Source organism: Emydura macquarii, unplaced genomic scaffold (assembly GCF_026122565.2).
Source record: "Emydura macquarii macquarii isolate MOO-44397 ecotype Brisbane River unplaced genomic scaffold, CSIRO-AGI_Emac_v2 contig_2365, whole genome shotgun sequence".
Taxonomy (NCBI): domain Eukaryota; kingdom Metazoa; phylum Chordata; order Testudines; family Chelidae; genus Emydura; species Emydura macquarii.
Window position 1 is genome coordinate 3,176,339 of NW_027132502.1, and position 143,514 is coordinate 3,319,852.

Here is a 143,514-nt window from a genome sequence, read left to right on the forward strand (position 1 = left end):
GAATAACGGTCTGAACTGGTGCGGTTAGCTCTGGAACAGGACACAGGATAGCATCTTTGCTGGTGCCAGCGGGAGAGTCATGTCAGGAAGTGGAATTTCCCTCCCTTGACGGACGTTCATGAATTCCGTTTGTCTCCTGCCCCTTTAAGCACTCGCATGCCAAGGGAGACTGGCCCTCATGGACCATCGCAGCGCTTCACCATGCACCCTTTCTAATGATCTGACGTGATGGTTGCTAATCTCCTGATATTTGCTTGGCTCGCTACACCCTCTCCGCGTGTGAGATGCATCCATTTTGCTCACTCACTGCATCCTGCATCCCTGCAGGCTGTTACGCTGTTTTATCACTGTAAGCCAGTGGCATGGTCCGGCTGGGGCATTGAGACCCTTCCTCGGGACCAGGCTCTGAGGAAGGCCACAGTGCTTTCCTTTAGGGGAATAACCAGTGCCCGTTTATAAGTCTTTAGCCCCAGCCCCCAGCAGGGCAGGCTAGCAAACGGTTTGGTGACCCCGGCCCTCAGGCAGGGCAGGGCAGGCAAGCAGTCTACAGTCCCTCTGTCTCCCAAACGAGGGGGTAGCGCTCCCTCCCGAGGTGGTTAGGGGGATGCAGGCCCACCCAATCCCACTGCGTCCCAGCCCAGGGCCCTATCAGTGGCAAAGACCGGTCAACGGTGAGAGACTTACTGGGGCAGGTTCGGGAACTCCTCTGAACATATTGCGGCTGGTCGTGCAGTATATCATGAGCTCCCAATTGGAACTGGGATTCGAGGCACCTGACCTGCTTTGTGCCATGTAAACAAACAACTCCGGATTACAGTTTGCATTCCCAGAGCATCTGCACACACTGCACCGCTGCTTTTGGGTGCGTGAAACAAGCACTGAGTGGTGGGATCGCATCATTATGCAGGTCTGGGATGATGAGCTGCAGAACTTTTGAATGTGCAAAGCCACGTTCATGGAACTCTGTGCGGAGCTCGCCCCTGCCCTGGGGCGCAAGGACACACGAAGGAGAGCTGCGCTCTATGTGGAGAAGTGCGTGGTGATCGCCGTGTGGAAATGGCAACTCCAGACTGCTACCGGTTGGTTGCTAATCCGTTTGGAGTCAGGAAGTCCACCATTGGTGCTGTGTTATCGCAACTGTGCAGGGCCATTAATCGTATTCTGCTGTAAAGGACTCTGGGTCTTCGAAATATGCGTAAAATAGTGGATGGCTTCACAGCGATGGGATTCCCTAACTGTGGTGGGACGATAGAGGGCACACGTATCCCAATTTTGGCCCCGGACTGTTGATATGGGACACTTGGTGATCAGTGTGAATACCAGGGAGACACGGTTCGCCCGATTTGCAGATCAATAAGAGTTAATGTGCAAAGTTTTCTATAGATATATTAGTTGAATACAAAACCTAACATTAACTACAATATATCATACTCACTAAGCCTGGAGAGCTAAGCAGTTACTCAGAAGGCTGCATACAGGAACAGCTTTCTTCAGAGGCCCCAGCAAGGATTCAGTGGTCTCTGGTCCGACTGGCAGCACCTCCCACGGAGTCAGATGTTGATGGAGCGCGCCCCTTTATCTAAATGGTAACTTCTTATACCCTTCCATAAACAACTTTCACCTAATTACCTCTCTACTCACTATCATATAACTAATTACCTACATTGGGTTTTCAGCCTTAACTACATTCCATTCTCACCATGATAATTGGGGTCGTCAAAACAACATCTGGTGATAGGAGGGGTGATGTAAAAATATGCCCGGTGGCAATGAAAAAGTGTAGCCCCAGACGTTCAAGGACAACTTGTTGTTCTCATCACCATTATCTATGTGCAGCTGCAAGCACACAGGTTGTGTATTTTGTCTAATGTGCCATGGTATGCAGAAACTGAGACATCTGCAGGGTTACTCAGTCGTCCTATTCATCTCTGCCAATTGGAAGATGTCATGCTACAGGGGTCAGAATAGCCAAGCAAGCAACTACGCCAGACCTGTAGGACACTGGTCAGGCAACTCAAATTGCACTGGGCCTCCAACACGGACCATCTTGTGACAGAGTACATCAATAGAAAGGGGTACTTCTCTATGGTACAGTAGGCACTTGTGGATCACCTGCACAAGTGTTTCACTGACATCAATGCAGGTTGGTCAGGGAAGATGCATGACGCATGTGTTTTCAGGAACATTGGTCTGTACAGAAAGCTGCAAGCAGGGACTTTCTTTCCAGACCATAAGATTCCAATGGGGAATGTTGAAATGCCCACAGTGATCCTGGGAGACCCAGCCTACCCCTTACTGACATGGCTCATGAAGCCTTATAGGTCAACCTGGACAGCAGCAAGGAGTGCTTCAGTAACAGGCTGAGCAGGTGCTGAATGACCGTTGAATGTACGTTTGGCAGAATAAAAGCTCACTGGCGATGCCGTTATGGCAAGTTAGACCTAAATGAAGAAAATATTCCCATGGTTATAGCCGCCTGAGCGCCATAATATTTGTGAAGCTAAAGGTGAAAAGTTTCTCCTTTGGGTGGAGCGCAGAGGCGGATTGCCTTGCGGCTGAATATGAACAACCAGATGTCAGGGCTAGTAGAGGGGGACAACGGGGGGCCATTTGAATCAGAGAGGCTTTGAGGAAATATTTTGGCAATTAGCACCAATAAGATGTCTTTGTAAACAGTGTTGTGCCATGCTATGACTGCTATCCAGCTTGCACTGTGTATCAATGTGAGGTGCAACCACTGTGTGCAAGAGACAAATAAATATTGCTTAACTTTCACAGAGTATGTCTTTATTAAATAAAAACACAAAGCTGGGCAGAAGGAGAGAAAGCAGTGAGGGGCAGTGTGAGCTATGACAGTGGAGGTGTAAGTCCAGCTATCATTCTGGAACCTGTCTGAAGGGGTGGAATGAATCATGTACTGAGCCGGGCTGGGAGTTTGGTTGGTAGGAATGTGTGTGTGAAGTTTGGGGAGGACATGGAAGCAGTTCTGTATTGGCTGCAAGGAGGGGCAAGCATGCATGAATTCAGTCTGCAGCATTATGAGTGACTTTAGCTGCTCCGTTTGCTCTTCCATGGCTTTTGTCTTGCGCTTGTGACTTGCTATCACTTGCTCCTGGTTTTCCCTCCTCTCCTGCTTATCAATTTTCGGACACTGTGTGTCTGTGTCCTTTTTCCTTTTTCTTTTTCTGCCTGAGAGAACTGAAGGAGTTCTTGGAACATCTCTTTGCTTCTCTGTGGTTGTTTCTTATCAGCCAGAGGTGCTTGGTAGGTGTGGAGGGGTTTCCCCTAAAAGGCATATATATAGAAGCACAATAAAACAATGAACAGAAGCATAATTGTGAGTGCAATAACAGCACTGATACATTACTGTAAAATACACTTCTTTCGCACTGTCCTCTGGCAAGCACACAGCTTGATGATCAACCAGGGCATGGTGAGTTGTGCCCAGAAGGAGCGGGCCCTCAAGCTGGGGAAAAGGTTCTGGGTGATTGTTTGGGGGTATTGAATTTGGGTAGATATCTACCCACATCAAATTGTGCCACCATTTTCCACAGGCGGGGGACATAGAAACAGATATCTCATTCTTGAGAGTAAGCAGGGATGCTAGGGTGCATCTCCTCCATGTGAGCAGCTTCAAACTGGGTCCCTATGCTGCTTGTGTGTGTGCTGCTTTTGTCCCTACATAAGTGATTGCCGATTGGCCCGGGAAAGTTTCCTACAACAGGGTGTGACAAAGCTCTTACTCTACCTCAGTGGGTCCATCGCTTTCTTCTAGTAGTAGGTCTGGGAACTACTTCACCCTTTAGAGTTCTTCCACCCTCTCGTGGTGGGGGAGGGTAATACAGCTGCTCTAAAATGGCAGCTCCCAGTCCTGTCTCTGGTTCTCATAGGCCCTTGCCTCTTTGCTGCAGCTCTTGCCTCTCCAGTGAATGGCCAGTAGGGAGTAGGGGAGGCTTCAGGAAAGCTGCTAACTTCCCTGGGTTACTTCCTTATGCCCCTTGACTTCATGTCCACACCCTGCTCGGACAGGGGTCCTTCCTGGCCTTGTTGCCAGGGAAGGCTCTTAACCCCTGACAGCCCCGCTGGGTGTGGTAGTGCCCAAACCAAATGTCCAGTTCTATCTTCCCCTTCTGGCAGGGTCTCTTCCTTCAGGCCTCTAGGCCTGGGGAAGATCCTTTGCCCTCTTCAGGCAGGGTTTTTCCCTCCCCCAGGCTTTGTACCTGCAGGGTTCTCTTCTGCTAGTGTTCTGCTCCTTCTCCGTAACCCTCCTGGCTCTTGACAGCGTCTTGTCTGCTCACACAGTCTGGTAGCTCCTCTCGCTCTCACAACTCCAGCCACATCCTTTCTCTGGAGGGGAGGCTTTTAACAAGTCCTAGGTGGGGCCTTGAGGCTCCAGGTGTGTTAATTAACCTGGAGTAACCCCTGCTCAGCGACCAGGGGAAAAGGGACTTGCTGAGCCTGGGGCTGATATATTGGCCTTCGAGCACTCTCCGGTAGCCATCTAGTCCGACCCTGTCACGAGGGAAGAAACAAAGCAGCTCTGCTGAGGAATCTCCAGTAGAAGATTGGCGAGTACCTCCAGGAAAGCTTCCTAGAGATCTCTCTGGAGGGTTCCTGTGAAATCTCGGTGTGCTTTAACACACTTCTCTGCCACATGGCTTAGCTGCGCAGGGGAATGGGAAGCACGTGCAAACACAGCTACTCTTGTGCATTTCTATCCATTCAGCCAGCTGTATAAAGCAGCAACGCAGAGGACAGCTGTACCTTATGTAACCAAGCTGCATATCTAAAAAATATCACCCAAGCTCCCCGCTCCTGCATCCTGCTTGCCAGAGCTGGAGGGCTGGGACTGGCTCGAACCCTCCAGGGTTGAGAAGAGGTCCTGGCTCCCCATGTCAGCCAACGATCTGATCCCCTGCTCTGCATCGTCCTCCAACTCGTCCTCTTTGTCCATGACTTCTTCGTTGGGGTCCAGTGTCCGCTCCCTCTGGGCCCGCGGAGGTATCCATGGGTCTTTTGGCAGTGGAGGTGGGGTCACTGTTGAGGATGGTGTCCAGCTCCTTATAAAATCAGCAGGTCTTTGGCTCTGCATCAGAATGACAGTTTGACTCCCTACCCTTTTGGTACCCCTGCCGCAGCTCCTTGATTTTCACACAGCACTGCAATGTGTCCCGTTCATAGCCCTTCTCCACCGTTAAACGAGAAATGTGACTGTACGTATCGAAATTCCTTCTGTTGGAGCGGAGCTGGGACTGCACAGTTTCTGCTTCCCAGTGCTGATCAGATCCAGATGTTACCTATCAGCTCTGTGTTCTTGGGGAACCAGGGCGCAAAACCTCTACTGTCCGACTTACCTGAACCCCCACCCCCCGCCTCTGCTTGAACCAGAACTGATCAGAAGAAAGCTTTACAAAAAGCAATGAAAAGGCAGTGGTGGAGACACCTAAACCCCTCGGACAAGGGTGACAGGATTAAGGCAACTCCCCTAGCCTCATTTGCATCAAAGATGTGACAAGGAGACATCTCCATTAGCACACAGAATGGAGACAGGTTCCAAGGCATGAACCGCACTGAACTCTGGGACCAGAGAAGCAGGAGAGCATTGCATGATGGGGGATCTCTGCTCCAGATGCTGTTAAACCCACGCCTGCACACCCCCAGCTCAGCAGCTCTCAGACCAATTCTAGTCATAGACCCTTTATGGGTATCCAAAATACTGCATCGGCCTGATTGCATTGTGAGCTCCCTCGAAGTGACATTGCCCATAGCCAGGAATGATCAGTTCCTATTGTCCAGCCCAAACAAAAGGACTCTGGTTCACTCCCTTGAGCCATCGTTTACCCATAAACAAACCTAGTGTCCTCCCTTAGACCATTGTTTCTTCCCTACAAAACCCTACCCAAGTTCAAAACTCTGTTCAGATGCCTGGATCCAAAAGCTGCCTCAGTTCCACAGGGACTTCACCTTTTCCTGACTGATCGTGTTGGGGGCTCTGCTTGTCTCAAGCGCTCCGGACCCTAAGCTGAACAGCCTGTCTCCTGGGAACCTTCGACTGGTTCAAGCTGCACTGAGTGGTGAGACCCCAACTTTCTTTCTTTCTCTCTCTGGTTAAGCCCACTTTTCCCCCGCAGATCTAATCTGATCTCTCTCTTACTCCAGGTATAACTTTCTAAACCTGACTCTTGTAATCAAACTTGGGCTAGATTTCTTCATTATCCCAGTTGAAACCATGTAATATTGTAACTGTTTGGTTTATTGGTCTCTCCTTGTATGGCTATTACTCTGTATACCTGGCAATAAAATAACTTTTATAATCAAGCTGGTTGCCAGACTCTCTCCAGACTTTGTTTACTCTTTTGTGTTCTTGGCTTCCCTATCTTGCTCTGCAGCAACACTCCTCTTACCTAAGCTAAAGTTCCCTGTAGCACCCCGCAATCCTGTGGGGGGTAACATAGAGGTGGGGATAGAGATGTGCTGAACCTGTGGCATATAAGGGTGGCAGCTTGGAAGTGCTGTTTGACCCAGCCTGCTGAGCCCAGGGACATATAAGGAGTCAGCTTGAGAGTGCAGATGTGTTCTGTTAATCTGTGTATGTATATGTGGGTGCTTATCTGAGTTTGGGGCTGGACAAACCCAGCCCTGGGAAACTTAGGTCCTGCAGGGTTGCTCCATTGGGAGGGGACTTGCAGAAGGGAGGAGTAAAGCTCCATATGAAAACACAAGCGACACAAGCAGTACATGGATAGAATTACAACCACCCACCAGGAAAGTAACCCTAACAAATGAGCGCACCCAAGGTGATGGGCAAATCTGGTAACACAGAAGCTCCGGTGTGCTCCAAGGGGAAGAGCGTTTGGTGCGTAGCGCTGCCAGGGTCAGCTGGGAAGATGAGGTGTGAGCTCTCCACGCTGACCAAGCAGGAAGTGGAATTTCAAAAATTCCCAGGAATTTAAAGGATGGTGGCAGGGCAGCGGAGTTCAAACTGATGGCCAGAGTGGTCAGGATGGGCATTGTGGGACACTTCCTGGAGGCCAATTGCTGCGACATAACCAAGCGCAGCGTCTACACTGAGGCTTTGTCGCTAAAAGTTAAAAAGCTCTACACCTCTCGTCGAGGTGGTTTTATTTCGTTGCACAATCAGAGGAGTTGGGTCGGCAGGGGTGGGGGGGGGGGGATTGCAGTGTGTACACCACCACTGTTTTGGCGCAAAAAGCTGACTTTGGTTGACAAAAGTCTGTTGTGTAGATCAAGCACAGGGAAATACAACGAAGGCTAAAGAAATACATCACCTTCCACAGCAAGGGCCTGTGTCTGCCAATGGCGCAAACATCTTTTCCTCGTCTTATCTGTCCTGACAGCTAATCCCCATCACGCCCGTACCTCCCATTAACTTTCAGATTCACAGTCTGACAATCTGCTTCGTAGCAGCCTGTGGTTTGCCTGGCAGTGTGCTCCCAGCCCTGTACCGGCTGTGATGAAGAGCAGCAGTGCTGTGGGCCACAGTACGAAACCCTCCTACAGTTTATCTAAGAGACAGCACCCATTACTCACTGGCTCCCGCTCCCTCTGGATGAACTGCAGCTCCCTGTGCTTCTGCAGACTCTCCCAGGTTTGGGACATCAAACGTGTTGGGATTGATGCAGGGAGAGAGAAAGGAAAGGGAGCCAGTTTTTATGTTTCATTTCTATTCTATTCAGGGTTCTTGCACCACCCCATCACTGTGGTATCTGAGCACCTTCCGGCAGGGCATTAAGTGGCGGGACAAGCATCTGTCACATGGTCCAGTCACTCATTCATCCTCTCCTGAGGGGCAGAATTGCGTGCGTTGTGTAGAGTTTTGGTAGGATTCTTTTTCACGTCTACCTGCTGCTCTGCGTTTAACTCAGAGAAGGCTGGTTGGAGCAGCACGCCTGGCGTGGAAGTTTGTGCCAGTCGTTAGTGCCTGGGGAAGTTTGTTCTACCGGGACTGGGCCCTGAGGAAGCTCTGTCCCCTGCATGGACGAGCTTCATCTTGATGGTGGAGAATTCTACGGGCCAGTGGAACCAAGTTGTTGACCAGCAGCTCGTGTCGCTGAGATGAGCAGCAGCGTTCTGTACTAGTTGGAGTTTTCTAAGAGCTGTTGGCTCCATGCCTGGGTGCATTGCTTAGCATTGCTGTAAGCCCGGATAGGAGGTGATGAATATGTGTATAACCAAGACCAGGCCATCATCTAGGAGGGAACGGGAGTGTCCGCCCCAACTGGAGATGGTGGAAGGCATTACTTATGGATGCCGTGCTTGCCTGTCCCCAAAACCCAGGTGCATCAGTTCTGACAGCCGGCTCTGCTTAGGGCAGGGTGTGCTCTAGCCCTTTGCAGTTTGTGCTCACGGAGCTATTCCCAACTCGCTTTGTAACTTAACGGAGCCAAACTGTTCCAGGGAAGCCATATCTGTTCCCTGCAGAACTGTTGTTTTCCCCACAGGCTAAAAGCCTTTATAGTATCAGAACTGTTTAATAACCAATTTACTACTGAAATAACTTTCAGCAGATGGCGGGGGGGGTCTCGCTTTGGGATAGGTGGAGGAAATGGCTGCCCCTGGTTCGATGCTGATGGAGTTGCGTCCGTGAAATGAGCCAGTCTAGCACTCAAGGTTGAGATGGGCTGAATAAATGAATCAAGTTGCATAAAATATATGGTTGTCCTCCTATTATTGTTATAATTTGTTTTACGGGAGCTCACAGCGGCCCTGATCCCCGTTGTGCTAGGTGCTGCACGGACACAGAGTAAGATACAGTCTCTGCCCCAAAGAGTTTACAATCTAAATAGAAAAACTGGGAGAAAGAAAGTATTACCTCCATTTTAAAGATGGGAAACTGAGCCACGGAGGGAATAAGTGACTGGCCAAGGTCAGAGTAGGGCTGTAGAAAGCCAGGAATTGAACTTCAGTGTTCTCCGGAGTTCCATACTGCTGGACCCTTAAAACCATCCATCCTCCCTAAACAGAAAGTGAGTTTAACAAGCTTAAAATAATTAATTCATGTTTTGCACTAGAGAGCCACAAATTTAGGCTAAGCTTTTTGTGCTCAGTGAGAATAGTGTTGATATGATTCATTTTGCATCCACTGAAGTTATCTTTGCAGCTACCCAAGAATTGTAGACTAGAGTGATAATTATTGAAGTACCTGTCATTTCTATAGTATAGGTTTGAAACCCGACCCAGAAATTCTATAGAATGGGGCGTTCCTACAAACATGAAATAGGTCAGCCATAGATAAACAACATTTTAGGGTGATGTCTGATAGTTTTAGCCATATTTTTTCCAGTTATGTGGGATTAGTACAGTCTATGGGTACCGTAATACTCTGTATGTGTGAATCTCATGATATTTCTAGTTGTATCCCAATCAGCCTTTGCTATCACTGGGCCCAGATGTTTCTTCTAAGTGTGTGGTGTAGAATTATATTTTTCATCCAAAGTATTCCACAGCATTGTGTGAAATATTTAGGATTAATTGACCAATTTGACTGAGGCAGTGGAGTCTAGTGGTTTAAACAGTACTCTGGCGGTCAGAAACCTGGCTTCTTATCCACATTCTGCCACTGACTCATGAGGTAAGTCACTTAATCTCTTTGTCTTTCACTTTCTCTAGGGACAACATTAATCTTTATAAAGCTTTTTCTGTTCTTCTAATTAAATTCGCTATATAAGTGCTATGTGGTGTTATGACTATTAAGCAGGTCAGCACGTTGAACGTGTCATCTCTGTTTTGCTCAAGTACTTTGATTTCTTAAATATTTGAACCGGGGAAGAACATAGGACTTTAATTTATTAGCTATTTTCTGCCTTTGTCTAACGAAGTGATTTAATGTTCTCTGGTTTTGAACTATAGATTTGTGCATGACTTGTGCATCCTTCAATAAACAGATTGAGCACGGAGGTTGTTTGGGCATGGAGGGGGCTGAAGAAATCACATGACCGACTGTCAAAGCAAACGTTTATTCCTTTTATATGATGTGTAGCATACCACAAACGAATGCAGCTTCAACACCTGCAACATTCCAGAGTACAGGAGATTATAGGGTAGATGCTGGAAAATATGAGGCCACTTTGCAAAGAACACGCCCCCTTCTGTAGCTGACTGCACGTCTGAGTTTTTCTTTTGAGTCCTATAGATGTCTGACTTCATTACATTTTTAGTTTCCTTAAAACACTCATTTAGGATGATCAGAAAGACAACAGCGCAAACACCATCTGAACACATTAGCTGCCTTCTGTCTTTTCTTGCTGATACAAATTTAGTTTCCCCAAGTCACTGTATTTAGCACATTAGGCAGACAGTTTCCTCCGTGTCCCTAAAAGTGCACTCCTTTTCTTTAAAGGCTGTGCAAACATTATCAATGTAAAAGAAACTCCATGGTTTCAACATGCTCCAAAAAGCCACAGGGTTATAGAGATTTCTCTGTTTACAGCAGGAAGCATCTGCTTTGAGAATAAACAGAAAGGGACCTACAGTAATTTTAGCTTTGAACAGCAATAGAGCAGCATAACCCACAAGTATCAACAATCCTTTCAGCCTTTTGCGGATTTGCCAGGGGAGGCAGATGTTTCTACGGTTTCTGGAATTTCTGAACGCTGAATGAATCCAGGGATATTAAAAAGCACACAGTATTGACACAAGAGAGAGCTGTTAATACAGCCCTAAAAAGGTGGCTGAATGCCACAGTGAGTGAAGTTGGTACGCATACAGATGTGGCACTAGCATTGGCTTGAGGAAGGCCTGGCAAAGGCTGACACTGTGCAAGATTCCTCCACAACTTTGTGACTGTATTTTGATATTGCCCAGCAGAATATTGTGCTATTCCAGTCCTTCCACAACATCCCCAGCTAATCTGTTCCTTCCAGGTCCCTTCACTCAGCTCTGCCAGTGCTCCTCAACCCTGACTCATAGCAGCCCCTGCTGTTCCAATCTTGGGTTTCCACCCAGCTTTCTCAGTCCACTTCAGTTCTGACTTGCAGCGTCCCCTGCTATTCCAGCCCTGGGTATCTCCTAGGTTCTACCTTTAGGGTTTTATTCTGCTGTCCATCACCACAGTACCTGAGTGTCTTCTGTGTAAAATCAATAGCAATAGTCAAATCTCGAGCTGGACTTCTTGGACTCTCTGGCTTGTCTCTCTCTGTTATAAAATCTATGCTGGGGGTATATTTTTGAGTTGGTTGATTTGTTTTGTTTTGAGGGGGAGGATTTTGTGTAGAGGGGTAGGACTGTACAGACTATGGCTGCTTGTTATAGGGTCCCTGGGCTGGAGCTCAGTGTAGAGCGTTGGCTCGGATTTCCCTACCATCAACTGGGAAGTGGCATAGGGCATTGGAGATGAAAGCCAGACAGCTGGTCTGGAAGGATTTTGATTTCCCTGGAAGGGGAGGACCTTAGTGACCTGTCATGCATGAACAGAAAGCTACAGCTCTGGGAATGAGAGGGGCTGCAGGGTGAGAGAGATGAGGGTGAAGACACCGCCAGAGGAGGGTGCAATGCCTGGCAGAGCTAATCCCCAAAACGGCCAGGAGGAGGCGCCACCAGCAGTGAATGGCCTCTGTGACACATGCCGATAGGCGTTTGGCACAAACTGTTTTCTTATGATAGCTTTACACCTCAGAACTGAGTTAAGTGATTCCTTCCCTTTGCCTGTTCATCCATGTTTTAAAAGAAACTGGACAGTGTGGCACAAAGACTGGCCGCCCTAGGACAGCAGCATGCTGTTGCTGGAATGTTAGAGATGTCTATCCTGAAGGCTGTGTGTTTCTGTCCTAACCAAAGCTCCAGTTGCTCCTTGTTTTCCATACATTTCAACTATCAGGCTGATATTTTCAGATCTGGTGTCTGCTCAAGCGTGATTTTTTTTCCTGTTTGTGGAAGGCTGATCACAAATGAGAAGAAAAGAATATACATAGATCCTCAATTAAAAGAAATCTTACTGTTTTGAACAGCTTTAGTACCAAAATTGTTGGGATTAGAAAGCTGAAGTCTGGCAGGGAAATAGCCCTTACTGAGGAAAAGTACCTTTTGTGATTTCCAGTGAAAATGGATTTTGATTTTGCATAGTTGTTAGTATTTGAAACTTGCATTTTGGGCATGCATAAAACTTTGGGTTCAGTTTTGTAGCCATTTTTACTAGCATTTTAAAGGAAGAAAGACTGGAAATCAATGCTATGCAAAGGGCCAGTGAATGTGTATGTCTCCAGAAGCACTCTCAGTAACTGCGGAAAGAAAGCATGCACTCAGTGAGGCAGGCTTCTCAGTGCAGGACAGCGCACACCAGTGGTATTTGGCCCATTAGTTTGAGATTGTGTAATGTTTTTTCTTTTTCCAAAAAATCACTGAGAGGCTTCATTAGAAAGCTGTATTATCAGAACATTAACAGTGTCTTTTTCTGATTTTTGAATGTGCAGTGTTTAGTTTGCATACACAACCCTGCATTCTGCACTGTGTATGTACTATGAGTCTTTAACTGCATACTCACAACCTGTTTCTCACATCATAAAATATCATACAATTTATTTTCTGTAACTTTCTAAAATGCATCTTGCAAGGTATACAGTGAACAAGGCAGAGAGTCCTTGCCCTATTTAAACTACATAAATGACTTTTTATAGTCCCCGTTTGTCTGGCACCAATAGCATATTATTCAGTAGTAGATGTTCCACATGTATATAAAACTTCATATCATATTATATTTGATAAATTGTATCTAATCATGTAATTTAAAGCTGTATTGAAATGAATATACACTAGAGAACAGAGAAAGCTCTGTATACAGTTGGTAGATTTCAACTGGAAATGTCTAAAAGCCAGGGTTTATAGACATGTAAGCTATTACAGATTTTTTAAAAATGAATTCCTCCCCAAAATTCAATTTCATGTCATGTTAAAGGAACAGTCACTCATCAGAGAATCAGCAAAAAATAATTTTTTTTTGTAGTAGCAGATCATGTTAATATAGGAAAATTCCTTTTTTATTAAAAAAGGAACTGTGTGTGTGACAGAGCCTCTTTGGCTGTGAAAACATAGAGCTTTCCTAATTAACCTGGAGCAACACTGTATAGGATATTAGAAAGCTCTGGCGCAAACACAAAGATGTCATTCAGGCCTCTGGCTCTCCTGACTTCAGAGGCTAGAGAGCAGTAACTGTGAAGTCAATTTGCAGTCATGCGAGGGCCAGCCTTTTTCGATGGTGTATATTTAGTGAGGCTGCCAAGTTTTAAAGTGAAAGATTAATGTAATAGCTGAAAATTTCACAGTTCTTGCTGGGGCGAGACTGTGACGGAGTCGGGAGGAACTCCAGGTTCCATTTCTCCGCTCAGCCGGTGATTTGCTGTGTGACTCTGCACAAATCACTTTGCTCCCTCTCTGCCTCAGTTTCCCCCACCTGTAAAATGTGGGATGACCCTGAAGCCTAGTTTTGAGGGGCTGTTTCCTAATGGCCCGGTTTCCAGAGGCGCTGGGCCCTCCCCACCAAGGGAGTGAGAGACTCCACTTCTCTTCCCAGCGCTGCCCCCTCTTTCTTCCCTCCTTGTCCCAGTCAGGCAGCAAACTCCCTGAGGCACGGGCTGCCTCCTTCTGCGTACAGCGCCGAGCCCAGCCGCAGCCTCTCAGCGCCCTGTGCCTTGAAAGCCCGGGCCCGGCCCGCCTGTGCTAGGCGCTGTACACTCGGCGAGAGCGGACAGGCGGCCCCCGGCCCAGAGCTCACACCGCCCCCCCTCCCCCCGCCGCGGCGTCTCGACGCTACACCGCGAGGGGGCGCGGCCGCGGGACTCCCTCCTCCCGGCCACAGGTATCCGGGCTGAGCCTGCGCGCCCCCCCCCAGCCCCCTTCTGTCACATGACCCGCCCCCTAGGATTGGCGGAGCGGTATCACGTGGCCTCTCCAGTCTCGGCGGCGCGGGAGGCAAGGGAAGCTGCGCGTGTGCGGTTGCCAGGCAATAGCGGCCCGGGCGGAGGAGCGGCCTGCGGGGCGGTAAGAGGCCCTCTGCCCTGGGCAGGGGGGCTGCGATGGGGGGATGGGCTCCCCGGCAGGATGGGGGGGCTGCGATGGGGACGGGGTTAAGGGGCTCCCCGGCAGGGGGGGGGCTGCGATGGGGGCGGGGTTAAGGGGCTCCCCGCCAGGGTTGGGGGGCTGCACTGGGGGCTCCCCTTCCTCCCCCCCCCCCCCAGGAAGATTCAGTGCCCGTCCTCCCCCGGTGCAGCAGGCAGGAGGCTCCCCTGGACACAGAGCCTCTCCCGCGGCAGGGCAGGAGCTGCGGGTCCTGATCTGCACCCTCCCCTCCTTCCAAGCTCTGCTGCCGTGCCCGTGGGAAGGAGGGTTGACTTGACTAAGGCTGGCTAGGTGGAGGGCTGGGGGCGGGGAGGGTCTAGCTCAGGGGTCCTCACACTGGGGGTCACTGCATGAGGTCACGAGGCTGTCATGGGGGAGGGGGATCGCGAGCTGTCAGCCCCGTGCATGGCTGACAGCCAGAGCCCTGCAGGCAGCGCCACCCCCAGCAACAGTGCAGAAGTAAGGGTGCTATGGCATTGGGGTGGGGGGGGGGGCTGCGGTCGTCACAGCCTGAAATATTTTCAAAGGGGGTCCCAGGGAAAAAAAAACAGTTTGAGAACCCGGCCAGCTGCTGTTCTGCTTTGTAGGTGGTCAGCCAGCACCCCGGCCCTGGAATGTAGCTGGCAGCTGGTGACAGCAGGCCAGGCTCAAGTGTTAAATCCGGCTTTACTCTTCCACTCCCAGCCAGCGACTGAGTCTGGGTTTTTCCCGGCGCCTGCACAAAGTGACGTTTTGTACAACGGGAACCGGTAAAGACTCTCGCTATTGGGCCTTCGTCAAAGCTGCCACGTATGTTCTTACACGCTCATTTATTGATGGGGATGTTGATTTACTAGCACCTGCTCATTTCCAGTTACATGGTTGAACTTGCTGTGCTGATAGAGTTGTCTTACCTTGTATACTGATCTAATTTGGTATGGAGGTCTTTGATGGAGCCTTAGGCCCCCAGTGTGCAAAGACACTGGCCAGGCATATCCCTGCATTTGTGAGACACTCCACTGGAATCAGTGGGTCTCCAGGCAGACTGCCTAGTTGGTTCTTTGGAGGTTTGGGGCTGGAATATGGAGAATCAAAAATATATATTTACAGAATTCCATTTTGGAGCATTACCAGAGATAAGATGGACCAATGTTCTCAAATTTTTTACTAAGGTGACCCACCAACTGCACTTTGTCTTTCTTTCTTTTTTTTTTTTTTGGACCCCCCGGTGTCCAAATTCATGGCTGGAGTGGGGGCCAAAATCATAGGCCATCATCTTTCCCTGCCCCCGCTGCCTCTTCCTTGCCTTGCTGATGGGGCACTGACGATCAAAAACAGCATCCTCCATCCCATACCACACTTCTAATCCTGGCGTGGTGCAGAAGGGAGATGGCTGGGTGGTGGTGGGTGGGTTGGTTGGAAAGCAAGCCCAGCCGTGCAATCACCTGGTGGTGGCAGTTCCTATCCCATGAGCCTGGGCTCAGCTTCCTGTTCCTGGCTTTGGCACCTGGCACATAAGGTCTCAGTGATACTCAGGTTTGATTGAGCCGAATCAGTGGCGCTACAATCCTGTGTATCAGGTCTCAATGCCAGGAGTAGGGAGCCAAGCCAAGCCTCATGGGACAGGAGCCACTGCTTCCTGGTTATTGGGCAGTGGGCGCTCTCTCCATACTCCCTTTCCTGGGGCCTCCACTTTGCATTGGGCCCGCATCCCATCTAGAACCTTCCCGTTACCCCCTGGGTTGGCACCCACTATTTGGGAAACACTATGATAGATAACATTTGAATGATAAATAACCAGTCGTGCTAATAATTCTGTGTGTTTTGATGACTTTATAGGTCTGTCTTCAGCAAGACTCAGCAGTAACCTTTAATGATGGGAGACATCCTAGCTTATGAAGCTGAGTTACTTGGGCTGGTGAAAGAGGTAGATATATACTATGGAATAGAAGAGAGAAACTCATCTGGTGCCGGCACTTATGGATGGGGGAAGAGGCAAATTTGTAACTGTTTGAGAAATTGCAGGATCGATGCCTATGTGGGCAGGTGCTTGCAGCTGAATGGAGCCCCACTGATGGGCCCTTGTGCATGCTAAATGTGGGGCATTGCCTGCATGGAGCTCAGTCAGGACCTTAGTTAAAGGAACACTATCAACTAACTTTGGACCCAAAAGGTTTCATTTTAAAAAGGCTTTGCAAAACATAATACAAATAGAATTGTGTTCATGAAATTTTAAAAATAAAGAGTGAAAAGCATTTGTTTAATCCTTCACTGTGGTGTGAGACACCCAAACCAAACATGCTAGTACCTGAGAATTAGAAAGTGAAATGTACCAGTCCACTGTTATTGTATAACCTAAGGCTCTGATCCAACAGATAGTTAAATATATACTTAACATTATGCACTGGGATTAGTGTCATTGCCTTCAATGGGACTATTTGCTGTGTATAACGTGAAGCACGTGTGTAACTTTTTATAGGATGGTGTGTGTTCAAAATGTAACAAACAAGAAAACAGCATGAATGGTGAAACATCAACATAAATTGTTTCAGTTATAATCCTCTTAGTATCAATAACACAGAAAAAGAGTGCATACAACTTGCTTTATCACGTAATTAACATTTGTTTCTGCTTACTCTGGTGACAGGCTCATCTCTTGTGATAGGGTTTCTCTCTTTTTGTACTTTTACACCAATATTTTTTGGTCTGTATTCGTACTTTATGAATTTCTTATGTAATGGCAAAACCAAACACAGGATTTGCCATACTTGGGTAGACCAGACTTTTGGTCTACCCAAGTCTGTGACCTGCCTCTAGCATTGGCTAATACTTCAGAGGCAGGCAAAAAGCCCCCAACCCTGTAATATGGCCAGTTTTGCACATTTTGAATGGAGGAGGGAAAATCTTTCTGGACCTTTGCAGTTTGCCTTGAAGAATGAGCTTTAATTACCCACATCATTATCTTGGTTTGCTTAGGTTCAGATATAAGTGGTGGTAAAATTATCAAGACATTTTTAAAATTCAGGCAGAGCATTTGTCTGACTCTCCTGATGCTAGAAGTCACATTACCTGTAGATGATGCCACCACCTTCAGAAAGTGGTAATTACAAGAAAGTTATGTGACTATCTCTTCAACCAAGCCTTAAAAAACTGTTGCATTACTGGGTATTAGTTCCTTTTCTTGATGAATTAAACAAATCAACTAACTACAGGAAACTTTTGTAGCAAACCTTTAAAGAAGTTTTGGCTATTCATTGGTCAGTGTTTTAAACATAAAAAGCTTAGAGTTTATCTGTGTGTGTGTTCTCGTCTGTAGTACTTAGACTTTGCAGAATTTGAAGACACAGTGAAAGCATTTACAAAGGAATGTAAAATAAAAGGGAAGCCATTGCCTAAAACAGCCGGTGGTTCCTTGAGAGACTCAAAAGCTTTGATTATCCAGGTAACAAATCTTTTATATTGGGTTTGACTAGCTAGTGATCAGAACAGTTAGAGCCACCGCATACTATTACATCAGTTGAAATTATCTGAAATGCTTAAGATAACTCTTGGTTTAATCAGGAGTAGGCTGTTAGCAGGGTATTTTCAGTGACAGAACCTCAACTCAAATTCACTCTTCCAGTAACCACAGTCATACAGAACCCAAGATCTAAATTTACAAAAGTAACTAATGAATTTGGGTGGCTCAGTTTTGGGTTTCCAGATTGACATACATTGGAAAGGCCTGATTTTCAGAAGGGGCTGAGTAGAACTGGGTGAAACTTTTCATACAAAGCTTTTTTTTGGCAAATAATGAAGAGTCGGCAACACCTAAATGTTTCTCGGAGTCCAGTCAATTTAATCAAATTATTTTTGTAAAAAAAAAAAAATTCTGAAAATCAAAAGATTTAGATTTTTCAGTTCAAAATGACTTTTTGTTTCAAAATTATCTTTAAATTATTTGTAACTGGCCAAAACTAAAACATTTCAGTTTTTTATAAATAAAATATTTTGTGTGACTCAAAACAATTTGTTTCGACTTTTCAGTTAGCTGAAAATGTTTCATTTTGGTTTCACCAAAAATGAACTTTTTCCCTGTGTTTTCAGAATTGCCAATGAACCGAAAAATCTGCGTTTTGCCTTACTCTAGTACTGAGAACCCACCTTCATAAAACCAGGCATCTTTAAAATGAGTCAAATAGGATGCCCAAAGTTTAGGCACCCAAAATCGCTAGTCACTTTTGAAATTATGGTCTGGCTGCATGCCTTGATGGTCATCTAATGTCCCAAGTTTTTGAGGAGAGTAGGAATGGGTTGTGGGAAAGTTGTTCCTAATTGGTTAGGAGGATGTTATCATTAACATTTTGAAATTTTATTAATGTTTCTATATAAATTTTTTTGTACATGTGCTCTAGAATTTGGGATAGGCACACTTTACAAAACAAAATAAACATCATTTTACCTTATTAAAATATACCCAGGAATTATGTACTTCCTCTGCTCCTGGAATTCTACCTCATTATTATGAAGACCTGGATAAAATGATGAGTCTGGATCTAATGTTTTTTCCCCTGCCCCCTGTATTATTTTCTTACATGCTAGACATAGTTAGAGGAGGGAAGGGTGAATGATGAGGGATGAACGAAAGGTGGACAGTGTTTCATATCCATCTTACAGAAAGATTTTAAGATGTGATTTTTTCTGAGAGTGAGATAGGGCAACAGAAATAATGTCAAGGCCTCCCAAATGTGGAGACTTGTGGAAAGAAGATGAAGAAAAAGCAGAGTGAGTTATGAGGGGTATAGTACAATATGAAGGCCAAGAGGTCGAATGAAGTAAATTAATGAAGAATTTTGAAAATCAGGAGGGCATTTCTTAAGTGGATTTGGAGAAGGCCAGGAAGCCAGTGAAAGTGATGGAGGAAAGAGGTGGTGGTTGTGTTTTCTAGAACAAGAGAGAGGCTGCAGTGTTCTGAACTCTCTGAGGTTTGGTACATAGGGATTTAAAACCATAAATTGAATTAATTGTGATGAGAAGTAATCTGACCAAGAATGTGGATTATTTTTCAGAGGGTGGGAGATAGTAAAAGTGAATTCTAGCTGTGTTCTGGGGGTGGGAATAGGCAAATGTATTCAGTAGGGAGAGCACGGGGTACAAGTAACTTTGGAATCTAGGATGATTTCCAAGGTTTCTAATTATAGTAAGTAAGGTAGGGAGTCTAAGGTAAAGGGAGTGAACATGAAAACAGAGGGCCGTAGTATTTAGAAATATTTTATAATGGGAAGCTACCATACAGCCACGTGTTGATAGTAAAGACATGAAGATAGCAGGGGAAAAAGGAGAGTCCAGGGACATGTACATTTGTGGATCACGTCTACAGAAGTGATGAGAGAGGCTGATGTTAAAAAAAAAAAAAAAAAACCTCTGAGGAAGAAGCTACCAAAAAAAAAAAGGCCCTATTTGAGGAGGGGGCAATAAGATGCAGATGCATTTGCATGAGCTGAAGTCACAAGATCAAAGGCCTGTCAAAGTGGGGTTTGTGTCTGCCATGCATACATTGATTCCTTTGTGACCTCTTGGTGCTGTGTCAGCACGCTAACTGTATCTAATTCATGCTGGTTGGTGGGCAGGGAAGAGCAGTAGTTCCTGGATGGCATGGAGAGTTTGGGGAAGAAGCTGCATAGGAGCTAAAATATCGAAGTGTCGGTACCGGTTGAAATAGAGTTAATATAATTAGGCCGTAACTGGTGAATTGTAAGAGATGTTGGGTAAATTTTTCAAAAACACCGAAGAGACTTAAGTGCTTTTGAAAATGGAACTTAGGCTGTTAAGTTAGGTACTTTTGAAAATGTTGCCCATTTGTAGGTGGGATTTGAATGAACTCTTTTCTCCTTTGCAGAAGGATCTGCTTACAGCATTTGAAGATGGAGATCAGAAAGTTTTCTTTGAACTTTGGGAGGAGCATATTTCCTCTTCACTCCGAGACAATGAACCTCTTGCCCAGAAGCTGGAGTTTTATCTTCACATACACTTTGCCATCTACCTCTTGAAGCACTCTGTGGGCAAACCTGTAGGTTTGCTTTCCAGTTTGCACTTGTTTTAATTTTTGTGTGTATCTTCTCCCATCTTGGTGTTTGCCAAAACAATATGGACTGGGATGGGTTGGTCTGCAAGTGCCCCCAGGCCAAATCCACTCCATCGACAGCAGTCTACATTTGAGTTTGACTTGAAAACAGACGCTTAGGCTAGTGAAGTGTGGAGATGAAATTATTCACTGGAGCCTGATCCTATGCGGTGCTGAGTGCTGTCAAGTTCCAAAGAATTCAGAGGGAGGTCTACCTTCAAAATCTTGCCCTTGAATTCGTGGGAGTTTATTTTATTCCAGTGGACACTCGGTAACTTACAAGGCAAATAAGATATGACCACCGAATTAATGAGACGTATCTACCAAACAGGAAAAACCTCATTATTTTAAATTGATTGAGCTATTACACCTCACATCTGGATGTGCGGGAGTGGAGGAGGAGGAGGAGGAGGAAGGAATGTTCTTTAGCCTCCTCTACTATTTCTCTTGTTATTTTGGGCTCAGAAAGGACCTTTTCTGCGGGTTTTAAAGTGGGGTCAGAAATCCAGTTTTGTATTATAAACAGGATTGTAACCTTAACTATGTAGTACCTCACCATAACATAGTAGAATTAATTTAATGTGTGTCCTAGTAATGATACTTGTATAACTGAAATAGCTTCAGGGTAGCGTATAGTAACTAAACAATAGAAGAGTAGCACATCAAGTTGTGCAAAGTCAGTTTAAATGGGCCACTAGGTGTCAGCAAGGCTGTCCCCTGTATTTAATAGGTGAGAATTGGTATCTGCTAGAATAATTGTCCCACTGTGTGAGCCTCTGCATTCTCTTATTTCTTCTCTGCTTTATTATGACTGCCTACAAATCTTAAAGGGACATTGTCAGGTAAACTTAGATCTGGAATTTAAGTGTTTAAAAACATTTTAAAAAATGCTTTAAGAAACTTAAATCTAACAGAGATATTCTCAACCATTTGAAATATATGCAGATGGAAACAAGGTAAAAAAGCAAAGGGTATGTCTACACTGCAATTAAACACGTATGGCTGGCCCATGTCAGCTGACTCGGGCTTGTGCTGGAGCCTGAGTTAAGGGACCACAATTTAATGGCCCCAGAGCTCAAGCCATGCATGCCCAAGTTGGCTGACATGGGTCAGTCATGGCTGTTTAATTGCAGTGTAGGCATACTGAAATATATACCTCCAGAGACTATGATCTAAGCAATGCACTAGTGCAGTGGTGCAAGCAACCAGCAGATGAAACTGAATAGTCTTTTTTTTTTTTTTTTTTTAATTGTCCAATCTGAGAAAAGTCCGTGAGAAGTAAATTATATTTTAAAAATTCTGTCAGCAACGAATGTGTTATTTTGTGGCTTAAGTGAAAATGATTGTTAGTAAAAATGTGATTTTTTTTTTTTAAATCCAACAGTATCTCTTCTAGGTTTAGTACAATTCTTCTTTTTAAAGCAGTTTATGAAATAATATCTACTAGCAAAATATATTCCATGTGATATTGAGGATGATTGTTTGGCCCATTGATTTGTTTCCTGTATGGCTTTTGCTCTACTATGCTTGCCAGAGGAATGAGAGATGACTCATTTAACATGTTTAAAATCAAGTAGTGACTTCCTCTCCACTTGCGGATATGGATGTGGATATGACCGTGTACTTACAGAAATCTGCTCCAAGTACTCAAGACTGTTTTGCTTATTAAGCAAGTGGCCCTCTCTTATTTCTCTTGGCTCCATTGTCTTAACGTGGAAGAACCCTTCTGCATTTTCCTTTTGGATAAGTGAATAGGTGAAATGCTCTCGGACTATCTAGAGTGAGTGCTGTTCCCTGAGCTAGCCACTGGGAAGCACTAAGCAGTACTTGGTCTGCAGGTATTGTGGGGTTTAGAATTCGTGCTTGAGGTTGAATTTGAAGCCTTGTCTACACTAGCACGTATGCTGGCAAAATTTTTGTCGCTCAGTAGTGTGAAAAAACACATCCCTGAATGACATAAATTTTGCCGGCATAAGTGCTTGTGTGGACAGCGTTATATGGTGGGAGATGCTCTCCCGCTGACATAGCTACCGCTGCGCGTTTAGGTGGTTTTATTATGTCGGCGAGAGAGCTCTCTCCCGTTGACATAATGTGGCTACACAAGTGCTCTTTCAGCGGCACAGCTGTATTGCTGTAATTTTTAAGTGTAGACTATCCCTAATCTTCCCTTGCAGCTGCCAGCCCCATTATACACCCACCAAAGTTGTTTTTTAAATAACGATGCTTGTTTGTTTGTTTCCTAGGACAAAGCTGACCTTGATGAAAGGATTTCTCACTTTAAGACATACTTGGAGACTAAAGGGGCTGCACTGAGCCAGACCACAGAATTCCTCCCCTTCTATGCCTTGCCTTTTGTTCCCAACCCCATGGTCCACCCATCGTTTAAAGAACTCTTTCAGGTAAGTTTTTGTTTTGCACAGATTATATTAATGATGATTTTTCTCATAGGGTTGATGGATGCTGAGCACCGCTTAGTCTAGTAATGCTTTTTAAATATTTTTCCTTCTGCAGAAATTATAAATCATAAAAAGAATATTTGTGGTGAGATACAGCGTAAGTGCTGTAATAACATAGGAATGTCTTACAAGCTCATATAAGTGTTTGTATACTGAAGGATCCCAAAGTGTTTTACAGATGGTGTGTTCATAAATAGGGATCAATGTCTCACTGGGGGGCCAAAAGTGGTCCTCAGGGTCTTCCAAAGTGGCCTTCTGCTCACCTCCAACTGGCTGCAGAAGGGAGCTGCTGCCTAAGGACCCAGGCAGAGCATGTTTTCCACGGGGCTACACAACTGATGCCGTCTCCTTGCTGCACCCAAGTGGATGGGAGATCAGTGCTGCCCTCCCCCTGGCTCCAGCAAGTAGCATGGCAAAGCGCTCTGCCTGGGTCCCAGCTGGAGCCAGAGGGAGGGGAGCACTGATCTCCTGCCCCCCTGGCTGCAGAAGGGAGCCACTGCCTAGGTAACCAGGTGGAGCACATGGGGCTACAGGACATGTGCGGTTTTCCTGCTGCAGCCAGGGGGACGGGAGATCAGTAAGAAGGCAGCCTCCTCACTGAACTCCTTCTGTTTGGCTGCAGTGCGGGGCATGGGGGGCCTGGCTGCTGACAGAGAAGCCAGGACCCACTGCTTGAGGAGAGGGGTAGGACTAAAAATCCATGCCTTCCAGTTTGACCTGCACTTAAGACACCCACCGTGACTTAGCAGCCAGGCCATGTGCTTCAGTGTGTAGTGACAAGCACTCACCTACACTAGTGCTTGGTCTGTGAGTGTGTGACATACTGTGAGTCATTTGTATGTGTAAAATAGTGAATGTAAAAATGAGCACAGTAGCATCCAAATGTTTACTTTAAACATGTAGTGATTCGTTGTCCTTAATGGCGTATACACCACTACATATTTTATGAGCTGGTAGACTGGTGGCCCTTCAGGATTGTAAAAACGATATTTGTGGCCTTCGAGCCAAAAAGATTGGGACCCACTGCTCTGTAGTATTCAATGGTGCATCATTGTCTTGAGTTTAGACTGGCAAACTTGGCAAATGTCAATCCTGTATACTTTCCAACATGGTGAAACACAGGGAAACTTGAGCTGTAAGAGCAGCTCTGAACACACAGAACAGCAGCAACAAATCTCTAGAAGTTGTAGCTGCAGTGCTGCTTGTTGAAAAGTATCCACTGTTCACCTGTTGGGTACCTTTTCAGCAAGCAGAAACCAGATTGGATGGAGGGTGATGACTGAGGAAATGAGTAGTTGGTATGGAATTTTTAGGAGACAAAGGCTGTCTTTTTTTTGTTAGTCGCTGTGTTTTCTGGTGTTTGGGGGAAGATGTTTCTGTCAAATAGCTAGAAGGAAAACTAAATTCCAAACAGTGGCCGATTCATGGGTTAGTCCAGTTTTCTTACAGGCTTTTGGAATCCAGACCTCTTATAGAAATGTATTCTGATTCATTGATGTAATGCCATGACCCCTAGTCTAATGACAGAACATGGACTTACGTTCCAGACTCAGTCAACTATGAAAATGATCTCTGTAGCTTTCTTCATTAAAGCTGAAGAATTAGCAAGGGGTCATTATTATGTTCCATTACAAAGAAATGAACATTTCGTATTCACCTTTAATTATTTTTACTTGATTTGTTTGCATTTGTGCAACTTAATGCCATGTGTTCCATGCACATTCAGTATGCCTATTTTGGGGTTTATTTTAGCCCAGTCAAATTATACAGTATGACTATTTTAAAATTGAAATAAAATATTGTATAATGTATTTAGGTCTTTTTTTAAAAAAAATCTGCACATGCAATGTTCAGGATTGTTGAATTGACTTGTAATTTCCTTGTATGTGTATGAGCCACTCATCAAGCAAATGAGCTTTCATAACATCAGCAACAAAACTTTTCACTAACAATGTCAGCAGTCTTGCTTGCTGCTGGAAGTTGCTATGATCCCCAGCTGTAACTTTTTGTTTTTTCTTTTCAAGGATTCTTGGATGCCGGAGTTAAAGACAAGGTTGGAAAAGTTCTTGTCTCTGACTCTCAAAGCCCATCATACCCCAAGACTTCTCACTTTATATGTATCCTTTCTGAAAAATGTTTTAAAGATCATTAAATTTGACTGCCCTTTTTATAGTACTTTATTGAAACCTCATGCTGCTCGTTTGCCATGTAATCACCATAATGTTACAAAGCTGTATTACTTACCCTAGGAAATGTTGACATACCACATTCAGAAAAGTCATTTTAAAGAAAGTTATGCCAAATGTTAGGACGGCAGTCTAAATATTTGGTACCTACTGACCTGCTTGTTTACCAGATCGCCATTATTTAATATAATGTGGATAGTATATCATTGCCTGAGGCATAATCCTGACATGATCCTTCTCTGTGTACCCAATAAATCCTCAGTCTTTCTCAGAAGCCCACTTCAGTGGAATTTTTTCAGAGCTTTCATGAGTCGTAGAGATAATTATTTTACTAAACAAATTATGCTTTATTTTTTTTGAAAATCATCCTCTTTTCTCTAACTGTCATTTGAGCTGTAGTGGGAGGCCTAATCTGCATAGTAACAGAGGTATCACAAGACTACTGGCCCTGTTTTTGCTCAGCACAGCTCACTCAGGGCTCGATTGGTACCTCGGGGCAGCACCTAGCTGCATATCCCCAGGAACAAAATAGGGACCAAATTATGACTCTAAGTCCTAGCTCCACAGTGAACATGAGCTGCATCATCCCTTTTCCTAGTGCAGCTTCCTTTCCTCCAACACACCAGCTTGGCTTCACTGGCCTTTTTAGTGGGGAGATGGAGCTAATGCCCCTTCTGTTCTGTTCATACCTTCCCCTGCCTGTCTGCTTGGATGGATGGGGAGCTGTGATTAGCGGTGACTGCTCTCCTTCCCTTGTTATGACCCTTCATGTGGCAAGCCCACACAGAGGAGTAAGTGGGCATCTTATGCCTCCTTATTCCTCTGCATGGGTGCATACGCGGGTTCACGACTGAGCCCTAAAAGTTTCCTTGGTAGGAAACATCTCTTGCTATAAACCAGTTACACAAGCTTATGTCATATCAATTAATATTTGATACAGCTTTTGTTTCAAATCAGCTGTTTTGAGCCTTTCCCTGGTGTCTGCATGCTAAGGTTGGGGTTATCAAAGCTCATGCTTCAGAGCATAAACTGGTATCTGCAGTATAAGAAAAGAGGCTCTCAAATGTTTCCGTACAACACTGCATATCTGGCTAGATGCTTTGTGGGTTTTTTCTTTCCTCCGAAGCATCAGGCAGCGATGCCAGAAGCACTATGGATACTGGACTTGTTGGATTTTGCCATACGGATTCAGTCCATTGGTCTATGTCCCAAGCCTGAACACCCTTTTAATGGACATATGTTTTCCTGAACTGCTCTCTGTCTCCTACAACAGAAGGAGAATGGACAGTGCAGCAAAGGTAAATGACCAGATTTGCTAGAGAAGTTTTATACCACCAGTAGGATAGGCCCAGGGTGAGAGGAAAGCTAATGAAATTGGGCAAAATATGGCTTCAAATTAAGGCCCCAAGCCTGCAGTCTTTTACAGGAGGGACTGCATTGAAGTTAGTGGGTCTTTCCATAGGCACTGCAGTCTGCCAATGGGCCAAATGGCAGAACTTGTATTTCCAGCTTGCTTTTAATGCTGTTTTTATTTAAAAACCGAACATATGGAGGATTTGGTAAAAGGTGGATATTTAAGCAAATTTTGCTATCCTGATTAGATACAATTTTCCTAGAATTCCTCTCTAGTATGTGTTTATAGCTGTGTTTATACAGATCCTCTGCTCTCAAATCTTAGTAAATTATTCTGGAAGTTGTCAGAGATTTGCAGAGAAACAATGAATATTATGGTCTTTAATTCCCCCTCAGTTTAGATTCCTAACATTAAACCAGTTGATTTAACCAGTATAAAAATGAGTTAGTTTTGGAGTAATGTTCTTGTCGTGTTTTGTTTTATAAATGTTCAAAGGCACCTGAGCGCATGTCTACCTTGCATCTTGGAGCGCGCTCCCAGCCTTGGTTAACAGACTTGGGTTACCAGGGTTTGTGCTTGAGTGCGGCAAATAACTGTGTAGACGTTGTGGCTCAGACTGGAATTTGGGCTCTCAAGTTCCTTCCAAGGAGGAGGTGGGCTTGAGAGTCTGAGCTCCAACCCAAATTACAACGTCAAAGCTGTGACATGCCATGGGGTACAATCTGGTCTGTTGGATCCTTGTGCCCCCTTAACTCTCCAGTCTGGTATGTCCTAGGCCCTGCTCTGATATGTGAGCTGCTACTCTGCCCACGTACCCCATCCTCTGGCATGCATGTCACTCCCAGACATGTACCAGAGTGCTATGCCCAGCCACTGTTGAATTACATATCTGATGACACCTGTATATCCCTAGGCCCAGCCTTGCACCCCAAATGTGTGTCTTGCACAGCTCAAGACCCCCTTGGTCAGAGAGAGCCCATGAATTAGTTCATCATAGCATCAAAGAGTATGAATGTGCACCAGCCTTTGTACCCTGAGTAGATTCCCCAAACTTCAATCAAAAACATATGGGCTTAGATAAAACATTAAAATAAGTTTATTAACTGCAGAAAGAGAGGTTTTAAGTGATTTATAAGTGGTATAGGCATACAAATTCAGAATTGGTTACAAAAAGAAATAAAAGATAAAATCACAGTCTAATTCCTAAACTTTATCAAGCTAAGTCAAATGTGAAGTAATAAGGTTTCTCTTCGCCAAAAACGTACAGCAGTCTGTGCTAACTGGAAAAGTTAGGACCACTCTCTCAGTTCAAATGTTTGTGTCTTCCAAATGATCTTGTTGCCGTAAGTGTAGGTGGGGGAGGAGAGGTGAAGTGATGATGTCATTGTTCTTTATTGATACTTTCCTCCAGGTGCTGGGAGCTGTGGTGGTTGGGTTGTTCAGGATTTCGATGGTGATCCTGAAGGTTGCCGGTTCGGGTCTCACTCGCTCTCCCACTGGAACACCACCTCCCGTGTGGTCGGACGTGGTGCTGGCCACATCGCTCCCACGTGTGCCGCTGCCCATGAAAACACATGTGCCTTTGTCACACCAGCCCAATGAGCCCAAGGCTCTGGGGGACTTGACCTTACCTCCAGGTGCTGAAAAGATCCTTGCTGTGTCATGTGGGGTAGGCATCCCCATTGGCGTACATGCTCAAGCAACAGTCTTTCATGTGAACTGTAAATCTCTTGTTTACAGCTTCCCTGTTGGTAAATGGCCAGTGATGGTCACTGAACACTCGGCTGGGTGTTGGTCACTCTTTAGTTGCTGCTGAAGAGTTAGTCTGTGGGTGTTTCCCAGTCTCACAACATGTCTCAGTAACGTATATAACAAAATCTCATAACTTCATATACAGTGATAATGCATACACTTTGACAAATGATGCCCAACAGATTATAACTTTCCAAATGATACCTCACAAGGCATACTTTATACAAAACATCATAATCGTATAACAGCGGTGAAGATGGGGGCTAGAGGGTGCTGTTTTTAGGCATAGTGTGTCACAAAAGCACCCTCTACACAGCTACTTTTAACTCACTAGTGTTAGCTTATGCTATCAGAGAATGCTTAAGTCACTTCAGAAAATGACAGGCTCCTAACATTTAGGTGCTTTTGAACATTTTCCCTTTTGTTCTGTTATGTTGGTTTCTTTTACTCTGAGAATTTATTTGTTGTACTCTGCTAATTTGGTTTATTTAATTAAAACAGAAATGAGGTTTGTCTTCTAATGTTGTAAGTTTCAGTCATTTGCTTTATTATTCTGTGTTGCATTTGATTTTATTAAATAGAGGCATCTTTCTAGTTTGTACTTTTCCAAAAGCGAGACTGTGGAGAGAAATGGTAATTTCCCTCTTAATCGACTTTAATGTAGAGAAATTACTCCTTTCTGAAATATTAATTTTTTCTCCTGTCTTAAGCTCTGACCCTGTCTAACCATTTGGATCTGATGGCAGTTTCACGTCTTAATATGTAGCTCTGTTTTATTCCTTAGAATTTAGGTCAGTTTAGACTAAAAGATTGTTTGAGGCCTGCCTCATCTGAATTGGGATTGGGTCTGAGGTGTGAGGTTTGTGATGTACTTCCAAAATCCCCTGCGCAAGACTTATAGTACAGGCTGTCTGCTGGAGACGTGAGTGAATGTTTGCATTACCAATGAAGTAGAAATGCAAACAAAATTAATGAGGAACATGTGAATGAAGTGTAGCATGGCGAAGAGTTCTGAGCACAGCCTTTTGTAAATAGTTGCCAGTCATTAATCTCTGACATGCTGAAGCACTTTGAGGTTGGATGTGATGGTGCAGTTGCTCTGGAGGATGTACTGGAGAGTTTAGAGTGCTTACCTTTCCTGATTAACTTACTAGATTCTCTGGTTCCTCATCAGTTTGCTACAAGACTTTTTTTATCTGTGTGATTTTAAAAGCTCTCTGGGTGGCAGTGGTGCTTACCTTATAACTTCCCCTGTAGGTTTTTTGTTTGATTGGGTAGATCAGAGGAATTGCAAAATGTTGGTGGTGTACAAATTCCTGAGCTTTTCATGTATTTGAGTGCTAAAGGAAAATGGAGGAAATAGAATCTTTGGAGGTTGACTAGCAGCTTTATTTTGTATTTCCTGATGACAAATACTATGGCAAAGTTCACAACCACAAATCCTTTTATATAACCTCATAGCATATATTTTTCTTGTGATGTATAGGTTTTTTTATTCCGTGATGTGAAGTGGGCCTTCAGAAATGGAGATTTAGTTCAACAGAATTAAAACAAAAGCAAGTGAAGTTTGAAGGCCACTGAGATGTCCAGGTTCCGAGTTTGAAAACTAGTAAACATTTTAACAGCTGACAATGGCTAATTCCTAAAAAAAGAGATCTGTTGATAGTGCAAAGCCGCACTGTGCAAAGTATATAAAATACCATTTCTGTAGCATCATCTCTAAGAACTAACCTGGTGAGATTTTAAGATGGGTCTGTAGGGTGTATTTAAAATAAAGCAAACCTACAAGAAAAGGGAAGTATTTGGAAGTGCACATGACTAATCTGAATTATTGCATGACTTTATTTGTGTATCCCTGTCTTGCGCTCAGCCCCTTGTGTTTGTAATTATCCTAACTTTTCTGTCAAGTCTTAATCTAGGCCTCAATTCTGTAGTTATATGTGTGATTGGTTGTAGGTTATGCCTGGTCACATGAGTTCACAATTAGGATCCTACATTGTAAATGCTTCCAGCAAAGGGCCTGTCTTTATAGTCCTTAAAGTCCTTAACTCACCTTTAGACATGATAAATAGTAAGAATCTGATAGATCTGGGTTTAGGCTTGGTATTTTTTCCTATGGGTATAGCATAGCTTAAAATAACCACAAAAATGGTTTGCCTTTGGTGAGAGGTTGTATGTGGGAGGCAGGGAGAAGAACAAAAGGTGAGAGAGGTGCCAATGTTAATAATCGCTCCCTCTTCCTGGTTCTCTAAGTGGCAAAGATAATGCCTTCTCCCGCCCGAGAAGCACATTAAAAAATGCCTGAGACATGACAGGTCTTAACCATTTCTTAATATCAAAATTCATGCTGCTACATAGTGACTTGTATTTTTTTTATTGATAGTGAAAATTTTATGGAGCAGTTCAGTTTGAATATTGACCTTCTGGACAGTTTGATGTAGTTTATGTGGACATGTTGCTTGGTGAAACAGTTTGTCACAAAATAATTTTCTATACAGTGATCTGATAGGTTTTTTTGTTCACTATTGACTCATAACACCTTGAAATTTAACTGTTCTGGGACTACAAAGCATGGCTTGGAAAATTCGTAGATCAGGTTTCACAGTAACAGTTCAGAACACATTATCTAAAACTTTGTACTTTGGCATCATAGGCATGTAACACCCTCCGAATGAGGATCTCAAAGCACTTTAGAAACAACAATTCACTTTCACAACACCCTATGAGGGGGGTGGTATGATCCCCATTTTACAGAGAGGGAAACTGAGGCACACGGAGGCAAGATCACAGAACAAGTCTATTATCAAGCAGGGAATAGGATCTAGATCTCCTGACTCCTGGTCTTGTGTCTTAAGCACTTGTTCGTGCTTTTCCCCATTTATCCATTTGAAGTTGCATTATTTCATACTGGGTGGGGAGGGGATTGAATGCATTGCTGCCACTCCATAAAACTTTGATATCTAATAAAAGAAATTCTAGTTCAGTTTAATGTGCTATAGTAAAGTTGATCCCTGGGAATTGTTTGCCAGTTAGTTCCACGGTAAGTATTCAGTCTTGTTTTACAGATGAGTAAGATGCCATCTTCATACCATCAGAGCAAAGTTGGCTGAGTGTCTAGTTACTTCAAAACATGTTCTAACAAATAAAAACTTCAGCAATAATTGCAGAGTTCCTCTGCTTCCCTTTATAGCTTTTGTCAGTTTATGGTGCTAAACCACTACGCCATGCAATTTCAAATTCCTGTCTTCTGTTTGTATGTTTACACCATTATTCATAGTCAGTAATGAGGTACAGATTACTGCTGTTCCTTCATCAACAGGGATTGCGGGATTAGGCTTGAACATTTAATAAAACTTAAAGTAATGTTGTTTAACCAATATTGGTGTTCTTTTTATCCCAAAAGCAATTAAACGTGAAAGAACAAAATGTAACCCATTTATATACCTTATTATCCCTTTTGGTGTAGAAGGAGTGTAAATAAAAAAAAAAAAAAAAGTGGAATTATTTTCAGTATCCGTGTGGGTACCATATAATTGCAAATTCTGCTACCTGCCAAGTCCATTACACAATGGAATCACCTGCGAAAGTACATGGTGAAATTGCCGCCGCCTCCCCCCTCCCCCTCCGCCCCGCCTTCTGGAAGGCTTCTAAGGCAGAAGATGCAGGGAATTCTTAGAGAATTTGTAAAATTCCATGAATGTTGTATTGCAGAAGGATGGCTAGATATCTTGAGAGGGCTTTTAAAATTCTAGTCCTTGTAATTGTTTTTTCTTTAAATGAACAATGTGTAAGATTTAGCACAGAAAAAAAGCATTGCACGGCTGCATTTACAAAATTAATCATCACAAATTTTACTACAGGAAATGCTTAGTCTAATAATGTTACTGCCCAAGCATCAGGTTGGCTTTCTGGGAGTTAGTGATGAAGGGTCCTCCTTCACTTCTTGCTGGTTTGTGTTCAAAGTGACAGCTCCAACTTCAAATTAACTCTTCTATTTGAAAATGTTTTACCTGTTATTTCAAGGAACTTGAACTACACATTGTAGTCAAAGCTGGAGCTAACAAAGGCTCACATCCTTGGGGATTGTACTGTACTTTGAGTCTGCCTCTGATCTGAGTTCTTGAACCCATGCTGCATGCACTTGGCTGGTTGCAGCTGGACCATGGTAGTTGAAGCCAGCTGGAAGCCTCCTCACTGTGCGATGGGATTGGAGAGCTCCACGTGCAGATGCCAATTACAAAACAATCCAAACAGACATAACCAGAGTTCAGATAATCAAGTTTGTGCTGCACTTTCTCACGTTTTCTTTTGAATTCCCTTTCATTTCTGATTATTTGGAGAGTAACATATAGCCTGATGCTTCTAGGGGTTACAATCCCATGTTTGTGATGACACAACTGGTAACTGTGGAAACAATTGTGATTGTAGCTTCATTGAATGGATAGAACAAGAGGGAATTGCCCACAGCTCAAGGGAACTTGTTCTAAGTCCATTTGGGGACTAAAAAAAACAATGACAGCAGGCACAGTTCTCCTACAGAGCAATAAAACCATGTTTCTGAATTATTATTTTTTTTAATATTCTTTTACCCAGACAAATAAGTTGTTTTTCTTTTTTAACCTCTTCATAGAAATGTTACAGCAGCTTCATCAGCAGCTAGTGGAGGCTGAGTGCAGGACCATGACCTACTTGAAACGGTTTAATAAAATCCAGGTAGACTATCACAATCTCATCGGAGTCACTGCTGAGCTGGTGGATTCACTCGAGGCCACAGTCAGTGGCAAGATGGTAAGATGAGCCCCACGTGGGTACTTGCTTCTGTTTCAGGAAATGCAAGTAGAATATCCCTGAAGTGCAAGTTAAGATTTACGGTAGATAGCATTTAATAGACAAGTCGAATGCTTGGGGAGAGATTCTCCCTGGGTCCCTTTATGCTGCTCTGGTAAGGTAAAGATGCCACACAGGACTGGGATAGAATTATCCCAGGTCAGGAATAGTATAGGGCCAGCATAATTGTTTCTGTGCTGCTCCCCTTATAGGCTCTGGCATAGGTGTAGGAAGGAGGCATATCCACAGAGCCCATTGGTATGGAAATCATGGACCCTTGGGAGGCTAGTTTAAATTAGAGACACCCACTGGGTGTCTTTAATTTATACCATTCCTTCAGCTAACCCAGGATCTGGGCCGTGCATGAGTGACTTAAAGCCACCTTTGCCCTCTGTCCTCCAAGCTGAACTTTGTTGTTTTACAATTCCCATGGAGGAGATGAGTTGTCATCTGTGCAAAGTGGCCCAACTCAGAAATACACAGCCCAACTCTGGGTGGAGGCATTCGTTTCCTATCCCCTGAACCTAGGCTGTGGCCTGGTCTACACTACAGAGCTAGGTTGACATAAGGCAGCTTACATTGATGTAAGCGTCTACACTACAACGTTGCTCCTGCTGATGTAAGTCGCCCACTACACTGACCTAATAACTCCACCTCTGTGAGAGGCATAGTGCTTAGGTCTATGTACTGTGGGCCGATGCAGTGTCTCTGTAGACACTGTGTTACTCAGGCCTTGTCTACACTACAGAGTTTTGTTGATGCAAGTTATGCCGATGATCAAAAAGCGCTATAATTACATAGTTTGTGCATGTTCATACAAGGCTCCTTCAGTTGGCAGTGTGAGTTCACAGTGCTCTAGTGAGAGCAGTGCACTGTGGGTAGCTACCCTACTGTGCAACTCGCCACCTTCTGCAGGTAGGAGTTGTGGAAAGGCGGAATGGATCACAGTGCATCATGAGTGGGCTCAACATCCCATGATGCATTTTTTCCGTCCCGTCATTCCATGGGTTTCTGACTGAATTCATGGCACTTTTCAACAGTTTGTGTTTACTGTGCACCTGCCATTTTTGCCTGAAAGGATGGATCCTGCACGGCTCTCCACTGGTGTGGTCACTGTTTTGAACACATTGTGCATGGTCATACTATCATGAGCTCCCAATCTGAACAGGAATCAGAGGTGCCTGACCTGCTATGTGCCATGGAAAGAAACACCACCAGATTTTGGCATTCATGGAGTAGCTGCACATGGTGGACCATTGCTTTTGGGCATAGGAAACAAGCACTGAGTGGTGGGATCACATTGTTATGCAGGCCTGTTATGCAGTTGCTGCAGAATTTTCAGATGCGGAGAGCCACTTTCCTAGAACTGTGTGCAGAGCTCACCCCAGCACTGTGGTGCAAAGACACCAAAATGAGAGCTGCCCTCTCAGTGGAGAAGCATGTGGCAATGGCCGTGTGGAAACTGGCAACTCCAGATTGCTACCAGTCAATTGCAAATCAGTTTGGAGTTGAGAAGTCCGTCGTTGGGGCTGTGTTAAGGCAAGTGTGCAAGGCTATAAATCACATCCTGCTATGAAGGACTGTCATTCTGGCAATGTCCATGAAATAGTGGATGGCTTTGCGGCAATGGGATTCCCTAACTGCATCAGGGTGATAGATGGCATGCATATCCCAATTTTGGCCCCGGACTGTCTTGTGATGGAGTACATCAATAGAAAGGGGTACTTCTGTATGGTATTGTAGGCACTTGTGGATCATCGTGGATGTTTCATTGACATCAGTGTGGGTTGGTCAGGGAAGGTGCAGGACACATACATCTTCAGGAAAGCTGCCCTGTACAGAAAGCTTCAAGCAGGGACTTTATTTCCAGACCAGAAGATTTCAGTGGGGCATGTTGAAATGCCCATAGTGATCCTGGGAGACCCAGTGTACCCCTTATTCCCATGGCTCATGAAGCCTTGTACCTGGAAACTTGGACAGCAGCAAGGAGCACTTCAACAATAGGCTGAGCAGATGCAGAATGACTGTAGAATGTGCGTTTGGCAGACTAAAAGCACGTTAATGCTGCCTTTATGCAGGTTAACCCTAAATGAGGAAAATATTCCCAGGGACATAGCAGCGAGCTGTGCACTCCATAATATTTGTGAGGCTAAGGGTGAAAATTTCCCCCCTAGGTGGAGTGTGGAGGCAGATTGCCTGATGACTGATTTTGAGCAGCCAGATAGATACCAGGGCTTTTAGAGGGGCACAATGGGGGGCTCTTAGAATCAGGGAGGCCTTGAGGCACCATTTTGACAATGAACACCAGTAATGTATCTTTCTATACAGCACTCGGCCATGCTTTCTTAACTTGCCACCTTGCATGAAAATTTTAATTCCTGACCATGATTTGTAATCTGAAAATGGTCCATTTTCCACTGTGTATTAATTTCAGCAGCAACCACTGTGTGTAGGAGACAAATAAAGATGGATTATCTTTCAGAGAATATGTTTTTATTAAATACCAAATAACGCTACACACGAAACGCTTCGTGGAAAGGGAGATAACAGTGAAGGGCAGTGTAGGCTGTCATAGCTGAGTGTAAGTCCTGCTACCATTTTGGAACTATCTGAAGGTGGGGAGTGAAGAGGATACCAAGATGGTCCAGGAGGCTGAAAGAAATGAGTGGGAGGAATTTGGGGAGGGCATGGCAAGCAGTTCTGTAACCGCTGCGGCGGGTGAGGTGTGAAAACACATGAATTCTGCCTGCAAGGTGATTAGCGACTTCAACATCTGTTTGGTCCTCCAGCTCTTTTATCATCTGCTCCTGGCCCATTCAAATTTGCTCCTGGCTCTCCTTTCTGTCCTGCCTGTGTATTTTGTAATTTTCATTTAAAGCTTCAATGCCCTGCTTTCTTCTTGTTTGGCCTTTGAGGATTGGAGCACCTCTCAAACATATCCTCCTTGCTCCTCCTCAGTCACTTCCTTGTCTGGCGGAAGTGCTCCACTGGTGTATAGGGGGTTCCCCAGAAAGCCACATTTACAGAAGCACAAGAAACAATGAACAGAAGCATGATTGTTAGTGCATTCACAGCATCGAATCACTATAGTAAAATACACCTCTTTTTAAATACAAATCAGTTTCTTATTGTCCCTTGGCAAGCACACAGCTCGGCGAACCCCCTAAACATGGTGAGTTTGGCCCGGGGAGATGCTCAGGATGGGGCAAAGGGTCTAGGTCTGCAGACGACTAGGGACAAAATTGTAAATTCTGCCACCAGTTTCCACGGAGGAGGGGGCGGGGGCCGGGGCAGAGAAACAGATATCTTACTCTTGAGGGTATGCAAGGGTGCATCTTCTGCATGCGTGCGGCTTCAGACCGGGTCTCTATGTGCCATGCCAGTGTGCTGCTTTGTACCTGCACAAGTGATTGCCGGTTAGCGGGGGAAAGTTTCCTACAACGGGAAGGAATAAAGCAGCTCTGCCAAGGAACCTTCGGCAGAGGATTGGTGAGCACTTCCTGGAAAATTTCCTAAAGATCTTTCTGAAGGATTCCTATGAAATCTTGGTGTGCATTAACATACTTTTCTACTGCAGTGCTTCGCTGCACAGGGAAATGTGAAGTACATGCAAACATAGCTAGTCTTGTACATTTCTATCCCTTCACCTACTTCCAGAATGTGACAAAGCAAAGGACAGCTCTACGTCATATAACCGAGCAGCATCAATTCAAAAAGATCACTTATCAGAGCTCCCCTCTCCTGTATCACGCACGCCAGAAATGGATGGCGTTCTGAGGTTGGCTCAAAAACTCCCTTGGGTCGAGAAGAGTTCTTGGCTTTCCACCAGACCATCCTGTCACGTGCCCCATCTCGTCCTCCAACTCAACTTCATCCATGACTTCATCTCTGGGGTTGAGTCTGCTGTCTCCAGCCCTGCCAAAGTATCTGTGGGGCTCTTGGCGGTGAAGGTTGGGTTGCTGCTGAGGATGGCGTCCAGCTCCTTACAGAAGTGGCAGGTCTTTGGAGCAACACCAGGGTGATAATTTGACTCTCTTACCTTTTGGCATGCCTGCCTCATCTTCTTTATCTTCACACAGCACGGATGTGTGTCCCGCTAGTAGCCCTTCTCCAACAGGCCACAAGAAATCTGACAGTAGGAATCGAAGTTCCTACGGCTGGAGCGGAGCTGGGACTGCACAGCCTCCTCTCATATATTCAGCAGATCCAACAGCTCCAGTGTGCTCCAAATGGGAGAACGTTGGCTGTGTGGAGCCACCATGGTCAGCTGGGAAGATGCAATGTGAGCTCTCCACACTGAGCAAACAGGAAGTGGAATTTCAAAAATTCCCAAGTCTTTAAAGAGGGAGGAGTGGATGCCTGTGTACCTGGGTGCAGGGCTGCAGAGTTCGAACTGTTGACCAGAGTGGTCAGGATGGGCATTGTAGGACACCTCTTGGAGGCCATTTACAGCGACAAAACCAAGCACTATGTCTACACTGATGTTTTGTCGATATAACTTTGCTGCAAAAAGCTCTACGCCTCTTGTTGAGGTGGTATTATTTTGTCGGCAAAGCAGGAGAGTTTTGTTGGTGGAAGGAGCATTGTAGTGTGTACACCTCCACTGTTTTGTTGACGAAAGCTGACTTTGTTGACAAAAGTCTGTAGGGTAGACAAAGCCTTATATCGTCTGTTGGCTGTCAGCCCCATGCGTGGCTCACAGCTGGAGCCCCTCTCCTCCCTGCTCCAGGTCTGTCAGCCCCAGCCATGAGCCCTACAATGCCCCATGTCTGAGCCCTACAATGAGCCCCACAATGCCCCACACAGTTAAGTTGGTCTAAGTGTTTCTGGGGAGGATGCGCACCACCGACGAAATCAACCACCGCCGTAATTACTGTGGTGGTTGTATGTTGACTTAACTTAGGTTGACTTAATTTTGTAGTGTATACCAGGTCCAACTCTGGTGGTCTAGTCTTCCAGTGTAACTTGGAACAGCCTGAAGGCTTGTCTTAATTATGCTGGCTACCAATGGCTTCCTGGGGCTTTTAAGGCAGCTGTGCATTGCTGGCAGGGTGGATAGGTGTGGCTACTGGCTCTGTGTCACTGTAGGATCCTCCTACACTAGAGAGAACTTCTTGTGGCTGGTGACTTTGAGTCTAGGGTTGTCTTGTGCTGATGGAGCAGTGTTAAAGTGGCACCATGCAAGGAATAATCTGTCACAGCGCGTGGACATTTCTTTAGAGCAGGATGGGAAAGATGCCTACTCGCACTAGCTTTGAAAATAGGAGTAAATGTCCAGTCATTTGCTGCTCCCATTCCAGACCTTGATGCTGGCCACGGTGCCATTCCCTGTGTTCTTACATGGAGCTGTGTCAAGACCACCAAGCTAATGAGTTAGTTGTTCTTTCCATTTTTGTTTTCCTTTGCCCTTAAAAGTTAAGTATTGTGTATTCCCAAATGTGTCCAGCTGGTGGGGCTCTTGAGTTGTGGATCAGTGCTTCTAACCTTGCTCTGACTTCAAGGTGTTTTTGAACATTGAATAGAATCATGTTGGAAGTGTATTTATTAATTCTGATTGAAAGTATTGGTGTATCCCTGCCCAGCACTTTCTAAAAACAGTGAGGGTCAGGGACAGTTGTGGCCCCAAACTGATCTATTTAAAATCATGTCGTTTTACACTTTGAAGGCCTCAGGAACCTGTCTATTGCTGCTGTTAGAGGGTCCAAGGGATATCGTGAGTCAGGGTTCCCTGGAAAGGAAAGAGCAGGCTTCTCAGCTACTGAAGAGCTTTGAGGCAGATAGATCCCCCTCCGGGAACCCCCATATTCAGCCTGGGGGAATGAAGTGTGAACACCCCAACCTTCAAATCCCCCGATATCAGGGGTGCATATGGCCATTCCCCTGAGAGGCAGGGCTGGTGTGATTTTATTTTCCCAAAACTATAAAACCCGCTGAAAACAACATTAGAATTTTATTAAATGAAGCACAAAATGTAAATGATTCATGCTTACTCTCTCTCCTGGACAGCTGTGTATGCTTTGAGCTCTGCCATTTGGATTGGCAGGGTTATGCTGTGGTATTGCCTATAATTATTCTCAGCAGTATTGCCACTTACTGTTGGTGAATCTTCCCTTTTAACACAGGAAAATTTGGATACATACTTCAGTGTGATGAATTCTATCTTCCTTATGGACTGCTCGAGGAGGGCGTTGTACTAACGAGTACCATAACTAAGAATTCCTAGCCTCATTTTTTATCCATTTCCAGACACAGTTTGGTGGTTTATGGCTCAAACCTTGTAGCTATATCAATGAGTTGTTAAGGGCCGTCATTTCTGGCGTCTTCTTGTACAACTGCTTATGGCCATGGTTGCTAAACATTTTATGAAGGTGACCCACCAACTGCATTTTGTCTTTTTTTTTTTTTTTTTCTGGTGACCCATCCAGGATCCAAATTAGTCAGGAAGTCCCAAAATCAGAGGCCAGCATCTTTAGCCCCAACTCCTGCTCCTCATTGCCCCACCAAGGGGGCACCAGCCACCCATAGCAGCACCTTCCACCTTGCTGCTGCAGCCCTACTTCCAGCCTGGCACACGGGAGAGGTCCCAGGGTAGGGGGTTGGAGAGCAACCCTCTCCCCCATGCACTCAGCCTACAGTGGCAGCTCCTGTCCAGTGTAGCTGGGCCTAGCTCCCCGCTTTAGGCATTGTTGAACTGGTGCAGAATCACGGTGCCATTCAAGTTTGGCCTGTCTGCTCCTCTTCGTGATGGAAGGGTGACCTGGCCAAACCTGAGTGGGCTGCGACGCCATGTGCCAGGTCACAAAACCCAGTGTGCGGAGCTGGGCCCAGTCCTGTGGGAGAAGAGCCACTGCTGCAGGGTGATTGCTGGGTGGCCTTGCTCCCCACTTTCCACTCTCTCGTACCCCTGCAGGGTCTCCCCTCCACACAGGGCCCAAGTCCCATCTAGAACCTTCCTGTTTACCACCACCTGGGGAACACTGACCTATTGTACAATGACATCAAATGGAAACGTTTTATGTAATTCCACGTGCTTGGTTTGTTTCTTTATCTTAGATCACACCAGAATATCTTCAAAGTGTCTGCGTTCGTTTGTTTAGCAATCAGATGAGACAAAGTATAGCACATAGTATTGACTTCACAAGGCCTGGAACTGTAAGTCTGATTGATTGATACTAACGTTTGCTTTTGTCACCGTAATCATCTTAAAATGCAGTACTGATTAAGCTGTATATTTAAGCTTGGAAGGATTAGATTTTTATTGGTAATTGTTGGTAAATGTCAATTTCGCCACACACACACACACCCCACCGAAAAAATATTTATTCTTCTTCCAGTGCTTGCTCATCTCCATTCCATTATAGGTGTGTGCACACCTCCTTGCACAGTTATCGGAACTGTTTTCTCCTTAGCAGATCCCGTAGGACTGGCTCCAGCGCCCCTTGGAGTCCCACGCACATGCCGCGGTATATGAGGCACTGCCGGCCCTGCACCGCCTCAGTTCCTTCTTTCTGCCTGTGATGGTTGCTGGAACTGCCTGTGCTTGCATCGCAAGTGCTTAATTCCCTTTGTTTTGAACTTTAAGCATGGTTGTTTGCGTTAATTAGGTAGTTAGTTTAAGTAACTGTTGTTAGTGGTAGTTAGATACTTAGGGTAGTCCTGGCTGGGACTTTGCCAGGAGCCAGTATGCCCTGGTCACTGAGCTTCAAACTATGTGCCTCCTGCAGGAAGGCTTTCCCGCTAAGTGACCCCCACGACAGCTGCCTGAAGTGCTTGGGGGAAGCCCATCGTAAGGAGAAGTGCAAGATCTGCAAGGCTTTCAAACCTCAGACTTTCTTGGATAGAGAAATCTACCTGAAAGCCTTGTTTATGGAGGCAACACTTCGACTGGCCTCCAAGCCAGCCCGCTCTGCCTCCGCTCCGAGTGTGGCATCGGTACAGAGTGCACCATCGGCACTGGCCCTGACTCGGCACCGCACCACGTTCCTGATGCAGAAGAAGAGACAGAAGCAGTGCTCAGCGTGGACACTCCCCGCACCATCTAAGCGGGCAGGGTCAAGCACCGAACCGCACTGATGTTGGATCATGGAGACCCGCTTGCAGGAGCAAGCATCTCCAGCCAGGGAGCCATTCCCGACTCTTGGGAGTGGGGGAGCCCCTTGGCACCTACCAGTGCCATCAACACCGGAGGCCTTTCAGGCGGCAAGAGCCTTGCTGGCCTTGCCTACATTGCCCCCACCTCCACTGAGAGAGAAGGGGTCGGTGTCACAGGGGAAGCCCACGTTGAGACCCCCTGAATGGAGGAGGAAAATCTCTGGGAGGCCGGTCATGTAGGGTGGAGCATCACTGCTCCCCTAGAAGATGTTTTAGGTCGCGGTTGCCAGACCGACCTATATCAAGGTGGGGAGTGAAGTCACCCTCCCAACACTGGTCTTGATCCCCAGCACCGGGAGAAGTCCACCCCAGGAGGCGGCACCGCTTGCGGTCGCCTGTGGGGCGCCGTTCCCCAAACGGAAAACAGGTTTACTCACCAGTAACTGCTGTTTTTCGAGATGTGTTGCTCATGTCCGTTCCATTATAGGAACTCACCGTTCCTGCTCTCCGGCACCGAAGAGTTCGCCCGCATCGAGGCGGTGCTGAACCCAGTCATCGGAGATAGACTCAGCACTGAGGAGTTCGTCCGCACCGAGGCAGTGCCGAACCTGGTCACTGGAGTTTGACTCGGTGCCGAGAGGCAAGCGGTGCCGCAAGTCCTTGGTACCGAAACAACGCTCTGGATGACCGAGCTCGTCAGAGCACGATTCTGTACGCCGGCACTGGTCGTGGCACTGACGTCAAACCTCGACGTTAAGGTCGTCGATGTCGAGAGGGCGCTCTCCGGAGCGGATTGGGGCACCGCTCCCCCCCGTCTTGGTACTGCACAGTGGGAGCATCTGAGACAGCCCCACTTTGGTCTTCTGATGGTGCCTCGGTGTCCTCTCGGGGGGGTAGTCGCCGGGCGAGTCACTATCAACAAAAGGTGCCAGAGCCCCCAGTGCATGTAGCCTCCAGATGGTCTCAAGGGCAGTGGCCACCCCAATGGCTGTATTGGGGCCCCTGGGATTTCTTGGTGGGACTGGGACCACAGTCCATCAAGTCCTCGGGTGTGCAGTCAGTGCCACCGATACCAGGGAAGGGCCACCATTCGCCCTCGGATGACGACTCAGACCCATGGGAAGGGCAGTGTTAAGGGGCGTTCTGTTTGAGGAGCTAGTTCCCTTGGTTACCCTGATATCGGATGCCTCGGACATAGGGTGAGGTGCCCATATTAGCACCGACCTCAGCACACAAGGTGTCTGGTCGAGAGAAGAGAAGCGTCTGCACATCAATGTGAAAGAACTGCGAGCCATTCGCCGGGCGTGCAGAGTGTTCCTCTGCTCTATTGCGGGCGAGGCGGTACAGGTGCTGACAGACAATACAGTGACCATGTACTACATCAACAGGCTGGGAGAAGCCCGTTCGTCAGCCTTGCACAGGGAAGCTATCTGTCCGTGGGACTTTGCAATGAGACACAATTTTCACGTGATGGCCTCTCACTTCCCGGGGGTGAGGAACGATGAGGTGGACAGCCTCAGCAGGTCATTCTTACCTCACCACGATTGGTTGCTGCACCCAGAAGGGGTGTCTATGATTTTCCAGAGATTGGGCCCTTCTCAGGTGGATCTGTTTGGATCAGCGTGGAACAAGTGCCCACAGTTCTGCTCTCTCCATAGTCGAGAGGCCGGGTCATTCGCCAACGCCTTCCTCCTGCAGTGGTCAGGGAGCTTCATGTACGTGTTCCTGCCCATTCCCCTCCTGCACAGAGTCCTGCTAACGAGTCTTGCACGATCTCCGGTCCCAGGATCACAGTGGCCTGCTGCACCCAGACCTGGACTCTCTACACCTCATGGCATGGAGGCTTTGTGGCTGAGCGAGGACAAGCGAGCCTGTTCGGTGCAAGTCCAGCGAGTCCTGCTGGGTAGCAGGAAGCCTTCCACGCAGGTCGTATACCAAGCTAAGTGGAAGCGGTTTACCTGCTAGGCAGAGTCCCGAGGTATCCCACCCAGTCTCTCGCCAGTACAGGCAATCTTGGAGTACTAGCTACAGGTAAAGCTCCAGGGAGTGGCTGTGGTCTCCCTGAAGGTCCACCTAGCATCTGTATCAACCTTCCATCAGCCGCTGGAGGGGAGATCACTTTCTCCCACCCCATGACGATCAGGTTCCTGAAAGAGGTGGAGAGGCTCTATCTGCAGGTCCATGACCCGGTGCCTCCCTGGGATCTCAACCTGGCCCCCTCACAACTCACGAGGCCCCCCCTTTGAACCCACGGATTCATGCCCTCTGCTCCTGCTTTCCTAGAAGGTGGCCTTCCTGGTGGCCATTACCTCGGCAAGGAGGGTCTCTGAGATTAGGGCGCTGACCTCGGAGCCCCCCATACTGTGTTCTATAAAGTTCAGTTGAGGCTGCACCCGGCCTTCCTGCCCAAGGTGGTTTCCCAATTTCGTTATAACCAAGATATTTTCCTCCCCATGTTTTTTCCCAAACCACACAGTTCGGAGGAGGAGAGAAGGTGGCATTCGCTAGATGTAAAACGGGCCCTGGCTTTCTACATTGAGTGCACGAGACCCTTCCGGAGATGGACGCAGCTCTTCGTCGCAGTGGTCGACCGGATGAAAGGCTCACCTATCTCCGCCTGGCGCATCTCCTCGTGGATAACCTCCTGCATCAAGCTCTGCTATGGGCAGGCGAAGGTGCTGCTTTCAGGAACCATCACAGCGCACTCAACCAGAGCTCAAGCCTCATCTATAGCCTTCCTGGAGAGAGTGCCCCCGCAGGACATCTGCAAAGCTACCACCTGGTTGTCGGTGCACACCTTCACGTCCCACTACGCCATTGTCCAGCAGGCGTGGGAAGACGTGGGTGTCCGCAGAGCGGTGCTGCAGGCAGCTCATCGGTAACTCCGGCCTACTTCCAAGATATTGCTTGTTAGTCACCTATATTGGAAAGGACATAAGCAAGCACTCGAAGAAGAAAACAGTTACTTACCAGTAACTGTTGTTCTTCAAGATGTGTTGCTCATGTCCATTCCAAGATCCACCCTCCAGTCCCTGCTGCCAGAGTTGGTGGAAAGAAGGGACTGAGGGGGTGTAGGGCAGGCAGCACCTCATATACTGCGGTATGTGCACAGGACTCCAGGGGGCACCGGAGCCGGCCCTACAGGATCTGCTAAGGGGATAAAAGTTCCGGTAACCATGCACGGAGGTGTGCACACACCTATAATGGAATGGACCCAAGCAACACATCTCGAAGAACAGCAGTTACTGGTAAGTAACCCTGTGTTCCATCAACGATGGAAATAGACAAAATAAGAAAAATGCTGCTTGAGAACTTATTAGGGTTTGATTTAATGATATTTACGTAGTATATTTTGACAAGTGATGTTGACAATCTGTGTTTTACTGGTTAGAAAGCTCTAACTTTTGAATCTCAATGTCTATGGTCATTAAATAATTATTGTCTGATCCACCCCATAAGTTTAATTAAATTGATACAATTTTTTTAAAAAACGTAAAAATAAATATTGACAGTATCCGTTGAATTATTAAAAAAGAAATTAGATTCTGCCAAGCCTATATATATTGCACCAGAGACATAAGATTGTGGCTCTACATCTGAAATATAAGGAATCATGTACATCAAACTTACATAAAGCAATGGTTACATAAGGTTTCTGGTGACCTTGGAAACTGTGGAGGGGCATAGTTATGTTGCCAGTTCCATGAGATGGAATAACGGCCTCATATGTAGGCTTCTGTGGCATCTTTATCTTATAATACACAATGAACCACATTTCTGTTAAGGATCTACAGACATGCTTAATGTCTCAATTAGTTCCATTGTAGGCCTGAATCCAGGTCCTGTGGATACGTACCTGACCTCCTGTCGATGGACTCCCCAGAAGGCCTGATGGTTTTTTGCCAACTCATTCTCCCAGTCACTCCCTATCAGATGGCTGCCCTGGAGTTGCAGTGCTGTTTTCTCATTCTGTCCCTCTCTCTGCTGAGTCAGGGCTAGACTTGCAAAAGTATTTAGGCACCTAAAGATGCAGATCGGTGTCTCGTGGAATTGATAAAAGTGCATAAGTTGGTTAGGCATGCAGCTTCCATTGAAACGTTGGCTCTCTAAATCTCTAGTACACTGAAGTGTGAGACTTTTGATTATAATGTAAATATTCATGAATGACTTTCAACTTTTTTAGTGTACATTTATTTTATTTAGTTGAATTTTCTCATTTCTTTTTACAAACTTTAATAATAATTAAAATAGTGTGTGCCACGACTTTGTCTTTTATAAACTAAAATGATGACTTTTCCCATTTTTTTGGCTGTGACCGCACCTAGCCTTCCTTACTGTATTCTTCCTTACTGAGTTCTTGCTGATCAGTTTCATTTGCCATTCCAGCTGGTGTTTGATAACAATAAAATGTATAGATATATTTTGTTCCTCTTATAAATTAGTTGTAGAAAGAGGAGAGGATAGTTTAAATGTTCCATACCCTTTTTTTTATGTTTTAGATTAGGGGAACGGAGTATACTTCACAGATCTCTATGCTCGATTAGATGCCCTTGCTTCAGTATACCATACTGGTCAGGATTGCTTTCTCTGACTTGCAGTATAAAATGCTGTGCCTCAACTAGCCTTTTTCAAAAAGTTTTCCATTGCTTATAGTTCACTGGCGGAGCTCATTAAAGTGTTAAAATGTAGGTGTCGTCTCTACATTCATGCTCCCTTGTTACTGCTATTGGCACAGCAACAGTTGATAACTTGCCATGCAAGACTAGCATTGACCCAGCCTGAAAGGCAAACAGTTCTTTTCTCTGTCTCTCCCTCAGATGATTTAGGGTTGGTTCTGTCGTCATGGTGGCCGAGGGCAACATGGACACTTGGGAGAGTCCTGTACAGATGCTATTTGTTAAAATATGCATATATTAACCACATAGTTAAATCTTAATCCTCTGATTTAGTCCTTCCATCCTTCTCAGTGATAAAGCGTTTTTGTTTGTTTCCCATCTATAGTGTGCCTCCCATAACCATTCTAGGTGTGTGAACAATAAAACAGTTAGAAACACAAACAAGAATAGTAATGAATTGTAAAGAAAAAATGAAGACCTGCCCAGCCCACTTCCTTAGATAAAGCAGGAATAAGCTGGCATTGCGCAAACCCAGGGACTTCTTCCTCATCCGTTCCCTATGATACACTGCAGCACTCCCAATCTGACACAGAAAGCAAAAGAGACCAGGACTAGAAATCAAATCCAGGTCTCCAGCGTGGCAGTGCTGATCACACACAAGGCTGCTGAGGTAGCCCATCGCTCTTTCTTTAAAGATTTCCAAAGAACTGGTTATTATGCAACTAGATGTTGTTTGTCTGTCCTTAAGTAGTTTCAGCTTTTCACATAAGCTTTGGAATAAAGCTAGAGGCACTGTGTCCCAAGCTACATAGGTCAGAATCTGAGCCTGTAACATCTGTGCTGGGTATGTGTTGGAAGGTCACGTCACTGTTTACTTTAAACTGGTCAAAGAGACCAAAATGTGGCCTCTCCAGCTATCCTAGGGGCTTGTCTACTTGGTGTGTGAGTGCACACCTCTGAGGTGTCAGTTCTAGTCCATACTAGCGTGTCGTGCACGGATGCGGCCGCATGGACCCTGCTGGCACACTAGTATGTGTTAATGTAGACCCGGGGTCCTGCATTAATGGGCCCTAGGGAACTTACAGTGTTCGCCAGCCAGGTCCAGATGGGCCAGTTAATGCGTGACACATTGATACGGACCAGAATTTACTGATATGCGCTAGCTCCGTTGTAGACAAGCCCTCAGTAACTGTCTCCCCCTCTTATAAAGCTCATTCTGTCTTGATGGATAGCGACTTGTATAAGGTGTGAATGAAGGAAGAGACTTAGATCAGGGGTTCTCAACCTTTTTCTTTCTGAGGCCCCCTGAACATGCTATTAAAAACTCCAGTGCCCAGCAGGGAGGGATGGGGAAGGGGAGAAGGGGGGAGACATGGGCATAAGTGTAGTTTGACTTCTATTTTGGAGGGGGCGGGGCCTGGCGGGGCTCAGGCCAGCTCCACATGGCAGGGCCCAGGGAGGGAGCACCGCCTCCACCCCCCGACTCATCTCAGCAGGCCACCCAGCCTGTCTGGGTTGTGGGCGAGGGAGGGGTACAATAAAAAAATGTTAACTTTAAGGCTACTAGCCATTAGTCAATGGCTAAGTATGGTTTGGTTTGGTTTGGTTTTTACCTGTAGCAAAATTTATTAAGCCTTCATAGCCTTCATAGTCTGTTCCTTGTGTATTTAGGGCTTGATCCTGTCACTTTGAAGTCAGTTGGGACCAGGAACAGATCCTTAAATATGTTAGTTCGGACACTGTTTTAATACTCCTAGCCAGGTTAAAGTACAGTTATTGACTAGGATGTTCCCTTCTTGCTGATCTGATATGCAGCCTTAAAGGTGTACCACTTATACTGAGGCGATGTACATACAACTTACTTTTCACCATGAGGGAAAGTATGTAGGTATGCTCAGAGAACTCTGCTTGGAAGGGAAAGAAGAGGCCATCCACACATTTCTAATACAAATGGGAGACCTTGATCTGCAATTCAGCAGTCATTACTAAGTGTCAATTCCAGGAGCTGCTGCATGCTCAGATCAAGTAGCATGATGTATTTCCAGATCTAGGTCTTCTTGCTACATGCTCTGTGCACTTAGAGCTGTCCTCTCCTTTGTAACTAAGGGCTCAGTTCTGCTCTCAGATACACTGCAGTGCCTTGTGTATTTTGTCAAATCAGTTACTCCACACAGGATGCATGAATGAACTCAAGTGTGAAAGAGCAGGATTGAGTTTTAATGCTGTAGACAAAAATTCTCTGTTATACAAAGGAAAAAAGGCTGTTTACCTTGGAGTACATTCTTAAGGAAGGCTGTCCTCTAGTAATTCTATTTTACCTGTTCATTGAGCATTGCACTCAGTTTGGACATGAGTCATTTTAGGTGTTGGGAAAGTGATGTGGTGGAAAACAAAATTCTGAGGTCTCTGGTTGGGCATATAATTGTAATCAAAGGCAGAACATATCAGCTAGATGGGTGTATTGTTATCACGCAAAACACATCCTAATGTATCAGTGTGGTTAGAGGTCCATCCTTCCGGCACTGAAAGGAGTCCAAAGCAGAAAGGAAAACCTAAAAGTAGATGTTCCAACTGGGCTGACTTTTAGGCATGGATGTCTCCACAGACATAAGACTTACACCAGGGTAATGCCTCTGGAGGAAGGGGTCTAGATCTGAGACTGGGAAGAGTCAAAGCAGCAGCTCTAGAAATTCTGAAAAAACAAAAGTGGATTTGAAGGATTTAAAGAGATGACCAAACTCTTAACTTTCTGAAGTTCAGGAAGCTGGTGGGTGAAGGGTGGGTAAGTTTAAAAATGAGTGTGTTCAACTTTAAAAAATAGTCCCGCCTCAGGGCTGGTTGTGCTGTGGCCTGTCTGCCAAATACTGCTCAGAGAGTTCCATAATAAGGCTGCCATTTTTTTAAAATATAGATTATAGAGCATGGATCAAACTGGAGCATTATATGTTCTCTTAGTAGCATCTGTGTCTTTCATCGATACCAAAGTCTTCAGTGAATAATGGACTAGGACTTCTAAGGTATGTCTACACTGCAGTAAAAGACCTAAACATCGCCACAGCTGGCTAAGTTCAGCTGACTTGGGCTGTGGGGCTAAAAATTTCAGTGTAGACATTTTGATCTTGGGCTGGAGAGTGGGCTATGAAACCTTGCAAGGGGGTGGGTCTCAGAACCGGGGCTCCAGCCCATGCCCAAACGTCTACACTGCAGTTTTTAGTCTGAATCCCATGAGCCCGAGTCTATCGACCTGGGCTCTGAGACTAAGTGCTGTGGTGTTTTTTATTGCAATGTACATGTACCTCCAGTCTCTGTCTTTTAAGTCTCTTTAATGCAAGCTAGGTGTGGTTTACAGGCTTCTGGCTAGTTGTCAATGGGCTTCATCCTTCACAGTGTTGAGTGCTCTGTCCTAGTCCAGCACAGGTTCTAAGCACATGCTTAACTTTGAGCACGAGTAGTGCCTTTTTAATTCATTAGGACTACTTACATGCTTAAGGTTAGGTGTATGCTGAGGTGTTTGCTGAGTCGGAGCTAGTGTGCTTAGAACCTTGCAGGATTGAGCTCAGGGTCTTCAGTTGAGTAAAATTGGTTGCCCCTGTACTATTTTCTACATTGCAGTGTGGGCTACTCTTGTCTGTGAGATTGGCAGTCTTTGCAAAATTAATACGTATTATTAGTGTTTCATAATTCTGATCTAAAAATGTGTTTTGCATTGAAACTTGGCATTCAAGGCGTCAGCCCTGAGAACACTTTAAAATGTTCTGAGTTGAAGGAATAACTTTAAAAGTTTAAATGCATTTGTTTATAAAGCTTTTCAGACCATAATCTGCTCAGTGGTTATTTGGCATTGGAAAACCAAGGTCTTTAGCTAAAATGTTTAATTATGAATACATACTGTATTTTAGTTTGCACACTAAAGCCCTTATCATGCAAAGATTCGCACACGAGTAGTCTAAAATAAAATTATGCTCATGAGTAAATTACTCACACACTTAAGTCTCTGCAGGATTAGCCTCTACATTTTAGCCCCCTTGTCTGTATTTTAGACCACAGATTATCTTCTGTTTGATCCTAGGTTAGTCTGATGAAAAATACTCCTCCAGTTTTTTGAAAATAAAAACTCCCTTAAAAAATCAAGGAAATTCATGCAACAAAAACTAGGAGGAGCCTAGGATTTACACTAGCTCCTCAGAGTTACGAACACCAGAGTTATGAACTGACTGGTCAACTATACGTCTCATTTGGAACTGGAAGTACGCAATCAGGCAGCAGCAGAGACGACCAAAAAAAAAAGATCTTAAGTTATGTCTACACTGCAGCTGGAGGTGTACTTTTCATTTTAGGTAGGTGCATGAGTAGTTTTGGTCGAGCTAGTGCACTAAAAATAGCAGTATAGCAACAATATGACTGTACAACCTAGTTGCCCCGAATACAATCCTATCCAAGATTCTAGGTAAGTACTCAGGTGACTAACCTGTGCCACCACCCATGCTGCTGTTTGTAGTGTGCTGGCTCAATCTGAGTTGCACAGATATGTCTATCCAAGTGGGAAATTACACTTCCAACTCAGTTAGCACGTGTTAACTTAAATTAGGATGGTTAAAATAATAACAAGATCCACAAACCTGGGAATCCTGGATGCCCCATCATCTCAGGCATTGGTACTCTCACAACAGGATTGTCAGGCTATGTGGACTCTCTCCTCAGGCCCTATGCCACCAGTACTCCTAGCTATCTTCGTGATACCATTGACTTCCTGAGAAAACTACAATCCATCAGTGATCTCCCAGAAAACACCATTCTAGCCACTATGGATATAGGAGCTGTCTACACCAACATTCCACACAAACATGGACTACAAGCCATCAGGAACATTTTCCCTGATGATGATATGGCACACCTGGTAGCTGAACTTTGTGACTTTGTCCTGACCCATAACTACTTTAGATTTGGAGACAATCTATACCTTCAAGTCAGTGTCACAGGTATGGGCACCCACATGGCCCTACAGTCTAGTGTAGACCAGGCCTAAGTATAAAGGTGAAGAGAAATTACTTCCTTGATGGAGTCTGTTGTACCTAGAGTTGTTGGCGCGTCTCAGTCATTGCCCTTTTAATGGAATTGCATTATGACTAAGGATCCAAATAGTTGACAGCACATGTTGATCCTCAATTAAATTGTAAATTTGTTAATCTTTTATTCCATAAAGCATATTACATTCTTTATCTGCCATTGATTGTTTGTTGTAAGGTTCTGTTTACCTTTTGGAAACTAAACCATAATTCTACGTATGTTGTACTTGTCATTTGGCAAATGGTAGATTTATTTTGGCAAAGCTCGTAAGGGTCTGTGAGAGAACTGCCCCCACCCACCTTTTTTTTTTATGTTGACACTTTTGTCGGATGTCAGCTTTTGCTTAAGATGCTTTCTTATTTAATAACTGCAGTAGGTCATTTATTGTCTTGAGCCTCTGGGATTTGGTTTTATTTGTTTTCTTTACTGTGTAATCTAGCATAATATGTTCCCTTTTCTTGAGGTCTTCCACTGCTTCCTTTCCCTAAGCATACCTTCATTGTTAAGGTGAACATATCATTCAACAGTAAATACTCACGTAGCAAGTGTTCATTTTTTTGTTTGTAAAATGCTCCTTACAGCAAGTTACTGGAGCAAACCCAGGGGAAACAATAGTAGAATTCTTGGTTTTTAGCTTTCCAGAATGTACTCATCAAACTTTCTGTGGGTACACTTCTGTCATTTTAAAAACAAAACACCTATTATGTCAACTAATATCAGCCTTTAAATAGATTCCTCCCAGGACAAAATACAGTGGAACCTCAGAGTTATGAACATCAGAGTTACCAGCTGACCAGTCTACCACACACCTCATTTGGAGCCAGAAATATGCAATCAGGCAGCAGAGACCACCCCCCTCCCCACCCCCCCCCCTCCAAAAAAAAAAAAAAAGCAAATACTGTACAATACTGTACTGTGTTAAACGTAAACTTTTTTAAAAATAAAGGAGAAGTTTAAAAAAAGGTTTGACAAGGTAAGGAAACTGTTTATGTGTTTGTTTCATTTAAATTAAGATGGTAAAAAGCAGCATTTTTCTTCTGCACAGTAAAGTTTCAAAGTCAATGTTCAGTTGTAAACTTCTGAAAGAACAACCATAATGTTTTGTTCAGAGTTGTGAACATTTCAAAGTAACGAACAACCTCCATTCTGGAGATGTTCGTAACTCTGAAGCCTGGTCTACGCTAGAGTTTTGTTGACCAAAGTCAGCTTTGATCGACCAAACAGTTCTGGGGTACACACTGCAATCAACCCCTGTCGACAAAACTGCCCTGTTTTTTTGACAAAATAAGACTGCCTTGACAAGAGGTGTTGTAGGGTTTTTGTTGACTGTTAGGGCAACTCAGTGTCCAGTGTGGATACTGTGTCCCCTTACGTCGGTGGTGGGGCTGTCGTTCTTTGCTGCAAGTCCAGGCGGCTGGTTCCTGCTGCTGGCTGGGAGCTGGTTTGAGAAGTCCAGGTGCTTCTCCACCTACTCCCTGCCAGTGGAGCCTTGCTTATTACATGGCTGAGCCATGAAATAGACATGGCTGTCTGGTTCTGGTGGGGAATGGATAAGCCCCACGCAACTTGCCCTGGCTCCCGGCAGAGGAAGGGGAGGGGAGAAGTCCACAGTGGCTTCCCCAGGCTCTCAGCTGGGACCAGGGGGTGGAGGAATGCAGCCCACAGGGAGCCCAGGGGCCTGTGGGTTCCCGGCAGGGAGCTGAGAGGCCGAGAGATGCGGCTTAGCTCCCCACATGCTGCCCCTTAGGTCGGTGGAAGTGCTTCTGGTGAGGATGCACTGCAATGACCTAAGGAGGGCAGTGTGGACATCAGACACCATTGTAATTACTGTGGTAGCTGTAAGTCGACTTATGGTAGGTCGACTTATTTTTTAAGTGTAGACAAGGCCTGAGGTTCTACTGCAGACTTTTTCTTGTCTTCCTCACTCCCATGCAGAAAAAAATGCTCATATGTGATCTTGGATAACACAGAAACAACTATATTCTAGACAAAGACAGGTTCTGCTTTCCAGCTGATGCAGAATATGGTGTGTTGTACCATTATATCATGTGTAATTACCCTCTGCACTGAGGGTAGGGGAGATGTTTCATGTTTGAATAACATTTCTTAATTGTGGAGGGAAGGGGCAACTTGGACTTCTATATCTTATTCCCCTCTCTCCTGTCTCAAAGGGTCGAGGTATTAGTTTCACAGTTAGTTTTGCAAACATAACAGATGCTATTTCCCAATCATGATGGAGAAGTAGCAAAATTCCTGTGCCTTTAAATTGAAGGAACAGTACAGTATGGATTCTACTTAAATGAGGGACTTGCTGAGTGTAGCATTTTCCTATCAACTTATTTATCTGCACTGGCAGGTCCCTAGTAATTAAATACTGAGGGCTTCTTTACACACAAACTAAAGCCAAAATAATCCAATTGGTTGCATTTCGTACCATTAATTATATTGGTGCCAGTCTATGGTGTGGACACTCTTATTTTGGATTCACAGTGTCTTATTTAGATTTAAAAACAATTAAAGTTGAATCAGAAAAGGATGCTCATAATTAGAAATGAGTCTGCAAGGAAATTTGCACTGAAATAACCAAAGGAGGGAATTACAACTGCTTTAGTTAATTTGTTTTCAGTTTGTGTGAAGCTACGCTCTGACTTTTACCTCTGGGAACTCACCTAAGTTCAACTCTGGAGCTGTCTTTGTCAGGAAATTGCCTGTAGACTAACCCCCCACCCTCCATTATTTCAGTTGTCACCCTGCACTTGTGAGAAGTCCCAAGTGGTGCAAACATGGTGCAAACATTGACAATTACATTCTCGGTAGTTGGTATCGTCCAGTCAAGATTGGGCTCACTGGTATCTGTTGCTCTAACAATACCAGTATAGCTACAGCAGTATAATCCCTCTAGTATGGGTGCACTTATACCAGTATGAAGGTGTTTTGTACATGTATAGCTATTCCTGTACAGGAAGGGGAGTAAGTAATATTGGTGGAAGGCACCTTTATACCAATATAACTGCGTCCACATCGGGTTGTACTGGTATAAAAATATATGGGTAAAAAAAAATCATATCCATAACCAAAATAATTATACCTGTACCAAAAGTATGTGTAGCCCAGGTGTGTCTGTTGCAGGCCTCACAATGCAAATGGTAACTTAGAGGCCTACTCTGTTCTCAGTCTCCTAGGCACAGGTGCTTATTACCTATATTGCAGATTTAGAGGAGGAGAAGTTGTTTGCACTCTTCTCTTCAAACGCCAATCTGTTACTCTTTAACTAATTTTGGTTTGGTTTGGGTTTTTTTAATCTGTTCTTTTCTCTGAGAGTTATTTCTGTTAACTTATTTTTTTAATCTTCTTTGTTTTAATGTGTGCCTGTTTGCCCGTAAAGGGATATTACTCTCTGAGCCCTTGTGATGACGGATATGTAAGTTTCTCTATCTTCTTTATATCTTTCACATTGTTTGCTGCAACCTGTCACATTCTGTATTTCTCTTCTTTTTGCTCTGTATATAATAATTTCACTTGCTCGATTTTAGTTCATATCAAGTCACTGGCTATTATGGACACTACCGTTACTTTTTAAAACATATAAGGGTTTTGGGAACCTTTGCATGGAGAGCAAGATATACATTTGAATGGAACTCAGTCTGTGTAATACATTTGACGTAAAGCTCCTCAGACAGCTCTTACGGGAACATAGTTAAAGTGTAGGAGATGTTTGTTCGATCTGTGAGCCGTAGCTCTTGAATTACGCATTGCATCTTCAAAGTTCAGTGCAAACATTAGCCAACCCCTACTACAACACCCTTTTAAGTAAGCTAATAAACATCTTTACTAAAGATAAGATGGCAGAGAGATTCATATTCTTTTCCCCAGAAGGGTTACTTGTAACTTTTTTTTATCACAAACTGTGATCTGGTACTTTAAATATGATCAAGTTTTATACATTTAAAACCACATAATTTTCATTTAAAAAAAAAACAAAACAAAATAGCATGGTGAGTGCTGACTGCCCCTTCTGCACCCCAGATGGACATTTGTATTCTGACATTAAATGTGCATTATAAGCATCTGATATTGCCCATAGACAGTGCATTCTTTGTAGAGAAAGGATATTAGTCTGCTAAACAATCTAGTGCGTAATCAAACCACAAAGAGCTACTGACACCTCCTTTAAAAATGTCAAGCAATGTTCTGCTTAGAAAATTGTGTGTGTGTGTGTGTGTATATAATATAAATTTTTTTCTGCACTGCTTCTCTCTTTTTACTAAGGATATTTGCATAAAACCGACGGTTTTTTTTTCATTTTCTAAGAGCTCATTTTCTTCTTATTCCACCTCTGAAAATACAGTGGTACCTATAGAGTCCATCCTTATTAGATAACTTCTTGTTTTAGGAAACTGCCCCAAAGTATCCCTGACTGCACTTGGCCAAATGTAACCTTGATGTACCTCCATTGATTTTTGATCCACTGAGTACAAGCCAGGCCCACCTGTATTAAAAATTACCTCCATTAAAGCAACCCATTTTTGTTGTTTCCTTGAGTGATCATTTATCGCAGTCGTCACTTGGTGTTTGACATTCCACTCACTTCTGCAGCAGCCAGTTGTGAGATTGTAACAAGAAGGATTGATTTCAGGGGAGGAATTAGCAGGAGTGAAAGGACCCTTGGAGAAACAAGTGCTGCTTTTTATGCAGATGTCCTTAGTTTAAGATAGATAAAAATATGCAAATAAAAAAAAATCCACTGATTTTTTTTCAAAGCTGACCGCCATCATTGGGCTCTAGCTGAATGGCATTAAGCTCGTAGGGGTGGTTCTTTTTTCCCCTCCTCTTTCACTCCCTTATTGTTACCACTCAATATTTCACTTCTTTACTCCTGTGTTGTATACATTCTAATCAGCTGGTACCTGAGGCAGCTTTTTAAACTAGTGCACCAGGATCATATTGCACTGTACTTTGATTAATTTATAAGTGAGCTGTTTTAGAGAAGTTATTTTGTATGAGGAAAGAGAAATTTGCATAAGACCAAATACATGACAATACCTGTAATATGATAGAAACTGACCATTTTACTCAAGAATTAAAAGCACTGGGTCAGATCTTCAGATCATGTAAATTGGCCTAGTTCCAGTTACTTCAGTGGAGCTATGTTGAGTTACACAGATTCAGATTCTGGCCTGTTACAGGCTGCATCTGACTTTTTGCTTGGCGCCAGCCTATTATGAATAACAAACAAGTTCAGCATCCAGACTGTATGTATGTATGTTTATATTTCGGGGTACTAGTGAGCTGTACAAATTAATCTGAACTTTGATCTTGTAATTTACATGGTCACCAGGCATCTACAATTTTAATTCTGACCTTGCTTACACCTCTGTAAATCCAGAGTACCTGCAAGTTTTACACTGGCTTTTCACCCTAGTAACTGCGATCAGAATTGGGCTTTCAGCTGCATACTGCACCACAAAGAATAATGTAGACGAGCCAGTTGGAAGGATGTAGAGCTGCAGTATTTCCTAAAATTATCATTGGGTTTTGGCTCTCACATGACATGTCTGTTTTCTTTTTTAAACACTGATTTTCCTTTGAACTTATTTTTTTTTCTATTCAGCTCTGGTCACATTCATGCTTCGCTTCTTTCTACAATGAAGGGTTGCCATCTGTAGCTACTTTGCTTGGTGACAGTTACTTAAATTAATATGGCAACTGGATCGACTTTGGCAAGAACTAACACAGCTACATTAGTCATAAGACTGTGACCCTGCCAGATTGAGCTATTGTTTTTTTTATTTATTTCCTTATTTAAAGGTATCTAGTCTCTGCTACAGCATTCACTGTGTCGATTTGAAAAACTGGCTTGCCCCAAGGCATACTTTGTGTGGGATTTTGTTCAGGATGTCACAGATACAGTACATTTATATACCATATGTTCCTCTTAATCATTCAGCTGGCAGCCAGCAAAATAGTACTATTCAAAGGGTTAAAATATATCTAGCTGTCCTACGCAAAGAAAGACCGAGGGCATGGTGTCAGGGTGGGTTGATGGCAGTTGCTATTTTAAAATGGTCTGACGAATCCTTTTAATGTCAGCTAATTGTAACTAAAGAGGAAGATTGCACTGAGTAAACTTGGAAGCCTGAAGGGACCCATTGTCTAGAACAGTGGTTTTCAGCCTGTGGTCTGCGGACCTCTGGGGGTCCCCAGACTGTGTCTAAGATTTCTAAAGGGGTCTGCATCTCCATTTGAAATGTTTTAGGGGTCCACAAATGAAAAAAGGTTGAAAACCACTGGTCTAGAATTTAAGCATAGGGACTGTGAGTCAGGAGGTCTTAGTTCTCACTCTCTGCACTCAGTATCTCCCGTCTGCAAAGTGAGGATTTACTTGCCAGTATCACAGGGATTTGATGAGGCTTAGTTTATTATAAGATGCTCTGAGATCCTTGAATGGAAGGGCAGCATATTATACTTATGGCATCAAACTCTGCTCTGTTGCCATAGAAATAACTGTGATGTCAATAGTTCAGCATTATAACTTCAGTATAAGAATCAAGAAAGAGGATTCAATAGACTGTCCCACTGAGTTCATTATGCAAAGCAGTCCACTCTGGGATCCATAGATACTGTAAATAGATCTAGTTATCTTTTCCAGACTAAATTCTCATGTCACTTTATAAGTTTTAGGAAAGGGGCACTGAATGCTAAATGCTTTCCCAGTATAAAAGCCCATATTTAAAGTGCGTTGTGGAAACCTTGATTCCGATGAGTATTTTATTTGTTACTTAATTTTTTTTTTAATGGGATCAGTTTTTTCCAGAGCTTCTGTTTTTGCCCCCTATGGTGGTGAACGTTGTGCTGAGCTATTGTATGTAGAATGTGCTGCTTCGTTAACCATTCGGGTTTTGTTATGGGTAGAGATGGGTTGGTGTGAGAGAGATCTGAGTGGACCCACTTACCCACAGGAATTGCTGGCGTTCCTGATTATCTGTGGGTCCTTGAGCCCTTGTTCTGTGACATTCCTCCTGAAAATGCCACCTTACTAAAAGCAGCTTCACTGTGTCAGTCAGCCAGCGTGACTAATGTAGCTGCTGTTTCCCAGATGTACTGCTGTCAGAGCTACTATGTCCAGGTATGACAGTGGAGGACGTGGCCTGAGGGTATTCAGAGTACAGTATATAACTTAATCTTGGGTAGGGTGAATGCCTGAATTAGATAGACCCGAGGGCAGCTTTATAGGACCCAGATAAACTCAGGACCATTTGATGTTTCGATGACACGGATGTCAAAAGTTTTTATAGTTTATGTAAAGGAGTTTACCTAGGCAAATATCCACCTCTCAGCTCAGTACCAACAGAATGAATGGAAGTAGACAAGCAAGCAAGCAAACAAACAAAAAGGTAGTTTTCAGGAGGTTGTGAGTGGAGTGGGGCTTGCAGTATATATAATTTGGCAGACTTAGTTACAGGCACTCTGTAATGTGCACGCCACTCCCAGGTTATTGTAGGACAAGGTACTTTATGGTTAAGGGAGCTGCGTTTTTATGGGAGTAATAAAACAGGACTTAAAATTGGAATATGATAACTAGATTGGTTGGTTACTCTGCAGTTCTTTCTTTGGTTATAAAGTCCTATTGAAGACAGCTGTGAAGTACTCAGTAAAGTGTGTCTTTGTTGATAAAGATGGCCATAACATTAAAAAACAAACAAACTGGTGGCTTTATACTGGAATATGTTGTTCCAAAATTGAATGTAAGACATAGAACAGTATTAAGATGTAAGTGAAGAGATCTTCCGTATCAGCTGTGTCCTGAGAACACAGGTGTACAGCTGTTCCTCAGCATACAGTATGGACAGGCATATAGTATGCCTCAGTTGCTTGTCCAAGGCAAACTGAAAGCATCATGAACACTGAATTTATAGACCTATAAACCATAAATTGTCCTAGTAACAGCATTGCTTAGTTTTCAAATGGCCCTCTGTATAAAACAAATAACTTACTAGCAATGTTTTACTGCAAGTCTTGTTCCCATAAAGTTATTTTAAAATATAGGACCAACCAAGTTCCAAAAATAAAACACATTTGTTGCGAAATTATTTATTTTAGATCATGTTAATCTAATTTCTGTAGCAATGATGTTCTCTGGCATAGTCAAAAACACTGTTTACTGCTTACGCATTATTTAACAGCCAAGAGTATTCATTTAATTTTATTACAATGCCCACCCCTCATCTTGCACTTTTCATCAGTAGATCTCAAAGCAATTTACAAAGGAGGTCAGTATCATTATCGTCATTTTACAGATGGGGAAACTGAGGCACGGAGCAGTAAAGTCACTTGCCCAAGATCACCCAGCAGGCCAATGGCAAAGCCAGGACTAGAACCCAGGTCTCCTGAAGCTGTAATACTCTGTTCACTGGGCAACACTGAAATGTTGCAAATTGGCATTTGTCTAAGTAATCGTATATATCTGGACGTAAGAAAGGCACAGTCTGTGACAAGATTAAATTCTTCATGGCATCTTGAACGAGTCCATTATTTTGCCATTGATGCTTCCAAACTATGTGCAGTCAGTTTCAAAATGAAAGTCACCATGAATGGCGTAAAAGTGAATATATATCATTAATCCTAGAGCAATTATGTAGAAGTAGGCATTTATTTTTACATGACTAAAATGAGCCCATCATACTTGACCCTGAGAGCAGATACAGGAAAAAATATGTGCACCAGTACATTAAACAGTATTGTAAACCAATTCCACGACGCTTGCTTACACGGAGCAATAACTTCCTCCACGAGTAGTTCCACTGATTTTAAGGGACTATTGGAGTAAGATAATAGTCAATATGGTGAAGGATGGCAGAACCTGGCCCTAAATAAACTGTATACTTCCTCCCCAGTCAGACCCCAGGCAGAAGCCTAAGAAAAAGAAATTGGCCTTACCTGGGGCCCTAGAGGTCAACAAAACCAGGCATTTTCAAAGAAGTGAATGCCAGTCTAGGCCCCTCCACCAAGAGAGTCCTGCCCTCAACATTCAGATATAGGTAGGGACTGACCTCAACTGTCATGGCAGCATCTTGGGATTGAGGCGGACTCTACGTTAGCCAGGAGCCAATCCAGAGCAAGCACTTTGTCAGGCCCCATCAAACGACCTCAAGAAAAACCCGAAGTTTAGGTCTTTCAATAAACTTTCTTTGTCAATTGGCCCTTCTCAGTCTGATCTTAAGAACTCCCACTGTGTAAGAATTTTTCCAACCCATAGTTTCTGTAGCTAAAAATTAAAAACCAAAACTCCTCCAGAAAATCCCAAAGAGGCTTGGTTGCGTGTCCCATTATAAATAGTGTGGATGAAAGTGTGTAACTTCCTCTAGTGCATGTCCGTTGTTTTGATTATAAGGGACACATAGTAAGTCAAGTCTGTGTTTTTACAGCACATCACAGAAGTGCTGGAAAAGAGGTCTTTCTTGAAGGCCCAACCTTGAGAAATAGAGGTTTTTTATACACATTTACTTACTCTGCTATTGATCTGTACTATTTCCTTTGCCATCATAGAAATTCATCCCCCCCACACCCTTTCAGCTTGCCCCTGTTGCTTTTCCTTTTGCTTAAACATGCAGTGCTGTCACTGTTATGCTAGTTTATTGTGATGGAGCTGACTACGGCCTGGTCTGTACTAGCTAATTAGGTTGGTATAACTACGTTGTTCAAGGGTGTGAAAAATCCACACCTCGAATGACGCAGTTAAACTGACCTAACCCCCAGCATAGACAGTGCTAGGTTGATGGGAGAATTCTCTACCAGTTCTTGGGGAGGTTGATTACCTAAGCCAACAGGAGAATCTCTCCCATCACCATAGTTATCATCTTCACTGAAGCGCTATAGCAGCACAGCTTCAGCATTTTAGGTGTAGACAAGCCCTAAAGTGGTAGAAATGATTTGTGATTTTATTGCAGGCTCAGGTAGGAGACAATGGCTTTTGATCAGAGGAAAGGTTGGTTTAAACAAAACTTACCTTTGATATTTACAAAAGCATTGAGGAAAATGAATAAAAATAACTGAAAGGCAAATGGACTCAATGTTATATATAAAATATGATGCATTTGAAAGACTTTTCCACTGTGAAAAGTAATTCCTGTAACATGGGAGAGCAGCTGTCAAGACAGGTTAATGTTAGGGCCTAACAACCATTAATTGGCTATTGTGTACAGTCTTCATTGATTTAAACATAATATAAAATGACTGTCAGTGCAACTATAAGCTCACTCCATTTGTGAGAGAAATGCTTCTTGTATTAGTAAGGGATACCTCTGACCACTGTGAAACCTAAGTGTTCAGTGGTATGTGAGATGGAGTCATTCAATATTCTCTGTGGTGATTCCTGCCTTTCGTCTTCTAAACTTCCCAGTTTTAAATCAGACAATAGACATTGATTATACAGTCTCCTTTGAAAAAGCGTGGGTTATAAGAGAAGACTAATTTTAAAGGCATAAGTGGTAATGAGAGATTTGTAGAAAGTGAGCAGGTGTAATCATCACAAGAAGAAGACACTGAATATTCTGTGAATATTGCACACAGTTGACATCAATGGAATACATGCCATGAAACTTTCCTGTTTCTTCCCCGGTCCACCCACAGTTATCTTTAGCAAAGACCATATTAAAACTGATAAATATACAAACAATGCTGACACTTACCAGTCGGTCTTCTGACTGGTGCTTATCTCTGATCACTCAAAAAGGGCTGCTAATGAGGGAAACAATGAGATTTAAAATGAAATAGGTTGAGGCAGGATGAGAAAAACAAGCTTTGCTGCTGTGGGTCGCTCTTCCGGGCAATCATGTTTGTGTACACTGCTTGAAGCAGGGACTGTGCCTTCCTCTGTTTTGTACAGCACCAAGTACGCAGACAGAACTCTCTAAATACAGAATAACAAATAGGAATTGTATCTGAATTGGAAACTATATATAGAAGAAAGGCACTTCAACCTTAAAGAGTATTTTCAAAGTATTAAAGAGTCAATGAAGACTTTCCAAGTGGCCCTTCATCTCCTTCAGGTTTTTCCAACCCCAGCTGATTCCTGTGAAATCGTTGTCCTCACTTCTTACAATAGCCCACTGGCTGTAACCTTGTTTTTCCTGCTCCCTGTTATCACTTTTTGTTTTCTTTTTGAAGTGCTTGGATCTTAATCAGGTAATTTTTGGAGTCTGTCTGCAAAGAGAAGTGTCAATCCTGAGCATAATTAAAAGCCTTTTTACTTGGGAACTAACATCTGTTCCAACTCCCATTAAAGTAAAAATAATCACTTACCTCCAATTTTAGTTATGCCTAAGTACACCACGGTGGTAGTAGTGATAGATTCAAAATCTCACAAGCCTCATGAGAGAAAACACTGTGAATCTGATTAATAAGCACTGCCTGCATAAAATTTGGATTAACAATTGTTTCCTTTTCTTTTTATCCAGGCATCAACAATGTTAAGAGCATCTTTAGCCCCTGTGTAAGTGGTTCTTGCTGAGCTTCCCTTGGTGATCTATAAAGAGAGTATGTGGGAGGAGACCATCAATCAGTACAGTGCAGGGCACTGCCCACCCAGTTACTAATGAGTAAGGTTAAGATTTTGTCATGGTTATTTTTAGTAAAAGTCATGGGCAATAAACAAAAATTCATGACCCATCTCTGACTTTTACTAAAAATAATTATGACAAAATGGATCTGATTGGGGGATGAGAGCAGCAGGACAGGGTCTCCCTGCTGCCCATGGCGGCTCGGAGCTGCGGAGCCAGGGCTGACAACTCTGGGTCTGTGGGGGCCCTCCTCACCCTGTGGGGCCGGCGACTTGGAGCTCGGGACCCCTGTGGCAGCTTGGAGCTCCTGGCCCCTTGTGGCGGCTCTGATATCTGGGTGCCCCTGCCACCTGTAGTGCTGGGAGCTGTAGGGGCTGCCTGCAACAGCTGGGAACTGCAGAGGGGCCCCACTGCCCGTGGTGGCTTGAAACTCTGGGGTCCCCCACTGCCCGTGATGGCTCGGAGGTCCAGAGTACCCCGGCTGTCCATGATGGCTCAGAAATCCAGGGACTGCCCCTCTGCCCCCCCGTCCCATGGCAGCTTGGAGCTCCGGGCCTCCTCCCCCACCCCTTGTGGTGGCTTGGAGCTGCAGGTTCCCTGTCGCTCGCTGTGATTTGGATCTGCAGGTTCCCCCCACTGCCCACAGCAGCAGGGAACTGTGGAGGCCCCCCACTGTCTGAGGGCTCTAATCCTGCCTCCTGCCTTCCCTGATCTGAAGCAGAAAATGTCATGAGGTCCCTAAAAGTCACAGATTCTGTGACCTTCGTGACATAATCTTATCCTTACTAATGAGGATCACTTGCCTCTCTGTATATTGTTACTCACAAATGTTGTATGTGAATGCAGTGTGGTCCATGTGCCTTTTGTGAACTCTTCATGTAAAGGGATCATTAATATTCCAATCTCAGCAAGCTGTTTTTAGCCCTATTAATACAGCTTGCCACACAACAAATATTTCACTAACTGTGATTAAGTGGCTGTATAGTCTAACACTACAGTTCTGTTGTAATTGGTTAGCGTCCCACAAATCCAGGAAGAAAGGAGGCCCCATGTAAGCTCAATTTTATGTGTTCCTAGAACCAGTTTTGCAGTGGATTTAGTAACTTTGTCCCTGAAGGAATAGTAATTGTATGACAAGTTTTTCTGTGATTGATCAGTTTTATCCTAAAGGGATAATGGCCCTGATCCTCAAAGGTTTTTAGACACTTAACTTTCATTGAAGTTAAATACCTTGGAGCATCTGGGCCTCTGGCATTTTATGGTAAATTTAGAATTTGTTTGAAAAGAGGATAAGGCAGTGAGGTGAGTGTTTGGGGAACCTAATACGAATAGAACTGATTTTTGCAGGTAACATATTTTAGTACTCAAAACAAAAACAGTTGTGTGTAAGCAGTTTTTTAAAAAGTCACCATTCCCTTCCAGTGTTGTTAAGAAACAAAGAAACAATTTGAAATACGTGTTACATTTACCAGTTGATTTTCCCTGTCCAGCCCAAGCAAAATGTATACAGGAAACAAACTGCATAAATGGTGAAAAATCCAGTTTTAAAAAATCCTCTTTGAGTGCTAATGTTCTAAACTGATGTTAGTAATAGAAATAAGGAAATAAATTTTAAAATTGTGGGATTTATTTTCCTTTTAAAAGGAAGGACGCATGCAAGTTGCTTTTTTGAAACCAGATTTGCTCTCTCCACTTGCCTCAACAGCTCCTGTAAAAGGAGACTGACATGGTTTTAATAAATGTCTGGTTTCCTGTCTGCCATGTAGGAAAATGCAGGAAGTGCCATTGTTACCTTCTTTGGATTATGAGAAGCTGAAGAAAGATCTGATCATCGGGAGTGATCGTCTTAAAGCTTTCTTACTGCAGGCTCTGCGCTGGGTAAGTGAGATGGTCTCACTACAAGTGAAGAAGGATCTCGTGCTGCTGGTGTAGGCCCATTCTGTAGAGCTGGAGCCAAAATCTAATTTGCAGACAAGACAGCTGGCATCTGAATGAGCTGTCTTCCTCCATCATGAGGGTGCAGAGGGGTGGGGCAAGGAGAGAATGCAGGGTCGTCTTTGCTTGAGTTCAAGTTAATGACACTTGCTGAAGCTCTGAAGGTGCTTTGGAAAGTGCAGGCTGTGACTTGTAAATTACCTCTGCGTCCCTTCTGACTGGTGAAAGCCAGCTGGAAGATTTCAGAACCTGCATTGGAATTATGCCCGAGGGAGGGTAAGGTGTCCTTTTGTTTCCGAGAAGTGATTGTTGTGCCTTTGTTCAAGAAACTCTCTCTTGATATAGGCAGCCTTATTTCCCTATTATTGCCCTATATCAAATCTTCCATTTTTTGGGACAACTGTAAACATATTTTATCAACACTTCGAAGATGTCAACAAGAATGCTATGGAAGAGGGGAAGCTAATTGAGGGATTGAAAGGAAGGTTGACATGGGCAAAATGACAGGCAGGAAAGATGCTCATATAAACCAGGTAGATGTTGTATAAACTTTCACACCCTATCTTACTAAGGACTTTGAGCCTGGTACTGGGTTTCTTCCGTGTCTGTCTTACCAGGGTCAGTCCTGTGCAGATGCTGCCAGATTCTGAATGACAGTTTTATGATCTGAGAGTTCTCAACTCATTTCACTTACTGTCAGACCTCAAAGTTGAATTCATCCTCTATCCTCTCCACAAAGATATCCCAGACCCTTTCACATTATCATTAATTTATATGAATGATTAATTTCCCACTCCCCCCATTTCTTGTAGCGCTTGACAACGTCTCATCCCGGTGAGCAGAGAGACACCGTCCTGCAGGCTTATATCAGCAATGACCTACTGGATATCCACAACAGTAGCCAGGTCAGCCAGAATAGGTCATACGCTGGTTTGTGTGTGATATTATTTATTTTTATAATGTGCTGATCAGAAAACTCTGGGTATTGCAACATGCAAATAATTAAACAGATTTTTACATGCTGTGTTGTGTTGAGACATACGTTTCAGAATCAATTGATCACTAATACAGATTGTCTTTGGGGAGGAAGAGCTGGTCTGTCTGTTCTGGGGAGCTGACATTTTTCATCCTAATTGCAGTGTTGTGGGATGAGCTCTTAGTGATGTTCCATAAGCCAAAATGTGACTTCTGTCATTTAAACAGTAGGAAGGCCCAGTTCTGCTAGCCCTTGAGCTCCACTGACTCCCATTGAGGTCAGTGGCAGTCAAAGGCACTCACAGGAGATGCTCAGTATTTCATAGACCAGGCCCTGAAACGGTTTCTGTAAGTATGTGTTTTTTTCCTGTGATTACTGTTGTGCTGTGTTGAGCAAGGTGGTGTGTTACTAGAGTTCTTAATTTAGGTTTACAATGCATGCGGGTGTGTAGTATCTGTAGAGACATGGAAGTTTATTAATGGATTGAGGTCTTGCTCCTGTAGCAGTTGAAATCAGTGGCAGTTATACCATTGACTTCAGGAGGAGCAGGGTTGCATCCTAACACAGGAGGCTGGTTCTCACTGGTATGATGTATCACAAGCAACTGACTCACTCGATAAACCTTTTTGAGTGATTTATGGATTGTCAGAGGATACACTGAATTCATTTCTCTTGTGACCCAGAATAAGAATTAAACTGGGATTTTGATCTTAAGATGTTCATACAATATATCCTTTTATGCACCTGCAATTTCATTTTTAAAAGCATGTTTCAGAATGGTCTAGCCTGCATATTGATTGGAAGGGGTCAGAGTGGTTGATAATCCAATTGTGTATTAACAGAATCATGACTTTAATATTCATTAATAATAGTTCATTTTCTCCAGAGTAGAGGTTTCATTCTTTACCTCTTAGGTGCCATGGATCTAATTTTCAAGATATGAGTCCCTTTGTCCTCTTGGGGATGCATTTGTTGTCTCTACAGGTACCCTGGAAATCATAGAAATGTAGGGCTGGAAGGGATATCAAGAGGTCATCCCTGGGGGTATGAAGAGGTCTTCCAGGGCAGTGCTTTTCAACCTTCCCAGACAACTGTATTACTTTCAGGAGTCTGAAGCCCAAGCCCTGTTGCTTGAGGCTAAAGTATGTAATTTAACTTTGCAGGGCCCTCTGTGGCATGGGGTCCTGGGCAATTGCCCTGCTTGCCACCCCCAACACTGTCCCTGCACTTGCGACTCCCCTAAACCTGTCCCATGATTCCCAGGTTGAGAAACACTGACCTAGATGAGTTGAAGTACCCTGTGGAAGACCTCTGCATAATCCCAGGGGTATGCATACCCCTGGTTGAGAACCACCATTCCATGGGGTACGTGAACTCATCTAGATATTTGTCTAGTTTTACAACAGGCTACATAAAAGTGCTAAGTGAAGTCAATACAAACTAAAATTTCATACAGACAATGACTTTTTATACTGCTGTATATGCTGAAATGTAAGTACAATATTTATATTCCAATTGATTTATAATTATATGGTAAAAATGAGAAAGTAAGTAATTTTTCAGTAATAATGTGCTGTGACACTTTTGTATTTTTATGTCTGGTTTTGTAAGCATGTAGTTTTTAAGTGACGTGTAACTTGGGATATGCAAGACAAATCAGACGTCTGAAAGCACAGTAATCTGGAAAGGTTGAGAACAATTTACCTAGTCCATGTCCTCCCCACGCCCATGCTGAGGTAGGATTAAGTGTACCTAGATCATCCCTGAAAGGTGTTTGTCTAACCTATTGTCTAAAACTTCCAACTCCAGGGTTGTACCCATGCAAAAAACACATCTCCGCTCTTGGAGTTACCTTGGGATTCCTGCTTCCAGCCCTGGGACCTCCCCCGCCCTCTTTCCCTAGAGGGATGTGATCTGTGTTCTCTGGGCTAAGAAGAGATGCACCTTTTCTCAGCACTGCTTGTGTCTTACCCGCCTGAGGAATTTCCTTCTCCCCTCTGTCTGTGGATCATTTGCATTTTCACCGACAAGCATTCCTTCAGGAGGAATTGCATCCTGTCTAAAAGAGACAGAGTTAGTTGTTTCCACAACTTTATCAGTACTGGTGTTTTGAAAAACTGGGACCTGGATTGGGGGACCCCTAGTCATCCCTTTCTCTGTCCTCGAGAGTCAGCTGTGTGCCTCTTTCCCTCTCTCAAAACATGAGTCACTGGCTGAGTGACCTGAACCAGCCATGCTGTCCTGGACCTCCTTTTTCAAGTGACTAGTGAGGAGACATTCCTGTATTCCCATCATTCCTTCCCCAACTTCCCCCTCTGGGTCCCCCTCTAAGATACATTGCCCTGTGCTTTCTAGAGTGGGCTTTGTTCCTTGTCCAGCTGTGAAGGGCTCATAGCTAGCAGCCAGGATAACTATTTCACTGACAGGAAAGATGCTTTCCTCAATCTGCAGTGCAGGAGTTGATTTTAACCTCTCCCACACCAAGGAGTATGTTGCAGAGTTAAAGGACCCCTCAAAAATTTGTAGTATTAGTCAGAATGAACAAAAGCCCTACAAAAATGTTTGTTTTATTCCAAGAAGCTAACTTTATTTCTTTGAGTGTAGTTAATTTAGAGTTCCTTTTCTTGGGTACTGCTTTATTATAACTTTACCCTGCACATCAAATCTTGTTCTGTTTTGTTACCACACTCTTTTCATACACATAATGGAAGATTAACAAATTGCTAACTTGACTTTTTATGCCTTTGTACGATTTTGATATTTGCTCTGCGTCATTTACAATACTTATAAAACATTTCATAAGCCTAAGCTTGAATTTTCCAGCTTCCAGCTTCATTTATTTTCATAAATGTTTGCTTTCTCTTGCAGAGAAATGTGCTAACATTGTTACATTCCAAGAGTGAAGTGGTGCGACAGTACATGACGAGGCTTATCAATGCTTTTGCTTCGCTGGCAGAAGGTAAGAGATCCACTGCAAAGGGCTGGCCTCTTCATGTACCTTGGCACATAGGTACTTCATTGTCATTGTGTGTGGAAATTTAAATACATCCTTTTCTGGGCATTCGCTGTCCTTTGTTATGTTTGTTCAAGTCAGAAAATTTGTCAGTGTCTGGCGAGTTGCCATTTTGACTGTTTATTTCAGTCCTTGCCTTTTATAGTTTGTGGTCTTTGTAGGCCGTTAACAGTAGGTTTTCTAATTTCCATACCACACATTATAATTGTCTTTAGTCCCTTTAGTCCCACACAGTGAAGTGTGCTCTTCAACCACAGTAGTTGTGTGCATCTTGCAGAACCAAACCTGTAATTGTTTCCATCTTGCACGATTAATGTTCTGAAAATGCACGTTTAAAACAGCTACCCCAAAAAATTGCCCGTTGATCAACGGCTACTGCAGAGAGTCCCAGACCTGGGCTGTGCACTAGTACTGATGCAGCAGACTTTTCTGACTGGTACTGTGCCCTCCCTTTTTCTATTAGAGTCATGTACCCAGCCGCTGTTAAAAGTCACTAGGAGCTGAGCACTTAACTTTCTTAGGCTCTTTTGGAAATCCCAGACTTTAATCCTGAACTCTGTGGTAAATTAGAAGGTACGTGCTTGAATGTGAGGCTGTGGGGTCTGGCTAGTACAGCCAAAGTACAAGCTTGGTAAACTGGTTCAGTTGCCCTAAATGGGTGGAAGCCATCTTGAAAGTGATGTTTGTGCAGATTGTGGGTTTCTGTTGAGGCATTGCTTGGGGAATGTGGCTTGTTAGAGAGAGAAACTGGGCTCAAACCATCTTTCTGTGCAAACGGGGAGGGAGGCTGGCCTTCTGGCATGGGCTGGTATCTCAGTATCTGTTCTTTCATCGTTGTTTGCATCAGGTCGGCTCTACCTTTCCCAGAACCCAAAGTTGCTGCGAGAGTTGGAGGAGAGGCTGAAAGCTGAAGACAAGGATTCCCTTACACGGGAGAATGTTCTGGGGGCTTTGCAGAAATTCAGCCTCAGGTGATGACAGCTCAGCAGGCAGCGGCGACAGCACGAAAGGAAATGCAAACTATTTAGGCTCTGTTCAGGGAGGATAGAAGAGCACTTGATTTTTGTACAACAATCATCAGAACCCTCTGTGGCTGATGAAAGAAGTGCCATTGATAACTGGAGGAGGACTCAGCTCTGCTGCAGAATTAGTCTGATTTCTTAGCAATTGTCAGACGCAGGTGAATTTATGCACATTAGTGTCTGTGCATTTTAAGAGGTATTCTTCATGGCCCAGCCTCATTGAAACCATATCAACTCCCTTATCTTGAAATCCTAAACATCTATATGGGGACAAGAAAAGCTGTGAGTTCCTATAGTTGAGTTACCCCTCAGTTATCTTCAAGGCGTGGGGTCAGGGTTTGCCCTCTCTGCATAAAATTAGCTAGTTTTCATCCTCAGCTTATTTATCCTCTGAGTCTGGAGCCATCCATTCAGAGGCTCTCTCTCTTGGCTTTTGTGGTGGAACCTCTCCCTGAGAAATTGTGCTGCCAGGACCTCCTGAAGTGGATTTCTCATGGGACTGGAGGAAGGTGGATGATGTCACACCCTCCTGAGTCAGTTATACTTGCTCTAAGTCCTTGCCTCTCACAGAACAGAAGCAAGGAATCAGCCCTGTATAATTACAAGAGATGTTCGGTTTCTCTTTTAAATCAAGATTAAAAGTTTGCCTTCGAAGACTGTGGGTTCGTTTTTGTTTTTTTAAATTTATCTCATTTAAAACTTGGCTAGAGAAAACAAATTTAAATGCCCCATAAGGGAGAGGTCCCACACTGGGCCCCTGAGATGGGGTAGGTGAGACTGAACACGTTTTCTTTCATTCTAGATTTTATGGTATCAGACAAAATTATTGCCCGTACCATGCTACTTGGAATCCCAGCCAGAAAAAAAGTCAGATGCCATTCTTAGAGAAAAAGAACTTTCTGTAAAAGCAGTTATGAAGAATACAAGAAACTGTATTAATTGTTCTTTTGGCGTTAAGCACATTGTGGTGCAATAGGCTGCAGAGAATTTAAAATTATGTATTTTTAACACTAGTATTTAATTTTGTGGAAGAACTGCTCCAGATATCCCATATGAAGACATTTTTCTTTGTATCAAATGTTCCCCGGGTTTTTCTCCAGTCCATGCCTCAAACCCACTTGGCAATTCATGAGTACAGCAAACTGTCTGGGGATGGGGGGCGCTATCTGGATCAATTGCCAGTCCCATTAATAATAACAGAAATACATACTTTTTGTTCAACCAAAAGTAATCTTCAATGACCTGTGAATTAGGCTTAAAGTGCCATGGACATTAGATAAAATGGAAGTGCTTTTCACCACAAAGTTTCCACCAGCAAAACAGCATCTTGTAGTAATCCAGACTCAAGCACCAAGTAAAAAGAGTTCTGCAGCCTGGTTTGAGTTTCTGCTGAATTTCTTGCCTTGCCAGGGAACAAACTACCGCATTGTGATGGGTCACTAAACCCTTGTAGTTAGCAGAACCTTCAGGTATTCAGTGTGCTATATAATACTCTCTGCGAGTGGAGAGTTAAATGAACCAAGAATCTTTCTAGGGAAAAGAGCAAATGGGATTAAGCAAGGACAGTATTTGCTAAATTGGGGGCAGAGGGACCAGCTTTCCTTGCTGAAGAAATAAATAAATAAATTTGTTGGCTCTTTTTATGTACAATGGTTTATTTAAATATAAGAAGGGGATTGAGAAGTACAATTCAGTCTTCGACATAAAGGTGATGAAGAAACCTTCCTTCACGCCCAGTTGGATATTAACTGTGACGGTATAAAATGCAGAGTTTAAGGCTACGGCTACGGCACAGCTTAGGTCAAAATAATTATGTCACTCAGCGGTGTGAATAAGCTGCCCCCTGAGTGATGTGAGTTACATTGACCTAAGTGCCAGTGTGGACAGCGCTATGTCGGCAGGAGAGCTTCTTCTGCCAACATAGCTGCCGCTGCTTCTTGGGGCTGGATTAATTAAATCAATGGGAGAACTCTCTCCAGTAGCTTACAGTGGCCACACTAGAGAACTGCGTCGCTGTAAGCTCTCTAGGGTAGCCTTAGGCTAAGCCTTCGCATGCTACAGGGGTCTCTGTCTCACTTCTGTGGGTTTTATTAATGCTCTAGTTTCTCTGCCTGTGCCAAAGTGAGTAATTTACACTCTTTGTCGGAGGGCCAACATGCAGTAAATAGGAGAAGTAGGGCTTTATTGCACTCTTATTTGAAATGAATATATCCAGCATAAAAAGTATTTATTTTATTTGTTTTAAATCCTAGACGTGCCTGGCAGTCGGCTATGATCAGTGATGGGCTCATTTTCTGGCTGGTTGATGTTCTAAAGGATACAGATTGCCTGTCAGATTACACGCTGGAATATTCTGTTGCCTTGCTCATGAATCTTTGCCTCAGGAGTGCAGGTCTCTTACAATTACAGATGTGGTTTTCTGCTGGGAAATGGGTGGGAAAGATCCTGACCCTAAAACTTTCATACTGATATTACTGAGGTCTTTCAAGTGATTTTGCTTTATGTGTATTTTTATTAATATTTCTGTGTTAACTGGCCCCCACCACTGTAGTATCTGTGCACCATAAACCGTGCTTTTGATCAGGTATCTTTTCCATCTGCTCGGAAAAAAAATCCACACATTGTGAAGAGTCGAAACTCCCTTTCTCCCTGGAGTTTGGCTTTATTACCAAAGAAATTAACATTAACAAGGCATAGTGTTCAGCTCTGTCTTCCCCAGGTTTGTCTGTTCCTAGGGTTCTTCCCCCAGAAATGCTCTACCACACCGTGGGTCCTCTCTGCAGAGAGCCACTTCCACTTTCCTTTATATATGGGTGATGTAATGAGCCACCCACCTCACTGAGTCAGCAAAACTAATTTAACCCCTTCCCAGCACATTCATTACCTTCTGACAGGGTGGAGTGTTTCAAGCGAAAACACTGCCTGCTCACTACAATGCTAGAATTAGTTATCTGATTTCTGACTGGCTGAAGCAAAATGTGTGTCTGTTTATAAAAGCCAGTTAGAACTGAACTATTCAATAATGTGATCCTGACCAATCCTCATCTTGCAGAGTTGGACCCAAAGCAATCAACCATCCTTTTACTACACAGAGATCCCCCATGACAATATAATGCTCCTGAAAGTGTCTCAAGGAGTTCAAAATGTTAAAGAATTTTAATTAAAAAATGGAAAAAGTTAAACCCAGACAGGTATGCAATAGCATTCAGTTGGCATCATCAAAGTAACATCTTTGTTAAACTGTCGTGGGATCAATCTCTCAGACTTTGAAAGTAAATATTTTGGAACATATCGTGCACATGGTTACATCTGTGTAAATCCAGAGAAACTATACGGACTTCAGCAGAGTTATTCTGAGAGCAGAATTTGCCTGGGGTGGGGAGCAGTCTATTGCGTTGTATTAATTTTTTAGAAAGAAAGAAGTGTTTTGGTTCTTTTCCTTCCTTTTCTCTATTTGAAAAAAAAAAATTTATGCCTGTGCAGGGAAGAAAATGTGTGCAAAAGTTGCAAACCACGTGCTCAAAGTTCTCTCTGATCTCCTTGGCCATGAGAACCATGAGGTACTTGTACTGCAAATATTCCTCTGTTTGTGCAAGGGAAGGGAAAAAGTTGGTGATTTTTTAAAAAAAGTTGTGTTTTGCTTGATCTTTTCCTATTGCACCCTAACAATAAATCACATGGAATTTCAGTAAAGTTCATAGTCCTATAAACTCATCTGGCTCAGTGAATACTTTGGTTTTTTCCTAGAGATTTTGGTATGATTGATCATTTGAAAATGTCTCTTTGGTAGCAGTATGGTTATGACATTCCAGACTGCAGGTTCCTGGGATTATTTTAAAATCATAGATTCAGAGAAGATTAAGGTTGGAAGGGACCTCAAGAGGTCATCTAATCCAACCCCCTGGTCAAAGCAGGACCAACCCCAACTAAATTATCCCAGCCAGGGCTTTGTCAAACTGGGCCTTAAAAACCTCTAAGGATGGAGAATCCACTATTCCACCATTGTCATCTAAAACCAAATCTTTCCAAGCCTTACTGCATCAGGAGATGCAAAACTATTTGCGATGCAGACCATATGCAAAGCATCAAGTGCTAACACCACCAGTATTTCTTTTTATAAAAGAATACTATAAAAATAGTCGGATGGCCCTAGGCATCCAACTCCAGATATCTCTCCATCTGCTGCTTTGCGTGGGCTGTCATTTTATGCCTCCATGATCTCGGTTTCTTTTCTTTTCTCAGAAACACTTATATGACAGCTGCCACATCATGCAACCCTGGGGCGGAATGCTAATAATAACCACTTACTTTGGGATGAAAGATGCTAGATAAAAGTATCCCATTACATACTGCCCCTTGTTATAGATCATTATTGCATCCACCTCTGCAATGGACTGAGATACCTTTAACTGCACACAACAAGACAACGCAGTAATTCAGGGCAGGAGAAAGTGGATACAGCATTTGTCTTCAGTGGGAATTGTAAAGGAAGTGTGGGGAGACAGAATGTCATTTATCAGAGTGGAAATTTTGACCAGGACATCAGGGCTAGTCCCCGACTCTCATGGAAAATGGCTTGGGACCTTTAATAAACACCAGTGGTTGTGATCACAGTTTTATATCCCATTTTGCAATGGGAGCTAAATTTTAAATATCTTTTTATTTTATTTACTTATTGAAACTGAAAGTAGAGATGATTTTTCCCAAGCAACATGTGTGTTTCTTCCATGTTTTATAAAAATTCACTGTGTGATGTTTGTCAGCACTTCTCTGCAATACTTTTATTTTAATTATGATTAATCTTAGGAGGCTTTTGTTGGACTGTGTTGTTAGCCTTGTTTTTGTAAACAATGGGAATTTGAAGGTGATTTATACAATGCATGGTGTTGTCCACCTATGGCCTACTCTGGCACCATTAAAGGCAATGGAAGTTTTGCCATTGAAGTCAAAGGCAGTAGGATGTTTCCCTTAGATGTCAGGAGGGCTTTTTGAAGTTGATAGAACCATTTTCTCAAACTAGTCATCTCAAAACTTGGGAACTGGAGAGAGCTAGGTATACTGCGTTATAATTATTGACAATCTGTCCTATGCTAAAGATGCATAGAACAGGGGGAGCCAGCCTCTTCTTCATGAGAGGCTACTCTGGTTCATAGTAGGTAGTTTGCTGCATATACTTGCACTATCTGCACTGAGACCTACCTACAAAAATCCTAAGAAATCAGGTGATAGGGCTGAAGAAGAGACCTCTGGGATCATCTGGGTCACCTCTGGTCTCAAGAAGTTTGATATATGACTAGCTTAGCTTACTTTTCCTTAAAACTATCTGATACAGCCATGACAGTAAATAGAACCAGCAAGTCTTGCTAAGAACGTTGTTTTGGACCTCCACGTATTTGTTGCATTCTTGGTCTAAATCTACATGAGCCACCTTGCGTACGTTCCTCAAGGACGTTCAAGTTCAGTGATCATCAAGTAGCATTATCCCAAGCAGCCTTTTGTGTGAGCAGGCTGCAGGCATCAGATTCCATTGGTGTGGCTCAGAAATTTGCTGCTTTCCACCAGAGCTTCACCTGTAGAATTCAAGAGCTGGAATCATTAAAAGTGGACTGACCATTGGCACCTTTTCTTCCTTCTCAGATACAGCCCTATGTGAATGGAGCGCTGTACAGCATTCTTGCTGTGCCTTCCATACGGGAAGAAGCCAGAGCAATGGTAAGGAACGTCCAGTTATACAGAGAAGAAAAATCAGAAGAAACTGGTTGAGTAAGGAAGTAACATATCTACATAGTCACTTTTCTAACATCCACACCTCAAACTGTGCTGTGATTACTCCAAGACAAACCTAATATTTAATGTAAATGCTCATTTGGCATTCTCATTTTACTTATGTAACCCCTCCCCATGTGTAATTTAATTACATTAATTGTAGGTGATGTTAAATTTGCCATTATTCTCTGGGGTGCATCACAGACGATGTCGTTTTATTTTGGGGAGAGACTGGACCAAATTCCACCTTGATGCAAGTGGGTCCCATGTGACTGAAGTCCGTGGAGTTGCATCCACTTATACCAAGGCTGTTTGGATGCTGTTTCCCCCTGAGCACTGCAAGGCTTTAGTGTGGTCCAGGCTGAGCCGCGTTACAAAGTGGTCTGCGATAAACTGTAGTCAGAATGGAAATGCTGAGTGTTCTGAAAGAGGGAATTTGCCATCCCTGTGACTGGTGGTGACGAAGGAATTGAAGTGATGAATAGTCTCCTGTAGAGCGGTTGCTGTCTTATGAGGAAACGATAATGCACCGTAGCAAGCCAGCATCCAGAGGCTTGTATCTGGTCTAATTTGTACTTGCTCACATTGTCCATTTTATTATGTGAAATTAATTTAAATGTAAACCTGGGCAGTGTATGTCCATTCCTGCCATCCTCATCTTGCTAAGTCTATTAAAAAAGGCATCTCTGAAGACTCAGTCATCTGCTTTTTCATGGTTTAAATGGTTTTGGATGAAAAATAGCTGTTTACTGTCAGCTCGTCCAGCATCAGCTGGGGAAGGTGATACCACATTAAATAATAGTAATTAATAATTAAGACGAGAGGCCACTTCTCTGCATCTGTAAGGTTCCCAAGGAATAACCTGTATTCGCAATCTATTGTGAGCGACGACTTGGGATTGATTTTCAGAGGAAGTTGGGCACACAGCTGCTTTTTTTGTGCCTTTGAAAATCTCTCCCTTAATGCACACAATTTGTGGGTGTGGGTGTCTCCCATGTTTTCACATGTATGCTGGGGATAGCAATTTGCTAGTCTTCTACCCATTGCAGTACGCAGCTGAGGAGGAGGGGATGGAGTCTTGGGTTTTAAGGGTTTTGTCTAAACTAGGGCTTAAAGGTGTTATTTTAGAACATGTTAGCTAACACTATCCAACTAACATGGCCTGAAAAATTGAATGTAGACAAGGCTGTGTAGATTTTAACACATGCTAAGCTGATCATATTAACACCTAGGCTGTCCTCAGGCTTTAACTTGACAGGTTTAGCTTGTGTTAAAGGCAGACTTTTCAAATGTTGATGTACAGCCGTGCAGCTGCACCGCTGTAGCACTTCAGTGAAGACCTCCTATGCCGACGGGAGAAGCTCTCCTGTTGGCGTAGGTAATTCACCTCACCAAGAAGTGGTGGCTTTGTCAGCTGGAGAAACTCTCTCATTAACGTATCGCTGTCTACAAGGGGGTTAGGTCTGTGTAACTGCATCTCTTGGAGCATGGATTTTTCACATCCCTGTGTGACGTAGTTATACTGATATGTCTGTAGTGTAGACCAGGCCTTAGTTAGAAAGCATTAGCTAACATCTTCTAACAACACACCTTTTTATCCTAGTCTAGCTGAGGCCAAGGAGGGCATTTGGGGTGTATGAGTGCAGTAATAGAGGAAAGAAGTAGGGAGTAGGGTTCCTAATGAAAGCTGGTAGGAGGGACCTGAGCTATTTTCATTCTTAATTACTGATTTAGGGACTTCTCTCTTTTTGTGTCCATAATTTGCAGGCACAGTTATTGTCATTTAGATGGCTGGCCCCACCCAATCTGTGAACTGCTACCCAGCATAGGGAGTTGGACATCTAAATGTCATAAAAAAATTACAGGCACAAAACTGAGCGCAAAGGTGCAAACATGGAAGAGACAGGTTTACGGAGAGGATAGAAATCAGGCCCACCTCCCACTTTTCCGTAAAGCCTGCACAGTTCTTTTCATACTCTTTTACTACAGAGATATGTTTTTAATGAACCGGTATGTATTGAGTTTAGAAAGCAGAGGAGTAGCTACTGTGGAAATCTGTTAATATTGCTTGTGCTCAAGTGTGGTAGCAAATTACCTTAATCTCTGGGCAATTGAGGGACAGAATGAAATATTTATAACTGGACACAGTAGTTTCACTGTATATTTTCTTTTCTCAACAAAACAATGATTCTAGCCAGTGAAATGACCCTGTACTGGGCTAGTCACATGAAACACTAACCTAGCAATGTTTTCCAATGTATTCAGGGAATGGAAGAAATTCTGCGATGCTTCATCAAGGAAGGAAACGCCGAAATGATCCGGCAAATTGAATTCATTATCAAGCAGCTCAATTCAGGTCAGGGGAACAGATGCAGCTATTATCTGGGCTGTAAATCTTTCACAAAGGCCATAAAAAAGCTCATGTTTTTATATATGGCATTGGGAACTTACAACGAATGATACTGGTGTGATGGACTGGGAAAGCTCAAACAGGGAACATCAGGATTTCAGTTTCAAATGTGTTTTTAAAATTTCCTTTGTGTTTCAAAAAAGAGACATTTGGGTCTAAATTCCAAAGCTTTCTGACCATGTGCAGCACGATGTTGGATGCTTATGCTGGTTGTCCTCCAGGAAGCAAAGATATAATGCTTGAATAAGCTGGTGATGTAACTGGTAGCACAGTGCAGTGGCAGAGGGTTCAGTCTTGCTCCTCTCTTGCTCCATAGGTGGGTAGGGACAGGAAGCCCTCCGGTGTCTGTGACCTCTCCTTACCCCCAATCCAAACCTGAAGTAGAATTGACAAGTTATGTTCTGGCCTTTGTGGCTAGAGGGAAGTTGTTGGAGAGAGAAGAAATAAAGAGAAAACAGGGATGAATTCAGGAGGCATCCCCTTGTTCACTAAAAGGAATTCTAGTTCAGTTGTCGTCTTGTACTTTGAAAAGGAGTACAATCTTAAACCTTATCTGCACTAGCACTTATGCTGGCAAAACTTTTGTTGCTCAGGCGAGTGAAAAAAACACACCCCTGTGCGACATAAGTTTTGCCGGCATAAGCGTTTATGTAGCTGCTTTATGTTGATGGGAGAGAGCTACCCCCCCCGACATAATAAACCACTTAATGAGCAGCAGTAGCTATGTCTGCAGGAGAGTGTCTCCCACTGACATAGCATTGTCCACATGAGTGCTTATGCTGGCAACATTTATGTTGCTCAGGGGGGTGTTTTCTTCACACCTCTGAGTGACAAAAATTTTGCCAGCATAGAGCTAGTGTAGACAAGACCATAAGGTGGAAAAGAACAAATAGAATCTCATGTAGTTAGTGTTTGATTAAAATACTGTCAATATAGAATATGCACACGCTACATGCATCGAACATATAAAAATGTTTTGCTGCTCTGTTTGTGAAAATGGCAGTTTGAAAGGAGATATGTGACTGTTGGGCCTAATTTCTGAGTGCTCAGTTCTACAGTATGAGCCTGTGAGTTTAGATTGTTTGCATTATAATTATGTATGTTTGCGCTAGTGCAATGTGTCTCTCCAATTATGACATTAATTTTGTATTTACTATTGGGGGCATCTTTAAATTATATCCTCCAAAAATTGTTTACTGATTTGTGTGTCTGCTATCCCCTTATCATACTGTAAATATGAGAATTTAACTAGTTGGGGACAATCATGAGTAAATAACTATTCCTGAATTCAAGGGAATTCAAGAGATGATTTTTGGTGATTCTAAAATGTTTTATGGGGCAGATAAGAACACTGGTTGCTGTTCTCAAAATACTAGCACAAAGCTCCAGAGCTGCTGTACAAAGAACGTCATAAATATTGGCAAGACAAAATTTTTCAGGAAGGAGGGTAATAGCTAGAGTTTCTGATGGGATGGACACAGACTAATTCACTTTTGATCACTTACAGTATTTTTTGTTTTGTTTTCTTTCTAGAAGAGCCATTAGATGACAGTGTTGAGTCTGATGATGAAGAAGAGGACGAAGATGATGAAGTAAGTGTAAAGCCCTGCTGACATCTCATGGGAAACTGATTAACATTCTATTCAGGGACAGTTGTGCTGGTTGTGGCAGATTTTGTATGTCTATTCCTCTGTGGGGTGTGTTTTAAATTTCATTACCAAGGATGTTTTGCATGAAAAGAGGATCTCCTCTCCTGCTGCTTATTCCTCTTTCGAAGTCCTAATTCTTTGCTTATGACATAATCATCACAACAAGAAACTGTGATGACATAACAAAAGATTACAATTTAAAGTAAGGAATGAGCAGAGGAACTGTTATATCAGTAGAGATCCTGTTTTCATGCAGATGTCTTTAGTAATTAGGAACAAGGGAAGCAAATGACCAAAAACACCAGCAGAAATGTGTGTAAACTGAATGCTTACTAGTTGCCTTTGAGGCATCATCAGCTATTTACAGTGTAATTTCTTTTTCTTATTTTGACATTTTAAAATCTATTTTAATTAACTTCTATTAATGTAAGATTAGCAAACCAGTAAGTACAAATGTGGTTCTTGATTTGAAAAATCAGTCCCCTTAAAAAGATGAATTACAATAGTAAACAGAATGTGCAGGCAGCCTGCATTTTGAGTAGATAAGAACTAGTCAGCTGTGCATTTCAATCTCAATTTAAACTTTTGTCTATACTAGCGTTTTTCAGGAAACCTCCTACACAGCAATAGTGGGAGCCCAAATTTAGACAGAATGCAGGCCTTTTAATCATTTTATTACCTAAACAAACCAGCAGAATAGGTCTAGATGGTGAGATGGTAAAAATGCCTTTACTCTGCCTGTTAGTACTCCTGCTATTGCGACACCCATGCAAGCTCAACTGTAGGAGATTTCCTGGAAAAATACAAGTATAGACAACCAAAGGGGAGTTATTTTTAAAAATCTATCCACCATATAGCACTCTGTTACATAAAAAGTGCTGTATGAGCAATTTAAAGGGACAGCTAGAAGATATGATTGCATGGGATTATACTATATAGTATAATAGCCAAATATGTGTGTATGTATAGAGTATGTGTGTTCTAAAATGGCCCTTGGCATTGATGGATTGTTAGCTGACAATCATGGTTAGTTTTTCTTTAAAAAATCACTTTGTACTGTGGAAATTCCTGGAGAATAGCTAGTGTCAGCTTAGCCCAAAAATAACCATATGGACAATACCTAAGTATATGACTCAAACCAGCAAAAAGTAGGAAATCCACATTCAGCATGACACTTTGTCCTGTGTTCCCCAGCTCCAGGCACAGATGTTATCCCTCAAGTCATGCAGACACTGGGCTAACTTTAAGGCATTCCTTTTGTTCTCTGCTACAGTAGTTGTGCTTAATTGTATAGATGTAGCACTTTAGAAGAGCTGCTTTTTTCTTTTTAAATGAGAAAAAAGTACCAACTTTTTTGTAAATTCTTTATGTTAAGAAGTAGAGTGCAACATAGAGAAACTGAATCATGCAAATTTAAAGGAGAAAACAGACACCAATGAATAGTTGAGTGTTCTGAGCAGGGAGCTTATTTGCTACAATCCAAACTCCACTTTACAGTGTGTTTACTACAGGGTAACAACAGCTGAATGTACATTTCAAATTAATTTATTATTATTATTTATTTATATTACCATAGTGCCTAGGAACGCTAGTGATGGGCCAGGACCTCAGTGTGCTAGACACTGTATAGGAACAGAACAGAAAGATGGTACCTGCCCCATGTTTGATTCATTGTGAAGTTAGAGAAACATTGCAAAGGTCCCCAATCATGAGAGGTGCTGCGCGTCCTGCGTTCTTAATTGACGTCAGCAGTTCACAGCATCTGGCCTTTGTGTAGCATTGTTTTATGTGGTTGGGTAGTTCTGAGATGATTGGGTTTTGGTAGGCAAGATCCATACCATGGATTAGTCAGATGGTGATGAGCACACGTCCACTGGGGACTAGATTGAACCCGGCAAACTGATTCCATCTTTGACCTTCACCATATTTGAATCTGCATTTGCAAGAATGTTAATTAACACTCACAGCTGTCTTGCCCCAGGTGGCACAAAGAACTGAGTCATAGGATTAAATTATGTAACTACTTCATTTCCAGTTATCTTTAAGTATGTGAAAGCCTAGTAATCTGCCCCCAAAGCAATGTATGTGGTGCATCCAGGATATTCCAGGAGCTCATCTTTATAACCTCTCATTGCTACCTACATCACTTGTGTATAAAACCTCTTACTGGGGAGTAGCTGTTGCTAGAGGTAAGATTCTGTAACAGTGATTGCCTTACATCTTCTGTGACAGTACAAGATAGTGAAATTTTCCTTTGGTCTCTGGCATTTTTGTTTCTGAGGGATACTTTGACACAGCTTTGATCTGTTGTGATGTATAGTGATGCGGAGACCACTTCAAGAAAGGCGTGGCCTGAATTTCATGGGCGTTGAGCACTGAGCACTCTGTTCTTAAGGGACTGCTCTTAGGAGTAAAAGGAGAGTTAATTTTCCATGTCCCATTCTTTCCATCTTTGTAGAGATGGAAGGTTGAAACAGATAAATTTCTATATTTTAGTTATATAAACTCTTCCTTTATATATTAAAAAAAACTCCCAACCACTTTTTAAAACTTCCTTCTAGGCTGCTATCAACTTTCAGGTCAATGCTAATTGTTACGGGTAAATTAAAAATCCTTATTTCCAGGGGCTTATGGAAATACTGCTCGGTCCTTAGCTATATCATTGCCACTGGATAACTTTTTTTATTCTATTTCCAAAAGGAGGCCTATTCTATTCTAGTCCCTTGGTTACAAAATTGATATAGAAGATATATGCCAAAATTAATGGCAACAAAATTATATACTAGTTTCATGCAGGTTATTGTTTCTGTAAATAACCAATAATTTGTTCACTCACTGCCTCACAGATGTAGACCTTTGTATTTTTGGAATGCAGAATATAATTGTTCTCCATGGTGAGATTGAGTTCCATGATTATATCTGACCTTACAGAGCTGCCTGTCAAACCGGCTTACGGGAGAGTTTGGGAAAGTTTTATACACAGAAAGTCTATTAGTACAAACTCAAATCAAAAGTGCCAATTAAAGTAACTTTACAAACCAGCACCAAATTGATGTGTTTCAGGGTATATATGTGTTGGTTATTTATTAACACAGACTGCCTTGTTTTAGTATATGTTAGTGACCATCTTGTTGCAAATGTTTGTAGCTTAGTGACTATTTAAAAAAAACAAACAAATACAAAATAAAGCATTATGGAGAGGTGTATTTTTGGATCACCACCCATTTTCCTCACCACATCCGTATCACCTTCCATTTTAGCAATATGTCTATGTAAAGATTTCCCCAATTACCATTTCCCTTTCTATATTTTGCTTTTTCTGTATTTAATTTTAAATTAATCTGATTTTCTGTTGGCTTTTAGCAGATCTCATGGTAGTGACCTCTTAAGACTAAACCACTCTGCTGAGAGTTGGTAGAAGCTACTGCAATATGGGGGAATATCTGGGCTTTTCAGAAAAGCTGGATCTGTGTGTCTGTTTCTAAGCCTTGTCTCTAATCTTGGGTTTTTTTAAAGTAGCTTTCTAGGTATTTCAGCTTTTCTGACAGTCCTTTTTTAACAGCCCATGTCAGTGAATCTATAATAATAGGCTTAAAGTTCTTGTAGCATCTTAAATCCTGTAATGTGCTCATGTTTATTTAAAATAAACAAAACCCAGAGCTTTTAACCAAACTACTGGGTTTTGTCAAGCTCTTAGGAGTTACATGTCTTATAGAAAAAAATGTTTTCCGTTGCAAAAACCCATCTATAATTACAGTAAATTGCATCATTGTTTGTGTTCATAGGTGTGGATTCCACCACAGTATTACACTTTATAAAATGATAGAGAGACTGAAAAGTAGGCATTTCAATGGTTGAAAAAGCTTCCAGTTGTGCAGTCCTCCTGTTGGAAGCCCAGTGCAATTTGAGTTGCCTGTCTAATGTTCTAAAGGCCTAGCATAGGTTTAGCTGCTTGCTTGGCTAATCTGACCCCTATAGCATGACATCTTCCGGTTAGCAAAAATAAAGACTACTAAGTAACCCTGCAAATGTCTCAGTTTCTGCATACCACTGCACATAACAAGATGAAATACACAACATGTGTGCTTGCAGCTGCACATAGATAATGGTAATGGGAACAAGTTATCTTTGAATGTCTGGGGGTACACTTTCTCACTGCCAAAGGGCATATTTTCACACCGCCCCTCCTATCACCAAATGTTGTTTTAACAACCCCAAATTATCATAATAAAAATAAAATATAATCAAAAATAAAAACCCAGTGTAAATAATTAACAAATATAATAATAATTTTAAAAAATTATAAAAAATCACCACTTAAACAAAGAAGCGCGCTCCATCAATGCCTTATTCCATGGGAGGTTCTGCCAGTCGGACCAGAGAATCCATTGATTCCCTGGCAGGCCCCTAAAAAAAGCTGTTCCTGTATACAGCCTTCTGCGTGATTGCTTGGTTCTCCAGGTTTAGTGAGTATAATATATTGTAGTTAATTTTAGGCTTTGTATTTAACTAGTATATTTATAAAAAACCTTGCACATTAAACCTTATTGATCTGCAAATTGGGCGTACCGTGTCTCACTGGTATACACACGGATCACTAAGTGTCCGGTGTCAACAATTGGCGTCCCTGGGTGGGCTCGATCAACTGTGTGTGAGATGATCTTTGAGGTGTACAGTGCAAGGGTCTCTCTCACTGCGTGTCAGCAGGGTAGCAACCTGTCTGTCATGGTTCTCTGCAAATCTGTATCTGTATTTGGCTTCAGGAGGAGGGCATTATGTCCTCTACAGGCATGTGTTGTGATTCAGGTGGTCGAGGGGTTGCCACTCCTTCTCTCCTTTTGTTAGAACCAGTCTCGGATATGGAAGCTTTTGTGGATGACCTGGAGAAGAACCCATGGTCTGGAAGAGCATTTAAGGGTAGAATGGCATATGCATACTTGATGCTCCAGTGGGAACAATTCATAAAACCAAAGTCCAATCATTAAAAAAAAACAAAAAACGCTTGGCCACTTTACATGGGTTCTTATTAGTGTCTAAAACCCTTAATAAAAAATTTAAAAAGCTAGCCAAAAAACCCAGAAAGCTGCAAAAACAGTTAATAGCATGCCAAAGTCAAATACAAAAACTACAAACAAAATATAAATCTTCAGTATGTCACTCAGGCTACATTGCTTTCTAACTCTCAGTGCAATGCAGAGGGGTACAAAAAAAAGTTAGACAGTGGGGGGAAAAAAGCTCGTATCTGGGAAGCAAAATGTAAGGATGCACAAGCCGCCGTATACATTGTCCTAAAAAAAAAAAAAACCCCCAAAAAACCTTAGTAAAACTGAGGGTCAGTCCCAGGCAGTTTGTCGGCAGCAGTTCTCAGTGTACAGAGCAATTGGCTGCTGCTCAGGGAATTATTGCTGCCATGGAGGCAGTTGGAGGTTATGACGGTGCAGAGAGCGTTGGTATGCAGGACTTTGATCTGTCAGCTCTCTGTTTGCTGTATGTGATGAAAACCGGTCAAATGAGGGGGTAAGATGTCCTTCTCCCGACGCTCCCCTCAGGTAAATAGTGAAGCAGATGGGCTGGGAGGTTACGCCACAGGCTATTGTGCCCATGGCTCTTGTGTTTATAAAAACAAAAATTATTAAAAAAAAATAAAATGTTCCACTCACACTACCACTGCAGTAGACAAAATATTAAAACCTGAGCAAGTGCAGGCACTAAAAAAGGCTTTAGGAAATATCACCCCCGATAATCTAGTTGCCTGGTTTGCACAGTTTATCACAGTGCCTCAATGAAATTATAGTAATTATGCATTGCTCTTAAAAAAATGTCTCCCATTAAACAGCTGCTTAAAACGTCCCGTAAATATACACACACAAAAATAGCGTATCAGGAATGTCTTTAAGATAATAAATCCTGTCAAGCACATTGAGGTGTGCTTTCATCTGGAACGGCAAGCCCTAGGGATACACCCTAATGCTTATTTACAACATAAAAAAATCCTATAGCAAGCTGTGAGGCATAAAAAGAAAGATAAAGATCTTATCGACACAGACTTTCCAACTTGTTTCATAGAAGGGCTACGTCCGCAAGTAAAAATTGCTTTGAGTGTACTGAATTTACCAGCTATGACGTGGGAGGCACTGTTAAAAAGAGTTCGGCAAGCTCATTTACTTTGAGCCAAGACTTTCCTAATAAGCACAAAGGGAAAGCTGCTGCACAGACGGGAAAAAAAGGGGCTGCTCAGATCACCTCTCAAAATCTAAGTAAGGTGATTCTGTCACCGAGGAAGTTAACAGAGGGCGCGGCTGAGGGCAAAGCCATGAGAGAATCGATCACCTGCACTGGATACTGTGGAATCAAGCCCTCCAATATTCCCCTAAAGCTCTAATTAATGGCAAATCAAATAAGCAGCTGGCTGACCTGATTTGTCCAAAAAAAACCAAAACCCCCCCAAAAAACCTCACACTCCAAACAGTTAAATTCAGTGTGAAAATACAGCTCAGCCAAAAGCAACATCAAAAGAAAAGAGCTTAATCTTCGGTCTTGTCTACACTTAAAATGCTACAGTTGTACAGCTATGCTGCTGCAGCTGTGCCGCTGGAGTGCTTCAGTGTAGACACCACCTATGCAGATGGGATAGTTTCTCCTGTCCGTGTAGGTAATCCACCTCCTCAAAAGGCACCTAGCACTGTCCACACAGGGATTTAGGTTATTTTAACAATGCCACTCAGGAGTGTGGATTTTTCACACCCTGCATAGTTGAACCAACCTAATTTTCTAGTGTTGACCAGGCCTTAAACTTCAAGCCGTTAACACCTTCACTGCTATGGTCTGTTGCACCCTTTGTGTGGTGGTAGAACAGGGCATGATTGTGGTGGTGTTGCAGTGGAATGATTATACTTCTACTGGAGATGTACTCCATACAAGGAACTAGAATGTGGACATGTTTGAATCCACATACTAGTACATTAAGACACTTGAGCGGTTCTGAAGATTAGATCCAGACACTTGAGCGGTTCTGAAGATTAGAATTCCCCACAATGTGGGAATGGAGGCTAAAAGATGTCCACTTGCCAACAGAGCATAGAACTTTTTTGTGCAGAATGAAATAGAAACCTCAACTGGAGGACCTTAGATATCGAGTAAAAGTAGATAACATGGTGAATAGAGCCAACCTGGGAAGAACTTTGAAGCTTTTTAGAAGTCACACTGTTGTCAGGCCAATGGAAAAAGCAAAAAAGGATGTTATGATCATCCAGTTTAACTCCTGGCATATGTCAAGCTGCTACATTTTAAGTGTACTAATGAGGCTAAATAACAGGAAATTATGCACTGATGGTACTTCTGTGTTGCTCCTTTCATTCAGAATAATTGCAAAATTGCTTTATAGACTCTGATATTTTCAGTGCAGTCTAGGGGTTTTAGACATATATTGTATCCTCCATTAAAATTAATGTATGCAGTGTTGTTGTAGCCATAGGATATTAGAGAGACAGGGTGGGTCAGGTATTATCTTTTATTGGACCAGCTTCTGTTGTTGAGAGGCGCAAGCTTTCAACCTCGATTGCTTGCCTCTCTAAACAACAGAAGCTGGTCCAATAAACATAGTACCTCACTCCCCTTGTCTTATTAAAATTAATGTGAGATGTGTGTCTTAATCCCCTAAAATGCTTTGGAAATCTTGACTTACATGCATAGAGTTCACATGCCCACCACTGAAACATAGTTTTTATAATACAGCAGTCATTTTATACAATGTCTATGCAACAGTTTTTAGAAAGGGGTATGAAGAATAAATTCTCCAGTTTGTTGAGAAAAATGGCTGTGTTGGTCTTTTTTGGAATAATTTTGGGGAAGTATAATTAAGAATGAGTAAAGACTAAACCACTTACTATTAGGAGATTGCAAACTGGAATTCATCCCAGATGACTAATTTAACAGGTGCTTTTTTAATTCCCTGTATGAAACAATAATTCATTCCAAGGTGTTTCCTTTAAACCATAGAATATTTTTGTCACTTATAAGCAATATGTCTATAACCTAATGCATGTAACATAAGCATGTTCACCTACTTCTGACGTCCATACCAGTAGTGCTAGTAAGAAACAAAATATCCATATCAGGGCAAAGATTATGGTTTTGTTTAAAATATTTAATAAGTGCTAAATAATAAAGGTGCAAGCAGAAAAAATATAGTGCCAGATCTCTTAGTTGTTATGAATCTGCATTGCTCCATTGAGTCAAGGCCTACTCAGGGTGATGGCCATATCTGTAGCCAGCATCTGCCCATTTCTGCCATCTGAAATGTCTACCATATGCTCACTTATAAGGCACCTTCTTTCTAAAACTGTTTTGAGATTGCATAAGCAAAACTTTGGATGATTTTTGTAGCAAGAGTGTCACAGGGTGGCTGGCCCATTAAATGAAATCGGTCCAGCTCTCCTGTGCCAGAACAGTTGCTCTCATTTGGCCTTTTAAGGGGGGATGGTAGCACCTAGAGGCTATAAAGGATGAGGGAGAATTTGAGAGGCGAGACCCCGGCTATGTCTACACTATAGCCTGTGTTGGCATAACTTATGTCACTCAAGGGTGTGAAAAAACCACCCCCCTGAGCAACGTAAATTACACCAACAGTAGCACTCGTGTGCACAGCGCTGTGCTGGCAGGAGAGCTTCTCCCACCGATATGGCTTCTGCTGCTCATAGAGGAGGTTTTATTCTGCTGGCGGGAGAGGTCTTTCCCTTCGGCATAGAGCATCTTCACCAGACACACTGCAGCGGCGCAGCTGAATCAGTGCCCCAGTCTGGTGAAGATGCTCTACGTTGACGGGAAAGACAATAAAACTTCCTCTGCAAGCAGCAGAAGCTATGTTGGTGGGAGAAGCTGCAGCGCTGTACGTCTAGACATGGCTCCAGAGAGAGAGAGAGAGACCTGGTGAGTTAAGTCTGCAAGAGTCACAAGACTATAGGAGGCTGTCTGCAGGTCTTCCTTGGAAAGAGGGAGGAATTACTAGGTAGTAAGTAGAAAGGCTAGCCTGCCGACTTTCAAGAGCCAAAACTGGTGCTGGGAGGCTGAAAAGGGCTGAAGGCTAGGAAGCCAGTGAAGAGAAGCCAGCCGGTTCTCAGAGCTGGAGAGCTGAAGCCAGAGAGACAGAGAAGTTGGAAGGCTGGAGAGCCATGTTATGATGTGGGGCGCTGGGGCTGCTTTGGAGCGTTGGGGTGTGTTGAGGGACCCTGGGGTTCTATTTGATGTACTGTCTGGATTATGGTTGTGGGACTTGATACTGGGACTTGTTTTGTTATGGTTTATGTGCATCGGACTTTTAAAATAAATCCCCCCAGGGCTAAATTTATACTTGGGAAGACCATTATTTGTGGAGACTCTGAAAGGGGAAACTGAGGCAGGCATGTCTGCTGTGCCACGGCCTGCCCAGGAGGGTGCTCCTATTGAAGCCATACTCAAAACAGATTTATGTCTCAACTTAACCGTTGAACCTACTCCCTCACTCTGTCTCGCTCGTGTAAGGATACTTGTCCTGTCCTTTTCTCTCCTTTTATGCTCTTTGGAAATGATCCAAAGCCAGCTGAAATCAGTAGTCACCACTGACTTTAATGAGTTTTGGATCGGGCTTTTTCTGTTGTAATCATCATCATTGTTGTAATAATACCTAGTTCTTCTTCGAGAAGTGTCCCTATGGGAGTTCCACTTCTGACTGGAGGTTTTAGGTGCTAGGGGCTGTGCGGCCCTCGTGCACTCCAGACTTTCTTGTGCATTGTACTGAGGATATATAGACCTGCACAGGTGAACTGCCCTTGGTTCTTTCTCTGCCCTTGGCCTGCGGTGGAGTGTATAGTGTTTCCGCGTCAAGCTCAACCGTTAGCTTTTAGCTCTTTGGGTTCTTTAGTTTTAGCTAAGTCTACTGTAGTGTTCTCCTTTAGTTTAAGTTTTATAGTTCTTCTAGTTAATTGCAGGTTTGTTTCCATTAGACACCCCTTCTTCTCCCCTCCTATCTTGGAGGTTGTTGTCTCTGTGGTATTCTGGGATCCAAGCACTGCCTCACCTGTCATTAATCTGTGCCAGTCAGCGATGGGCCTTGCCAGTGTATTTGGGAGACACACACATATTGTGTAAGTGCAAGATCTGCTCAGCCTTCAAGAGTAGATCTAGGAAAAATAGGGAGATTAAATTTAGGCTCCTCATGATGAAGCACTTCCTTCGACCGGCCTTAGATCCAGGCCCAGATGCCTTCCCTGTACATCTGCCTTTGAGTGACCACAGTACCCCATAGACCTTGGTCACTGTAGAAATCGACTGTTTCAGAGACCTCATGTTCCAGAAAGGGTACTGCTGAGGCTCCAGGCTTCGCCGGTATCTGGAGCTCTTAGTCAAAGACTTCAAGCTCTTTCAAGAATCACAATACCAAATGTGCCTTGGTATCAAACCATTTTCGGTACAGTCAAAGCATGATTGCACCACAGAGACTAAACACTGCGTCGAGGAAGCTGGTACTGACTACAGAGTTCTCTGTGCTATGGCCAGCACCTAAGCAGGTGTCGCAGACTACTACATCGGTATCTCCAAAGCCATCAACATCCTCAGTACCATCACCGTCTGCTAGACAGATACCTCTGAAACAAACGGCATCCTTGGTACCGCTGCTGACTGCTGGGAGGCCTCATTCAGTTTCAGCACACATTCACATGCTACTGCAGGAATTTAGATTCTCTACAGCCAGAGTCTCCTTTGTTAAAGGATACCAAATGATTGTCATTACTGTGATCTTCTAGGTCACTGAGACCTTCTCCTTCCCCAGTACCCCCTAGTTCTCCGGTATCTTCAGGATAAGGCAGATAAACATCATTGCCTCCACAGTCTGCTCCTTCCTTGGACTTTGCTGAGGGCACCTCCTCATGTTCCCAGATTTCTGTGCTGGGACATCTCTTGTATTAATTTAGATGGAATATATGGACCCAAAGAGTCAAAGGTATTAACATGAGCCTGTCACTGTCCAACGTTAAACAGTGTTAAGCAAGATTTGGGGTTTGGTATACAGAGACCTCAGCCTGCTTTTGAGGAGGAAGAGGCTGAGAAGCAAGTGACACTACAAACTAATATCTCCTCATCTTCCCCAGATAAGGCTGTGATGCCTTCCGCACCATCTTATGCTGATGATTTTGAACAGTTTCAAGAACTTACGAAACAGATTGCTGACTCTCCAGATACCCTTGGAGGAGGTCCAAGAGTTGCAGCATAAGCTTTTAGACATTCTGCACACAACAGCTCCTGGTCAAGTATCCTTGCCAGTGAATGAGGCGCTAGCTAAACCTGCCAAGACCACTTGGCACACTTTGGCTACTGTACCCCCTACATGGAAAAAAGCTAACAAGTAGCATGTCCCAGCCAAAATTTCTAAGGCTTTTATTCTTGCACCCTCCACCTAATTCTTTAGTTGTGGAGGCCATCAGTGAGCATGGCAGACAGCACCATTCAAAAGCTGGGCCTTATATTAAAGACCAAACGTGCCTGGACCCCTTTGGTCATAAGAATTTGTCCTCCATGATGTTACAGTTTAGAATCACAGAGTACCAAGGTCTGTTGGCAAAGTATAATCACATCAACTACAGAAAATGTAGTGCTTTTATGTAACATATCGCTCTGGAACATCAGGAACAGTTTCAGCCCATTATCGTGGAAGATCAGCTCCCAGCAAGGATCTCGTTGCAAAATCTCTAGCAGCAGCCAGTGCTGCAGCTTGCTCCATTTCCGCTGCTGTCATCTTGTGTCAGTTGCAGCCAAGATGCTCATTAGAATTTCTCAGGGAAGTTCAAAATACCATAGAAGACCTCTCTTTCAGTTGACTTAAACTCTTCAGTGAGTCCATGGATGAATGTTTGCACACTCTGAAGGATTTGAGGGTCGCTGTTAGGTCCCTTGGTATATCTACACCTGTGAATGAAAGAAAATGTAGTCGGTCGCAGACGGCTCGGTGATCCCACCTAATCCAGTTTCCCAGTTTCTGTAATCTGCCAAACCACCAAAAAGAGACCAAGATATCAAAAGAAAAGCCCCCCTACCACATCCACTACTACTACCCAGCCCTCCTGCTCATCGAAACAGTCCTACTTCAGGAATCTTCAGCTGCTCCACTCTACCCACCTCCCACCTTTTGGAGACCATATCTTCCACTTTCAACCTACATGGGAGCAGATTATGTCCAACAAACAGGTTTTGGAGGTTATAAAATCAGGTTATTCCACCTATTTTATCTGCACCCCTATACACCACCCTCCTTCCTTGTTCCTTCTCAGGGATCCATCTCACAAACACTTGTTGATACAGCAAATCATTTCCCTCCTACACAAAGGAATCATACAGCTAGTTCCAGTTCAGCACAGGGGCTAAGGATTCTGTTCCAAGTATTTTTTGGTTCCACCTAAAAAGAGTGATGGAGACAGATTTTAGAATTTCTGATCATGTTTGTGAAAATGCAGAAATTCAGGATGGCAACTATTGAAGCTCTAGTCTATTGTTAGACTCTAGGAATTGGTTCACAGCCCTTGAAGCATCAGGGTGTGTACTTTCACATCACAACTGACCCCTCTCACAATAGGTTCCTTAATTTCACAGTCGGCCAGGATCACTTTCAATATCAAGTGCTTCCCTTCGGCCTATCCTCTGCCCCAAGAGTGACCACTCACCTATGTCAATTGGCAATAATCATCTTCCCCTAACTCAACAATTGGTTCCTCGAGAGCCAGTTGTACAGCAAGCTTCTCTCTGCAGTAAAGACAGCTATGGCCCTGTTCCCCAAGTTAGAAACTTCAGCTCAACATCAGAAAGTCCATTTTGACTCCAGTACAGCAGATAGACTTTATAGGGGCTTCTCTGAATGCCTTAACATCCAGAGCTTATTTTCCTGTGGTCACATTTATGACATTAAGAAACCTAATTTCCAAGATTCAAATAAGTCCTCAAATGTCAGCAAGAAATTGTTTCCAACGGCTAGGCATTCTGGCACATTGCATTTTCATAATACAACATGCCAGGTTACGTCTTTGCTTTGCTTTGCTTTCAGGGATGGCTCAGAGCATAGTCTACATTCAAAATAAACATGGTCTAGACAAGCTGGGGTCCGTTCCTCTTTGAGTCCTAAACTCATTCAGTGGGTGAAAAGACCCATCGAAGTTTTTTTATGCAGGAGTTTCTTTTACTCAGCCTTCCCCTACCATAACTTCAGATGCATTCTTTGTGGGATGGGGAGCACACCGAGGGACAGGCACAATTCAAGGCAAATGGTTGCCCAGGAGCCTCTTCTGCACATCAGCCTCCTGGAATGCAGGGCAATCAGGATCATCTGCATCAGTTTCCTTCCCTTAAACATGTGTCAGTCTGTCAAAGTCATGACAGAGAACATATCCTGCATGTTCTATATAAAAGGCCTGAGGGGACTGAGATCCCCTTCTTTTTTATGCTAAAGCAATAAAACTATGGAACTGGTGTATAACCAGTCACATCTCGTCTCAGCCTCTGACCTTTCACGCATGGAAAACAATACCATGGCACTTCTCCCAAGATTATGAGTGGGAACTGGACACTCAGATTCTCAAGTGTATTTTTCTGACCCTTGGGGTTTCCAGAAGTAGATCTTTTTGGGACTGCCATCAACAGAAAATGCAAAAAATTCTGCTTGCAAGGAGGACTGGGTTGTCGTCATCCCTAAGTGATGCCTTTCACTTTCCTTAGAGAAGGCTCTTCATCCATGTATATATCTCCTGACACTGTTGATCCTGATGATGTTCAAGAAGATCAAGCAAGAAGAGAGAGAGTTGTTCTAATTGCACCAACTTGGCGAAGATAAGTTTGGTTTCCTTACTGATTCACCACATCTGTTGTCTGGCATTACTGCTTCTGACTATTTCCCACCTGCTGTCTCAGGATTCCATTAGGGTTCTTCATCCCAATTTGAGCATTCTTCAACTCATAGCTTGACTCCTTGATGGTTCTTGGGGTTAGAAGTTTCTTGCTTGGCAGAAGTACAACAGGTCCTGTTCAACAGCAGAAAGATCTCCACTACCTGCAAAAGTGGAAGAAATGTCTTCTGTTTTCACCGGTTCATTCTTCCCCCTCTGCTGTTCTGGATTGCCTAATGTATTTTAAAAAGTCAGGGCTTGCTATGAGTTCTTTCACAGTTCATTTGGTGGCTGTTACAGCCTTTTATTCCCCTGAGAGGGATTCTCAGTGTTTGCCCACCCCACAATAGTCAGATTCATCAAGGGGTTGATTAATCTTTTTCTGCAGATTAGAGAACTCACCCCTGTATGGGATTTGAATTTGGTCTTTAATTGACTAACGAAACCTCCCTTTGAAGCTCTAATGTTATAAGTGTTCTATGCTATGCTTGTCTATGAAGATGGCCTTCTTGGTGGCCATCGCTTCTGCCCAGAAAGTAGATAGGTTAGGGTTGTTGATGCCAGATTCTCCCTGTACAGTAGAGTTCCTCAAGGAAAAAGTTTCTTTACAGCTGCGTCCCAAGTTTCTACCTAAAATATCCTCTGATTTCCACATTGACCATGTTATCCACCTTCCAGTTTTTTTTCCCAAAGCTACACCAGACCAGGGATGAAGGTGTCTGCAATATCTTGGATGTTAGAAGTGCATTAACTTTCTGTCTGGGCAGAACCAAACCATTTAGGAAGTCTCCTGGGCTGTTTGTATCCTTTGGGGGCATGGGGATTCATAGTTTCCACCCAAGACTTTCAAAGTGGGTTTCCAGATGCATTCTTTCTTGTTATGAGGCTGCTAATGATCAGCCCCCTTCTAGAATAATAGACCATTCTACATGATCCCAATCTACAACCATGGCACTGTAGAAAAATGTACCAGTTGCAGAAGTTTGCAAAGCTGTGACTTGAGTGTCAGTCCATACTTTTTCCAAACACTATGCCCTGATACACACTTCCACATCAGATGCTGCTGTTGGCATGGCAGTCCTATCATCAGTGTTCGATCTGGCTCTGAAACACCATCCTCCTTCCAGGAGTACTGCTCAGGAGTCATCGGAAATGGAGCACCCATAGGGACACTACTCCGAGAAGGAGGGGTTACTTACTTTGTACTGTAGTTCTTTGAGATGTGTGTCCCTACTACATGCCCTCCCTTCCCTTCTGCTGCTGAGTCTCATCTCATCAGTCTTTGCGGTAGAGAAGAAACTGCCGGTTTAACCACACAGCTCTATATATCCTCAGTACGGGGCAGGAGAAGGTCTGGAGTGCATGTGTTGGCCGAACGGGCACTGATACCAAAAATCTCTGATCACAGATGCACGGGGCACATGTGCATCTGATGTGGAGCACCCATGGGGGGGACACATCTTGAAGAACTACAGTATATGAAGCTAACTAACCTCTCCTAGAATGATTGATTTACTTTTCCATACAATGATGTATTGTTACAACCTTTTTAAACAGCAAAACACTTTTCCTTTAGTTCTGTTGTGGGGCTGATCTGTCATGTTCTTTGGAGGATGGAGGGGAACTAGTCTCATTAGAAAGTAATACATATTAACACCATCATGTTCTTCTGTTATTGGATCTTTATCCTGCATGGAATACTTAGGGATTTGAGATTTCAAGGAGAGCAGTCCTTTGGGGCTATAATTTTTCCCCTCCAGCCTTGTTAAGGTTATGCAGCTGCTGGGAGGAATTATTTGTATTTATTTCTGAGTGTATCTCAAGCTTGGACAAGTGTGCATGTACATGCATGTGTACAAACACACACAAAAATATATACACAGTAGCTCAAATGTGTAGCCCTAGTTGAAAAAGTCATTTATGTTTTAAATGTATATTGCACAAGTGACTGCCGGAGTGAAAATTAAATGCTCTCACTGGAACTGAAAGCTGCCCAAAGGTCTGGGTTCAAATACTCGAGGTGTGTTATTGTAACAGGAGGACCATGATACAATGGAGGCTGATCTGGACAAAGATGAGGTGATACAACCGCAGTTGGGAGAGCTATCAGGAGAGAAGCTGCTGACAACAGAGTATTTGGGCGTAAGTATTACTCATTGGGATTCCAAAATACTGAATTGGTTTGGCTAGGTATTGAATTTCTACATTTCAATCACCATTTAACACCCATAGGTTTAATTATAGCAGCTGCATCCATCTGTGTGCTACATATAAGGCTGTTGAGACTCAGCTCTTTACCTGCCTACTGAGTCCCGATCCCTCACTATCTGTTGTTGAACCTCTATCCAGCAGAAGTAAGATGGACTTGGAAAGGCTAACTTACATCCTTACTGAGCCAGCTTGGAACAGAAAGAGCTATGGTACTGTGAGATGAAAAGACTGTAGTGTAGCTAGGTGGTAAACCATGGCAATCCTGTTCAGTGACATTAAGACACAAATCTAGGTTGATGCTCTGATCATTTTCCTATCTCTGTCCCAATGACTTCAGTTGCCTCTCCTCCCCCCCCCCTTCTCCTTCTGTGTATTAGATAATGACTCATACACCAAAAGGGAAAAAGAAGCTGTTTCCTGGTGTCCACCAGAGCATAGATGAGCCTCTCCAGAGACCAGTCACTCCAGGCTATCACAGAGCTGCATACCCAACGTAAGTCTGGGCAAATAAGGCAGAAAGTTGGATTTTTTTTCTTAACTTTGAATTTTACTCAAAAACAATGTAATTGAATGTACAAAAAATAAAGCCTCCATACTGGAAAGTACTTTGCCATTGTCATTCTTTAAAAGTTTTTTTTTTTAACCTAAAATAATGGACATTTGAAAAAGAAAGAGAGGGAAAACTGTAGTCAAAGAAAGGTCCATTGACCAAAGCCATGTACTTGAGATAGTGGAGTGAAAGTTTACACAGTAATTTGGTTTAAGCCTTCAGTAAATCCTGTGTGTCCATATTCTCCACCTGGTTGTATTTCTGTGGGCAAGTTCCATGCAGCAGTTGACATGCCAGTGGATCTTCCACTTTATAAACCAGAAAATGAAATCTTTCCAGGAACAATTGCTACCCTCACATGAAAGAAGAAATTAAAAGGGAATTAAGACAGACAAAGATTACAAATGTGATAAATGCACAAATTACTTAAAATAATGAGTAAAAGGATCTGGCAAAAGGAAGATCTGTGACTTCTGGTTGCAGCAGTAGGTGCAGCTGAAGTCAGTGGTAGGATATTGTTTTGCAATGGGAAATAAGTGACTTCCAGGACCCAAAAGACATTTATCAAGCTTTCTGTTATTAAACGAAATAAGTCTTACTTAGTTCATTCTTGAGATGAGATTTCTTTTCTTTATTTCTATTATGGGGGTGGTAAAGGATTTGACATTATCCTATCACACAAGAAACAAGTTTTACCAATTCTTCTTCTCTCAGACTCATGCACTCTTGGATTGTACCAAATGTAAGTAGCCCTGATACAGGGTTGAGGAATAGACTGTCTTGAGGCTTGTATCCATTTCCATGTGCACTTTTTAAACTGAGAGAATACCAACCATTCCTATTAGGATGGAATATGGTACCTCAAAAACCACTAGGTCAGCAACATTATTTAATTTCTGTTTTACATTTATTTTATTTTATTTAAAGTTTTAAAAAGGAGAAAGTCAAGTTCAAATCTGGGTATTTTTTTAAAATGAGTTACATTCAGTTTCAGGTTCCATATCTGCCTTTCAGTCTCCACCAGTTAGTTTTTTGGTTTTACTTTCACATCTTTCTTTTTCTTAAAATGCTTTTCTTTCCCATTACATATGGAACACCCACACAGATAGGGGAAACTGACTCTGAATGGGCAAACAGTGGAACTGATTAAACACACAGAACTGCCAAGTGTACAAAGTAAACAAACAGGAAAAGAGAAATTAGAGAAATTATTTCATTTACAGCGATCTTAGGTATTACTTGTAAAAATAGCAGATAGCATTCCAGGACAAGTCATGATCTTTTCTTTGCAAGTTGCCTTTACGCTCGCAAAGTTTGGGGAGTAATATCAGTAGACTAACAAGTTTATACTGAGTAGCTATATACAGAGAATGTTTCACTGTATTGTATCCAATGAGAAAATTGCCTTTTCAATAAGCAGCAAGAGTATTTGCAATATCTTTACTGCACCAAACTCACAGGTCAGAGTCATTTTGATATGAGATGAAGCCTCATTTAATACAAATTATTCTATGTAGTATCCATGTTCTACTAGACTAAATATGACTTTTGCATAGTTTCTGTCATACAAACTGTCACAAAATGATTTATATAATTTAAAACAGTTTCAAAGGTAAAATATGAAAGCAGAAATTGGGGGGGAAATGGTAGAGGACAACATCTCTATGTATATTTTATATATACAAAGACACTAACAAGAACCTTGACAAAATCAGTTTCTAGTTCAATGCATAACATTTTCCCCATTTCAGGGCATAAACATATTGAGCATGATATATAAAACAAGCAGACCCAAGTTCTGACATTGGAAATGTATATGGGTATCCCAGGGAAGAATTTGGCCTGCAAGATCCTATTTTTGCCTATATATTATTCTCGGTAAACTTACAAAGAAAATGGCTGAGATGCGACTATAGAATCTAGTTCCTCCTCATAGCATAAGTGGGGTACAGATTTTTAAAGTGTATGGTAAAAGAATCTTTCTTCAGAATGGTCTGTTTTTCCATATCCATAAAATCCCAAATCTTATCTTTATCTGGCAGGAGAGGAGTGACCCAGCATTAACGTAGGCTGCTATTGGTAACACAGAGGTCTCTTTATTCTTGGTTTTCTTGTACTCCCCCAAAAGAGCTGCAGGCCCAGACACTGTAATCTGTCTAATACATGGCTGAACATCAGACCAAAGCCACTTTGCTGCTGGACAGCCATCAAATGTGTGCAAGGGCTCCCCTTCCCCTGCAATTTCTGCTACCCGCAGTAAGCTAGAAAACCTAGGTTCATTCTGTGGAGTGTATAGTGATAGTAATGTAATACTTTGGTTGTGCTTTGCAACAAGCTGGCTAAGCCCCACTGTCCCATCTTATAGATGGGGAAGATGGAGCATTTCAAAGTGAAATGACTTGCCCCAGAGTCATGTAGCAAGTCCGTGGCAGCGCTGGGAATAGGTCTGAGATCTCCTGACTCCATTCCACACGCTGTCATCTTTAGGCCATGGCTGTCCCTGGATGAGGTTAAATAACTCATGTCTATTACTCACTTCCACACAAGTAATACCCCCGAACTGATTCCTTTCTAAAGCCTTCAGCAAGGTTTCCCAGGATTCTCTGCCTGATATTGATCCACGCCATGGGCTGACTATGACACCATTTGAATGGTCTTGCAGGCAGTGCCTTGCAACCTGCTCATATCTCCACAATGCAACTAACGGATGGAATGCTCAGAATCCCACTGAGTAGAAGCTAAAACGGCGGAGGGACCTATTCCTACACTGGAATACTGAGGGTGCAATCTGCAGATTGTTTGTTTGCCACATGTTGCAAAGTTGCAAATACTATCTGGTTTTGTTTCTGCTGATTTAAAAGCAGTGTGAAATTTAATTTTCACTATTTTAGTCAGATGGTAAAACTAGTTTGAACATTAAGCGCCAACCAAGTTCAAAATAGGAAAGCAGACATAATACCATGCATGAGAGGTTTGCATTTTATAGTGAAACCCTAGGTAGCTACCGTTTGTGTGCAAGAAAACAACCAGAGTAGAAAGGAAATAACTTGGCAAGTGAGTTTACAGAAGAAAAGGGTGTGATCTAGTGGATTTTATACCCTGCTAACTTATTTTAACAAATGAAATTCATTACCAGAGGATAAAACCTCATAGGATGCCCTTCTGTGAGCAAGGCAATAAAACTATCCAGAAATGAAGAGAAGGCTTGAGCTTTATTTATTTGATTATAAATCACTTAAGCAAACTAGTGACTGCATTGTATCAAGCTGCTGTGGAATGTGACAAGTTTTACCCCTTGGTGCTTTTCTACATGGGGAAACTCAGGAAAATTAATCCAGATTAACTCAGGCCATGTCTACACTAGTGAGTTTACGGTGGCACAGCTGTACCGATGCAGCTGTGCTGCTGTAAGATCGCTTGTGTAGCTGCTCAGTGCCGACAGGAAAGTGCTCTCCCGTCAACATAGCGCTGTGCACACTACTACTTATGTCGGAGTAATTTATGTCGCTCAGGGGATGTTTTTTCACACCCCTGAGCAACATAAATTTTGCTGACATAAGTGGCAGTGTAGACCTGGCCTAAAAGTGTAAATTTAAAATGGACTATGTGGCATTAAACCCCTTATTCTGAATTAGTGTGGTTTTCATCCAGTTTTAGGGCTTGACTACATGGGGTCACTCAAGAAAATTAATTCCAATTAACTAAAGGTGTGAATTAAAAGTGGATGAATTAAACTGCATTAAACGCTTGTGTGGACACTCCCATTCAGAATCAAAGTGGCCTTTGGAAGTGAATTAAGCTAAACCGAATTAAGGCCATTTTAATTCTGAAGGCGACTCTCCATACAAGGTCTGAATGCGGTTTAACCAATTGTCTATACATTTAACGTGTTAATTTGGATTAATTTTCCTGCATGCTCTCATGTATGCAAGCCCTCCATCTATACTGTAAGGGGATGCTCTAGCCAGGAAATACTGGAGAGCTCTTTTTAAAGACCTCATACTTCATGAGATCACTCAGGAGGGACAAATTATTTAATATTTGTCTGTTGCCTTAGAAACTGATTTAGTTGTTAAATTATTAACCACCTCCTAGGGAAAGCCATTTTCTAATTAGAAGTATCCTAGTCATCTTACCCTGATCTTGACATGAGTGTTTTGATCTTGCATCGTGTGGGACCCCTGTAATATTCAGAAACAAATCTTACACTCCTGAAAAAAATGGATGCAGAAGACCGATGGGTAGACTTACCAGTCCTGTCTCTGCTGAAGGAGAGACGACATACCAGTGGTCCAAAACTGCCACAAGTTGTGGGTTCTTTCCCAAGCTATTTATTACAGTAGGAAAAAATGTTAATTTCAAATGCATCTAACATCATCTGATTTGAATGGTACAGTCAAAATGCAGTTAAACTGCGCCTCTGGAACTAGCGTGCAACATAAAATATGCTTCTCTGTTTCTTCTGTACCTTTCCAGGAAAATAGATGGTAATACTCATGCAGCTTTTTTAGGCTGTAAATATTTATCACCCTGCATTCACATTTCTCTTCCAGGCCAGAAAATGATGCCATTTCTTCCCATGGCAGGGACGGCAGACTCCAGGCTATGCAGAACTGTCGTCCTTCCACTTGTAGCGGTAGCAGGTCCAGCACTTCCGGCTTTTGTATTTCCACTGCATGTAAGGATACTCTGAGACTGCTGCTGTTAATTGTTCCTAAGAGTCTTAGGTGGGTCGGACGTTGGGAGTAGGAGATGCCTCATCGGTGGGCTGTGCAGTTCTAAAATATGGTCTGCAGCTGACTTCCCCTTTGGTATGCATGGGCAGTTGATAAGCCCCCAGCATGCAGTGCTCCATCTTGATCCAAGCAGAACTGCAGCTCAAAAAAGATAAGGGCCCAAAAATGCAGTGTTGCTTCTTGAGCGGGATAAAACTGTGTTCTACAGAGACTACAGGTCCCAGCATGCATTGTTCCATCTTGAATCTAATGGAACTGCAGCCTGCAGAGACTACAATGTCCAGCAGGCAGTATTACCTTCTTGATCAAATAAGCCTTTTCCTTGGACCGAAATGAATTGTTGCTGGGACCTGTCGTCTTTTCTGTATTAGAGTTGAAGGCAGCGGCAATCATCTGCACAACTACTCTAAAATGATAAAAGGTGAGGGGAGGGTGGGATTCTATTAAGTTTACAGTTGCAGAGTGGGAGAGACATAAACAGGATAGTTTAAAAAAAAAAAGCTTGGGGGGCGAGGGCAGCACATCCCCCTCATCTTCTCCTCTGGTTACACCTGTACATCTGCTCCATTTTATTTAAATTAGCTATGGCCTTTAGGCTTCTAGCAAGTTGCCAGAGCCGCCCTCGGCAGGGCAGCATTTCAAGGGCCCTGCTGTAGAGAACAGCGTGGAAAGATGCTGCTAGAGATTCTTTCCTTGTGGACTTGAAATGAAGCTAACACAAAGGCACCTGGGCCTGCCTTTGAGAAGGGGAGTGGCATGAAGCTCAGTGGAGCACCAGTTTATTTCAAAGGGTACATTCGACAGTCTGCGTTAGGGACTAACAGCAAAAAGTGCTGAGCTCTCAGTTAAAGTGCCTGCATTTGTTCAGTGCAGAATTATTAAAAAGTCACAGACAAAGCTTGTCTTTGCTTTGCTCAAAAATATGCTTTGAATCAGTAAAAAAATGGCATATTTTTTTAAATTTCCAAAAGGAAATGAAAGGGATTTTGAGACAAGTAACCAAGGTTTCACAGACAAGAATCTGCTTACATAATGTGCAGAGCTGATATAATAGGCTTAACCCAAGGGGTACAATAGGGGCAGATGAAGTTCCAGCTCGAGGCCTGCATTTGAGCACTCGGTATATTCTGTCATAATGAGAGGCATGGTCTTCAAGCCTCAGATTTCACACTAGCAATAGGAACAGAACAAAACCATTCTACAGAGATCAGCTGGCCAGAAACAGCAGCGCAGAACATTAGACATTATAATACGCTAATCGGAAACCTGCTGACTTGGCAGTTTTCCTATATTGAGGAAAAAACCCAATCTTTTACCTATTAAAAATTTGTAAAGGAGATTAAGCAGTCAGACATCAAAAGTGCTGCTATTTGCTGATTAAAAATGTCTGGTGGGATGAACCCCTCCATTGGATACAGATTCTGAGAAATAATCCCTTCTATTTCTAAAGCATAGTCTAGTCCAAAGGAGCCCAAAGTGTCTAATAACGGTGTGTTTAGATACTATACCACCTTGAAATAGGGCCACCTCTGGGGTGGAAATGCAGCAGCCATTACTTGCCAGTGACGCTGTACCACATTTCATTAGTAAGCGTGTGTTAAACAACAGGAAATTTAGGTAAGAGCAGAATGGTCTTTTAGTGGTCATACAGATAATTCAGTATTGTTGCTGTTATAAGGGTTCCCAGTGGTTTGCCTCAGGCATCAGGTCTTGCAAAATAAATTATTGCTTATCCATTTCTCCCTTCACGTGTGGGATTCAGAAAGGAAAACAGGATAGAAGAGGTGAGAAGAAGGGAGAGAGAACTTGGTGCTTGATCCAACTCCCATTGAAGTCAGTGGCAAGACACTCATTTAATTCAGTGAAAGATGGATTAGGCCCTTGGTGCATTTCTATATGTTTGCAACAGTGTACTCCTATGGAAAATCATTACCATGAAAAGGCTGAGCCAAAACCAGTATGTAGGATAATCACATGAGACGACAAACCTACAAATCTCAGTCTACAAAACACTTCTGGCCCATCTCCTGTAACACTTTTCCAGAGGTGTGTAATATTAACTGTACTCCCTCCAGAATCTCTGGCACCACCTGTTCTGCAGTAGGGCATAGAGTTAGTTAAGTATTACCCTTGCCGTGCCTGATCTTATATTGTACTGGAAACCTGATCCTTTTAGGTTAGGCCATTTTCCAGCTTCATCAGGGACAGCCCGGGGTTGGGGGTGTCACTGGATTTGATGCAGTGGAGTTATAAAATGAGCAGGGAAGAGCCAAGAGTGAAGGGCTGGATGAGACGAAAGCTTCAGCTGAACAGTTGGATCAGTGTAATTCAGCATCGCAAGGAAGTCCCTGCCCTTGTCCCAACAAACCTTTGCCCACTTTCTTAACCTAATAAGCCATCTCTCAAGCTCTTCCATACCTGGACCTTCACGCACCCAGGAATCCACTTCCTGTCTAGTTAAGATCTAGTTTGGACTACCACCCTCCCATTTAGCAATATGGTAAGGACAGGGTGGGCATGACCCTCTGACACCTGTTTGCAACCCTCAAGCGGAGACGCTATGATCTAAAGGTAAACCCCAGGTCTGACTGTTGCACTTGCACAGAACATGAGCCAGAAATAGAAAGCTCTCTCCAGCTGGTTTGGCGCTTGTCTGAAAGTGTCCCGGCCTGTGTGCTTATTTCAGCACGTGAGGGCAATACACTTATGAGAGCAACAAATGAAAAGGCTCCAGGGCCATGTTTTCTAAGTGAGAGAGCTTAGCCGCCAACATCTCTTCACTCCAGTTGAATTTGCATAGCTTAGTCCCCCATGCCTCTCTCAGAAAACTGACTGTCCTCTCCTGCACAAGCCCGATTTATTCATTCTTGTGCTGGGCAGGGGGTGGGCAATCTGGTTTCATGAGCAGCTGTCATAAAGAACGTGATGCTGATGATGGAGTCTTGCAGTGATTATTCCTTGTCACCAGGGACTTCCCATTGGCCTGGTACATAATCTGTCTGGGGGACTCAATCAGGGACAAACGGCGTTTACTTGTAATTTGTAAAGTGACACCTCTGCCTTGAAACGTTACCTCTTTCCAAATAGCAACTGAAACAGACTCATCCAAGATATTCTCACCGGGTCTCAGAACGGATCCACACATCCCAGCAGTTACTGAAGTCCTGTCAGCCCGCTCCACTGATTTCGCCCAGGGCAAAGTTAATGGGCAATCGTACAGGTATGATTTTAAAGGGCTGGGTATCAGGAAACGGGGAAGGTGGTTACCAGCTATTTCCATACTGTTGTGAAGCCACTTGAAGTACGATGTAATGTGATGTGACTCAGCTGTGATGATGCTTGCCAAACAAAATACGTTTAGCTTTGCCAGTGGCAGCTAGTCAAGTTTTAAAAATCTAGGTGAGAATGGAAGAAATCTAAAGCAAACAGATTTCATTAATGAACATCACGCATAAGCCTCAACACTGTCACCTGCAAAAATAAATCCTGATCACTTCCTTAGATGACTTACTTACACAGAGCCCTGTGAATAAACATTTATTATTATAATCGGGAGCCAGGGCCAGTGGGAACATGGCAGGGATTAAATTGTAAAAGGAAGAGAATTGAAATACATAAGTGACTATTGAAAGATGCCAAGTTGACATTCCTGGTGACTGGAGTCTTTGATTTATGCATGGAGTATGGCATGGACAGCAGCAGGGCAAGTTCTTCCATCAGTGTGCTCCAACCCTGACCCAAAGGGGGTCACTACTGCTTGGCCTTTCTGCAAGTGTTGTCATGTACCGCAATTGTGTACATGTGTATATGGTACATGTACCGCAATTGTGTACATGGTACAATATACATGTACAGTTGTGATGCTCTTTTGTTGGGTTGGGGAGCCTTGTTTCTTAGGAACTGGACTGAGACCCACCGTCTTTTTTCATAAGCTCCCTCATTGGATGGTGATAACTTTTGCTGATGTCTGACTTGAGCCAGATTTGAAGCAGTGGCTTTAGAGTTATCTCAGAAGTGAAAGAAAATGAGTGGATGAGAGGAGACAGTGAAGGCACAGGGTGTGGATGTGCTGGGGAAAGGATATACCAAACCTTCCTGGACCCAACTTTCAGAGGTTCTGATGACCTTCAGGTCCCGTGGACGTCAGTTGAAGCTGTGGGCACTCAGGCTTCATGGCTAGAGCTTTCTGTTTGTCTGTTCCATACATCTCCCTATTATTTCCTTACTTTCTCAATTGCACTATTCTCATGATGAGATATGAGAAATTACCTGTCGCCAACAGGTGAGCACTTCTGGACAGCTGGGACATATGATGGTCAGACTCTGTTGCCCTAAAGCGGCAGGATTATTTCGATTTCTGAATTGCCTATCTCCATAATAACTGAGCAAACATTACAAACATGAACAATACATCAGAATTATGCAGAAGGATCCATGTTTTCACCACCCTGCGTCAGACAGAGCAGGCTGTCTCTCAGTCGCTCTCATTTTGGTGTGCAGCTAGTTGTGAACTGGCAGCATTCCCCCCCCCCCGCACACACACACACACACACACACACACACACACACACATGTGCTCACCTCTGCCTAAGCGTCCTTCCTTTGTCTCTGTCAGATGCCCAGCTCCCTTTTTATACTTCTGGTTTAGAGCCAATAGGACTCACCTGCTCTCTTGAGTAACCTGAAATAATTCTCCATCTCTGTACAGTATCCTATGACCTGTAATACTGCGGTATTCCTTTCTTCACTGATGGACAGTTCATGTTTTAGAGGAGTCTCTACGTGTAGATGGGAGAGTGAAATCTCACCCACGAGGAGATTTTTCTTTTTTCCCCATGTTTGCAGTGATTTTTATGTACAAAAGCAGCCTAAAGTTTTGGCTCTTGGAATGCGGCCATTTGCAAAGCAAACAGTGCACTGGATTTTCTGCATCAGAGGAGTTCAGTCAATGTGGTGCTACTGGAGTAGCCAAACATGTCTTTTGTTCCAATGTCTCATTTCCTCCATTGGGAAAATACTTAAATGAACTGGTTCCAACAAGAAACAACAGAGAAATGGGCTGTTGTTTCCACCTTAGTTTTGTCCACTGTAAGTAATCTTCTTCCTGCTACGTATATATATATACCATATATGTATAGATATATATCTATATACCTGCCAAGGTATATATGGAAAGTATGTACTGAGATGAAGCAAAATTGAATTGAAGTAGAATTGTTTCAGACCATGGGCCTGAACCCTTTGTCACTCACAGCAATGTAAATCTGGAATAACTCTATTGAGGACAATGAATTTACTCTAATATTAAACCAAACTGAGAGAAAAATGAGGCCCACTGATTCTGACCGTTCATATTGCCATGATTTTATTTCCATTGCAACAAATGATCATTTTAGCTAATGGATGATGGCGTGACAGTTCCCATTGTACTTTTATTGATGTGCTGCATTCTTTTTGGCTGAGTACACACCTCTTGTGTTCTTAGCCAATCAAAAACTAATTGATCTATAATAAAGTCTGTCTTTATTAAATGATATACTGTACACTTGTAAATAAACTGCTTTTGACTGGATGAAATTGTTTTTATATTTGGTTAAGTTCAAGTACAGTACCATTTTAATATCTCATGCCCTTCATCCAGTGCTTGCAGAAAAGAAAGTGTGGCTACCTCTCTAATGTCACGTTTTTAATTATCTAGTAAATTATATAGAAATCCAACTTCGGTTCCTCTGAAGAAAACAAGGCCCTAATTAATCTTCATACATTCAAACCCTACCACATCACTTTGTTGATTATTGAGTGTATTATGCAAGCTCTCTTCTCCAGTTATTTCCCTGGCTTCAGGTCAGCTGCTCCTGGGAAAGCAAATGGTTTTGTTTCTTCTAGATAAAGATATAAGTTTCTATGTAATGCTAAGGGTGGTGAATATCCTCTGGGCATGGCAGCATGTTGTCATAAATAACTCCTCTTATGGAAGACAAGGTGGGCGAGGGATATATTTTATTGGACCAGCTTCTGTTGGTGAGAGAGACCAGCATTCCATGGAGCTCTTCTTCTGGGGAAGGTCTGAGTGTCAAGCTAAATACTATGTGGAACAAATTTAGCATAAGTAGTTAACACATATTGTAAGAGACTATTCAAGGTGAAGTGGCCAGTTAACATCTCTGCCATCACAGGACAAAAGAGCTAAATATTTTCCCATGACATATTTGTCTCCAGCACCTCTGTAGTTAAACTCAAATTATTACACACAGGATAGCAGGTTGCTGTGCTAGACGATGGGAGATCTCTGTGAGGGCTAATTCTGCTTTCATCATTTTTTGTATATTTGATATGTGACTCGTGGCTCAAGCACAGTGATATGTGGAGATATCGGGGTCTACTATAAACATTTGCCATATGCGCCATGTATTTAGCCTTCAAGGTGGGAGATTTTATAGTACTTTAAGTACTATACGCGCTGCATGTTTATTCCCTATCCTCTCTTGCCTTTGCAAAGACATGAATTCTGATTGCTCTATTTTGCTTTGTCTCTAAGTATGCTTTTACAGTATAATTATTTGGGTTCCTATATCTAATCTCCAGGGAGATCTTTAATGGCCATGCAAGGGCTTTTTAACATGCCAAATTTTAGATCTAAACTGTTGTTATTGAGTGTGTGGGACTGAGCGGTGGGAAAGAAAGCTCACTTTTTGCTCAAATGGTGCAAAGCTTGCTTAAGGATTGGTTTTGGTAGTCATTAGCATTTTAATGATTATCTGCACCTGAGAAACGTAACAAGTACAGCACTAGAGTATAGAAAACTAAAGGAGTTGAAACCAAGCAATAAAACTTGCAAACAAGAGATGACAATAAAACTATTTTGTGGACAGGAACATTTTAAATCGCTTCTGTTGGTTCTAAACCCTTGTGATCTTTTGTAATAGTACCATGGCTTGGAATTTTTTGTGGCCAATCAGATTCTTCTTTTTGTAAATTCCTTTTCCCTACATTGGATATCATCTGCATGATCTTTTGAAATGATAACGAAGGGTAATAAAAGAGAAGCAAGTAAATGACTATCTGAGAGAGAGATCCTGCCACAAAGATGGTTCAGAGCAGACTTTTAACTGTCTGATTAGCAAGTCTGTGTCACTAACAGCTAGTGTTTGCAAAAGCAAAATCCCAGACAATTAATGCAATTTAAAAAATAAAAGAAATGTTTGCTAACGTATCTCTGCAAAAGGTGAAACAGCAGCCCTGGGACAGCTAATCAGTGCCAACTCAGCAGCATTCCATCCAGAACTGAAGATTAGATGTCTTCAAATCCTCCTAATCACTCTTCCTATTGGTCACAATGGCTTCTTTTGATGGAGCTGGAGGGCCTCTTTTGCTCCCACTTTAATTACCTACTGCTGGTTGGCACTTTTTGAGTCTCTTCCCTTGGCTTTAATTTTATTTCCTCTAGATGTGATTGTCCTTTTCATGTTGAAATGGTTTCAGTTTGGTTTTTTCTGGTTAGGAAAAGTTTGGCTAGCTAGAGTAATAAACGAATATGGATCAAAAAGCAAGAATACTTCACGGATCAACTCTTGGGTCACTGGCCAGGTGCCTCCAGAGTGTTCACTAATATTTTTTAGTAACTCCCATGCCTCTTACAAGAATGCTGATTTTGGAACAAAGGCCAAGAGAGGAGACTTTATCCTTGCATACCCTCTGACTAAACTTTAAACAGAGGTGAACCTAGGGTATAAGGAAGGGTTTTGAGTAAGGGCACGTGTGTGAGAGACCTGTGAATGCAGAGAGCCTGCAAATCCCATTAACCTGAATGGGAGCTGAGAAATCTCTCTGCACCATGCAGGTTCAGCACCTAGATGAGATGCACAAGAAAAATAATAGTGCAGGTGTCTTAAAATGGTGTGAGAGCCATGCATTCAGCTCTTTTATCATTTTGTAGCATCTCAGATTCATTGTTTCTGCATTTGTGATCTAAATAGTATCCAATAGGAAACACAAGAGCCAGGTTTGATTTGAACAGAAGGGAATGCAGCTCTTTAGTGAGGCATGTGCTTTGGAAGGTAAGTGCAGCTGAGTGGGCCCCATTTTCATTTCCATCTGTGACCTCCCAAGACTTTAACCAGTGCGTCTTTAACACTGTGTTGGTGAGGATGTGCAATGGGATTTTGTTGACTGTGGGAATCCAAATTGCGGTTAGATTTTCTCCCATATCCTGCAACCCGTTCTGTCCCTTGATATAAAAACATGCGCGTGAACATACTAACTCTTTCCGTCTCTCTTCCTGCAGCGAGCTTTCCTCTGCCTTCACCAGCAAACCTAGGGTCCCCCGCACTCCCGAAGTACAGAGTCCCAGCCCTAAAAAGGGAAAGATCCCAACCATTGCACCACAATTCTCACAGTCTGGACCCCAGCAAACAAGCCGGCCTAGCTCTTCCGGATCATCTACAAGAAGCAGGCAGAGTAAGTGAAAAACGCTCACTATTCAAGTTGTCTGTGTGTTTAGGGAGGAAAGAAGTAAGATTTAGAGCAGTCGCCATTAATGGTGTTCTATGCTGTAAGTGTTCCAACAGTATATGACTGTGTAGTTATCCACTGCTGGATATAGAATTCTATCCTGCTGAGCACCCAGCTAATCATTCTAGACTGTCACGTCAGCATTTAGATCCAACCTCCTTCCTGCTTTTGGTATAGAACAGGGGTTCTCAAACTGGGGGTCGGGACCTCTCAAGGGGTCGCGAGGTGTCAGCCCTGCACATGGTGGGGCTGTGGCTATCAGCCCTGTGCACGGCTGACGGTCAGAGCCCTTCAGAGCTGGCTGGCCAGAGAACAGCGGCCGCTGGCCTGGTGCTCTGAAGGCAGTGCCACCCCCAGCAGTAGTGCAGAAGTAAGGGTGACATGACATGAGGGAGGGTAGCATGGCATGGCGGGTCGTCACTTTTTGGGGTGGGGATCGTCACAGCCTGAAAGATTTTCAAAGGGGGTCCCAGCAAAAAAAGTTTGAGAACCTCTGGTATAGAAGGTGGCCCAAATTCAGAGGTGAATCGAAGATAGTGGGACTTAAACCTTCTTCTAGCCCCCAAATTAGACTTTGTCAAATCCTTTAGATTTCCTTTCTTCCTTTGGCTCACACCCACTTACCTTTGTGTAACTTGCATGGACAAAAATGATCACAGTGGTGTCTTCTGACGTTAATCTATAATCTGTGAATGATCTTTGAATTTGGCCTGCTGAACCGAAAGAAGTCTAAACAGGTGTAACTTGCTTGCCCAGGGTCTGGAAAAGAGGAGTTCAGCAGGAAAAGCAGGTACCTGAGGTGTGGCCAAGAAGGTGCAAGTGAAAGAAACTTCCAGCCTATTTTAATATTCTTAGCTCTTCTGACTCCTAAGTCCTGGTCTACACTTACCTGGTGATTCGGTGGCAGTCGATGGGAGTTAAGCAAGCTACTCTGTGTAGCGTGCGTAACTCCCGACTGCTGTGCTTCCCTTCTGCGCGGCGTCTTCACTGCCTTCTGTAGTGAAGACCATGCCTGACAATTGTAGATATTTTTTCCAAAACTCAGCCATATGCAGACATATTTTTGTGGAGCCAGCATGAATAAATATGAAAGCACCTGCTAGCTGTGCACTTATTACAAGCATCTCATAATCACCATCGTAATTTGCATTTTATAGCACTTTTTATCTGAAGATCTTGGAGTGCTTTACAAGCTTTAATTAACTTCCCCAATGCCTCTAAGCCTCACCCAGTATCAAGTACATAAGTACATTAACCTCATTTTAGAGATAGAGAAACTGAGGCCTAGGGAGGTGAAGTGACTTGGCTGTAGTTACAGAGTAAATCGGTGGCGGAACTGGGATGAGACCCCAGCTATTCTGACTCTCAGGACCGCTAGACTGTTAATCTACACAGCTCCTCACCCAGCAAGGTCAGTGGGGTGAGATCTACATGATGAGTCAGTGGCAGAGGTAGGATTAGAACCGAGGAGTTAGTTCTTGGAGAGCAGTCCCATGTTCATTCCTCTAGATCATGCTGCCAGGTCTCTTAGCGTTATCCCATTGTATTCCTGCTGCATACACCCTCTCTTTAGCTTTGACGTCAGTGCTTGCTGTTTCCTGTAATATGAACACTGTCCTGCCTGGATTGATAATGGTGTGAATAGCCAAGAGTCCTTCCCCGGTTCCTGTTCCGTTCCTGTCACTGCCTGTTGAAAGGAAAGGCTGCTGAAAAAGGGGAAAGTACAGCGTGCACACACACAAGGAAACACTGTCCACATGTCTGGCTTCTCCAGGGAGCGTGGAGCCGAGCGTGAATTCATGCTCCATGCATGCATTTTATGAAAGATCGGTCCCCTCTGCACCCAGCCTTGTGCTAAGTGCTCAGTGCGGGTTTCAAAGGGAGTCCCTTATCTAGGGAAACAGAGTACAGTGCAGCTTCTATCAAAAAATCACATTAAGACAGAACGTGATCCGAGATTAAAGTCACTTGGGCTTCTACAGGTTCATCCACCAGCCCAGACTCCTGGGCTCCTTGAACGTTAAGACTTAACCTTGAAGTAGATCTATTAATTCTGCACTGGGTGTACATCTTAAAGTTATACTTACAGTGGGTACATCAGATCACATAAACCGTCTGTTCCCTCTCCCAAGTGTTGGAAAGAGGCTCCACATTTGGTTTATTCCTGATGGTTTGCATCAGTCGCAGCTTCCCTGGCACCAGCTTTGCTTTAAATATCTGACTCTTCGCTGCTTGCCGCATTATCTTGTTAGTAATGGCTGAGATTTCAAAGCAGTCTAGGGGCTTCAGACAGGTATCTTCTATAAATATTACTTTCAATATGTTTATCATTTGTACAGTCTTTTGCATTCACAAAGCACTTCACAAATATTAACCAACTAACCTTCTACCTCACATGGGGGTTGCGATACAGGTGTGCATCATTGTCCCCATTTTACAGAGGGGAAAACTGAGATACGTGGGGCAAGGCCAGATTTTTTTTAAAGTATTGAAGCGTCTGAAGATGCAGGTGAGTGTCTACTGGGATTTTCCAAAGCACCTAAATACTTTAAAAAATCTGGTCCTCAACGAGCAACCAAACACACAGTGTGAGTCGTCAAGGATGAGGGCGTGGGAGTTCCTGACTCCCAGTTCTCTGCTCACACCTCTAGGCCTGTTTCTTTTCTGGTGTGACTGAGGGCACGTGGACTTAGAGTCTTGTGACTGTACAGGTAGCTTGGGAGTATTTAGTACAACTATACACCGTGGGCCAAATTCCACCCTCATTTGGCCCCTGCATCAATAGTTAAGTCATCGGGGCTGCATAGATGGAACTGAAGGCAAAATTCAGAATAAAGGCATTGAACTGAGACTGGAGATCTGTGTTCAATTCCCAGCTCTGCCGCAGACACCTTGGGTAGATGATTTAAACTGATCTGTGCTCAATTCCTCCTCTGTAAAAGGAGGCTAATAATCCTTCCTTTCTTCTACCGTGTCTGTCTTGACTACATTGAGTGTAAGTTCCTTGGGACAGGGGCTCTCTTACTCTGTATATGTACTGTATCTGATCTTGGTCGGGACATCTGCATGTTGTTATAATACTAAAAAGAAGAAAGGATTAATTTAGCTGTGGAAACACCAGCCTTTAAAACAGCATCCCGTTGTCCAGAAATGGTGACAGTCATATTTGACAAATAGGTGAAAGCTCATATACAGTGTAAATGTCTATCATGACAAAACTCACATTTTCAAGTTGTAACATTTGTGATTTAAGTTTCCTTTGTGCATTTTTGCTGTGCTGTTTGTACAAGGAGAACAGGTGTTCCTGCAGGCAGAGCCCATCCGATCTGCTTTCAGCTGACAGCTCCTCTCCTGCTCCCCTTCTGCAGGCAGCCAGTCCTCCAGGAAGTGAGAACGGTTCGTGTCTTCGGGAACCACCTGTCCTATCGCTAAGACTCCTAGCTTCACTGGCAGCGGCCTGAGAGGAGAGTGTGGTGATCAACGCTGCCCTGCATGTGCCTTGCACGGTGATTCAGGGATTATCTGATGGGATGAGTCCCCCGTTGTCTTTACAGCTGGCTAACACGAGAGACGTCGTCAGGAATCGGGTGTTGGGTATCCGTGCTGCTCCAGCGGCAGCACACACGCTCTTGGTCTCTCACCCTTCCTATCCCCCCACTCCTCAGAGTGAAGGTCTGGGGGCTGATGTAATAGCCTCGCTAGACAGTTGGCCGAAGTGCATCGTTTACATGTTGTTCACTAGACCAATTTCTGACACCTGCTTTTTAAACTAGCCCTTTGTTTATGAGCTGGGGGGGGTGGAACATCTACGTACAAGGAAGCTTCAGCAGCCAAGAAAAACCACGTGTCTGGTTCTGTGCTGACAACACCCCATGCAATCCCGTTCACCGCGCAGGGGTTTCATGCACGTAAGTCAGCTCTGCATTTGGTCTGCCGAGATTTATGCTGAGCGCTTCATCGCCCTGATTTGAGAAGTGTGTGTATGTGAGGTGTTGGGGGGAATCTTTGACAGGCATTAGTTTAGGTGTACTCAGCAGCTAGGGTTCAGCTTCTCCATTGGGAAGGTATGTGGACCTGCTCCTTTGTACTGAAGGAATATAAAATGGGCAATGGGCGACCTCTGGCAATTGAAGAAATATCGTGCCATTCCCCAAACCAATGGCAGTCTTACTAGTAGGGATCCATTCAACAGCCTTCTCTGAGGGCACTTAACCCCTTTGGTAGGACTCTTCCTGGTTTTAAAACCCATCAAATAAGTAATGTGCTTTCTCACTTGGGATGAACACCAGAGCGCCCCGAGCCAGTCCTGAGCAATTCTTCTTTACCACATCGCTCCACGGTGTGCGCCTGGTATCCTTCTTTGACCCTTTGTCACCCTCTGTGACATTCCTTCCCTCTGACTTTGAACAATGATCTGTTACGTCTGCTTGTGAAATCTTAGCAGGAACTTGTTTTCTCAAAATAGGCTTGAGCTGTTCTTTAGTAAATGTGGAGGGTGAGAGAAAAATAGAGCAGTTAATTGTAGCAGTGGTTTATGATGCAGAAACTATTTTGTTGTTCTTTCTTTTCAATGTAGCAGTGATCAGGAAACACCGCAATAGCCACTGGGGCTGGCTTTTCAATAACATCCCCTCACGTGTCAGCAGAGATAGAAACAAAAACAAGAAGCTCTCTTCCAAATCCCGAACAATCTGCCTTTGTAATCCAGCCGCTGATGGTGGGGGGGACAGCCAGCGCTTTTTTACGCATTCACTTTTTAAAAGCAAACACCGTGGCAGGTGGGGAGTGAGGGGAGCTGAGGCCTTAGTGCCAGGATTGCTGCATGTGAGGAAACGGAGTCGAAAACCTTAGACGTGATAAAGCAGCACTCATTTGAGAGTGTTTGCAAGTTAGAATGAGCCTGGTGGTGGTTTGAATGGCCTACTGCCTGTGAAACAAAAATGTCATCACTTTCCCTTAGGAAAGAAATGGCGGCATAGGTATTGATTGTTTATATTGAATGGAAAGAAAATTTTACACTTGGACTTAGTCCTTGGAGGGCAAATTTCAGCCTAGAGTGGTGTTAGACAATCAGGGTCAATTCATTCCTTAACTGGTGCAGGTTGGCCGTGGGTCCATCGAGCACAGTGAAGCTGTGCCGATTAACTGCATGTGGTGCTCTGACCCATGAGGAATCAACCCAAAGCCTTGGAAATTAGACTTCCTTTTGGAATTGGCTGCTCCTCATAGGAATGGGCAAACACCAGTGGGTTTAAAATGCAGTGCAATTTACAAAGACCAGATTACTTTGTAATTTTAATTTACCCACAGGAGGGGTAAAGTAGTCAGGACATCAGCAGTTCTTATATAGTTCACTGGCTGAGTAGGACCAAAAGTGGTTGTGGATCCTCTTTGATCTCTGTCCTCTATCTTTTTAAAACTTTCTTTAACAATCTTTGTGCCAGAGAAAGACATTTTTTTGGGGGGAAGGAATTCAACTCCTTATGCAGATCTCCCCATCTTCACGTGGGGGAGGCAAACACCAGCAGGTGAAAATTCCTGCTGATTCCCAAGAAGGCAGCAACAGACATAATATTAACATCCCAAGGGTGGCTCTGTGGAGGTTTGATGGGGTCAAGTGTCAATCTAGCTTGCTTTGCTTTTTCCTCTGAAGTATTGTCTTTTTCCAATTTAAAATATCAAGACTGCTTGTTACAATGGGGTCCTAGACACGCTCATTTGCGTATCCTGAGAATTTCCTGTCAGCTCAGATTTTTGTATTATACAGCAGTGCTGGGGTTTACATTAGAAAGAAAGGGCCAGCTTCTGTGAGATGCAAGCAGCTTTTGCAAAGGGCTGAGTGCTCTCTAGTTCATTAAGCATAACAGGCCAGATCTTTTGCCTGTGTGTAAATCTAGTACAACTCCTTTGAATTTTTTAACAATGAGGCAATTAACATTGGAACAATTTACCCAGGGTTGTGGTGGATTCTCCATCATTGGCTACTTTAAATCAAGATCGGATTTTTTCTAAAAGATACATGGTTTGCAGTGTTTTTGTAGCTGTTTTGGTCCCAGGATATTGGAGAGACAAGGTAGGTGAGGTGATATCTTTTACTGGATCCACTTCTGTTGGTGAAAGAGACAAGCTTTCAATCTAAGCTCTATGTAAGCACAAATGGTTGTCTTTTTCACCAGCAGAAGTTGGTCCAGTAAAAGGTATCCCCTCATCCACCTTGTGTATCTCAAAGATATATTGTAATTCAAAGAGCAAGTAACTCTCAGGACAGTTCTCTGGCCTGTGTTATGCAGGAGATCAGGTGATCACAAGAGTGCTTTCTAGCTTGTAATCTATGAAAGTCATGGAGTTATGCTGAATTACAACAGCTGAGGGTTCAAGTTAAATTGAGGGCAGAGAGCACTGTGCAGAATTGGGCCCAAATCAACAAGCCAGGGAGGGGGTGGGAAATAGATTTTCTTACAGTGGCCTTTACAAGTCAGAATGCTAAGGGGTTTTCCCCACTTTGAGCCACCAGACATTTTGGAGTGTCAATCTGTAAATTGCAGACTTTATCAGACTGTTTTTGTGCTACCCTCAGTTCACCTGAGTAATTAATTAGATATTACAATTTTCCATCCCCTTTTGCAATGAAACAAACCATGTGTGTGTGTTTAGACTACCTTCTCAGCAATACAATTCCTATTAAAGGCTGATGAAATACCTTTTTTTTTCCCCTGCAAAAATTGGAATGTCAATCATGCAGGCAGAGCTTTTGCCAGTCTGATGAGATGTGCAAGTATTGCTGCCATTAAAGGGTTACCCATTAGCAAGGCACTAAAGGAGGAAACAGGATAACATGCATGTAATAAATTCTGCATCTCATGCCTAAAGGAAGTTAGTCACTTTCACATACTGGAGAAAAGCTGCTGTTCGGTAGAACATGCCCCCAATAAATCCATAATCAGAGCAGTGGAGAATACCTGCTTCACTGAGGCTGGCTGACTTCACTGCTGATTTAAACCAGCTGCATTCTTGTTTACAGGAAGCTAATACAGTAGTTCCACATATCAAAAGCGGAGAGTGTTCTGGGGTCAAAAGGATGTCTGGTCACATCACGTGTTAAAATTAAGGCTACTTTAAGTTACAGCTTCGGCCTAATTTTATCTTTAGTGTATGTGTAGGTATAGAATATAAGCAGTGTGTCTGTAATGTCTACATTCTGCATGGAGGGCTTCTGGATTTATGCTTATTTTTACAACAGCTTTTCGCCTCTAAATCGATGTTCTTAACTCATTTTGTTGGTTTGCCGGGTCAGTTTCGGTTTGTTTTTACATATCCCGTCATTTCACTGTTAAGAAAACGACTTTCCCTGCTGTGTTTTGCCCCATCTGGGTGACAAACACGGTTCCCTTTTACTTACCTCTTAAGTCAGGTCTACACTTAAAAGTTAGGTCAACACAGCTGTGCTGCTCTGGGGCTTGAAAAGTTCACACCTTGAGTGCCACCGTTAAGCTGATCTAGTCCTCGATATAGCCACATATGTGGACAGAAGAATTCTTCCGTTGACCTAGCGACTGCCACTTGGGGAAGTGGATTACGACAGAAAAACTCCTTCCATCACTGTAGGAAGCATCTGCCGTACACTGTGGTGCTACAGCGGCATAGCTGCACTGTTGTAGTTGCGCCACTGTTGCGCCCATAGTGTAGACATGCCCTTTGTCTCATGACTGAAGTGAGCAGAAACATTTTAATGCCAGCAGGGGGAACGTGCACACTCGTTTTAGTATATCAATATGGCAAGGTCCAGGCTGTTTTATTGAAAGCCGTTGATGGTATCTGTTTGATGTCAGAGAGGTTATTTTTTTGGTAGTAAAATTGTGGGTTTAAAAATTAGAGGAATAGAGAGAATTTGGGGAACATTCACTGCATATATTTGGGCCTTTAGCTCCCCTCCCCCTGACTATTTTTGGAGTAGTGTGATAAGGAAAATGTCACCATGCTTTATACTGTGTGTCATGGCATAGGAGGAAGTTTATAAATGTATGCTTCAAAGGAAGTGCGGAGTGTGGCTTTAAGGGATTTTGGTGGTGCAGGGGTGGGGGAAACCCAATGTATTTGGGCAGACAAAAACCAAAGGCAATCTGACAATTCTAGCCAAGGTGTCTTGGATGAAATCTGCTGCTAACATAGCAGCAGGCTGTAAAAAGAAGAAACAACAAGCCTTGGATGTGTGTCTTCTCCCTTGAACGTCACTTTAAAGTCTGTCCAGGCAACTGATTTGCTTTGTGCCCTTGCGGGTTCTGGGTGGTGATCAGCCCATTACCACACTCATCCTTGCTATGGAGGTGCAGCCCTTGGAGACTGGCCGCTTGGCTCAAGATGGAGTGTTGTATGTTGAGGTATCCAGTCTCTCTGAGCCACCCCGCTGTATTAAAAAGGAGAGTGGCCACAATCTATTTCACTTTGTGTTAATGTATGCCTGGTAAGTTGTCACATGGTCCCAGTAGTATTCTGTTCAGGCTCTTGTATTGTGCCTCTCATCATGGTATCTTATTTGCCTTCCTGAGGTTTGTTAAGAGGCGGGATGTATTGTAAACAGCTATGTGATCTGTGCAGAGGTTCATTTTAAATATCATCATTAAACTGTGAGACCTCCATCCTTGCAATTAGAATTAGAGCTGAGTCCGAACTTTACGCTTTTACCCTGATCAAAGGCATAGGAATTGACCTACCTGATTAGACTAATGGCTCATCTAGTCCAGTGTTCTGTTCCTGAAGATGCCCCAGAAGAAGTTTCATAATTCCAGGAAGTCAGTGATTGGTTTATGCCCCAAAGCATGAGGGTTTGTGTTCCTTATAAATTTGCATCATGTATAATGTAGGATCGTGATTCAAACTGTTTTCCTTTAAGGATCTCATGCCTTCCAAACTTTAGTCAGTTGGGCACATTCTAGGGCTTCAAAAAAGTTAGTTACTTCCTCCTACAATTTCCATGTTCCACCAGTGCTTCTTGCATGTGTCCCAAGTTTTCACAAAGCAGAGTATTGATTTATATCTGTGAATGTGAAAATCCTAAGGCACTAAAGATAAATGTGAGGAAATCCCCCTGGCACCATGAGATGTCTCCTTTGTGTCAATATTCCTTTATAGAAGTGAAATGCTGCTCGTTACAATTATCAATAAATGTACACTACACCGTTCAAGGGAATGTAAATTATTTTATTCACTGGGAGGCCTGACTTGTATGAAGATGTATTTAATAAAAAAAAAAAAAAAAAAGTGACTTCCGCATTGTCTTGAAGTTTTTCATCTTAAAAAGTACAGACGTTTCATTTGGTTTGTTATTTAGTGACAATAACTACATTAATGTAATTTATAATACTGCTGAATAAAGGGAATAAAGCCTTAGAAGACAAATAATTATGAGGATTATTACTGGCAATAATGCTTCACTTTGGGTACATCTGGAAGAATATTCTTTCATTAGGAAGAATTGTAACACACTTTAGACTGTAGCCTAAATGATGGCCTTCAAAGGGGAACTGAGGGCTTAGCGCCTCTGAAAATCAAACCACTTATTTAGGGGCCTAAATAGATGGGGGTGTCTATTTTTATACATCCTAATTTGAAATGTTTTGTCTTTGAACATACAAGCATCATTTCATACACACGTGAACTGCAGCCACTTCCGGGGCAAGAGGAAAGTAGCCAGACACACAACTAGCACACAGCACTCTGTGTAATAGTAATGGGAGAGGAAATCTTGGCTGGGATATGGGAACAAATCTCTACTTTTTCTTTCTAAGTGCCCTGGGATCTTTAAGAGTGTTGAATGGGCACCATTTGTGAAATTCACATGCAGCAAACTGCATGGAGCTCAGTTATTTACCTAGGAGATATGAGGATGGGATGAGTTCACCTGGGCTGGGGTTCCAAAGAGATCAGGAATTTCAAACATGGGAAAATTAAGCAATTATAATTATAAAGCCTCTGACTGACTTTCCATGAATTAATATCTTTGAGAATTTTATCAAATTAAGTTTAAGTATTTCCAGTATAGAAACAGAAAGTCCTAGTGAGTGCTTCTAAATACAATTTGTAGTTAGATCACTAAGCATTCCCTGTGGATTAATGGATCCTCCTGTAATGATGTAACTGGTTATCAGAGCAAATGACTCCAAGACAGTTCTCTTTCAGCAAACTGAAACTCACTGGTGACCTGTGCGGCGAAGCATTAACGCTAGAGAGTGTGCGCTGTAAAGCACGCTCTGTCTGTACAATCTTGTATGTGATGCACCAAAGAAGAAATAATGTTTTGCAAAGTGCCTTGCCCTCATAAACCACAAGACTGGGGACTGACTGTCACCACAGCCCAAAGATAGAATTCTGTCGTATTGTACCTCTGTGATGCTGATGTTTTTTCTTTTTTAGACTGATGGAAAAGGAAGGCTACAAAAAACAACTGGTAACGGTAAGAAATTCTTATAGTAATTACTGTGTGGCTATGTTATTTGTTCTGAAAGTGTGTGTGTATGTATGTATGTGTGCATGCGCTGGAAGGGTATATAAAAATACATCGGTAGTGGTGTCCTGCTAACATGTCTCCAACTAATGGTCCTATCAATTCCTATGAGGCAACCATTATCTAGTGGTAACCCGCCCCCATGTTCTTCCCTTCCCCTCTCCGTCAGTTCTTCAGCCTCAGAAGAACGAAGACATCTGGCATGAGTAATTGCTGCAGGGACCAGCCTGTTGGTGAGATAAGTGAGCCGACGTGAGGACAGGCTGCGAGTCCTGCTGGAGATAGCAGCACTTTGCCGAAAGATCCGGCTCCTCGTGTGTTCCAATTGTGCTTTGGGCCCTTGCCCAAGACCTTATCTGAAAGTTCCTGGCAGGTTGGTTGACCTTGGCAGAGGCAGAATGCTTCCTGAGAACAAATCGCTTTTTTGTGGATGTCCGTGCATTCGCTGGCCTTTGGAATTGTTCATGTCAACAGCAGGAAACAGGGCTATTAGCACCCACTGAAAGGCCCTGAAATCTCTGCCGGGTATCGTCTCTCACTGGGCTTTGCCCCCCTTCTCCCACTGCTTTGCTGTGCTTTTATTTTCAGTGATATCCTTACCACAAGAGCCTGGCTTTTTTCAGCCTACTTAAATTTAGTCACTAGAGGAGCATCTCAGCCTAGAAAGCGGATTGCCTGCTGTTGAGTTTTTGTAGCTTCACGGCAAATCCAAGGTATGTGAAGAGGGAAGCATTTCACTGTGTTTTCCCTAACGTTGCATACAGCTTTCTCGTCAGCACAGAATATCACTGGCCCCATCGTCTATATTTTGCCCCAAGAAAACCTTTCTAATTGTCCATCCGTTCATCCCGCCCTGCATTATCCCTCCACTGTCTTCCTCATCCCCCCCTTCAGCTCCAGCCCAAGTGAGGAATCAGGAAATGAGATCTTTTTGGACTGGATCACTTTATTTCCTGAAGCCCCAGTTAAACTGGATCATGGCCAGGCCAGAAGTCAAACTGAACATTCTCTCTCTCATACACACACACACACAGTTCCTGGGATTTTGGTTCAGCCCCCGTCTATGGCAAATAATAATAAAGAAAAATGTTTGCTCTTAATAATTTTCCACATAGAGTTAAAAACCCCAAGTTGCTCAGTAGCCATCACATACATCACAATTTAAGACCATTTTACCATTTTTTACAGGGGAAGAGAGGAACCCTTCAGGGATCTGTCTCTCTTTCTGATGTGGGGTCATTTCCACAGTGATTCTGAAACATCTCTGTCTGCGAAGAGGCAGCCGTTCTCTGTACTCACATACCTTGCAGTCTGGCTGTTTGGCAGTGGGCTGGTGCTAGCAAATCATTCACTGCTGCCATTGAAATCAAAAAGAGTTGCTGGTGCCCAAGGTCTCTGGCTCTAGATCTGTGATATCTAAAGCTGAAGCCAGCACTTATCCGTTTATCTAACGGATGTGTCAGTATGGCTTTAAGTAACTGTTTAACTCTTGTAACATTTGATAAAGCGATTGCATCAGTTAGACATTGCTTCCTCCTGCAGACTTTTCACCGTCTGTTGTCAGGAACAAGTGCCCCCCTCTTTGTTCCTGGTTAATGCTTTACTGTTGCTATTGTTATTAATATTCCAGTTAGCAACCAACAAAAACCCTCAGGTCCCAACTGAGATCAGGGCATCATCGTTCTGAGTGCTGCGTAAACACGTAGCGAGAGGCCGTCCTGGCCGCAAAGATCTCACCATCTAAATAGGCAAGTCAAAGGATGGGAGGGGAAACTGAGGCACAGAGGGGGGAACTGACTTGCCCAAGATCACCCAGCCAGGTCAGGGACAGAGCCAGGGTCGCCGAAGTGCCAGACAGGTGCCTTATCCACTGGGCCACGCTGCTCAGTGATACGCTTTCTGGTTGATCCTTCTGTCAGAACGTAAGGCTTTTTTCCTCTTCCGTCATGGCTTCCAGCACTCCTGCTTCTGCAGTAAAATCTTTGTTTTCATCAGAGCAAGTTCCCGCTAGGGCACGTGTATCTGTGGAGTCAGGTCCAGAACGAAGGAAATTTGCTCACCCCCATTCATCCTTCGCCCTGGTGGTGAGCGGACGACCTTTGCATTCCCAACTGTCCTTGGGCTTGGTCTATTGTGAGGTTCAGCTAGAGGTCTTCTTAGGCTGTTATAGCCTTTCCCGTCCCTTTTCTGTTACGCTTGTACGGCCATGAAGTTGTCAATCACTAGGCGCTAGGGACAGATTTTCAAGGTCTCAGAGCCCACAGCTAGGTCTGGGTTTTCACAAGTGCTCTGCTCACTGTTTTTAATGGGAGCTTCTGGGTGCTGAGCTCTTGTAAAAACCTGGCTCTCAATTCTGGCCTCTTTGCTGAGTGCATCCTCCTTGTACATTTCCTGCCTCCACTTCCTTCCCCTTCCTATCGCCTTTATGCCAGGAGTCATTCGAGGGAGCTGTATCATGCTGATGTGCCAAGCACGTGGACAAAGGAAACCCTCCTGTAGGTCAGAAGTTGTTAACTATGACAGAGTTTCCTGGAGCTATGATTTCTGTCCCAAAATGTGATGCTGGGGTGTCACTTGCATGCACCAATACCCAGCATGCACCCCAGCTCACTCCTATCTGACAGCATCACTGAGGTCTGAACCCTGCCTTGTCATACGTAACTAAAGCTTTTCTGTTTCAAGACAGAATTGTGCAAGCGTCATCACCTGCCTCCCACTCCTTCTATTGTTTGTTCCTTTGGGGTGTGTGTGAAAAGATTGGAATCTCTCATTAGCATTAATTTAGTCTCTGACGCCAGCATTTGATGGAAAGCATTTACAGCACCAGGTTTACAGCGACTGAATATTGTTTCAAAAGTCTTGAGAAATTCTTAACAGGTCAATCATTAACCTCCAAATGATGCATCCCTGTGGCAATGACTCAGCGAGACCTTAGCAGTTAGACACTAGCCTAAGAATGACCATAGACAACGTAGATTCAGAGACTCCAAGGCCAGAAAGGACCATTGTGATCAGCTGGTCTGACCTCCTGAATAGCACAGGCCATGGAACTGGCCCAACATAATTCCTAAGGCAGATCTTTTAGAAAAACATCCAATCGTGATTTAAAAAGGGTCGCTGATGGAGAATCCGCCCTGATCTTTGGTAAATTGTTCCAGGGGTTAATTACACGCATCGTTAAAAATGTGCACCTTTTTTTCCAGTCTGAATTTGTCTAGCTTCAACTTCCGGCCATTGCATCGTGGGAGACCCTTCTCGGCTAGACGGAAGAGCCCATTATTAAATATTTGTTCCCCCTATAGATACTTATAGACTGTGATCAAATCCCCCCCCTCTCCCTTAACCTTCTCTTAGATAAACTCAGGGAGCTCAATCGCTTTAGCTTATCGCTGTAAGGCAAGCGCCTCTAATGCTCGGACGCATGGCATGTATGCACGCGTGTGGTAGCAGAGCATTGTTTGGTCCACTGGCTCTCCTGTCACTGCAGTAGTCTTGCTTATTTCCTTCTCCCCGGTCACCTTACTGCGTTGTCAGGTGAGTCATGGACTCAAATGACTGCCTTTTCTTTGCTATGACACTGATTGGCTCTGCTGGCTGGCATGGCTGCAGTGGCTAATTACGCTGCTAAAGAATACTGGCACTGCCATGAGTGAGAAATGACCTTTCTCTGCTCAGCTGGTGTGTTATGTATCTGGAATGCATTGTGTGTCCTTGCTAGACAATGAACACCTAGGAGCAGGGAAAATGCCATCCCCGGGTTGTACAATGGCGGGAGTATGCTGAGGGCGCTTAGTAAATAATGCGATGGGATTGTCAGTCGGGCTTTGGGGGACGGATGATTTTCAGTATGGATGGATGGGCAGCAGCAGGGTCTATTGAAATGCAAACGGCCATGGCTCTCTGGGTCACTGAATGCAAGCCGTCGGGGGGCCTTCTCTGGCCGCACTTCCTATGGGTTCTGGAAAAAGAGAGAAACGTTACGCTCAGCCTCTGTCAGCAGGGTCCTGAGAGGACATCGCTTCACTCTGTTCTGACTCCATGGACTCTGAGGACCAGGAGTTATCACTTCCCCAAACCCTGCTGCACTGGGACAGGCAGCTTGGCCTTGATGGTCTCCCACCATTCGTAGCAAGTCCTCCAAAAGGCATATCTGTATATCCCCTGAGCCATTCAAACAGCAGGTGTGAAATGACTGCAACACAGAGAACCACATCCAGCATCTCTGCATCCCCCCAAACTTCCCCCCCCCCCAGTTGTTCAAGGTTTCTCAAGTGATTAAACCGTACAAACTCGGAAGAGGGATTTTTCTCCTTTCCTGTCTGAAGGCACCTCGGGGAAAGCAGAGAAGCAATGCAGGTGAAGGTCAACCGGGAAGATCAGCAAAGCAGGTAGTAAGTACAGAATCGTGCTCTGGGCAGAGTGTCGGGAGCTGAACGCTTAAAGCGCAGTTCCACATTTGGTCCGTTTGGAGCAGCTGCTGGGCTCTCAGTTGGCCCTGAATATTCATTGTCAGATACACAAGCTTGTGCCCATTTTTAGCACTGTAGTTAGGCCATTACAAAGCTTTGACACATCTGGGGCAAACCATTGTGGCTCAGCTGACGCTGATGGTCCTATGTCTATTCGCAGACCTGTTGTTTGGCTCAGTCTGATGATTTTCTGTGTAACAATCAAGGCCAGGCTTTTACTTTTCCATCAGTCTTGGTTTTAACTCTGTGCCCGTTACCGGATCTCAGCGTCATTTCCTGGGACAAAGCCGCAGCACACTGGGACGGCTTTGTTATTCAGAGACGGGGTCAGACCAAAATCTCCGGTATGAACCCGTCCAAAGCAAGGGAAAGTCTGGATCCTGCTGTATGTGCTACAGCTGTGGTCTCATGATTCAGGCACTTGTCTGGGACTCAGGAGGTCTGGGTTCATGTCCCACCTCTGACACAGACTTCCTGTGTGACCTTGGGCGAGTCTCTTAATCTCTGTGTCTCAGTGCTATAGCTCTGACATGGAGATAATCATCCTTGCTTTCTCCCGCTCAACCCTCCTTTGTGTTTTGGCTATTTAGAGAGTAAATGTATCAGGTCAGGGATTGTTTCTTACCACACATATGGAAAGCACTTAGCACATTGGGGCCCTGATTTCAGATGGGGTTGCTAGGTGCTAATGGAACACAAATAATAAATGAGCAGCACATAACCTAGTAAAGCTCTCTGAACTGCAGTTAGTCTAACCCGGTGGTTCTCAACCTGCGCCCGTGAGCCACTTGTGGCCCAACCAGCACACATCTGTGGCCCATGTGACATCCTCAGGGCCATACAGGCAGTCTATATATTGTGTGGATGCAGCCCATATAACACACAGAGAGCTGCGTGTGCCGCCCACAATGGTAAACAGGTTCAGAATCACTGATCTAACCCCAAATTGCCTAGCTAAAACTATTGAGTCCCATGTGATAAGGTGGAGATTGTTACACCCATTTCACCCCGTTTAGAAGGTCTCTGTCAGACTAAAACACATCATTTAAAAAAGCCCCAACAAATCAGCCACATTTCCTTCCCTCTGTTAGTGTCAGCTGGGGTTATTGAAAATGGAAGAACTTTAAAAACCCAATTTGACTTTTCACGACTCCCCCCATGCTGATTTCTTAGATGTTGCATGTTACTGATGGTGGACAATAGACTAATCAGTTTTATTTTTCTCCCTGGTCAGTTTCACTCCACACACTTATAGCATCATGCTGAAACATTTGGGTTGCCAAGACACAATAGCTCCTTGTCAGTTTCGGATGCATTGCAGTCTTTAGATTTGTGAGGCCGGATCCTCAGCTCCTGGAAAAGGGATGCTACTGTACTGAAATTGGTGTATCTACACCCATTTACAGCCGCTGCGGATCTGGCCCCTAATAACTAATCCCATGAACTCATTTTGCAGCTGCCTTCTGGAGTTCAGATCGCTTTCTGCCTTGAGGAGAAGGGGCAGTTTGTACCAGAGGCATCCACCCATCTGCCAGCCAGGAGAGGGGGAACAGAAGAGTCTGTTCTGAATTCCCAGGTTCCAAAAATGGAACAGACCCCTTTTGTTGAGGAAGGACCAGAGCAAGGAAGAAGAGCGGAAAGGGAACCTGGCAGTTTTCAGCTACCGGAGCCAAGAATTGTCCCATTAGGAGCCTGCGATTTTACAAAACATACATTTTTACAGACTACTGGCGTTCAGTCAAAGGGCCTTGAACGCTGAGGCTGCAAGCCGGTTGGCTGGCTGGCAGATGCTTGCCCCAACCCAGAATGCACCAAGAGGGGCTTTGAACTCTTTGGTATAAAAGCGGCTCTCTTTGGGAAAGCGCGTGTGCCCTCTTGGATGGGATCCTGTTCAAAGTGAGCAAAGGCAGGGGAGGGAGGGAGTCCCTTTATTGCTGTGCTTGGGGAAAGGGCGAAGAAGGGCTTAGTATGAACCACAGGCTGGTCTCTCCCCAGGGTGTTGTAGCCTGAAGACTGGGGCAGTGTTCTGAGCTGACTGCGCCTGAAAGGAGGCAGTGTGCGGGTTCTGCATGAGTCACCGACTGCAGGGAGATCCAGGGAGCACCGGGAGCCAGCTCCCAGCAAGAGACACAGAGCAGCATTGCAGATACTACAAGAGATGGAGCCCGAGGAAACTGCAGGGCAACAAATATCATTAGTCTCAAGTGGAGGAAGAAGGGATTAAGAAGGGAGATGAAGAGAGTGGGAACAAATGCTCCAAAGGGAGCAGCATCCCAGTTTTTAAGGCTTTAGAAGGCTGCATGGTACATTGGGTAGGGCATGGGGCTGTGAATCAGGAGACCTTGGTTTGTTTTTGGCTCTGCCACTGGCATGCTGGGTGGTGGTGGACAAGTTGCTTTGCCTTGCTGTGCCTCAGTTTCCCCAGATGCACGATGGGGATAATGATACTTGCCTGCCTGTGGCCAAACCGCATTAAGGAGTATTAATAATGGGGAGACTTCGCCGGCCCTGTGTCTCCTGTGAAAAGTGTTCCCCGAATGGCTTGGACTTGTATAGGTGAGCGGGTGGCATAACCACAGGCTGTTAAGCCTTTCATCTCTCTGGGTGTTTGTGTTGCAGAGATCCCTTGTGCTGGGCACGACACAGCCACAGAGCTTACACAGGCACGGCGGAGAAAGGAAGGCTCATTCGCCCCATTTTACAGACGCGGAACGGAGCTGCAGAGAGCCGAAGGGACTTGTACGAGGTCCCCCAGGGAGTCGGTAGCAGAACCAGGAACACACAGAACTAGCCCGAGCCCAGTGAGTCACTTACCCCCAGGACCATCCTTCCTCCCCTCAGAAAGTCAGTGCCCTGACACCCAGCGAGCTGTGGTAAGAGTTCACTGCCCCATGATGACCTGGGACATACTGGATCTAGTCTTTCATTTTGCCCCAGGGGATGATTTTTTTTCCCCCCCTGCATGAACGCCACTCAGCAGTGGCAAAGGGGGATGATTCGGGTAAGCTGCCCTCCTCAGCTTTGCTGCCTCTTCCCCATAGCTGACCTACCAGTCTAGTGCCAAGCCCACAGGGCGTCTTGTGCAGCGAAATCCTGCCCAGTTGTGTCATGCGTGTTTACTTCGGGTCTGCGTTCCCGATAACTGGATTTCCAGTCAGGCTGGACACTGAGCCACCCACATAGCCGGGCAGCTGGTGTGCTGTGCTTCCACCTCTTGTCTATAGTCTTATGCTTAGACTGTAATCTCCCAGGGGCAGGGGCCAGCTCTTTTATTATATATTTGTACAGCACCTAGCACAATGGAGCCCTGGGACCAGAGCACAAATGAGCGAGGCAGCTGTTGGCCCTTTAGACACAGAAAATGACTTTTTCCTTGATGTTTTCGGAGTCCCTGGGAGTGACGCAAAGAGCCGCGGCCCGCTGAGTGAAATTCAGCCCGGCTCCTGCCAGCTCAGCCAGACGGGCTCCACCTGGGCTCATCAGGTAGAGCTGCTGCCCCTGGGCGAGGGGGGCTTCGGTCCCAGCCGCAGCTGGGTACCGTGCAGCAGGGACAGGGTGAATGCAGCCACTGGCTTGGGGCACAGGGCAGCCCGGGCACGGGTTAATTTGTCTCCACTCTCCACCCACCAATGTGCAGTCCCGAGAGAGTGCCCCCCTCGCTCTTCCCAGCACGCATTGCCAACCGGGAGGAGAGGGAAGGCGTCTCCCCTGATGCTCCCTGCAGAACGGCTCTGCCAGGTAATGTGTCATCATAACCTAGAGCAACAAGTGGCGGGAGAAGGTACGAAAGGGAGGCCAGAGACTGAGTTAGTCCAAGCAAAAAGGCCTCCTGATACCCCTCAAGGACTGGGGTAAGGTCCTGGCTGGTAAACAAGAACCGGGTGGAAGAAGGGGAGCTGTTAGCCAGTTCGTGCCTTACACTGTGAATGCTTTCGCTGTTTTCTCCATCTTTACTACAAGGTTAAAGGGATTTGTTTGCTGGGGGCCCGACCCGGCTAAGATCTCTGGATGCCAGGCCCCGCCCCTTGTTTGATGTTGGCCGGTGACTGAGTTACGTTAACACCTTTGGCCCCTCTAGTGCATCTGTATGAAGGCGAGAAGCCTCCCCCCGAAGCTGTGGCTGGAAGCAGCATGTAGCAGTGCTAACGAGCTCAGGAGAGCACGTGGTGGAACGCCAGGGTCTGGTGCCAAACCGCAGTCTAGCGCTGAGACAGAGCGAGAGGGAGCGGGCTTGGAAGGCCAAGAAACGCTTTGTGTTTCTGCTGTTCTGTCACTGGAGCAGCCTGGCCCCGCCTGGGACCAGTTGCCTGGAGCCCCATTGCTCTGGATTGCAGGGGATTTAAAGGGACTGAAGAGCGGTGATTATGCTAACTGCCCCCCCCCGCCCGGGCGGGCGGTCTGAGCATTTGGACAGGGGATGAGCACACGGTGAGGGCTGATTTCCGATCATACCAGTGGGACTTGACTAGCCCATGCCTATGGAGCAAGGGTCACCTGGGCTGGCATCCCCCAGCCTGCCGGCCTTCACCGCTTTCCCGGTTCATTTCCAGGGGCTTTTTCCAGGCACGTGAGAATCAGCACCCTCCACTCTGAGCTCAACGACATCCTCTCTGGTTGCCTTTGCACCTCAGCTGGCCTGGGGCGAGGCTGGCTTGGTGGCCTGGGGCCGGCACCCAGCACAACCATCTATGTCTTTCAGAACTGCGCCTCCGGAGTTGCCCCAAAGTGATCGACTCGATTTGTGTTCTCTCCGGGAGCGGGAGCTCCTTCCCCAAGCAGCAGCACCTCACCCAGGCTGGCAAAGCTGCCTCCTACCCCCACGCCCGTGACTGCATGTGCCCCTTCAGGCTTCTATAGCCAAACTCTCCTTTCACTTACACTGGTGTAAACCGGGAGCCAATGGCGTGAAACCAGGGGCAGCAGGATCAGGCCCATGGTTGGCCCCGGGGCCTTTGGTTGTAGGGGTTTGACCCACAGAGCTGTGTTTGCACCCGTAGCTCTTGGTCTCCTAGCTGCACGGCAAGGTTTGCAGGACAGCTCACCCCTCGGGGAGAATGGCTAAAGAAAGCCCAGCCTCTAAACGCAGGAGGTGTCTGTTTGCCGAGCTCAGCCCGGTGTCTTTAGGGGAGGGGGCAGAGGAAAGATCAGAATATCCCCCGAGGCACCTCCTCCGAATACCTCTCTGCATGTCACAGCCGCTCTCGGCTCCCTGGTCACGCACGTCTCAGAATGCCAGTGCAACGGTGGCCCATCGGCTGGCACTGCAGCTGCAATGGAAGGAAGGGTGCTCTGGGGTGAGCACAGGAAGGCTGGTGTTGTGCATCCACCAGAGACGGGGTGGCTGGTAGGCGGAGGTGATGCATGGTTGGGGGGGGGCACATGGGGTCACGTCCCCCCCGATTTGCTGCTTGGCTTGTGGTCACACGGACGGAGCATGCTCAGTAACACCTGCTGAAGCCGCTGCCCTCACTCTGCCCCCTCTCCCCCCATTGTCGGCAAGTCTGGGTCGCCTCTTCTGGCAGGGAATCTTTCCTTTCCAAGGCCCTTGTTCTCATTCAGGCCGAGCCGGTGGCGACCAAACCTCACGCCCATCCCGCGACGGCTGGTTGTTCTATGTGAAGTGGGTTGTCGGCCTCCGTCCCGTTCCCAGTGCCCACAAAGCACCCGATCCCACTTGGTCTCTTTGTTCTTACTCCCAGGAAACACAGAGGATGGGGAGTAAGTGGGTTAAAGAGGGGGGATTTCTTCGGCTCAGTGCTGGGACAACGAGCACAGAGGAGTTCTGGGTCTGCCAGTGCCTGGCTGTGTCGATCATGGAACTGTTTAGTTCCTAGCAACGTGGTAGGTAGATCGGCTTGTTTCAATACGGTCACTGACCCTACTGCTCCCTATGGGGCCAGGGACGGCTGGCTGCGGGTTTTTAGAAATCTAGGTAGCTGGCACAGAGGTGAACTGCTCCAAGTTGGCCAGGCAGGGAGCATTTGCGTGGCTGCGTCAGCCCTTGCAAGCCAGAGGGAGATGGACACGGAGCTGCGAGGTGGGTGATGCTGGTCCCTGACTGGCAAGCAGCAGCATTTCCAAATCCAAGAGTACAACTGGAAGCTGACCCCAAGTAAACCCGGTGGCCTGCACTTCAGGATGGCTCCTGGAACTGGTGTGGACTCGGCTGTGTGGGAACTTCCACAATCCGATGTTAACGTCCTCTTTGATGTTCTGTACCTTTGCCTATGGGGACGGGGTTGGGTTATTCTTTGCACCCATCGCATTCCTTGTTCTGCTGTTACTAAACCATTTAGACTCTTGTTCATCTGTTCCCCACCCCCTTGGGTTCTTTCTCGCACTAATGGACATCTCCAAGGCTTGTTTCTACAGGGACGTTTTCTCACTGGTGCTCCTCTGGCATGCACCAGGGACTGCCGTCTACCAGCTTTTTCAGCACCATGTTGCATAAGGTACGGCTAGATGACATGGTACTCAAGATGCTGGCGTGGCAGCTGCCTGCCACCCTGTCTGGACTAGGGCCCCTATTCTTGTTCCCAGTGTTGGCGCTGAATTAGTGGCAGCAGCCATGGGAAGTTTTAGCAAAAAATAAAAGCTGACGTAGAGGACGCCTGCAGTGACTCACTGGACAAATTGGTTCCATACATTAACTCACTGGCCGTTGCAGCCCACATGATGACTTCACTGCCTGGCCAGGCCAACAGGAAAAATCCCACCCTGGAAACCAAACCTCAGGAATGCCGATGAATGCGGCGTCTCCATTCTCCCCTCCTGACGGTTTCTTCATGGGCTGAAAAAATTCTAGGTCACAGGCTCGTGATTTATCATTGCCAACGCCTTCAAGGATCCCCTGTGGCATGCCAGCAGCTCCCCAAACACCTTCTGGGGACGTGTAGGTGGAGGGTTCACCTGCTGGGAGGGAGGCGGGTTGTCGCCAACCTCCAGGGTCTCAAAACTGTATGCTGCGTTGTCTCTTGGAGGCTCTGGCCTTCCTCCCTGAGGGTGTCTGCCCTTGGAGATCCTCCACTGGTGGGCGTGTTGGAAAGATTTCCTCTTGTCGATTGCTCTCCTCTGTGACACAAAATGAGTGACCCTTGCAAAGGCTTCGCCGTGATGGATGAGCTCTCGCCTTCAATCCAAAGTGGATCCACCCCGCTGCTGTTCTCCGGCTCCAAGAGTGAGTCAAACATCAGTGTCGGACCCTCACCGCAACATGCCTTGTGGTGCCGGTTGTGTCATAGGCATAAGGAAGCTGCTGAAGCTCTGGGTGTGAAGATAATTAAATGGGAGCCCGCTCCCACCCCCACTATACAGTGTGTACGTAGGGAAGCCATAGGGTGCGTCTACACCGCAAGCAGGGTCCCATGCCAGTGAGTCTCAGCCTTGCTCTACACTTACCAGGCGACTGCTGTGTTTCCCTTCTGCGCGGCGTCTCCCGCTGCACTGCGCCGACGGGAACCGCGTTCCCATCGACGCAGCGCCGCGCCACTCGTGGGGGTGGTTTACCAGCGTCGACGTCTGGATCGACTGAGCGGGTCTTCACCGGCCGCTCCGTCGATCCAGAAAGGTCGATCTGCCGGCGGCAGGTCTCATGGGCATGGCTGTGCCGCTATTTTTCATGCCGTAGCATGAGACCTGCGAGCCCAAGTCTGGAGAGCCGGGCTCTGAGCCTGGCTGCCGCGGATCCTTCTGGCCGAGGTGTAGATGGACTCTCGCTTGCCTGTGCCTCTCTCTCAAGCGTATCTGGCCAAGTAAGGGACCGGAGTGTCAGTATTTCTGCACTGGAAGGGGCCTGGCCATGGAACGCTGGGGCCCGGCCAGAAGTGGCACTCTGCCGGGGCTGTCGATTTTTCCACTCGACTGGGAGAGCTGGCTCGCGCGTTGGTGCTCAGGCGACTTGCAAGCCTGGCTTTCCGTCTGACTCAGGAGAAAGTTGCGCGCTGGCTCCCGCCCCGTGGAAAGACATCATCTTTCAGCCCTCGGTTGGCGGTTCAATGCCAGCCCTGGAAGGGAGCGACCAACAGGCCGCAGCATCTGATGGGTGTTCGAGGCCGTGTGTATCATGAGTTTGGTTGGGCTCGGTCCAGCCTCTAGGGTGATCTAACATCACAAAAATCCCTCAGCCGCCATGGCTGGTAGGCTCAGCTGAGAGGCCACTGATCGAATGGGCCCGGGAGCACTGACTTCCCTTTCGCCCCGGGGCTAGTCCCTTGACAGTCTCTGCTGGTTTGACGCCCCTCTGTGCCTATGCAGAAGACTCCAATTCCAGGGCTTCCCACTCAGCACCTTTCACCAGGACCCCGATTCTTTAACAAACACCTGGCGTTTTTCCTCCTGGCTTCCCTTTTACGCATCCCTCCCATCAGCTTGTTCTTTGATGGGGTCAAAAAATGAGACCCTCTCCCCTCCCCACCCAATCCTCCCTGGGCTAGGACAGAAGAAGCCTGTGCTGAGTGCACGGAGTATGTTTCAGCCTGGAAGTAATATTTTTCTTCTTTAGCCGCTGGAAATGGGATAAGCCTAACCCCAGTCCTGTTGCAGGGGGACGCTAGTGTCTCTCTGCCCTGTGTGTAGCCACAATGGCAATTGCTTTGGCTCTTTGAATTCCTTGGTGCCCACACGGCAGTATTTTAACAACGCCAGCCTTCGGCCTGGACGCGTCAGTGACTATGGGTGTGTCCACCCTTGGCGCCGAGGGTGGGATTCCCAGAGCGGCGCCTGAGCTGGAGTAGTGAAAATAGAAGGTAGCCATGCCCGTGCCAGCGGCGGGCTGGGCTACGGGCCCCGAATACACACCTAGCGGCTTTAGCTTAGTGAACTAACTCGCTCAGAGCTCATGCGGGCACGTCTCCTTGGACTGGGAAACACACACACACACACACACACACACACACACACACACCCCTGGCACGGCAGAAGAGTGAGCATGCGGTAATCTCGTTGCGGGGGGGGGGGCTCTAGGCGTTAACCTTCTTGTACAGGGGGAAACTGAGGCACACAACAGTCACATGCCTGGCACAAGGTCGCACAGCACGTCAGGTCAAAGAACCCAGAGTTCCTGGCTCCGGTCTTTAACCACACGCCTATTCTACGCTCAGCACCGGGCCTCGCTGACCTGCTGCTCCAGCCATTGGTCCCGTGCCGCCTCTCAGCTGCATCGGCCCAGCACAGGGTTGATTTGGAGCCGTCCGAGGGGAAATGCTTTCTGTTTGTCCTCACTCCGGCAGGAGCCAATGTGAGTCCAATTTCCCCTGCCCCCAGCAGCCAGGCGCTTGTGGGGCTGTCTGCGAGTCGCTGGAAAACGAATACAATGACACCGTAATGTGTGCAGCAGGGGTAACGGGCAGTCAGGGCTGCAGATCAAGCTGAGGATTTAAAGGGACGATGCTGCCAGGCCGGTATGGCTTAGAAGAGTGAGGAGGTGTACCTTGAAGTCTTTAAACCATGATCTGAGGACTTCAATAACTCAGTCCTAGGTCAGGGGTCCATTGCGGGAGTGGGTGGCTGAGGTTCTGTGGCTTGCGTAGTGCAGGAGGTCAGACTACATGATCACATTGGTCCCTTCTGACTTTAGCGTCCATGAGGCAGGGGGCTATGGCCAGCTGAGAGAAAGCCAGGCCCCCATGCGCCATGTCCCGGAGGGAAACGCCCCTAGAGAACAGGCATGTTGATGGGAACCCATCAGAGCCGGCGTCAGGGGGAGCCCTGAAGGAGAACCTGATGGGGGATCTCAGGAGAACCATCCCTGAGAGAGCCCCCACGGGGAAGGGGCCGGGCTAGCTCAGGTTTGACCCTCTGGGGTACTGAGCACCTCCCTCTCCCATGGGCAAGCCTGGCAGGAACAGACCCTGTCTCCGTTGAGGTTCCTGGGTCCTGCACAAGATGCTGGCGTGGGGAACACTCGTTCACTGGGAATCCCGCCTTGTGTCCAGCCACAATCTGGGCCAAGACACGGAGCCCCTCAGTGCCTGAAAGCCAGAGACCGGGGATGGGAACCTCTCGTCATGGGCCCTGCGGCTCGGCATCTCCTTATGAAAACGGGTGGGAAGTGGCCCAGGTTTCTCACCTGCCCGTGGCTAGTACTTGACTTGGGAACGGCCTGTGGCAGCGCGAAGACGTCCCCACCCCTCGGCCCATGTCCTGTGTCAGCGTGACGTCCCTTCCCCTTGCTCCCCGCCTGGGCCATGCAACATCCTCACCCCTCCCCTCCCGGTCCCAGCAATGCCACGTTCCCTCCTATCCTGTGTCCACATAATGTCCCCTCCTCTCTGGCCCCCTGACAGTGGGATCTCCTCTCCTGCAGGCCTGTTGCCTTTGGTTCTTGGACTTCGTAAAATCGCGGCTGGCTTGGGATTTTGCAAACCCCCAAACCAGGCCTGGGTCTGTTCCTGGGCTTCTGGCTTATCTGAACCGGCAGCGTTTGAGGGAGATTCCAGTTCCAACCCGTTTTTGTGAGGAAACCATGAGAAATTCAGTGTTTGGGGTTTTTTAGACCAAAGTGGGCAAAGCGTGTTGGTTTCAGCTCAGATTTGTTTTGAGTTTCAGCAAGCCACTCCCTGCTCCTAATGCAGCTCCAGCAATTCAGAGTGATGCTCTGGCATTTACACGATGGATTTGAATGCCAGCACCCCAAACTCAGAAAAGTGCATCCCTCAACGCCTTGTGAATGGACATGATTCTTTGCTAAGAAAGACCCCTTTCCAAAGGCTGAAGGGACTGGCAGGAAAAGGCCCTGGCACGGGGGCTGTTAAGAGGGAAAAGGCTCTTGCGCGTTGGTTCTGTTTTATGGAGCTGTTAACGATTGGCAGATAGAAAAATGTTTCAGTAAAGATGTGCGTATTTTCTTGACTCTCAGTAAGAACCTGCTCAAGGGTGACAACTAACCCGATTTCAATCAAGCCTGAGACATAATCCAGCTGTTAAGCACTTAGGTAGGCCTTGTCACCCCTAGAACGCTACATGCTTTGCAATGGAAGATGAGCGTCACTACCCCCCATTTTGCAAAGGGGGAAACTGAGTCACGGAGCGGGGACGTGATCAAGGTCACACAGCAAGTCAGTGGCAGAGAGGGGAGTAGAACCCAAATTGTTTGATTCCCAGGGCTGCGTTTGGAGCGAGAATCTCAGTAGCTTTGAGGCAGCCTAGTAAGACACTGATACACGCCTGAATGTGATGGCCACTGTGAGGTGTCACCCAAAGATTTATGCTCCTTCTGCTTTTAGCACTGACCTATGGCCATGGCACTGATATCACAGACCTGGCACCAGCTGAAAAGATGCCCAGACGAAGAACTGTAAAGCTATAACCAGGGGGGCGTTCTTAGTCCTTTTCATTGCCGCTGGTAGCAGGAGGTCCAAGACACGCATTAAAGTAAGTCTAAATTCCAGATCTTTGCATTAGCTAAATAAATAGGGACATCCGTGTGCACGCGAACGCGTCTATAGTAGTGGGAGAGTGTCCATAAAACACCAGCCGTGGTAGAAAGGAGAAAGACTTAAATTAAGACATAAATTCAAAATGATCTGGAGAAATGGTCTGAAGTAAATAGGATGAAATTCAATAAGGAGAAATGCAAAGTGCTCCACTTTGGAAGGAACAATCAGTTGCACACGTACAAAATGGGCAATGACTATCTAGGAAAGAGTACTGGGGAAAGGGATTATTTGTTCTATTCATTCCTACTGAGGCACCTGGCATAGGTCATGGCGGAAGACAGGATACTGGGCTAGATGGACCATTGGTCTGTCCCAGTATGGCCGTTCTTATGATCTGGGGTTCCTAGTGGATCACAAGCTAAATATCAGTCAACAGTGTAACACTGTTGAAAAAAAAACAAAACAGGCAAACATTCTGGGCTATATTAACAGGCGTCTTGGAAGCAAGACAGGAGACGTAATTCTTCCACTCTACTCCGCGCTGATTGGGCCTCAACTGGAGTATTGTGTCCAGTTCTGGGCGCCACATTTCAGGAAAGATGTGGATAAACTGGAGAAAATCCAGAGAAGAGCAACACAAATGATGAAAGGTCTAGAAAACATAAAACTGGGGTTTGTTTCGTCTGAAGAAGAGAAGACCGAGAGGGGACATGATAACAGTTTTCAAGTACATAAAAGGTTGTTACAAGGAGGAGGGAGAAAAATTGTTCTCGTTAACCTGTGAGGACAGGACAAGAAGCAATGGCTTGAATTGCAGCAAGGGAGATTTAGGTTGGACATTAGGAAAAACCTCCTAACTGCCCGGGTGGTGAAGTTATTCCACTCCGGTATGAACTCAGAGAGCGCTTGCACCCCCAAGGAGCTGTGCTGGTGACCAGCGCAGAGAAGAGGTTAAATAAGTGACTCAGAAGAAATCTGTTTGTGCCGAAGCTGGTGGTGGTCACATTCCTGCCTGGAAACCTACGGCCGCCTCTCTGGGCAGCGAGGGGACGGATGGAGGAACCACTCCGACCAGTTCTGAGGAGGCGAGGCTGGCGGTGGCCACATTCCAGGTACGGTCCCGCCCGGCTGAAATGCGGACCAGAGCCCCGAGAGGGTTCGGAGAGGTGCGCCAGCCGTGCTGGGCCCGGGCAGGGTGGTGGTACAGCTGCTTGTGTGGTACAATGTGCCCTACGCCTGCTGACAAAAGGGGCGGTGGGCGCTCCCCAAGCCAGCCCCGGCGCGTAGCCCGGGGTGCTATCCCCATGCCCCCAAATGGGGGAGCGAGAAAGTGGCCATTCAGTCTGGCATCTGCATGGGTGGAGGAAGGAGGCTCCTGTTCCCCTTCCTCATCCCGCCCTGGGATCTGTGCAGGACAGTCCAAACCACTGGCTGTAAGAGCTGCAGGAGCGTCGCGGTCGAGTGGAGCTCCCGCCCCCCAGTGCCCTTCCCCTCAGACAGCGCCCACACGGCTTCGGTTCCCAGCCTTTGCACGGGGTTTGCAGGCCTACCCCTGTCAGGTACCCAGTGGTCGGGTGGGAGGGAAAGGTGCCGGATTGACAGCCCTGGAGATCACTCACAGCCTGAGCCGCAGCAGGGCAAACCTCGCCCACACCCCACCCCGCCCCAGAGCCTCGGCCCTGACCTGGCTGGGCCATCTCTCGCTGGGAAGGGGCACTCAGCTGGCCCAGGCCCTTCTGCTCCTTGGCCTCTCGGCTGAGCCTGATCCGAAGGGGGACGGGGGATGCTAAACGTGGGGGAGGTTAACCTGTCTATAAGACAGCTCAAAAAGACAGCACCCCCCACGACTAACAGAACTGCCTGATTCATGCCGCCGCTTCTCCGGCTTTGACCCGTCAGCGCAGGCGTTTGCACCATCGTTCCTGCCGTGGCCCTTTCTGCCCCGCTTTCAAATCTCTGCCGTGCTGGGAGCACCTCTCCCGATTCCTTTGGCAGGTTCTTCTGAAGCCCGATTGCTCTGTGCCTAACCTACAATCCTACGTCTCCTCCATCGTCAGTCGTTCCCAGGCGCCATCTCCCAGCCCGTGCAGAAATGCTCCTTACCGTCTAGTATTAAATATACCGAGCAACGCGGCTTCCCCCGTCTAAGAGGGCTCACCATTAGCCGCTTCTTCCAGCCACTCGGCGTAAATCTTCCTTGCCCTCAGTTCATCCCCCCTTCCTCGCTGTATCCCATTCAAGCACCCTAAGCAATTTCTCGCTTCTTTCAAATACCTGCTCATGCCCCAACGCCAGCGACTGTGATTTCTGACCTTCCTCCAGCTGATCTCGCTCTTTCGGGTGGTGAATTCCCTGGGCAGGCGCAGCAGAGGGGTTAATTAACAACCCGTGTGTGAGGCCGTGCCTTAAACGTCCCTGTCTAAGTGTCCGTCCACTGCGGCTTGTGCTACCCCCTTCCTGTGGGCAAGCCCCTTCCTAGGACACGCTGGTGGCTGTGCGGGAATTTCATGGTTGCTGTGCTGCTGCACGCCATGAAGAATCAGGATTTCTCGGGGACAGCGGTATTCGAACTCAGATCCCCACTCTACAAACATAAGCCCTCGGCTGCACAGCCGGGACTCATGTTACCAATACAGGCATGCGTGCAAGGTCCTGAGGCTTGGGAGGGGGTCACGCTGGTGGGGGTGGCCTCCTGCTGTTCCCAGAAGTATGTGAATGGCCTGAATGCCAGGAATGCATGAGTGGCCACCCTAGGTGTGGCTATGCCAGTGGCTGTTAAGTCTCTGAGCGTGCCCTGTGAGAATTAGATGTTTCCAAACTCCTCAGTCTGTCTGAACTGATTACTCCTGCCATTCCAAGAGTGCAGTACCTTCTCTCCTGCCAGCCTGCCTCCTGAGTACCTACTAAACATGAGCCCTACCACTTGGGCTAAAGAATCTCCATTATTAGCAGTACAGGACCTATGACACACAGCTGAGCAGCTCTGGCAGCAGTAACGTACAGACTAGCCAGCTCATTATTACCCTGAATGCATTTAGAGGCAGACGTGATCTGGACCCGTCTATATCAAGGTAGCTCCCCCAGTCTCTCCAGAGATTATTTTCTCTCCCATCCTTTTCTCCTTTGAGTTCCCTGCTTTATGGTTCCTCGGGACTTATCTGTCTGCGGGAGCGTATTCCAGCTGTGCTCCTACCACGACTATGCTGATCAAGGGTGTCTCTCCCACTCCCTCGCAGGCTGAGAGGGATTGTTTTGCAGTGACAGCACACGGCCAGTCTGGCTGTCAGCCCTGTGGTACTTCACTCTTGGGGCATGTCTAGCACCATGTCATCAATTCCCTTGATGTTCTAATCTCACCCTTATCATAGCTCAGCAGCCCCAGATATTCACCGGGGGGGGGGGGCGGGTCGTTCCCAGTCTTTGACTGCTCAGGAATGAAGTCCCTGCACTGAGTGACTCACAAGCCAGGAATGCTTGGTGCAGCTCCTTTTGCATAAGGTCCATTCATTCACCTCCTGCCCCCGCACTGGGTGGGGGGGGGAGAGTCAGGTGCAGCTATGTATGACCTCAGTGGGGCTGGAGGAGCATTATCCCATCTGCCCGTGCATAGCAGCACAATCAGGCCCTGCTAATAGGCTCTCCCCGGGACTACAAGATAAGGAGGCTTCGCACATATTCCCGAGATCTGTCTGCTGGATTGACCGTTGCTGGTTGAACAGGCCAGGGAGGAATTTCCTGATTCGCCTCCTCTAAGGGTTCTTGGAATTTGGAGCCGGCGGGGGAGGGCTTGCTTTGGTTTCGTTCTCTGGGGGTGTGATCTCGCAACTCACCCCCACCCCCGGGGGCATGGGTGCAGAAAAGGTTTGGCCTCCAGGGCTTGGCTTGAGAAATCTGCCCTTTGGGAAGAAAGAGGCCAGAGAGGATCGTTTCCCCGGCAGATGACGGAGGAAACGCTGGGAGTGCAAAGGGCAGGGAGCTGGGCCAGGATGTGGGGCCGGGGGTGAGAGCGCAGCCACCGCTGCAGCTGACGGGGCCTGTTTCCTTGTTTTTTGGGGGGGCAGACTGCCCCAATCACAGACCACCCCAAAAGACCTTGTTGGTCCCCCTCCCTAGGCTGCAGTGTGGCCGCTTGCGCGGAAATGTCCTTCCATTTACTCCCCGAGGTGCAGGGTAGGGTGGAAGCTGAGCCAATGGCCTCCGTTCTCCCCCGAGCACTTCCTGCTGCCAGTGGGCAGGGAAGCCAGGCCTGCAGTAGGACCCCCGCCCCTCTCAATCCTGTGGCAGTGCCCTGCCCAAGAGCTCCTGCCGCCGGCAAGGTTGGGGCTGGATCCGTTCCTGCTTCCCAGGCAGGGTGAGCTCCCTTGAGACGCCTCCTCCCTGAGGTAGCCCAGCTGGGCTGCGGTGATGAGCTGTGCCTGGCCCTGCTGCCCTGAATCCTGCCTTGGACTAAGTCACCTGGGTCCTATGGGTCCAAAGCGCCTATCATCACCAGCCCCGTCCGCGGGTGAGGCCAAGTCCCTAGCTGGGGAAATTCACTAGGCCAAGGAGCAGGGCTGGGCTCCTAGACGCACATCCTAATGCAGAGCTGGGGCCACCCAGATGTTGGCATCTAAGAACACCTTAGCTGTTGGCTTGAGATGAGCCAGCTTAACATGACACTTTACTTGCCACCTGGCAAGCATCACCTACCGCAAGGAAGTGTTTGCAAATTAGTTCCACTTAAACAGCCTTTTCTCCACAATGGGTAACAATAACTCAGGAGATCCCTGCAGTGTTATTTTAGGGTCAGCCATGCCTAAGCAGGTCAGATTTGTTTTTATTAAATGGTGCATGCATCAAGGGATAACCTGACCTTAATGAAGGGTTTATGTAACAGTTGTTCAAGAACAAAAATGATCTACCCAAACATTAACAAGTAGAAAAGCCAAAGTTATGGCAAACAGCAACTCAGGAACAACTTTGAAAAAAGCTAATCTTCAGCCAGCTCCACTCAGCATGTGGGTTGTCCATTACACGCCTATGCAAACACTACCAAAATAACCTTAACTCTGCCCCTAACACTACAGCACCTACAGTCTTTCTCACGTGGAGGCAAAGGTTCTATAAGCATGGGATCAGAATGTTGCTTCTGGGAGCACGCTTCAGGTCAATCCAAATCCTTTCCAGTACAGCTAACCCCGTTGTGTGTTCTGTCTGTGCCTCATGCGTTTGCAGCAACACTATTTTTAGACAGTTAATTTTGAAATCCCCCTCAGAGATTATTTGTTTTGTTTGACATTTTTCACCAAAATGGAAATTATTTTGTTTCTTTCTTTTTTTTTTTAAATAAAAATTTTCTGGTTTTGACTTCCAGGATTTGGGGGGTTTTCCTATCTCTTCCTTCCCATTTTGAAAAAATGCTCTGTTTTTTTTTCTGTTGGAAAAGGGGAGGAAGTTTTAAAAATGGAGAAAAAGTGATGGGGGAAGATTTTTTTCTCATTTTTATTGTTCACTGCCTCTCCTTTTCTTTCCTTTCCCCCCTTTCCAGTGGGGGGCAGTAGGGGGAGTAAACAAGCAGAGAAAGAGGGAAAAGACCCAAAATTTAAAACCAAAAATTGTGGGGTTTTTTTTTTTTTTTTGGCTTTCAAAAACCAGAAAAAAATTAAACTTCCGTTGGCAAAAATGCACTGAAACGAAAAAAACCATAAGTTCATTTAGCAAAGTCTGTCAGAATTGAAAATTTTCCATAAAAATGTTCAGTTCTGTTAAAAAGCCTCTGAAGATTTGGGGTAGTTTAATGTAAGGGGCTAATTCTGGGTCATGCCTGGGGTACTTGCTCAGGTTTGAAACCCTTGGCCTACAGGCGCAGCCGTTTGTTTTAGATCAGGTGTAGCAGCTGCCGCATATTTCTCATCATCTCTCAGGAGAAAAACAACCTGCCCAGAGAGTGACCTTGTTCTCCTGTGCCATCAGCTGGGGGTGAGGTGTCATCGCTGATGAACGGTGCCGTATAAAGCTAGGTGTTATTATTATTATCAGCTACCAGCGCTGCCCTCCAAGGCCTGACATAAACGCCTGCCTCGTCCCAGTCTGGCAGGGCGACAGAAGGCCGTAGATTCGCTGAGGCAGACATAACCTTTCAGGCCAGATGGGCACATTAGGATTGTGTAGGCCAGCGGTTCCCAAACATTTTCCCTGCATGACCCCCACTGTCAGATGTGGTGTTTCCCACTCCCCCCAGGCAGCATGGAAGTGGCCGTTTAAAAATGGGGTCCTCCCTGCCGTGTGACCGCACCTGACCTGGGCGTGCACGGTCACGCCACAAGGAGGCTTTACAAAAACGGCGTCATCTGGCCTGCATTATCCCCGCCACATACGGCGCGTGCGAAGTCAGGCTGCATGGAGGGCGTCGTTTTGTAGAGCAAAATAGCAGCCTCCGTGCGACGTGGCCTGGTGCGTACGGTGCGTGCGAGGTCACGCTGCGACCATTTGGTAAAATGGCGTCTTTTGCACGCTCGAGCTTGCCGTGCCCCCCCCCCCAGCTCACGTAGGGGCGCGCCCCACAGTTTGGCAGCTGCTGGGCTAGGCGGACGCCCTGCATCGCGCAGCTCCTAAGCCGAGGGTGCGATTTAGAGCAGCCTTTAGTGTGCTGTAACCTGTGCTGGGGGTTGAACTGGCTCAAACTAAAAGTGAAACAAAGGGGACATGGAGGCCTCCCCCCGTCTGTCCTGGGCACCGTTTGGCCTCAACAGGGGCATTTCCTGACAGTGTCATATGCCCCCCCACCCCCCCACTGCCTCTCTCAAGCAGGGGCCGGGCACAGGGTACCACAGCTACGGTCCACTGTGTAAGACTGGCACAGCAGTGAATGCCCCGGAGTCTCGGGGTGGCACGGCTGCTTCCCAGCCGTCTGGCTAAGACTGAGGCCGGTGTCGGGTCCATAGCTGAGCTCAGTAGTGCTCTGTGCCCTCCCTGTCTCTGTTGGAGAGGGGGAGCAGGGTCGCGCCCGGCATTTCAAGTCGGGTAGGTTCCATTCCTCCTCTCTCCCTGTCCTGTCCCGGCCTAGAGCCCTGCTCCTTTGCATCCAGCCGCCCAGGGACGCTGGCTGTGTCGATCTTGGCCCCTGGGGCAGAGCGGAGCCTGGCTTGTGCTGATGGATTGCCCGAGGCTCCTTGCTCAGTGCGGCTGGGTTTAGCAGCGAGGTGCCTCTGGAAGTCCCATTCCCACGCACACTGGGGGGAAATAAACACTGGTGAATCGCTGGCAAGTGGGGATGTTCTCTGGGGGGACGGGGCAAGGAGGGATCCGCTCCCGGAGAGAGGTGAGACGGGGGAACCGTTCGTCTCCTGTGGGGATGGTGCCAAGGGAGTGGCAGGCTCCCTGATGGAGACTGGGGCTCTCCCACGGCACCCCCCGCTGGAGGGGAACCTCTGTTCCCTGGGCTGGACTGAACTGCAGGGCTGAGACTCGGAGCCGTGGCGTTGCTGGCCAGGGCGTGGGATGCAAATTGTAGATGGCAGGATCAGGGTGGGGCCTGGGGGCTGGCCATGGCGTGCTATTGCGGGCAGAGCACATACTGTAGCTAGAGTGCCAGAGGCGGCATTGTCTGGAGGTGAGCACCTGCCACGATGGCTAAGATGGAGTCACTATTTCCATTTTACACCCATGGTTTCAGGGGTTAGATTTTGAGGGAGGTTCCTGAGCACAGCTCTGCTGGGCTGGCTCAGGGTTTAGCCTAGTGCACGGCCTTCAGGAGATTTGGAGCAAAGAAAGAGAAAGGTGCTGTTAAATCCCAGGCCACGGGCTTGCTACTTCTGTCCCAATTCCTTGGGGGACATGCACTGTCACCAAAGGCAGACAAAAAGTCACAACTTCAGCCTACGTGGCTTTTCATCTGCCTTTGGTGACAATGCGTGATTAGCTTGTGGAACTCACCGCCACTGGACATCACTGAGTTAGGCAGGGCTCAAAAGAGTTAAGCATTCATATGGACAGCAAGACCCCCCCTCCCCCCCCCCAGTTACAGTAGATGGAATTAAAAACATGGAAGGACTACTGCCCAGTCTCAGAGAAAAGGGGCCAGGCCTGGCAATTATTTATGCGCAGTTTTGTAACGTCATATTTTTCACTCACAAACCATGCTCACGGGCCATGCCAGTCCAAGCCTTTTCTCTGTATTCGAATGAGACTTCTGCTAAGCTATGAGCGTGATCATCTGGAGTTAAGTCTGAAGCAGGGAGACAGAACAGGTCTGGCTCAAATGATAACACACTGATGTGACATTCCTCCCGAAATCAAACTGAACCCAGATGGTTTCAGGATATCGAGAAGGCTTCGTTCGTTAGCTTAACCCGTGTGTATCTCTGTCTCCACTTTGGTCACCAGCCAGGATTGGCCTCGGAGAAGCATCTAAGGCAGATTTTCTGAGGGGGTGGGGGTGTGGGTGTG

The 143,514-nt window shown here is 45.0% G+C and overlaps 1 protein-coding gene across 2 annotated transcripts; it reads left to right on the top strand.

Moving 5' to 3' along the window:
* The first annotated feature begins 13,915 nt into the window (after positions 1-13,915).
* On the top strand, positions 13,916-103,548 carry ARMC9 (armadillo repeat containing 9). 2 transcript variants are annotated; one of them, XM_067561118.1, is made up of 24 exons: positions 13,916-13,992; positions 14,755-14,859; positions 15,889-15,976; positions 17,366-17,491; positions 19,928-20,098; positions 22,396-22,551; positions 24,633-24,725; positions 26,068-26,092; positions 32,531-32,688; positions 39,781-39,879; positions 61,958-61,992; positions 63,826-63,937; positions 64,807-64,899; positions 67,839-67,929; positions 68,831-68,954; positions 71,258-71,397; positions 72,489-72,565; positions 74,643-74,717; positions 77,037-77,127; positions 78,715-78,773; positions 94,772-94,876; positions 95,323-95,438; positions 100,049-100,173; positions 103,319-103,548. In XM_067561118.1, the coding sequence occupies exons 3-24, from the start codon at positions 15,923-15,925 to the stop codon at positions 103,519-103,521; spliced, it is 2,328 nt and encodes a 775-aa protein (XP_067417219.1). In that variant the 5' UTR covers positions 13,916-13,992; positions 14,755-14,859; positions 15,889-15,922; the 3' UTR covers positions 103,522-103,548. The 2 variants fall into 2 exon arrangements, with proteins under 2 accessions (XP_067417219.1, XP_067417220.1); XM_067561119.1 differs by lacking the exons at positions 13,916-13,992; positions 14,755-14,859; positions 15,889-15,976; positions 17,366-17,491; positions 19,928-20,098 and adding an exon at positions 20,212-20,423.
* Positions 103,549-143,514: the final 39,966 nt, after the last annotated feature.

Excerpts from the sequence above, each read along its gene's own strand:
- ARMC9 (XM_067561118.1), top strand. The coding sequence starts at position 15,923 with ATGATGGGAGACATCCTAGCTTATGAAGCTGAGTTACTTGGGCTGGTG. Across the intron at positions 26,093-32,530 it reads GAATGGACAGTGCAGCAAAG|AAATGTTACAGCAGCTTCAT; the intron begins GTAAATGACCAG and ends ACCTCTTCATAG. Across the intron at positions 61,993-63,825 it reads AGAGCATCTTTAGCCCCTGT|GAAAATGCAGGAAGTGCCAT; the intron begins GTAAGTGGTTCT and ends TCTGCCATGTAG.